This window comes from Cucurbita pepo, chromosome 5 (genome assembly GCF_057944985.1).
Source record: "Cucurbita pepo subsp. pepo isolate OVF chromosome 5, ASM5794498v1, whole genome shotgun sequence".
NCBI classification, from domain to species: domain Eukaryota; kingdom Viridiplantae; phylum Streptophyta; class Magnoliopsida; order Cucurbitales; family Cucurbitaceae; genus Cucurbita; species Cucurbita pepo.
Genome location: NC_141802.1, coordinates 4601721 through 4722228, shown reverse-complemented (window position 1 = coordinate 4722228; position 120508 = coordinate 4601721). Strand labels below are relative to the sequence as shown.

Here is a 120508-nt window from a genome sequence, read left to right as displayed (position 1 = left end):
TTTTTCACAAGGGAGGTGGTTTTTTAGGATGGTATGACTCGGCTCCTTGGCCCGTAGCACCTGCTACCCTTTGAAGCTCCTTTGAAGCTTTTAAGTCAGGGGACTCTAGAAGAGACTCCAAAATCTAACCCAAGCTAACCCACGGGGGGGCCACAACCGAAAAGAACTGGCAAACTGCGGGAAGGAGGACACATGGGATACTTCCGATTAGGGGCTAGATTCCATGCGGGAAATATAGCACAAATTAAGATCCTCAAGTTGTTTGGTTTATCTTATTTTTATTATTTTTAAGATTTAGTTAGTAGCATATCTTGAAGATTTGGTTCGTAGAATATTTTGTCGTTCTCTTGTTTTTAGGATTAAGTCTTGTGATCTGTATTCTATTTAAAATGAACATTAATGAAGATCGAACTAATAATATGTATTATGTTTTCCATTTAAAATGAACATTAATGAAAATCGGACTTTTAATCCTGCTATTATTTCTCGAACTTCTAATTCTTAATTCTTAACATTTTTAACGTAGTATCAGAACTTCTAATTCTTAACATGTATAAGAGCATCATTTTTAACATTTAAACATTAAAAAACATGACATCAAAGCATCATTCTTAACATTCAAACGTTAAAAAAAAACAATCGATGATCAACACATGCTTTTATATCATATTTTTTAATATTCTTTTCATGAAGTAAAAAGGCAACTTCTCAAATTTGCCATCAACTAAAAATATTAGAGATTTAAATGTTTCCACCCTTAAGTAAGCTAGAGTTGATTAAGTTTGGTATATTTGGTCTAACTTTTGTCAAAATGATTTGAGAAAACCAAAGGCTCAAAACAGAACTCAAGAGATCCCTTGATGAATGGGAACGCCAGAAGATGGCAAAATATACGAAAGAATCATATCAAAATAAGCATAGCTCGGTTGTGCAATACTTCAAAAAGAGAATAGAAAAGAACCACTAATCATCTGTGGTGTCTTCTTCTGGTTTTACAAAGAACTCAATGAAAGCAATTCTACTGGGTTGCTGATAGCCAGCAGAATCTATATGTGGGTGTGAAGTGGAGGGTCTTGCCACGGAAACCAGGTGCTGAACTTTTAGCATTCCTCCTCTCCCAATAGTCAACTTGCTTCCCCTATTTTCTCTGATCACACTGCTCGGTATGTTCGAAGTTGTCGCTCGTAGAAATTTGTATTTGTACCTGCACATATCGAAGCACAAAACAAAGCAGAAAAATTGCTCACATGTTAAGTATGAGCTAAGATTAGAACGTTTTAACTTTGTGGAGGAAGCATGTTACCTGTAGGATACCGGACGATCGCAATGGAACGAGATCAAAAGATCAGTGTTTGCATAGTACATGAAATCTACCTGTACAGGAAATAAGAATAGGTTGTATTGGTATTGTTACAACGTTACAAGGAGTTCAAATTTCAGTTTGTTTATGACAAACCATGCCTGCAAGTCTCCATGACCTTCACCTTTGAAGGTGACAGAAGGGGGAGATGGTTCTAGAGATATCTGGACGCTTGATCCAGGCCATTCAAGATCATCAATAGCTTCCTTCAGAGCTGCAGACTAGCATTAAAACTACATGCTTCAAGTCGAGTCGATTGATATTAACCACAGATAATATTTAACCTCCAACTGTTTGTGTAATTTTTATATGATGATCTGTAAAAAATTATTCAGATTCGCATGCCTCATCCCTTCATATTGTTAACTTTCCTTCTAAGTATTTTCAGATTTGAATCTTCTAGCAATTGTGTCAGATATCATCTTTTAGTGCACATAAAAGGTTTGGAAGTTGCAATATGAACTAATACCTTGACAGTGAAACTGAGTGGGCTACTTCCTGCAGGTTCAAAATTGTAATCCCATGAAATGGTTTCTGGGATTCTGGTTCGGATCTCCGCATAAATACACGCATCTGATGAATCAACTGACCTGATAATAAACCCCAGATGAAATGACCAACGTTATTAGAGTCGTTGAATGGAAAACGAACATACAAATGAACTGTATTTCCTCTCTCAGATCTGCATAAAATTTGAAGTGCACCAACACGTTCTTCAGGATAGAATACAAAGAAATTTTGAAAAAAAAAATCTACAAGGGCCATAAATTTTATCATAAAACGGTTCAACAAGGTGATAGAATATCAAATTTTAGCAGAGGCTCGATTCCTATGGAGATAGTATTCCTTGATTATAAACCCATAACCATTCCCTAAATTAGCGGATGTGGGACTTTCATCATCCAACACCTCCCTTCGAACAAAGTACGTCTCCCCTTAATCGAGGCTCGACTCCTTTTTCTTTTGGAGTCTTAGTCATTTTTTACTATGCCTTCGAGGAGGCTCGACTCCTTTTCTTTTGGAGTCCTTTGTTCGACATTTGAGGATTTACCCATCTATTGACACGACTAAGTTTAGGCATGGCTCTGATACCATGTTAGACGAACCCGACTCTCCACAATGGTATGATATTGTCCACTTTGAGCATAAGCTCTCGTGACTTTCCTTTGGGCTTCCCAAAAGGCCTCATACCAGGATAATATTCCTTGATTATAAACCCATGATCATTCTCTAAATTAGCCGATGTAAGACTTTCATCATCCAACACAGTCAAATTAAATTAACAGCAGAATAGTCGAAAGCTTTATGTACTTGATTTTTTCTGCCAATACAAAGCCAAACATAGAGTCTAACAATAGATTCAAAACGTGATGCAACAGAGATGAAAGTAAATACTTGAGCAGAAGTTGCATGTCAGGTCCCGGGTATTTGATTTCAACGATGCTTAAACGTCCAGGAACAGAAAATGTATTCAAGCTATCAACAAAAATGCCTAAGCTCACTCCAAACCTTGGCCGAGCTTGTGCACTGTATTCATAACGAATGAAAACCTGTAGCGTAAAGAAGAGCAGCAGAATTTCAGCAACTCCAAAAACGGAAAGGAAGATGGAAGCATAAGAAACAATTTCCTTCTTCGAACATTAACTTTTCAAATAATGTACATTTCAAGTAATTATTCTTTATTTTGAACTTCAGCTACCACTTAATAACGCAAAACAAGCACGATATTTCTTTTCGCATCCAAATTACGGAATGAACACCAACAATCGATAAATAGGAGATTCAAATCATAAACTCAAAGTTCAAAACCTCACGCTGCAGATACACTTTCGCCTGAAGACAGCCGGATTCTTCAACGATCAAAACGATGCCATGCTCTGACAGTTCGATTACGGCATCCTGAGTGATAAACAAGTAAATCAATAACCTAACAAACAAATAAGGACATCAATCCAGACAAACAGAGAGAGAATCTGAAAAGTTCTTCGGAAAATGAACAGAAAGGGAGAACTGTAACTGAAAGTGGAAGAAAAATAGGAAAAACCTGATGGCGTTTCCATCGAACGGCAGTGAATGCATCCACCAGACCTTGGACGTTGTCAAGTTGACAAACCAGATCGGGCGCCTCCGCATCCACCGCCGATGAGCTCATGGTTTCAGCTTTCCCGCCAAATTGCCGGTGAATTTTTCTCCCTCCGTTCTCTTTCTTCTTTTTTGAATGCGTTCTCAGTCGACACTCAACAGGCTTTCGCCACCACCGCTTGCTGCTTAGTGAAATGGAGCGAAGGCAAATTGACGCTACAAGACAACAATGATGTTTTCCACTAAATTAATTTCCACCTTTCTTAGATAAATACAATGGTAAAATACTCTAATTTCTATAATTTAATTTTCATAAATTATTGACTACCAAGTGGATCAGTGCACATGATACGGATTAAGTTGGGTTAAGAGATTTTTTTTTTACCCAACCCAAAAGTTTAGTTGGTTGGGTTAGCCAACCCAATCCAACCCTCTATTTTCAGGTTGGGTTGTCCAGTTGTAAAACAAATTGAAGTGTGGATGTCATAGTAGAGAACAAAATACCACCCTGACAAACTTATTAATACAAAAAAAATTCTTAATATAGTTTATATATTTTCGGGTCAACCGTTTTATCCACGAACCCGAAATCACATTGATTTAGTTCGGGTTTAGAAAAATGAACTAACTCAACCCTTATAGTTCGAATTGGATTGATTCGAGTTGTCAAGTTGAATGTACACCCTATATCGTACTACAAAATAATAAATAAATAAATAAAGAATACGAGATATCCTTAAAGAAGCGACTAGGGAAGGAAATGATGATACTAGATTTTGTTGGGCTGGGCTCATACTTGGAGCCCACGTTTAAAAGCCCATTGGAGCCGTAATGTTTACATCAAAACAGGAATTCCTCTTTTTAACTTTCAACATAAATTTTATTATTGTTATTATTTCAGTATAATAAATGTGGATGTGAGATTATTTAACTTCGAGAATATAAGCAAATACATTTATTGGTTGCATCCTAACTTTAAAATTATTATGAAAATTAATAATATTTGACATTTGTAACTAATATAATGATGAATCGTGACTTATTAATATTTAATATTTTAGTTACACTGTTAATATATTGTGGATAAGTATGATTTTTTAAGAGTAATAATAAAAAATAAAAGGTTAGACTGTGAATTATATTAAAAATGTTGAGACTGGTCCATTCAACTAACTCAAAATTTTAGATTAGTGGAGAAAAATTTAAGATTAAAAAATTGGAAATAGAGAGGTGGAACTAAAACTTTCGATCGAGATCGAGAGCATCACCATAAAGGTTCCAAATCGAGTGGCTAAGTACGAAAAAGTAGGGCACTCAATCATGTTCCATAAGACCAAAGAGGACCCTTCATTTTCCAAAGTGATTGACCATTTGGTTAGGAGGGCCCATATCCATTCAACTTTTGCCCATATTTGCATCACCCTGTGTTTGGAAGTTGGAAAACAATAACCTAAAGTGGAAAGCACCCAAAAAATAACTTAAAAACAACCACCACTTTCCACAACTTGAAAGTTCATTAACCCATTCAAAAAAAATATATCATTACCCGACCTAATGTTTTTTTAATGGATATTGACAAGCGTGGTTGACAATAGTTCATATTCACGATAGTATTAACTCACATAAACTAGGGTTTAGGGTTTAGGGTTTAGAAGTAGAGAGTTGTCGTCGTGACAAGGTGATAGGACACAGATAACTCTACCTATTCTATCATTCTTCACAATTTTTTTTCATTTAATAAACACAAAATTAAAATATTTCAACTCGAACCTCAAGACCAACCCACTCAATTGAAGAAATAGCAAAAGGCGTGGAAACACGATTAGGTGAAAAGTGTACTTTAATAAGTTGAAGGAATTAGAACGTCACTAGCAAGAATCAAACCAAATGGAGAGACGTGGGGCTCATACATCAAATCAAATTGAAATTTGAATGACCTAAAAAAACATACCACCAAATAATGAATCCAATATCTGCCAGAAGCATCCAACTAAATTTTGAAAAAAAAGATAAAATTTGCAAACAACATAGAATCATTTCCAACTATTAATTTTCAATAATATTCTTAATAATCTTTTGAAATTAAAAACGGTGTAAACTATGGATTTCAAATCATATACTTAATTTTTCTAATTTGACAATTTATTTTCTTAAAAAAAAAATTAATGACATTTTTGTCACAATTTAGTGCAACTTATTTTAGTTTAAATTAGTTATGGAATATATGATATTCGTAATCTTCCGGAATATATTAGTTAGGAAATATATCTTAGATATCGTAATTAGTTGAATTTGAATAGTAGTATATTTTATTTTATTATGAGGATTTAATTAGTTTATATTTTCTTGGTAGATATTATTTAGTATCTTGTATCCTATTTAAAGGTCGTGAATATCAATGAAGATTGAACATTTTGATCCCAATTCTTTTTCTAATTCTTAAATCGGTATTCTTTCGTTGAGTAATAATATTTTCATATTTATGCACACTTTTGAGTGGTAGATATTGCATCAGTTGGTATCAGAGCAGCCAAGTTGGTACGGTTTGATATTATTACTCAACGAGATGAATAGTGGGAGTGCTTCTATGGGTGTAGCTATGGAGAAGCTCGTTGGCAATAACTATAGTTATTGGAAGTTATGCATGGAAGCTTATCTACAAGGGCAAGATCTGTGGGATTTAATTGAAGGTGATGACACAGAAATTCCAGCCGATACTCCACAGAATGCAAAATTACGCCAACAATGGAAGATCAAATGCGGAAAAGCCTTGTTTACTTTGCGGACTTTGATTAGCAAGGAGTATATTGATCATGTTCGTGATTTAAAGTCACCAAAGCAAGTATGGGATACACTTCAAAAGTTGTTCACTAAGAAAAATATCGCTCGACTGCAATTTCTAGAGAATGAACTAGCTATGGTAACTCAAGGTAATTTTTCTGTTGAAGAATATTTTTTGAAAGTGAAAAATCTGTGTTCTGAAATTTCAGAATTAGATGCTGAGGAGCCAGTGAGTGAGGCTCGATTACGGCGTTATCTTATTCGTGGATTACGAAAAGAGTTTATGCCCTTTGTTTCCTCAATACAAGGGTGGGCAAATCAACCTACGGTAATTGAATTGGAGAATCTTCTTTCCAATCAGGAAGCCTTGATTAAGCAAATGACTAGCAGCAACGAGTTTTCCCCAAAGTTAGAAGGTGTGTTGTATGTCAAAGATCAAAGGAGACAGAATTTTCACTCAAGGCCTTCATCTAGCAATGAGAATCAATTCAGAAGTGACGAGTCGTCAAAGAAGCCATTTAAAGCTTGTTACAGGTGTGGAAAACCAGGCCAATTTAAACGAGATTGTCAGGCGAAAGTGGTGTGTGATCATTGCGGAAAGCCAGATCATATTAAACCAAATTGTCGAGTCAAGATGCAGGAATCAGAAGCAAATGCGGTACATGAAAATAAAAGTTCTCCCGATCCAATTTGGGAATATTGCTTAACCACTGAGGTTCTTGACCAGCCAACAAACGTGACTTCAGCCGTATATCAAGATGATGTCTCTATAGGTGATCAAAATTCTAATTCCACTACTTACGCTTTTGAGTTTGATTCTCTCCCAATTTCGCATCTGGACTCTCTCTTTTTCTCTGATTTCAATTCTATTGCCCCTGATGACCCTTCTGTTTACTCCACGGCCTTGGATCTGAGATTCGACGAAAATGAAGTTGTCGAGCTAACGTTTGACGATCTTGACGGTCTTTACCTCCCCTTTGAGGCTGACGATTTTCTCATCTTGGAGAATTTAGATCAAACTACCAATTCGCAGGATTCGGCTACTGATGCTCCGCCCCAGTCTGACCCAGAAATAGCTGCACTGCTTGATGATGATGATTTATCACGATTTGGTTCTGATGTTGAGGACTTGGAGGAGGATTTCGTAGTTCAGGTAAATTTATGTGAAGAAGGGGAGGATGGTTCAATGGATAATAAGTTTAGTGTGGCTAAGGATTCTGAGAAGGCGACAGGAAGCCAGAATATTATTAATAACAAATCTTTTGGCGATGACATTTTTGAGGATGCAGATGTTGACCATGTGGAGGATGATGTTGATAAGCCACGAACTCGACAGCTTTTGGATGATCGATTTGATACCCTCTTAAGTCAGGACTATGCATCTAGTGACAACGGTGACCGTGCTTGTGATGAGCATGATGGTTGGGTAGCTGAAGAAGATGAGTCCCTTGCTCAAAATCTCAAGCATGCCCTTGATGATCATAGTAAGGATGACTTGGACCTTGACCAAGGATATAAAGCTTCTGCAGATCAAAAGCTTTTGCAGTCTACTAGTGATGTAATTCACCGGTGTATGGAGTATGCTGAGTCTGCACAAGTTGAGATGAATTATTACTCTTTCTCATTAGAATTGAATCGCTGCGATGTGGAACTTATTAAGAAGGAAATCATTGAACATGATGTGTCAGTGTCTTATTCAGGTGGTGGCGTGCCTAAGAAGTCCATACGCAAGCCTAACTGGAAGAAATTCTTCGTAGATTATTTTGTTCGAGAGAACGTGTTAACGCAGGATGTTGAATTGCAGGAAATACATACTAATGAGCAAGTTGCAGACATATTTACTAAGGCACTTGCCAAAGTGAAGTTTGAAGTTTTTCGTAGAAGCTCTCGGAGTTATTGAGAAATAAGCTTGCACTAAGGGAGGCTGTCACAATTTAGTGCAACTTATTTTAGTTTAAATTAGTTATGGAATATATGATATTCGTAATCTTCCGGAATATATTAGTTAGGAAATATATCTTAGATATCGTAATTAGTTGAATTTGAATAGTAGTATATTTTATTTTATTATGAGGATTTAATTAGTTTATATTTTCTTGGTAGATATTATTTAGTATCTTGTATCCTATTTAAAGGTCGTGAATATCAATGAAGATTGAACATTTTGATCCCAATTCTTTTTCTAATTCTTAAATCGGTATTCTTTCGTTGAGTAATAATATTTTCATATCTATGCACACTTTTGAGTGGTAGATATTGCGTCAATTTTTCTTTTTAATTTCTTGAAGGAATTAAAAAAAAAAAAAAAACAGTTCAGATAAGATTCAATGAATTGTTCTAGTGGTGTGTTGTCAATCAGAACTGCAGAACTGGGAGCATCAAAAGAAACGTCGTATTAATTGGGAATAAATGTAATATATAATAACATATAAACACAATATCCCACCTTATGAAAAAGATTAAATACATCTCAAGGCTTTCTTCCTAATATTCTTTTTAATTACTTTTTATTTTTATTTATTAAATTATTATTTGAAGTTAATCATATAATAAATTGAAATATTTGATCAAAACTTACTGGGATTTAACAATTTAAAGTCATTTTTAAAATTAACGTTATTACGAATTTTATTTTGAATGTTCTTAATAATGTGGTCGAAATTTAATTAAAAAAGTTATGAAGAGAATTTAAATATTCGATCCCTTAATTGAAAATACACACTCATTTACTATTTTTTTTACCTCTTCCTATTATCATCTTAGTCGATCTAGTAAACTCGAACATAATTACAAATAATTATTTAAAAAAAAAATGTATTTTCTTTTTATGAATCATTGCTATGATTACTCTGTAATTTTAGTGGGAAAAATACTATTTTTTTACCCAAATAATCAAATTAAAAGAAAAAAGGAAAAAGTAGGAAATTAATTCAACTTGGAAACACTGTGACACGTGTCAATATATCATTGGAAACATGATAATAATAATAATATAATAACACTACTAAAATGTCAAAACGCACCCGTTTAATGCCACATTCAGGAGTTAGTATAACTCCATGACCGCTTCACTCGGTATTTGTGATCTACCGTCTGCATTTCTTATTTTATATGAAATAAATAAATAAATTATATATATATATATATATTCACCTTTATTTTCAATCTTACACTTTTTTTTATTTTTAAATTTAATTATAGACCAGAACTTATTTTATAATTTTGATTGCATTAAATTAAATTCTAAGTTAATTAATCATTTAAAGCATTATAGCTCCACAAGTAAAGCTATTTTTTGTTGTGAATATTGATTTTTCTAATTTTGTTAAATGCATTTATTTGAATTGAGACAATAAATACATATTTACACGTCAAAATGTGTCATATTTTTATTAGAATCTGAATAATGAAATTGAAATTAAAATGGAGACTATAAATTTGACATTTAACGTTGACTAAATGAGTAATAAATTCAAATGAGAGAGAGAGAGAGGAGAGGAGAGAGAAGGCAGAATAAGTGGGGGTTTGACTCTATTTAACAAGTTACCATGTTCAAGGTAAGTTTTGGATAAGGTGGACTTAAATTCAGTGGGAATCTGCTGCATGCACAACCGCCATCTGTTCCCTCCAGTTTCCCTCCTCTTCCCTTCTCACCATTTCGCTACATCATTAAGGGATATGTTCGTGACGTGTTGGTTTTAGTATCATCAAAATGTACAAATTATGACATTTTATGTGTCATCTATGGACCGACCAATGTTTATTTCATTCATTATCTACCACATCAACCCTCCATATTTAATTTCGGATCATACTTTAGGTACTTTTTATTATAATCTAAACAAGTGTATTCAATCCCGTGAGTAAGTGTAGCCGTGAGATATTGTCTGCTTTAATCTATTATGTATTGTCATCCGTCATTAGTGTAACAGTTTAAGCTCACCGTTAGTAGATAGAATCATTTTTTGACTTTTTCTAAAACTTCTCTCGAGGGTTTTTAAAATGCATTTGATAGGGAGAGGTTTGTTCTCCTCCCGAACTGATGTAGAATCTCACAATCCACTCTCCTTCGAGACTCAGCGTTCTCGCTGACACTCGTTCCCTTCTCCTATTGATGTGAAACCTCCCAATCACCTTATTTGAACTCCAACGTCCTTGCTGGCACACTGCCTCGTGTCCACCCCCCATCGGGGCTCAGCCTCCTCGCTGGCACATCGCCCAGTGTCTGGCTCGTTTACCAATTGTAACGACCCAAACTCCCCACTAGCAGATATTGTTCTATTTAAGCTTTCCCTCAAAGTTTTTAAAATGTGTTTACTAGGGATAGGTTTCCACATCCTTATAAAAAATGTGTTTCGTTCTTCTCTCTAACCGATGTGGGATTTCACACCCTTACCCATCTAACTCCTTCGGTGCATGCATCCTCGTTGGCACATACAGTCTAGTGACTAACTCTGATACTATTTGTAACCGTCTCAAGCCAATTAATAATTGATATTATTCATTTTGACCTATTATATAACGTTGTAAGACTTACAATTTTAAAATGCATCTGTGAACGTTACGTCTCCATCAACCTACTTGGGATCTCACAATAGTTTTTGAAGGATGCGCCGAGCTCTCTCCTTATCTCTCTCTCTCTCTTTCTTGATTCCCTTCCCATTCATTTCATGTCTTACAAGTCACCAACGCATTTCACTCCCTTCTATATATATACTAATACAACGCTCTCGTTTCCACTCCCACGCACAACACTTCTTCATCTTATTTTCTCTTTCCTTCGCCATGGTTTCTCCAGATGCCATTCGCACCGTTCTTGGAATCTTTGGTGGGTTTCTTTGAAAACACCTTTTCCTCTACTTCCCTCTCCATTTCTCGATCCATCAACTAATTTCTTGCTTCTTTTTTTCCAGGAAATGTCATCTCCCTGTTCTTGTTCCTCTCCCCAGTGTAAGTTCTAGCCGACCCACAATTTTTTTTCTTTTAATTCTCTGTTATATAACTAATAATCTCTTGCATGCCGCTCCGTCTCCCATTAAAGGAAAAATAAATAAATAAATAAATAAATAAATAAATAAATAAACCCAACCGATAGAGACAAAGATGAGCATTAAATTTCTCTTAATTTTGATGTTTGTAGGCCGACCTTTATCCAAATATGGAAGAAGGGATCGGTGGAGCAGTACTCGCCGATGCCGTATCTAGCCACGTTAATAAACTGCATGATGTGGACGCTGTACGGCCTGCCTATGGTGCACCCGGGAAGCCTACTCGTCGTGACAATCAACGGCTCCGGTACTGTCATCGAGCTTGTCTACGTCATCATCTTCTTGGTTTACTCCGACGGCAAGAAGAAGCGGGTGAAAGTGCTTCTGGTGTTGCTAGTTGAGGTCATCTTCGTGGCGGTTTTGACCCTTCTTGTCCTCACCTTGGCTCATTCCTTCCACCGCCGTTCCGCCATTGTCGGCACCGTTTGTATTGTCTTTAACATCATGATGTATGCGTCGCCACTCACTGTCATGGTCAGTAAAAATATATTTATTTATTTATTTATTATGGAGATTAAAATATGTTTTTATTATATTATATTATCCACGTAATCTGATGACGTGGCCTCACGAGTTTTGAATTGTGTGTGATTCAGAAACTGGTAATTAAGACAAAAAGCGTGGAATATATGCCGTTTTTTCTCTCCTTTGCATCGTTAGCCAACGGCGTCGTTTGGACTGCTTACGCTTGTATCCGTTTCGATCCGTTCATCACGGTAAATATAAATCCGCCGTTGATTCTGTTATTGACGTTAAAAACTGCATTAACGGCGTTTTTTTTTTTTTTTTTTTTTTTTTTTTTTTAAATTTCAGATTCCGAACGGCCTCGGGACGTTGTCGGCACTTGTTCAGCTCATTCTCTACGCCACCTTTTATAAATCCACTCAGCGCCAAATCGCGGAAAGAAAAGGCCAAATCCATCTCTCTGAAGTCGTCGTTAACTGTAGCTACCCACCGGACAAAGCCGCCGGTGGTGTGGCGGGCACTGCTCCTGTTTCAGACACGACGGCGCCACCCCACAAGACTTGACCGGCGGTGGGCGGCGAGATGGATGAGTTGGATGCGTGGAAGTAAAAACCAATTCATATTCAAAAAGAACTTTTTTGTTCATGCTTTTGGGAATTATATGGTTTTCATAATAATAATAATAATGGTTTTATTTCGGTTTTTTTTTTCTTCTTTTCGGGAAGGGCATTTAGGACATTTGCACCACTTTTTTTTTTTTTTTTTTAATTTTTTTTTATTGGGTCTTTTTGTTTTCTGAAGAAAAAAGAATGGAAACAAAAAGGCGCTTTTGATTTAGATTTTCGTGCTCTTGCAATATATTTGGAAATTTGAAGTGTTCATAAGTTAGGTCTGGAATTGTATTGTGGCTTCTTAGTACTCTCTAAGAAATTTGAAAATGTAATTATTATTTTGTGAAAAGTGATAAACTTTATCCATGGGAGGGTTTTTTTTTTTTTTTCCGGTTAAAATAATTGACAATAGAATGCTAACCCATAATTCGGTCAAGAGACAAGTTGTGCTTATAGTAATAAGTTGATCTTTTATGTACAACTAAGTTGTGTCTATAGTAATAAATTGATTTTGAACGAGATGTTCGTACTTAACGTTTCGTCAAAAGTGTTAGGATCGCACAACAACGCGAATACTCGATCTAGATGAACTCAAAAAACAGGATAGAAAAAATGCAAGAAAAATATTACCTAAAAAATCTAGATGAACTCAAAAAACAGGATAGAAAAAATGCAAGAAAAATATTACCTAAAAAATTTATATTGGTGGCTCGAAGTGTGTACATATTGGCTAAAAGATTTGTATTGATGAATATTGACTACAAGATTTGTATGGATGACTCAAGTATATACAACGAGATAATACATAAAATATAATACATAAAATATAGAAAGTATATTTTCAAACGTATGACTTGAGAGAATATATATATATAATATAAAGCTTTTTACTATTTATGATTTGACAATTTAATTTAACGAGCATAGTTTAAAAAGTTCCACAATTTGACGACTTCAAATCAGCGACCGGACATTTTTCCCGCCACAAGAAATCGCTCGACTAAATGCAACTCAACTCGTCGAATTTGATTTGATTTGAGTTGAGAAAGCTGAGAGAGAAGAAGCTGTGGCAATGGGAGAAACGAATCGATGGAAGGTGACCTATACCAAGCATCTCAAGCGGAAACGCAAAGTTTATCACGACGGTTTCTTAGACATCCACCGCTCCAGCAACAAGGTCTCTCTTTCTTCTATAATTTGTCTTCACTGTACATCTTTTGAATTCGTAGATTTGTTATTCTGCTGAAGAACTTGTCGAATTTCTGAGATTTTGGACTGGAAAGTATGGAGTTATCTAGCATCAGTGGCGTTGAAGCCTAGAATTTGAATTTTCTTATTCTGATTGTTAGACTAGTCGATTTGTTCTAATGATTAGATCGACACACAGATCATGCTCTATGATGAGTGCGCGAAGCTTCTAGAATGCAGGCTCTTAAAGCAAGATGAAGTAATTTACTCCGGCGAAACGCTTATATTCAACCGTTACCTTGTTGACATTGATGCTTCTCAGGGAGATCATAAGCTGGAGTCTGGTCTGAATTTCTAAGCAGGCAATGATAAGATACCTGAAAAATCTGTTGTGTTGCGAGGGAAAAACTTCCGAAATAGCTCTGTTTGCTTTGGTAATTAGTCTAGTTCTCCCTCCTTGGTTCATTTTTTTTAACTGTTTCCATAATTAATGAGCACGTGATGAAGTTCATTTCTCTAATTGATTGGATTATGATTAATATTATTCTCTGTTTGTGACTTGCATTCGCATAAAATAATTAGAGGTAACTTGCATTATTTGGCCAATACACCATGTCTGTTATTGTTTCTCTCCCAATTGTTATTCCAAAGTAGTTTTGGCGATCATAACTTGGGCTATAATTTTAGTCATACTGGTGATTACCATTTACTTCATATGTGCTACTGTCATCATGTGTGTAGCAATGTGCTTTTGAATTAGGTTGTAACACTGTCATTCCTTTTAATTTCAGAATTTAAGAAGAGCAGATTGAAGTGCTATGGATCGCCACAAACTAGCCCAGACACTAGAATAACAGAGGAGACAGGTCAGTTCATGACTTCTTTTCTTGGTTGGGGGGGGTGGGGGGTGGGGGGAAAATGTGCAGTGGTTTGGTAGAGAATAATGTTGATGAATATGAGACCTGCCTTCTCGATAAAACATTGGAAGTAACATTGCTAACTCCTCTACTCAGCCTCAGAGCTAGACATATAAATAGGTGTTGTTTTTCTGAACTTCAAGTAACCTAATTACCTCCCTGGAATATATAGAAGCCATGCCAAAGGTAACTTTAATTGGAAGGTTTTTGGATTTAGACTTAAAAACATAATATAAAGAGAGAAAAGATATGAAAAAAGCTTATATTAGTGATGAGAACCGTAGTTGGAAGAGTTATGATCTGATCCCTACAACTTAGATAACACAAGATCGAGGATTCCTATTAAGAGATTGTGTGGAAGAAAGGAAAATTTGACAATTCCCCAAGTTGACAACCGTGGAAAATAGAGAAAGTTTTGTCGAGAATTGTTCGAGTCCTACATTCATTAATAAAGGGAAGATCACAGATATATAAGTGAGAGACACTACCTCTATTGGCATGAGGCCTTTTGGAAAAACAAAAATAATGCCATGAGACGTTATTCTCAAATTGTACAATATCATACCAATGTGGAGGTTCCTTATTCCTAACAAGTGTTATCAAAGTTATGCCCTTATCTTAACTTAGTCATGTCAATAGAATGAATCCTTAAGTGTCGAACAAAAAAGTTGTGAGCCTCGAATGCGTAGTCATAGTGACTCAGGTATTGAACAAATGGTATATTTTGTTCGAGGGCTCCAGAGAAAGAGGCCTCAGGGGAGGCTTTATGGTGTACTTTGTTTGAGGGGAGGATTGTTGGAGTCTCACGTTGGCTAATTAAAAGATGAATATAAGTGAGAGACTCTATCTCCATTGACACGAGGTTTTTTTGGGGAAATCAAAAGCAAAGCCAAAGCCACGAGAGTTTATGTTCAAAGTAGACAATATCGTACCAACATGAAGGTTCATTCTCCCTAACAAATTTATCTCTCGTAAAAAAGGGCGTGTTACAAATATTTATAATACTTAGGGAAGGAAGATCTAGCTTTTTGAGCCATACAAAAGACATATGCGAGGACTTACTTGGAAAAATATTTGACACGAATTAGAAACAAGTGCATTTTGCAATATAGTGGGAAATTGTATAGCCAGAAAATACAAACTATGCCTTTGACCGAGAAGATGATGCTTTCTGGAGATTGAATTTGAAAAGATCAGCATGCAAAGTTCCATGGAGTAGAATTGTTCTAGTTTCTCGATCCTTTCGTTACACAAATATTTGGATGAAATATAAAGAACATTGTTATATATAGGGAATTAACTTATATTTAAGAAGATTTTCTGTGGTTTGTGGATTGTGAAGAAGATTCTGAAGTTTGCAAATATGGGAAGAGAATGAAGAGGAAACAAAGCATCGAGTCATATAAAGACCAGCTCAATTGCCTTGCCAATATGGACCAATTCCATCTGAAGTATTTGTAGTCTACTGTGGATTAGCTAGCTCACTGGTGAATGATTCATTGCCCCAAAGTTTAGGTTTCGATTGCTGTAAGATGAGAGATCGACCGTAGCTGCCATGGCAGTCGGTACTGAAGAAATAACCATTATTCTTTCTTGGGTTGAAATTACTTGTGAATCCAAAAAGTTCCTGATCGAAGTGACGGTAATGTTTTAGGTCCATGTCACCAAATCTGCCACATATAGCTGACACTGAGGTTTCGTTCCTCCTCTTTCTTGTCTAAAACGTTTACAGCTACCTCTGGAATTCAGAATGCATTGAGTTCTGAATAAATGGACCATTATTGACCTTTGACCATTATCTCCAACATTTGACACATCAATACTTTATTTGCTATTTTGTGATTGAAAACGAGAGACATAGAGGGCAATGTTCCATCTGAACGAACAGTGTTCCTTGTAACCCTGGTTCTTGCGCAAGGAGAAGAGTAATTGCATGTTAGATGGCTGAACTTTTGATTTTGAGGTAATGAAAGAAATAACAGCAATATGATTGATCTAAAGCCAGAAGCTTTGTTCTTTCTTGGAAGAACCATCAAGAGTCATTTCTTCTAATTTTCTGTTGATTCTTGTTCTGCATAGTTTTTGGGTTCAACAACATTTGGGGAAGGAAAATCGAATCTCAGACCTCTTGGTCGAGAATAGATATTAATTACCGCTGAGCTATGCCTACTTTGGCAAAAATTGCATAGTTTTACTTCTTATACCGAAGATTTGTTCTGCGGAATGCTAGATTTCTTGTGCAGTGTTGCAGTCGGTCGTTGAGCAAGAATTGATTCAGATATCAGGGATAACAGCCAGGGATACCAGAAGCTTCCCTTGCTGTTTCCACATTGGATTGATAGAACCTAAATGTCTTGAAATATAAAGATCACCAAACTGCAAGATAACTCTCCAAATATTTAAGCTACTTGGGATGAAAAAGACCATAACAACTGCCTACCTTGCTTCTTTCCCGCTCCTTCTATTTGTAACCAAATACCATAACAACTCCCCTATCTAATAACTAACATACCCCTTAATAACATTCCTATCATGAATATTCTGGATTTATATGAAAGCTAGCATGAGAGGATGAAGAAGCATTGCTACCTGCAGTTTAACGTTAATGGATCCTTCAAGATAAGACCCTTGGATTATCACTTGAAATTGGTTTAATAATTACACTTCATATCTTCTGGTCAACTTCGTGTATGTATTAGAATTTTTCTATGATTGTATGTCATCATGATGACTTAATCAATTGAAAGGTAAAGTGCACGTGCCGCTTTTGGTATGGGTATTAATATATTTTCTGGATTGCTATGGGACCTTTGGTCTCATGGTATAGTAGAGCTTGGCAACAGAAATTATGATACAAGAAAAGACACAAGCTTTTACATTTCTGGTGAAGATGAAAAGGGATCGGGCAGGGATACTATGAAAAAAGGCTTTACGGCATGGTTTGTGAATGGTTATTGATGAATTCTGTCTGAACTCTTTAGTTGTTTATGCATTATACTTTCCATTTCATTGGTATGAAGAACAAAAAGGATTGAGTTCTCAAGTTTGTTTATGGATAGACTTGGACTAGACTGAAGAAAGATTAAATGGGTTATTGTGCTACGTACTTCCCTGCTACATCCTAAATTAACTTTTTAAATATACTTAATTAAATAACACAAAACGACACCTTAAAAAGGAGGTTATTACACTTCAAATTTCCTCAAGTCATAAACTTGAGAATAAATCACCGATTAGGGCGATTTTGGAAGTTGGGGAATAATTTTGTTACCGTTGGCTTTTACAATTTACCTAAATCAACCCAGCCGAAGTGCTTCGTACCCTCATGAACGTGATATCTGCCTGCACCAAGGTCTACGGGTAGAGTCTTATCCATATCTATCTTCTTGCCACTGAATTTCCGAGTCTGCCTCAACAGCAGAACTCATTCAAATTAACATGGCCTTCACTTCCACTCTTACCGCTACTTCTTCAACCTCTCCCCTCTCCTCCAAACCCCTTTCCCTTCCTCAATTCACCCCTCACATTTCCTTCCCCTTTACCCTCAGATCCTCCAAATCCCTCTTTTCTCCCGACGGAATCGGCCCTGCTTTGGGACTCGGATTATCCGTGAAAGCCCAAACTCTTGAATTTTCAGGCTCGTTCTTCCAAGGTGGGTTCGGGACTGAGGATGAACCCCCTGCTTCTCCGGGGACAGGCTTCGCTGTTGACCTTGAAGATAAGGAGGAGCCTCAATGCCCTCCTGGACTTCGGAAGTACGAATCTATGGTGGTTCTGAGGCCTGACATGTCTGAAGATGAGAGACTCGCTCTCACCCAGAAATACGAAGAGGTAGTAACATTTGAAACGTTGGTACTTTCATGTTACCTTTCCCTTCCTCCTAAATTCTCTTTTGTTTATGAGTGAAAGAAAATGAATACGAAGGAAAAGTGAAAATTTATAGGAGAACTTTTGTATCTGTGAGTTAAGTCAATTTGTTGCTGTGTTTCAATTTTGTTGAAGATTATATACTCCTTGCGGTCTTCCTGAGAAACCACTTGCAAATGAATGAGTTAAGAGCTTTACTGAATCAGAACATTTAGACTGTAGTTTTTACAAGCTAGTTGCTTTTATGGGAATGCTAACGAGTGCGTGTAAGTAGAATTTAGCTGCCGAGTTTAGAATTTAGAATTAGTTTGTAGTCTAAATTATGGGTTTTGTTAGTCTTGATTTGTATGATATAAATTAATGTTGCTTGTCAGATTAGCTAGCTTATAGTTTGGAATAGACAAATCAACATTTTGATCTCATGTTGCACAAAACGTATCCCGAACCAACTTTTTGTGCTTGAGAAGATAGTATGGTGTTGAACGACTTTGATGTGAAAGGCACTAGCTGATTTGTTGAAAAGATGACAGTGGCAGCGTGAGACCATATTTATGAGAGAACATTCAAGAAAGGCAGGAAAGAGATGAAAGTTACCATACAATTTTGGAAAAGTTGCATGATCCTAATTGCCACATAGTTGCTTGAATGGGCAGTTCATTTCTAGAAGGGAACTGTTTGCTTGTCATGTTCTTTACAAGTATGCACACCTTATCATGAAGACATTGGAATACAAAGTTTGTGCAAAGTTTTTTTTATTGCTTTTTTGATGCATGTGTATTGTTATGATAAAATAAAGTAATATCGATATCATCTTTGTGAAAAATTCATTTTAGCTATCCTTGATATAAGTGGAGAATTCTGGTTGTCATGTTAAAGGTTTATGTGCTGTAAGCATAAACCAATGATTTTTTTGTAGTTTTTGTTTTTTCTTTTTCTTTTTCAGTTCAACCAGTGGAGGTGGATATTTGAGCCTCTATCTCTTGGTGAAAGACGTATTCCTTAACTAGTTTGATTGTCTTCAAGTTGGCAATGATGATCTTAGTTGATTGAATAATTTTGGTCTTAGCTCTATATAAGCAAATGATTCTTTGGTCAAAGGGACAATCATTGGTGGATGAGAGTGAAGCTAGTTTTGTTTTCTTTCCGCATAGTGTTTGATAAAGAATGGCCCATTTTTTTGCAGTTGCTTGTTGCTGGGGGTGGCATGTATGTGGAGGTATTCCACAAAGGGGTGGTTCCACTAGCATATAGCATCAAGAAGAAAAACAAAGCAGGTGAAACAAACACTTACTTGGATGGAATCTCTCTCCTCTTCACCTACTTCACAAAACCCGAATCAATGGGAGTTCTCGAGGCAGCGCTTCAAGCAGACGACGACGTTGTTCGATCAATGAGTTTCAAGGTAAGGAAACGAAAGTACTAAGCATGGGATTGTAATAAAATTTGTTGGTCTTTTTTCACATCAATTTTATTCAAAGCAATGGAAGAGATGTGTAGTTGCAGTTTGTGGTTTTCCTTTCCAGAATGAGTGCCTGCTATTGTGACAACTCTTTATGGCCATTTAGGCTTTTATCCATAACCATCTGATTGGTGCTGTGTTTATGAGAGGGCTTCCAATGGAAGTGCTGTTTGAAATAGGAAAAAGGTTGGATAGAGAAAAGAAAAGGAATGTAGATTAGATTTAGATTTAGATGTTGATCTTTCATAGCTGGAAAATCCACTTAGTGACCAAGAACCTTTTTTTTAATGATCCACCAATCACTGTCCCGTTCTCTCAATCGACCAACACACTCCGTTCAAAGTGCATTTGGATTGAAAAGGAAAAAAAAAAAAAAAAAGTACGAGCATGGAGTACTAGGTAGAAGTTGTGGGGCTGTTTTCTAAATTACTTTTCGTTTTTTTTTTCTTTTTGGTCCTTGAATCTGTGATCTTATAAACGGTAAAAGTTAAGTTTATTGTAGTTTTGAAATTTTTAGTCACAATTTTGTGATCGTGGAAGGAATAAGCTTATTTGTTTTCTAAAATTATAGATATTAAATTTGTAATTATAGGAAAAATAATTTACAAAGAGATATGAAGGAAAGTTTGATGTCACATCCGATGTGTTGTTTGTATTGTAATGATGAGGTTGGAACCGTAAATTTTACTTTATATTATAATGCTTTTGTATTATATTCTTTTGCTTTTTATCTTTTTCATTATTATTATTTGGGCGCAGTCAAAGTATGGAAGGATGCTTCCTTAATATTTATGTAATATTCCAATCCTAAAAAAGCAACAAAAAGATAATGTGCCTTTCACCATTCTAAATGCTGTTTTTCTTTTTAAAATTATTATTATATTAAATATAAGAAAGTAACCTATATTACCCAATTTTGATTTTTCTTTAAAAAAAATTAAATGAATTAAAGTTGAACGGCCAACTAGAAATTTGAATTTGTAACTTCATGAAAGGTAATAAACCTGGTAGATGTTAAAAAATGCAATTGCATATGTTACACAATAAATACGTTGATAATAACTATGATTATATATAAATTTGAACCTAGCTTAATAAATAATACACCAATTTTCATCTTAAAAGTTGATAATTCGATTTATTAACCTTGAACTAAAAAAAATTAGGATGGTTTACCTTAATTGTCAAATATTATACAAATAAATAATTTATTAGAAATTATTTTATTTTAGTTCAAATTGAAGAATTACAATTTTATGTGACTTGATAAATGGTTTGTGATTTCTAAAATAAATAAAAAAAAAATTATAGAATAAAAATTTCCTTGTAAAATATTTCTATTAATAGAAATTAAAACAAATTGCAATGAAATGAGAAACTTGCAAGTACTTGTAACAAAATGATTTTTCTTTGTATAAAAGTTTAGTAAACAATCATTTCAAATCTGTTATTTGTCATATTTGCCATTCAACAAATGGACAGATTTTAATATTTTAATATTTTTACCACAATTTTGTTTATACATCTTAATAAATTTATTTTCAAAAATATTAATATTTTGTCCAAATTTATAAATTAACTAGCTGAACTAGAATCAAATATATACTTTTAATTAAAAAATCAAAAAGTTAAATATTTAACTCTTATCTCTTTTTAAATTAAAAAAAATCATAAATAAAATATTTGAATTAATTAATGAAAGATTCCACACTTTCATAAACATTTTATTAATTAGACTTTTTTTTTTTTAATTGATTGATGATTTGCAATCATACCCTCTAAAGTTTTTTTTTAGTCTTAACCAAAAAAAAAAAAAAAAAAAAAACACCTACAAATTAACTTCGAGATTATTAACCTACTCGTAATTTAACCGGTTAAAACATATATTTTCAATAATAATAATAAATAAATAAAAGTCAACAATTTAAATTTCTTCACTTCAAGTGTAGTGGAATTAAAAAAAAAAAAAAAAAAAAAATTTATAACACTAACTGGAACATAATTCATCGATTAAAACACGACACATCCCATAAAAGTAAAAAATCAACCGAAAACCTAAACGTTGGGGTGAATTATGAGGTAGCTTCTTTTTCACCTACTAACCAAACAGCTTTAAACTTGAAGTAACAATGATTGATATTTGTGAAGATTGAAGAAGCAGAGAGATGTGTTGGTGAAAAAAGAGGGCCCTCTGCTAATTGAGTGGAGCTTTGAGGACATGTCTTATCATCTCTCTCACAGTATCATTTTACACACAGAATAAATACCATTTTGTTTCATAATAATCCTTTAAATCTCTACATTTTCCTCTGCCAAAACCAACGCCCTTTCTCTGTTTCTTCAATTTTAGCTTCAAATTTGTGTTTAATCTTATAAATAAACAAGTTTGATGGGTGTGCCTCAAACTCCAGCAGCCCCTCCTCATCTTTATCCCCAAGCCCTGCAACTCAAGCTTTATCAGGCCTTCATTTTCTCCATTCCCATTCTCTTTTCCATTATTCTCTTCCTTCTTTTCTACTTGTTTTATCTCAAGAGAAGGGCTTCTTCTCTTTCTTCTTCTTCTTCTTCTTCTTCTTCTCCTCCGATTCTTCCCACAACTTCTAATCGACTCACTCTCTATGTTACAACTGTAAGTGAACTCCTCTGTTTCCTTTGCTTTAATTTTCTTTTGGGGTTGGACAATCTATGCAAAGTTTGAAGCTTTGATGTTCATCACTCTGTTTTGGGAAGTGGGTGTTCGATTTTTGGTCTGATTGTTCTTGATTGTGCAGGCTTGTCGAGTGGATTTGAAGGCGGATAATCCCATTGACAAACTTCCCAAGATCTTTTTCAATGAAGAGCTAAGAAGCAGGGATTCTCTGTAAGTAAATCGCCATTTTTCTGACAATCTAAACTCTCTTGGTTTTTTGAGTTCTTTTGAAAGGAAAAAGATGTTCATGAACACTGCTTCCTTTAAATGGGTATGGGATATTGAATTCGCTAAAGAAGTTAAGAGTAATTTTCTTTCAGTTTAGTCCCTTATAGTTAGTATTTTGCAATTTAGTCATTGTTAAATGTTAAATAAATTGTAAATTTTGAAAGAGTAGAGGCTAAAATACATTTATCCAACCATTAACGATAGGAGGAACCACCGCCCAATAGTACTTTTATGAAAGAGCTTAATAGATACATTGAGACATCTTTATTAGAACAGCATAAGGTTAACACGATCGTCGTCTTGTCCGGTCTAGCTTCAACGTGCATTGCATAAGGGGTTGAAAAGGACAAATATATATATATATATATATATATAGAACAGTGAAGAGATAGAGGTGGAAGGTTTAGTGACTGGAATAGGGAGCACACATAAGAAACAAAATAAAGGTAAAAGTGAAGCTCATCTTTTTTTTTTTTCTTTTCTTTTCTTTTCTTTTCTTTCCCTTTAAGGGATTGGAATCTGTTATAACATCCGCTCTTTAATTTGTCAAAAGTGGCTTTTATATTTTTGGTTCTAAAGCTGCTTTTGTTTTTGTTTTCTTTTATTGAAAGGTGTTATTTGTAGAACCTTAGGCCGACAAAATTGTTATTGAAGATGAATGGCATGTTTCATTTTTCCTTTTTCTTCCAATTTCACACTATTCTTTATTCTTTTATTACTTTAATACATAGTTTGAAAAAAATAATTGATCAGCCTTCAAGATCTCTTGGTGTCGAGCACAAATAGAAATGATAAAACTGTTGACCTAAGCATAACTCTACCTGCCAAGTATACAAATGAATCTCCATTTATAGGTCTATAAGCTCAAATCATTTTTGTAACAACTCAAGCTTACCACTAGCTGATATTGTCCTATTTAGGCTTTCTCTTTCGGACTCTCTCTCAAGGTTTTAAAATGTTGCTAGGAGAGATTTCCACACCCTTATAAAAAATATTTCGTTATCCTCCCTAATCGATGTGGGATCTTATGAGATCTTACATCAATTGGAAAGGGGAACTAAGTGTGAGACACTAGGCCTTGAAGGAGATGGATTTGGAGATTCCACATCGGTTAGAGAGAATGAAACATTCTCTATAAGGACGTGAAAATCTCTCCCTAATAGACATGTTTTAAAACTTTAAGGAAAAGTCCAAAAGAAAAAACTCAAAAAAGATAATATCTACTAGTAGTAGGCTTTGGCTGTTACAGTTTTATCTTGCTCTTTGACCTGTGATAATCTCCGATTAGGGTGAGAGAAAGATTCGGACTTTAAGTCGAGATCATACTGTTCTTAGGATATGTGGGGTTGCAAATCAAAATCAACACTAACTCAAAAGAAAAAGCAATAACTTTCTTATCTACTTAATATCAGGTGCTGCGTCTGCTTGGGAGAATTCGAGATAAAAGAGGAATTGTTGCAAGTCCCATCATGCAAACATGTGTTTCATATTGACTGCATGAATCTCTGGCTCGCCTCCAACTCAACTTGCCCTCTTTGTAGATGCTCAGTTATCCCAACAACCCGATGTTCTGACCCGCCCGTTCTTGTACCGCCACAACTAACGCCGCCCCCGCCTCCGCCTCCGCCACTGGCTGCCTCATTGGAACTTCCCCTGGCTTCTAACCAGACTGCAGAGATGGTATCATATTCACTCCAACATCCGCAGCTGCAACAACAGATAGGATCAAGTCAGAGTATATGCTAAAGGCATTGATCAGACCTTGCATTGGAATCACAGGCAGAGTTTAAATGGACAAATACGTGAAGAATCAGCTGTCCACCATAATCATATAAATTTATATATAACAAACAAGCATTTTGAAACCTCCCCATTGTAATCAAAAGTTGGCCAGGCATTGTGATCTTCAGACAGCCAAAATAGTCCTGTTAAAGATCAGAATGTGAAGAGCTAGTACTTGAAAATTGCCAGGTAGAACGAACACTTTCCTGGCCCCCTTCCCTTCATTGCAATAACCAATGAATATGGAATTCAAATATGTACGGAAATAAAAGGTTCTAGTGTTGGGTTTGTGTGTGCATATGGTGTAAGCATCTCATGCAAGTTAAAACACGAGTAAAATGAACCTTTCTTGAAGCTTAAGCATCATATGATGCTTCCAGTTTTCTGCCTTGAATAAAATGATTGAAGTCTAGAAAAGACATATTTACATTGATCAGGAAAGAAAGGAAATGACTCACACAAACTCATCCCACCTCCAGAAGCCAAGTCTCTATGATATAATGCATTATTCCGACCATCCCATCGCACTCCTTTGGCGCCTATTTAGATTTTCATGTTAGCAAAAATCCAGCTTGGCTTCTAATTGGCTCTAAAAAATGTGCCGTCACATAAACAGCCCTTCGTTTGCCCCTCTTTCAATTTTATGATTTATTATAGACCCAAAACCACAACAAGCTCTAACAAAACAAACAAACAAGGGAAAGACATCTGACGTAGAGTTTGAATAACAAAAATTAAGTTCCTATCTCAAATTGCAGGGGAGTCGGGGATTACTACTGCCCCTTCAACTTCTATTGACGCCAGCTGCTTGCTTCCTGAGCTCATCTTTTTCACTTGCTCCCTAGAGCATATAAAAATTCTTCTCACCATGTTACAGAATTCTCTGCAAAAGAATGAAAACAAAGGAATGAGTGGAAACAAGGTCTACAAGAAGAATCATATAAATTGAAGTATGAGTATCTAATAGTACTCACTCCCATGGATCGTCTCCAACAAGCATCATATCCCCTTCATCGTCAGTATATACAATCTCCCACTTACCTCGTGCAGACAGCTGTCCCCTGACATCAAACATCTTCTCAAGTTCATCTATTAATTGGTCATAGCCTTCTAAGATGGTTAAGTCTACTGCCCTACCCACGGCCATTCCATGCATGTGAACCTTTTGGCACAATTGGACACCAAACATAAGTAACAAAGAATATAGCCTTTTTAGTTCATGAACACAATTTGTTTACAACAAAATTGAGTGAATTGAGTTTAACTTCTGCACCTTGGTGCGGCTTCTAGTGTTAGTTGAGCTACTTTGAGTCTCCTTCAGAGATGCTTGTAATGGCTCTAACTTTCTTTCTATAGAGGCCTCTATGTTGTCAGATTTTGAATCGGACTGAGCCAATGACAAGGTGCTGATGCGCCCATCTGTGTCACTAGACATACTGCTCGGTTGAGAAGATGCTTTCTCAGCAGGAAGTTTAGCAAAATGATTGAGATCAATGCCAAACAATCTACAACTAGCTACAGTTTCGCCTTTCCACCCATTTTCAGTGGGATCAAGTATTTGATCATCACTTACCTTTGAAGGTCCTGACAGAATAGACCAACCACAGACAGGTACAGTTTTATAATCCTGTGCTGTGTCATTTACTGGGTCTTTATAACCATTGGATTGGGTAGAAAATAGCCAGGTCCCATCAGTCGGTGTTCTTGAGACACATGTACTGTTGCTGATAGTATCTATCTCACTATGATGACACAGTTCATTATTTTCACCTTTTCTGCTCTCAGTTGCATTACCGCACTGTTTACCATCATGAGATTGTGCCAATCCAGAATCCCAATGTGCTGACTTAGTCAAATCAGCACCATCTGCATTTCAATTAGAAACAGAGAATGAAATAGAAGCTGGAATACATATAGAATTGACTAATCCAGGTAAAAGACAAAAGAGAGCATAAACAAAATTGTCAAACCATGAGCTGGAGTTTCAGTTGATTGCCGAGGCCTTTTGTTTTTTGAAACGGGTTGAGACAAACTTGAGACCGCTGAAGACGTGAGTGGTTCTATATCCCAAGGCGAAACCCTGTCAGGTCTTAGAATAGATGTTTGCTCATCCCATTGAACCTGGAAACTGTTACATTAAGTAAATCATTCGAAAGGGGTTTGAAACAATGATGTTCCCGGTGGGGAATTGAGTAAGAGTAGCTCACTCTTAGTGATCTCCAGCTTGAATTGGCCCAATGAGGTGAAATATCTCCAGCTCCAATTATAGTTCCTGAAAACCTAATTAGTCGAGGAAAAAAAGTCAGGAGATAAAACTCAAACATCAAGAACATTAGTCATTTTTAATATTTATTTCACTACCTTCTCTCTGGAGAATCCTCTCCCTCAAAACGCATGTTGAATCTCATGCCAAGAGAAAATTTATAATTGACTGCTTCCAAGTATTTATTCAGACTTATTATGAACTGACAAGTCCTGATTTAAGGAGAAAACCGATTAGTCTTCAATAAGAATATAATTGACTACCGAATTAAAATCCTGGAGTACCTAGGTTTATAATAGACTACAAAACGGGTTTGGGTTGTAACAGCATGAGATGCAGTTGCGAGCACTCCTAGGTGCATGCTCTGACTCGATATCACAGATGGTGGCATGCTGCTTTGCTGTTGAGCACGACGCCTCACCCCAACACGCAACTGTCCATTGTCTCCCCTATTAAACCAACTCACACGTGAACTAAAGCTTGAACCACCATAGAAATTAAATATAGATTGCTTCACATGATGATAGTACATAACGCACACTACATTTTAAAGGTCCGATAAATGGAATATCCAACCCCATCTTAACCTACTAGCTAACCAATTTTGTAATTTCAAGCATATTAAGTCATGTTTGTAACTAGCTTAAGTTGGTAATTTATGTTTTCATAAAACTCTAGCAACATTTTAATATTTATGCTCTCTATTCGTTTGATAGGACTGTTCCATATTTGAGAATGGCTTGCTGAGGACTCTATAATTCTATCAGAAAATCAATCAATGTTCTGCATTCCCGTAATCACAGCAGATACTGCTGGCTGCTGTTCTTCAAGCAAGATCATGCTCAAACAAACAAATCACTGCTGAATGAGTGATACTTGTAAGTGTTTGCTCATGCATAGGGTTTTAGATGATATTTTGATAAGTAATCAACTCAACGAAAAGCTCTGATACCAAATGATAAGGAATCACTACATGAGAAGTAAGATTCGAATTACCTTGTTGATCAAATATCTCAAGGCAAGAACACTTAATTGAGATTCGAATCACTCCACAAGCAAGACCGATCATGTCAAGCTTGAATGATTTTAAACATGCAATTTAAATTACATAGAATTGCAAAAAAACTTAGCCCTTGGCCAAAGGAAAGCAAAAATGCTCTTTTTACTCCATTTTTCAAGTTTCCTTACAAAGACAACATACATGACTTCATATAGCCTCAAAATTAAAACCCTTAACCTTCCATGAGGCATTCCAAGAGTTGCAACTTTCATATTTTATGACCATAATTAGCCATTATGTATACTTTATGGTTATAATTAGCCACGATATAAATAAGCCTTAAAATACATTAAAGAAACACAAAACTCTAAATCATCACACCCAAAATTTGTAACCATTCAAGAATAAATAAAGCTTGATTCTTCTTTAATGTAGCATGAATTGCAACATCTTATGATAATTTGAACAACATTTTCTTCACATCTTCTTTGAAGTTTTATCTTGCATGATTGATGCCTTGGTTCATATCATGTTTGTTCCAGCAAACAATAATGCACAAGATCAAACAATAACTCTTTTGTCCACGTATAATATCCTTTTCTATTACCAAAGAGTCCATAAAAACAAGTACTTGCATGCTAATTTTGCGTAGAGGTCATTCTGAAAGACTTAAATATTGAAAGCCTAGGAAATAAGAGAGTTTTAGATGAGGAAGATTCTATTTTGAGTTGGACCTATATTTTTTCATGGGTATTTGGAAAGCAAGATTATATTTCTCTCAGGTCATAATTCCTGGTCACAACTATGAAGCACGAATATGGATACAATACAACATGGACACAATGACACATCATTTTTAACAATTCTAGGACATGAACAAGGCAAAGGTACGTTTATTAAAATATATGTCATTTTATACCGGAAGGAAATTCAACGACAATAAATTTACGCATTTATATGCTTAAAAATGAATTTGATGTATTTTACTCATAATTTATTACTTTTGTCCAATATCATCATGGGTCAATTTAGCATGTTATTGACTTCGTATAACTAGGGACTAACACATATCTATTGTGCTAATAAGTGTTTGACACGTGCCCAATAAGTGTTGGAGTGTCCAAATGTGTGACACGTGCCGGACATGGACACATTAGCCAAACTAAAGTCTTTGTGCATCTTAGGCTATTACAATAACTATTAGTGTGTTCTCGTAAAAAACATTGGAGGTGAGCTTTTGGATCGTAAATAAAGTTTTTCAAGCAATGTTAGAAGGAAAAAATTGCAATCATTAGCATACATTCTCAAGCTTTAAGGTAATTCGCAATAGACATGTAGGTTGGAAACTTCAGAATACTTAGCCATTTTGAGTATGTTAAGCAGCCTACAAATCCAAACCCCATAAGTTAGTATAGCTGATTTGTGCTCGAATAGGTCCTTTAGGTTTTTCCTAGGCTTTGTCTCTTTGTCTCTTTCTCTCTGTTCATGTGCCTTAAAGTATTCTCCATCTCTGTCTCTTTCTCTCTGTTTGTGTGCCTTAAAGTTTCGCATTTGATAAAGAAGAGGAAATTTAAAATTTGAATGAAGTTTTAAAAACTACTCTGTCCAGGTTTAGAGTTATCACAATTTGCTTCTCACACATAACAAATGCAATGAACAGGATGGATGGGGAAGGGAATAGATAAAACTGTTACCTCAAGAATACAAAGGAATCTCCAGCAGTTAATCTTTTAGATGTAACAAATGTACTCCACCCCGTCGTTAACAGGTGCCTTCGTGGCTGACCTGTTCAATATAATGAAGAATATTTTATTGGCATAGCAGACTGGATAAACAAACTTTCACACTGCTTGTAAAAGGGTATAACTTAACTTATCAAGTAAAATAACATATGATCGAGCAAATTGAATAGACCAATAATTAAAGGAAAAGCTCTTGTATAAGATCTATAAACGAAAAGATCAAGTGTAACCTCTAAAAATATGTTTAAATCGCCACTCATATCCATGAAGATCCTTGGCGACCAGATCCTGAGTTGGTGTAGCCTGAGTCATGTCCTGAAAATTTGCACAATGAAAATTTAGAAGTCTAAAACTTGGAGAGAGAGAGAGAGAGAGAGAGAGAGAGAGAGAGTCTTCTTGTAAAGGGAATAAAGAACAAGTCTCACCAAAGGAGGTAAGCACTCGTTCGCATGTTTTCGGAGGACAGAAAACCCACCATGAGTGCTGGTATCAGAAGCAGTTAAAACCTTACAGAACGAGTGAACAACTGGTTTGACAGGTTCAGGAGGGCATGGATCTAAACTTCTAGGCTCACTTTGCTGCAGATATACACCACAATGAAGTCCATTTACACCAGAAAAACAATTTGAAATTAGACAAAGCAAAATTCCATCAACAATCAAACTTTGGAATAAATTATATGGTTCTTACATTTGCTTCCGGCAACAAAGTTATTTGCGCATAAACCTCATCCGATTCATGATCTGCCTACAAGCATGGAGGAAAAAGATAAATAAGAAAACTGAACATTATTCACTAAATAATAGAGACCGACAATTGTCATGAAACCAAAGAGAGGGAATGAACCAATACCAATACTTGAAATCTTAAAAAGGTACAAGAAAGCTTAGCAGGTCATGCAGAAATTTTGAAGTTTGATATTCTGGGAAAGGGTCAAAAAGGAGAAGAACAAAATAAGAACGACAAGGTGCTCTTCTGCCTAGATTCCCCAACGCAGTGCCAAACATAAAATGAAATAAGCAGAAATAACAGAGTAACTTAAGATAAGAAAGAGTAGTACCCGCGGCTCTATATAAATCACGCGACAGAGAATCTTCGAGGAAAGATTAAACAGAGGAATTCTCTTATTCAGCTCCAGATTCGTCGATGCCTCTAACTACAATCCACGAGAAATGTTATAATTTCAATTCAAAACCACGCAAACTACATAATGATTTAGAAATTGAATTACAACAAACAGACTACATTATTCAACGCCCACAAAGCAACAAACACACAAACTTGTAGTTTCCGCATGAATCACACTCTTCGGAAACAAATTCCATGAAAAGAGAACACAAAACAAGAACCGATTTGAAACGAAAAATAAAAATAGAAATCAGACATACTTGTTCCATATGCCCCTGAGGGAAATAGAAGACTTTCTCATCAACTCGAGGTATATCAACCAGTGGACCTGCACAAGCCCTCCATAGCTCCATATACAGATCATCTCTTCCACGACCTATCAAGAAACCACCAATCTCAAACACAGAGAAAAACACCAACTTATATCCCCAAGAAAAGTCCAGGATTAACGTTATTTTACCTTGAGCGGAAACACAAGACTGCGTATACGAATCTCCTCCATGAAAAGTCATCGTCAAGCTCTCAAGTGAAACAACAACCAAAAATCGATGCAACTCAAAACAAATCCCCCAACGCCCCTGAACCGATCAGAACCAAACATGAGCCACAAAGACAAAGACAAACACTACAATTCCTTCCTTCACAAGGGGAAATACAGAGATATAGAGACAAGTCCCATTCCACGACGCTCAGTCAAAGACTGAACGCAAGAACTCACAGAAAACAGTAACCATAACGAAATTAAACCATCCACACGAACCTGAAACACCTTCGTCACTGATCCTGTGATAAAAACCGCTCGAAAATCAACCGCTACTCCTCTCTGTCGCTCAACGGGGGAGAAAACGCCGTCACAGGAAAGAATCGCAAAACGGCTTGGCGCGCGTCCTATTATACGGGAACTAGCTCTGTAGCTGCCCGAACTGGGAGCCTTCAGTGGACTCTTGACTCAACCAGGGTTAGATTGTGACCGGAGAAGATGACTAAGATGCCGGCGTGAGAGACGGAAAGGAGTGAGAAATGAAAGAAGGAGAGACGGAGAAATGGGTAACTGACGACGTTATATGACGGATGAAATAGTACGGCATCGGCATGCGTGTTGTTTGGGTAACGGAAGACATGAGAGATGTTAGCGGCGTTATCGTTAACTAACGCCCCCTTTAGTTGTCTGCTTCGTAGCAGGCAACATGGTTGGCTAGAGTTAACCAGGCAGAATATTTTATGGATTTTAATTTTTTTTATTTTTTATTTTTAGGTACAAATATTCCATTTCGGGGTTATGACCATTTATCATTACCACGCTGACCTGGATAATACCCTTTATTTTCTTTTACTTTTTTGAAAATTAGGTATACTCATTTTTATTGCCCAATTTTCAATATAAGTTAATATTTTTTTATATATATTCAACAATTTTATAAATCCACTTATGTACTAAACACATATTTTTGTTTCCATTATATTTACTTGTCGTTCCACGTCAGCAAGCATTTTTTTTTCCAACTCAGAGAGGTATTTCCCCTTTGGCAAAATGTAGATAAATATTAAGATAAATTTTTAATGGAATATTGATTGGTTTTTTTAAAATATATTTTTTAAATATATAATAATTGTAATCTTGAGTGCGTTTAGAATGACTCTTGAGTGCTTTCAGGTCAAATAACTTTTTAAAAATAATTAATTAAGTGTGTTTTTTTTTTTTTTTAAATAATGTTGAAATACTTTATTTTTTTAAAATAATTTATTCTAATTTGATCAAAAACATTATTTTATTAATACAAAGTTTGTCAAACTCACATATGAACAACTTTTAAGATGCTGGTTAAAGATAAAAGACATCAAGTAGTTTATTTGGTAATTATCATCAAAGTATTTTTTTTTTATATAATTTTTTTAGAAAATCTATTTCAACCTATTTTAAAATTTTTCAATCCAACCATTCAATAATTTTTTTTTTAATGTTTTTCTTGTTATAAAAAGTCATAAAAACGTCGATTTTATAATATTACACGAGAATTATTTGTTATTAAAAGAGTCTCTCTTCGACCCTGAAGAAATTTAATCATATTTGGTTAAATTTTCTTAGATATAATGAAAATATTAATGATATCGGCATTATTTAACACTTAAATGTGAATGTAAAATGGTAATATTAATGAAGATGTTACATCAATATTTGATTGGTTTTATATAATAAGATTGAATGTACATTATTATTATTATTATTATTATTAGTGTGATGTGGGGTGGGGAGGAGTGGAGGAAGAATGGTGGGTTTGGGGATTTTGATATTAAAACCAGGGAATGTGGAAGATAGCAAGGACAGACCAATCAACTCCCTCCAACGTGTTTCCTTTTTCTTTTTCTTTTTCTTTTCCCTGTTACTTTATTGCCCGACACCTGTCCTCTATTCTATTTGCATTTTGGTCCTTCCCTCTTTTCAAATTATTAATTTTTAAAATATCTATTTACAATTTTCAAAATAAGTACATTAAAAAGCATAGAGATGATAATTTTATAAAATGAACAATTAAATTTGACGTCTTTAAAACATGGTAATAATATATATATTTTACTTTTAGTTTATAATTATTTTAAAAATGTCAATATAATCTCTTATATTTTAACACTTTTGAGGATATTTTTGGGATATTTTATGTTAAAATTGGAACCGAATGAATAGAATATTAATGTAATAAAAGAAAAAAATAAAGCATGTTTAAATTTGGTAAATGGATAAAAATGGGGTATTAATGAAAAGAGACAGTACTTTTAATTTAGAAAACATGAATGATTGAGACATCCTATTCTTTCTCACGTTTTTTTTCTTCTTTTTTATATTATATTGTCTTTAAATTTCGATACTTTTCCGTACAAATAATTGTTGGATTTAATCTTTGAAGTGACTTTTGTAATAGTCTAAGTCCACCACTAATAGATATTATCCGTTTTGGCTGGTTACGTATAGTCGTCACTTTCACTGTTTCAAAATGTGTCTACTAGGGAGAAGTTTTTACACCCTTAAATGTTTCGTTCCCCTCTTCATTCGATGTGGGATCTCCAACTAAATAAGGCCAGGTTATGACGTTATATAGACCTAATTCAATGGTTCGAAAAATAACTTTTTTTTAACACAAATCTGTCTTATTAAACAATGAACTCAACCATAAATTTTCTGAGACATTCCTTTATTTATCTTTAAATATTTAATTAAAATTTATAATTCAATTTGAATATATATTTTAAAAATTGTCTTCTAATACAAAAATAATTATAAAATTAAATAAATATATTTATATATAGTTGTATTATAAGAGTGATAACAACTTAAATATACTATTAGTAGATATTGTCTGTTTTGATCCGTTATGTATGACTATAGTCTCACAGTTTCAAAACACGTCAATTAGGAAGAGGTTTCCACACGCTCATAAAAAATATTTCGCTCTCATTTCCAACTGATGCGAGATCTCGCATATACCATAATAATATTCTTTTTTAAGGTAAAAAGAAAATTTACCATGTGATTGCAATTGTGGGTTTTACGAGATATATATATATATACATACATATAATAAAATAAAGTTTTTGGTGCAAAGAGACAAATGGAGGTTTGAGTGGGCTTTTGGTCCCTAGTTGTGGAAGAAATTAATATTAGGGAAATTATATGGTTGGGCCAAACAAGAACACATCTCAAGCTCAATTATATGTGTTTTTTCCTTTTAAAGGAACAAATTACATTTTGTATAAAGTTGAAAGCATGTAAGCATGTAGAGATTGGTCAAATGGTTATATCAAAAACTAACTCCATACTCATATGAATCAATAATTCTTAAAAGTCATGAAAAGAAGAGACGATTCGATATTTGAATATGTATTGACCAATAATTACGAGTAGTTATATAGTGACGATCGCACTTAATAACTTTCCTATAAAAATTCATTGTTGTTCAATCTTAATACAAGCAATGAAATATAATAATGACGATGTTTTATTAAGTATCTTCTTTTAATATACATATGATTAAGGAGTGTTTTAAAGGAGGTTTACTTCGAGATTAAGCCAAGGACATATGCAAAGATTGAAACCCATAAAATGGTGTTGGAATTGTGAAATTTGAGGGGCTGTGAACGAATGTTTGCATGGAGGAATTTGGGAGAAAAGGGCATTGAAAGAGAGGATTCGAACTTGAACTTGAACTTGAAGGTAATGTGATAGGTTGAACTCGAGACTTCAAGCTTCCATATCTTCGTCTATAATGTATTGAAATCACTCCAACTTGATTATATGGATTTGTTAGGAGTAGATGTACACTTTTCTAGAAGAAATTGGGAAGAAATAACTATTGTAAAAGAGAAAATCGAGTTAGGGACATAATGGGAATTTCTTAAAAGTTTTGAAAATTTGTAGCCTACGGAGGTTGAAGATGCTTGGGCGTGCAGAAGCGCTAGTGGCTGAGAGACAACAGACGTGTGACACCTGAGTAAAAGAGGGGGTACATGAATGAACCGAGCCCAACATGAATAAGAGTGATCCTAAGATATGATAACTAAGAAAGACTTAAAAGAAATAGGAGTTACTACTTATACTAACAGAAAAGAAATAAAAGTTATTACATATATCGGCAAAGTGCGCCTTTAATCGTAGAACTTCATAGTTAAACGTGTCTTTCTTGAGGTAATATGTTAGGTGGTTTCTTGAGAATTTTCCTAAGATATATGTGCGTGATAACAAATCATGTTAGAATGACTCATATTAGTTTGTAGGGATTACCAGGTGGGACAATGAGTATTCCTAATCATCGAGTTGTGTGCTACTTCAACTGCCAAAAAGTTTAGTACACGGATTAGTGTGGACAAGTCCCAAATCTCTTTTGTTGTATTTACTTGTGTTCTATTTTGAAAGCTTGTAGTAGTAACAACAGTAAATCGAGCTCCTTGATAAGGAGGCGCTGCATTGATGCTGTTGGATGATGGAAGTCCCACATCGGCTAATTTAGGGAATGATCATGTGTTTATAAGTGAGGAATACTAACTCCATTGGTACGAGGCCTTTTGGGGAAGCCCAAAGCAAAGCCACGAGAGCTTATGCTCAAAGTGGACAATATCATACTATTATGGAGAGTCGTGTTCGTCTAACAGATGCTACCTCGTAGGTGCCACATTTCGACTCTCTCGAATCATTGTTCTTGGATAGAGTCTGTAAGCCTTTGCTTCATTTTGACTTGGTAACTGTAGCATCGTAACCCCGCCTTTGCTTCATTTTGACTTGGTAACTGTAGCATCGTAACCCCGCCTTTGCTTCATTTTGACTTGGTAACTGTAGCATCGTAACCCCATTGCGCAATGTTACAACGCATGCTACTCCCTCGTGTCTTAAACTTAACCCCATTGCGCAATGTTACAACGCATGCTACTCCCTCGTGTCTTAAACTTAGCCACACAAAACCAGTAAAGTAAGTGTTGAAATTGATTAGAATCTAAGGAGTAACGACATGATCATTAATGAATAATTCCCCCCTTTCTATATTTTCCCAACTTTCTATCCCAATTCCACAAGCATTTCTTGCTATAAAATTACACTAAAAACACACATTATAAGTATGGACTGCGAAGTTCACCATCTTCCATCAAGCCTTCGTTCAATGGCAAGCAGGGCAACGAGCCAGACCATTTTCATTACACCCTCCACATCTCTCCTTTCTCTCCCCAATTATCACTTTACAGCTTCCTCCACACTCCAAACATGGCACAAATCTTGCCCCGCCGCACCCTTCGCACCCTTGCCGCCCTGCTCCCGTCTCCACCGCCGCTCGCCGTAGTATCCTCCGGAGCTTCCCCATCTCGTTCAGGGCTACTATTTCATCTGCCCCTCCGATGTACCTGTTGAGTATATGGATATCAAAATTCGAACCTTATGGATGATTTTTATCATAGTATATTTAGCGGTGGTGCTTTAATATTTACCTTCCCTTCACAAACATTCTCGGCACGGTCGCCTCGTCGCCGAGTAACTCCTTGAGCTCCTTCAAAAAGTCACCGTGCAATGCCACGTCACGCTCATCGACCACGACCTGCTGCAACTCCAGCACCGACTTCACTCTGTTACAGTCCTCGAACGTCCGTCGTACGCCTCTCAACGATGTTGTATACAGCACCACCGTCTCCACTCCTCCCGGCGGGCACTTCTCTGGGAACTCACTCAGTGGGTCGTACCGGACCGGTTTCTGCCCCTCTCTTTCCCTCTCCTGTCTGTCCCTTAATAGAAAAATGTTCTCTTTAACGGACCTGAACCGGTCCGGGTCGCCGGTTCTTGGCTCGGGTATTGTTGGCTCGGGTTTTGTCGGTCCGTTTCTGAAAGACTTGGCGGCTGGCTTGGTGGAAGACGTTAACTTGGAGTCGAGCTCTGCCACCGTGTGGAAGCTGGAGCTCTTGCGTGGGGCTTGTTTACCGACGGCGGCTGCGGCGGGTTTCGACGGCGGCGGTTCTGCAACAAGAGAAAATTCTTTATTGAGTTCAATAACGAGTAGGGAACAACGTCAAACGAAAATTTAATACCTTGGTTAGGAGTAACGGGCTTAGGAGGAGGTTGGAGCTCGCGTTGGAGGGCGGGTTTGAGATCTTCAAGAGCCTTACTGACCTCATCCCAAGAGTGAGGAGTCTCAGATTCCAAACTACTGAGCTTCTCAAGAATCGGAACCGGAACAATCGCAGCTTTCTCCTCCTTCACTGGAGATGCTGGCGATTGTGGCTCCTCCACCACTTTAACCCAAGGCTCCTCGATGGCGTTTATATCGAACACTGCAAAGCTAGCCGGAGCCGGCCGGTACACATCAACGGCGGCCTCAATTCGCTTAGAAGACGCACAGCCCATCGCCGTCGATTAATCAATTTCCCGGCAGTTGGGTTGTAGATTTTTTTGGGGGGGATTGGGTTTTCAGAGAGGTGGGTTTATAGAAGGGTGGAATTTGAAATGTGGTGGGAAATTTGTGGTTTCTTTTCTGTGGCGGAGAGGAAGGGGCTTATCCGATGAGAAGTGGCGTGTGAGTGGACAGGTGGATTAGGTGGCTGTCTGCCACGTGGGAGTTGAAGTTAAGGTGTTTGTCTGTTTGATTTTGGTGGATGCCTGCTAAAGTTGGCCCATCTGTCAATTAGAGACCTTAAAACTTGAGGGCTTTTAGTGAAATTATAGAGATAGAATTACATAATTGATATTTGGTCCTCGGTTCGGATTTAGTTTGCAATTGAGTTTTATACTTCTAAACTAAATGGTTAAAAGAGGAAAAGGTAAAAGGTATAAAATGGGTAAAGAGGAAGAGGCTCCAGTCTAGTCTTACCCCATTTTCGTTCATTTCCGGGGACCCTCTTTTTGGTTTTGGGTCACTGCTGGTAAATGCGGCTCCTCCTCTGTATTTACCTATGGAGGGTGAAGGAACTAGAACTACAAAAAGGGACCAACAGTTGCTAACTATATATGAAAGCAAGGATTACCGTCATCATGCTGCTAACAAGCATCCATCCATACCCAACCACTACTCGCCGAGCCCGCCTTGCCGGATTGGCAGTCACCAAAAAACTTCAGAATTTTAGCTGATAACAGCCTCAGAGTTGCAGTGCACATGAAAAGAAAACTCACGGCTAGCACTGCCAGTTCTTTACTTGCCAGCTTGGCTTGGTTGCTTGCAATTTTTTCAATATCTAAGCTGTAAGGAGAGACAGAGGGTGTTTAAATGACTGGCAAAATCATCTCTTAGTGAAACTATGAAAAAAAAAAAGAAAATTGATACGCCAAAATGAACATTCAGATAAATATGTTGAGGAAAAAAAAACACAAATTCATGAACTCATCTCAACTATCCTTCAAATGCTACTCAAGTTGTATTATACAAACCTTTGAGTTCATTAGTATCTCGTTTTTCTTACACATATTTTGCTCTTTTTGTTGGGAAGTGGAATTGAAAAATGGAGATTGGCAAGTGGTCCTCCGTTTGGACCGAACTTGACGGATTACCTTAAGTTGGAAACTTAATATAATAACTAAACATTTAAAGGTTTTTAAGATTCATATAAAATGTATAAATTCATCCATTCCCAGTGTAAATCACCAATTCTACTGACAACATGCCAATCAAAAGTAGTTCTCTAGCTTTTTAGGTCAAGAAAATTAAGATAGCTGTTTTAGGGTCAGGCCAATATAAGACACATTGCACCAAATAAACAGATACTTTATTGAAAAAGAAAATAACATACAAGTTATGTATTAGGAGAACTTCTTTATCTAACCTGAGCATATTGTTCTCTGTAGCCAATTCATTCATTAGCGATGTAGCAGCTGTTTTCCATGATTTGAATTCAGCTATTTCTTTTTCCTAACAAAATGGTAAAGGTATAAGTATTTATTGCAGTAACTAGTCAGAAAATGCATGAAAGTAGTTACTCACAATTGTCTCCTTCCAAACCATGAGATCCTTGACAACTTATTTAGTATTCTCCAGAAGCAATGACATTCTAGCCATCTTTTTTTCGAGATCCGGTAGAAGTTTCCCTTGTCGTCGGTTCAATTCTTTGATATAATCCTCTAGCACAGATAATTTAGTCTCAAGTGACCTCATCTTCTGCATCAAGATCTTCAGGACAGTGTCACCAGGTAGTCTACCGTTCAGCTGTTGTCTAGCTTCAATTACAGGATTAGGAAACTTATTAACATTCGTGGGAACTTTTGCAACCTCTAGAGCAAGACTTGCCTGATCATCCATACTTTCTCTCCATGCACCGGTAGTCGATAAGTTCATTTCATCGTCGTCTATCTCATTAACTGAGCCAAATCTGAATTTGAAGAAGTCGACACGGTTGAATTAGGCTCTTCGTCTGAAATTTTCTTTGGAGCAGCTTCTGAAGAGGTGACAAAGAGATCTTCAAGCATCCTCTCCATGACATCCACACCATAAACCTCTACTATACTCATTGTGCAGTAAAACTCTGATCCATAATGACTAAGAACATCCAACTTTAAGTACCTAACCCATTTTGGTTCAGGAAGCTTGAAGACTTGAGCATGTTTTACATTGGCAGCAACAAAGTTTCCCAATTTAGGCCATGTCTCCGTTGGATAGCTCAAACTGCCAGACAAATTGAATGCCTTGAAATTAGAAGAATAATGTTCAATCACAGCATCGACTAAGGTCTCTTCTGAGAGCTCAATCACAACATACTTTTCTCCCACAGAACAAGGGTTCCTCAGATACTTATCATGGTCTTTCCCCAATATATTACATGCTCCTTTTGCTTCCTTGTTATGAGCAACAACCTTTGCACCTTTCGATGAAGATGCATAGTTGTAATCTGATCCATCCGGTTCAAGCCGATGAGTAATGTTAACTAACTGATCAGGCATGTCGCCTTCTTTATCTTTCATCGTAATGTTGCGAAATTCGTCCAAATTAAGATATGTGGGGTGAGCTCTTCTGCCACTAGGACCTTCTGATGTTCTGATGAGTTTGTTTCTTCTCTGACTGTTGTACTTGGCACATTAAAGATGGATATCCAAGTGCACTCAAGACTGCTACTTCAAATGCCTTTGACTCTGGAAGTGAGCAATTTGAATTTGCATAGTTGTGATGAACATAGGATTCATTACAGTTCATTGACACATTGAGTTCAGACGATCCAGAGTTCATACTACTGTTTCCATTTGCTATGGATGAATAGGCGTAATCATCTAGCTTCTGATTTCCAGGACTAGGGAAAATAGTGCTATTCACAGAAGAAGAATCTCCTGGAAAACATGACTTCAGTAACTCCAACCTAATTTAAGGTACAAGTACAAGGAATCAACCTTTCAAAACCATTTCCGAGCGAGAAACTATTGCGATCATCATCAAACAGAGAACTTCTAAACAAAGAAGCGCCTAGATAAACCAATTCAAAACGATTCTTATAGCGTAGAGAATCATTTACTTTTTCCTTGTGAGACCTAGGAATTCGGATAAAAATTCAAGCCATCCCCTCGATAACAACATATTTGCGTAATAATTATGGGAAAACAGAAGGAAAGCGAAATCACATTATCAATAAAACACTCAAAAGATTGTGAAAAAGTAACATTAAGATCCAAACTGTGTTAAACAATCAACTAAACAGTATCCTCCATTCTGTTCCACAAAATCATTCTACGAAAGATGAGTCAGAACATAGCGCAAAAGAAGAAAAGGAAAGTTCAGTTAAAACAGCAAGAAACCAAAATAAAAATCCAGAAGAAAAAACAAATTGAATTGAAGGATTGTACCAGAATCACCATAACCAAGGACGAGCTTGGAATAGAACAAGCAGACGAGACAAGAGAGGGAAAAGAGCAAAGACCAGAAGAAGTCGTATAAATTCGTCCTCTTGTTAACGCAGTTGTTTTGGTTTTGATTGTTGTTGTTGACGACGATTCCGCCATTGTTATGATCTTTCTTGCTATTTCTAGCCCTCTTCTTACTCCGGTATCTAATGCACAACAGATCATCTCGCGAATCCTCCATGTTCAACTACAAACATGCGAGAGTTTGATCAGTGGGTAGAGGAAGATGAGAGAGAGAGAGAGAGAGTTTCTTCAGTGATGGGAAGCTTGGACATGGAAATGCAATCGCCATGGATTTTTGTTTGTGGCTAATTCATTGCTCTCAACCTCCAGAACTACCGGAATCCACTTTCTGCCATTTGAAATTCAGTTTTTTTTTCTTTTTTCTTTTGGGTATTATTAATCAAAAGAAAAGCAGATGATTTATTCATAATTTTTTCGTTACTTTTTTTGCTGACGTGGATAAAAAGAAAATAAAAAGGAAACTAAATTTTAAGATAAAATAAATGGATATTGGGCTCTTTTTTTTTTTTTGTGTTAGTGTAAATCACTTTGAAAATGAACCAAATTAGCCATAGAGAAAATTATGTAGAAGGGCTGAGATTATATCTGTCCTCAACTAAAACAATGCATTTAACTAACAATCACAGGAGATCAACCATAATAAAGAGGCTACTCCCACCAGTTTCTTGTCTCTGTTTAGACAGAAAATTACACTTTCTTTTTATTATATATAGCTTTTAAAAGGGATTCTCATGCGTTCTTCAAGAAAGATGGAGCTTCAATTTGCAATTGTGTGAGGACAGAATTTGAGCTAAATCAGAAACATAGTTGCTTACTGAATATGGAACTCCCATGTCGGATTCCTAACCAGCACCCCTTCGACAACATTACACGAAGCTTCGACAACTCGAGAAATGAAATGAAATGACGTTGATTGATGTTAATCAACGCCCTTCCGCTGTGCTGATTCTACATACTGTTCTGCAAGCTTCTTCACCTTTTCACCCTCTTTGATAAGAAAATTTGCATTCTTATCTTTGGAATGGTACTTCATGACCTTCTCGGTGGTTTTTTGGACTGCCCATCTGTATTGTTCGGGTGTTATGATCCCACTCTTGCACAGAGGTCGGACGTGCTCCTTGATGTATGTTTCGACCTGCATTGAGTTATTCTCCAAAGATTATAATATTTGAGGCGTTATTCGATCAGTTCGATGTAAAAAATAGAACGATGGTTCAGGGGTGAGGGATAAAGTGATGAAAGAAATCGACCTTCTTAGCTACAGAATTGTTGCTATCAGACTGCTTATTGTCATCAGCATTGGCTTTCCCCTTCTTGTGGGGAGAACCCTCTCCAGCAGTGGGGATTGGAGAAACAGTGGTGGCAACTGCTCCTTTTACACTCTCCTCACGTTTAATGTCCGATTCATTTCCATCTTGAATTAGCACAGAACTTCCATCATTGGAAGAATCTTTCTGCTCGGAACCAAATGCTGGAGTAGGCACACAACGCACATCTGTTGGAGTTTCACCTGGAAGATTCTTAATTTGTGGCTCTGTGTCAGGTCCATAGAGTTCTTCATATTCTGCCAAGGAAGGTTCTTCAACTTCGGTACTATCCAGAGGAACAGCAACAGAGCCTTCATTCTCACCCTCTGAAGGGGCTGTTCCGGCCTCCACATTAGTTTCATTTTTCGGCAAACAAGAAGCATCCTTCAGAAGTTCAACACTCTCCGTTCCCTCAGACTTTTCGGCATCTGATGCCTGAATCGAACTTTCAGTGTTTAGGGTGGAAAGAATAACTTTCAATTTTGATTCGCCTTCATCTGGTGGTTTCAAAACCTTGGTGGTAGCTTTCGTGGTGAAGCAGCTTTCTTCTTCTAGATCGTACTCAAAATCACCATAGATATCCAAATCTGGCTGGTCATCCATTTCTATTACATTTTCAGGTTCATCGTCTTGCAAGTCTTTCATTGGGGCATCATCATCATCGACTTCAGTTCTATGTGGAGGGCTACTCACAGGTGAATCAGATAAAAGACCTGCATTTCTTAGTGCTTCTTGAACTTCAGGATCTGTTTCTGGATGAGTGGCTAGTTCAGTTCCATCAATCGGATCATTTGCCTGGGATGAGGAATCCAAATCTGCTGCTGCTGTATTTAATCTGCCAGTGTCAGTGCGATGCAATATCTCCTGAGAACAAAGATTAAGATATACAACTTTGCTGTTTGACCTATCAGCAACCTCCTTTTCTATGTTAATGGCATCTGCAACGGCCAACTCTGTCTCTGCAGTTCTGCGCATGACTGTCAAATTTGTTTTCTTCAAGAACTGCTCCGTCAGGCGGTAAAGCTGAGCCTGTGCATAAGTTGCAATAAAAGGAATGGAAATAAACGAACTTGAGTCATTCAATCAACTTAAACAACAAGTACAACAGTTGGCCACCATCAGATGTATTAAATGGATGGTCTACAGAAATCAACGAGAAGGTTCTTGAACCAAGCGCTCAATTGAAAAAAATTGCCGCAGACATTTAAAGGATACTCAAGAACCATTAGTAATATAGCAATTGAAGTGTAATTTTTTAAAATTAATGGCTTCAACACAAGGATCCAATTGAGTAACCACACAACATAATCAGTAAATTTAAAATTTCGAAAAGATCTTTTGACAGTTTTAACTAAAGCATTTTTGGAGTCTTAAACTTGAAGTGAAAAGAGAATTTTCAGTTTTAACCGCAAGGGGAAGCCTTTTGACTCGAAACATTTCTAGTGATTGCTTTATCATGGTGAAATTGATACTCTCCCATTAACAATTAGTGAAATTGATACTCTCCCATTAACAATTATAGACATCTTTTGGCCAATTAAATGAACCCTTTGTAATTCCTCCCCTTTCTGTAATTGTTCATTCTTTCCGTTACAATTTGTTTCCTATCCAAAACAAACAAACAGAAACTAGCAGTTTTATTGAATAACAGAAGATGTAGCATCCAAAGCAATGGTCAATAAACTCTCTCTCCTTTTCCTGATAGAAGCTCTCTCTCATTTTTCAAATAATTTTTTTCCTTATTTGGTCAATATGGCACTTGGAAAACTTTCTAAGCACACACGAAGAGGGAGGAGAAAAGTCATTTTTAAACTTTGCAAAGAAGTAATATTGTCAAAGCACAAAATCTTCCGCACCTGCCTTACTGACATGGGAATTTTATTGTGGCGACTGGGTTCCAATTTTGGTCTCATGTCTATTGGTAGCTGAGCCTGTTTACAGAAACAAAACACGACCATATGTTTCAAAATTCAGACATACAAAATATTATATTAAGTTCCGCACAAGAAACTGAAAATACATACTAGCAATGGATAATTTCCTTTAAGCACAGCCAAGTCTTCGTCCTTTTTGTTTGCTGTACTGGAACCATCACCAGTTTTCCTAGCAAGAACTTCTAGAGCCCATTTTCTTTTATCAATTGCATTATTGGATGTAGAAGAAACAGTATTCTGTGGTCTAATCTTAGAACCAACTGATGCTTCTGAGTTTCCACTATGATTTCCTTTACTAGAACCCGCAGCACTCTTCGAGGCAGACACGGAACAACTATTCCCTGCATTTACTGCTAGAGGAGGAATACCAGCCTTCGTTGGAACCTTACTAGTCCCTGTGAGTGGATCTTTCTTCTGATCCAAAGAAGAGGAAGATTTGAAAGCCGAGAGAGGCTTGATGTCATTATTCCGTGGGAAGACGGATGTATCTGCTACATATAATCGAGAAAGAATCGGATTTGTGGGCTGGCCTTCAGAATCTTGTTTTGCATCTGGACTCGGACCATTTCTTAAGAGGTCAAGGACGGATTTCAAAGTTGCAATCTTTTCGGGCTTTCTCACTCTTATGCAACGATGCTTCCAGAATTCAATTTCACAGTCTCGGTCCCAAGCACGCTTCCTTCTTCCATTAGTAGCCCCATATATTTTCTTTGTCAGACTCTCACGTATTTTCCCCTTTTGCAATAATGATTTTTTCGCCTTCACAGCCAAAGCTGATAATCTTTTCTGAGTCTCGGTTTTAGGGCCTGATATTGCAGCCCTGAACGCATCAAGTAGCTTAGAATCCAAAAGGTTTTCCCCAAAATCTTTTGCGCATTTGTTGCGAACTGCTTCTCTTATTTCATTTCTTAGTTTCTGAACTAGCATGGATGATTCCTGATCCTCGCCAGCTCTTCTCATGATCTTTTTGACTCTCAAACCAGTCAAATTTTCTCGCTCATCCAACTCTTCATCATTAGAATTTGAGCATGCCCCCCTTCCTGGAGGGGGCCTGCGGTTTCGGCCCCGAACTATACTCATTATATCAGCATTGACACCTTTCTTTCTTGATATTCGCTTCAAGCTGGCTTCTGTAGGAACTAATGGCCTAGCCAAACTCTTTGCAGTATCATCTTGCTCAGTTAGCTCCACATCATTTTTAGAAGGAACTGGTTGATTCTTCCCCAGAACAAGTTTTATATCAGAATTGGCTTTATCACCTCCATTATCAGCAGTCTTCTGGATGTGATCACTGAGGGATTTCAGGAACCATCATGACAACAGATTATAAGATTCAAATTTAATCTAAATGGAATTTGTAGAATATAAGTCAAAGAAGCATGTACATCTAAGTAGATTTCAATTAGCATTGGTCAAAAAGTGCACTTGAAACACAATTCATCAACGATAGAGCTTCTGGAGCAAAACAAGAGTACGTTTGGAGATCAAAGGCTTATTAAGCCTGAAGTTCTTAATGGGCAGTAAAAACTTAATATTTTGGTTTGGAATGGTTAACTTTCTTTATCATCCAGAGATGGGAGGTCAAGAATAAACTGAGTATCAGCTCCTAAAGCGAAGGAAGCTAGTCAATTCATAAATTAAGTGAGTTGGCATCAAAAGTCAGAAATTAAGTGGGTTAATGTTGATATTGTGTTAGGCGAGACAAAAAAGAAAGAGAACAAAAAGTATTTACACCAATAGGCGAGACAAAAAAGAAAAGAAAAGAAGATAACTGTTATTAGATAACAACATTGAAACAGTCCGTAAACACATTGCGAGGAGCGAATTGCTGGGAACTTTTTTTTTCTTAAGAAGCAGACTTTTCATTGATAAGCTGGAAACTGTTCTATAAATTTGCATTTGATAGTTTATAGAATTAACCTGCAATCTGTGCGTTTCCTCTTTACACCAATAAGTATAGATGCTTCCGGGGTGGTTTGAGATGCGACATTATCAACTGAAAATATCCAGAAAGAAGTGAGTACAGAAACACCACGAACTCCTTAGTTTCCAAAAACTACATAAAGAGGTAAAACAATTTGAACTTTTCTCTGGACTTGCAATAATTCCCAAAAGCAACAGAGGAAATACTTCCGTACCTTGTAACAAGTGTCCTTCTGAAGAAAACAACTCCGGCTTAACGTGAACACTTCGATCCCCATTTTCATCATTCAAGTAATCAACTAAAAATGCATTAAAAATAACAGCAATGAGCTAAGCCTAAACATAGAGATAAATTTCCTGTTGATTGATATCTTTAGATGGAAAAATACCAGACAAGAATGTGCCCACAGATAAACCAAGATGAAGACCCATGCTCAATTCATCTTTAGACATTTTGTTTACAGGGTGGGATATATTTGAGGAACTTCTGGTGCTTTCAAGGCTACTTGACTCGGTCTTAATTTCATCAGCACTTGTTTTCAACCCAACATCTGTAGGGGAATCATAATGAAAACTGATGGGAGTATCATGTGACAAAGAAAGTTCCAATTCTTTGTCTCCAAGTGCTGGAACAGCAGAAGTAATTTCCATTGATGGGGCTGGCAGAACGAGAGTATTCTCCAATGGTGATACAGTGGCATTTGGCCTACTAGCTTCCGAAGCCAATATGAAATTTTCAATTTTTTTATTTTTTTCAATTTCATCGGTTGACAAAGTGTTATCAGTTTGTACTTCATTAACCTGATTTCCTCCAATCATTGAGACAACCAATGCTGTCTCTCCAGTATCAGCAACGGATACAGACACCTTTCTGGAAAAACTTTGTGCAACCGAAGCATTCATTGAATCAAAGTTACTGTTAAACTTCAGAACTGAATCATTGATAGAAGTTTCCTGATCAATAGCCCCACATCTGCAGGAAAACCATAATACAGATGTGAAAGACAAATAAAGAAGAGGCAAACCCAGGACTGGGTAAATCTGGGTTTAGTTTGAAGAATGTAATTTGAACTTGTAAGACTGGTCATTTTATAGAACTAGTTGAACTTCAAACATTTTTTCTAAAGGACCTACATAAATGCTATGTCAAATCTTATCTTCAATCACCTCGCATTTTAAAAACAAGGCTGAAAGAAGCATGCGCTGCACAATAATACTTTAAATGCGGGGTTTATAAACTTATCAGAAAAAAGCTGAAAAAAAACTTTTCCTGCTCAATCAGTCATTGTTATTACATTTATAGTAGTTTCAAGCTTTTACAGTATGCATGAAAATCAGTCTGAATTAAACCAATAGTTACGAAGCATAAAGGAGTAAATCGATTACTCTGCATCCAATAATGGAAACTGCAAAATCTAGAAAGATAATAAAACAACAGTTTCTCTGACTAACCTTGGGCATAACCATGTACTTTCAGTTGTATCTTCAGGATCAAAATCAACACAGAATGCATGATACCTGTCCCCATACAATTAAAACATGAACTTATAGAATAAAAGTCAATATAATTCAGTTTTGAACTCAATCACATAACACAAATCAGTAAATCATGCTACATAATCATTTTGTATCCAAAACAAATAGAGATAATGGAGAGAGAAAAATGAACCCAAGGTATTAAATTGCCTTGCACCAATGTAAGGATGCGGGATGGGGAAGCTAACCCAGGGAAAAAAAGAGTTAATTAAATAATCAGTAATATAAAAAAAAATAAAGAAAGAAAAAAGAAAAAGAAGCAACTCAGTTGACTACTTTTTTTGAAATTTTAAATGATGTGAATTGACGGAAGGGAACTCCAGCTGATCACACTAAGAAAGCACCCGAGTGTTGGAGATGCAATTGTTTCTTTCTAATCAGAACAAACAAAAGAAAGCTAAGAAATCCAGAGCCATAATGTTTCCTTTTCTTCTTGAATGAAGAGCCATTGTCAATAGAAAGCCTTGAGCCTTAAGGATGGTGCACCAAAACTCTGGAGCAAAGTTGCATTTAACAAAGATGTTGTCCTGAACTTCGTTACTGTTTCTACATGGGACACACCATCAAGGCAATAAGGAGCAGTTCAACTGTCTCTTTTGGATCACCTTGTGAATTGATGCCACCTTTGTGACTAAGCTCCCAAAAAATATCTGATCTTCTTTGGGTATTTGAGAAGTTACAAGCATGGTTAAGAAAGGGATGCTTGTTATTGGAAATAACACCGAACAAAGGCAATCATAAATATATTATATATGTAGATCATATCCTTAAACATGCATGCAAATACATGTATATATGCACATGAGAACATATGAATATATACATATGCAAGCATCAATGCATGTGTGTACTACGGGCCAAATGCTCCAACTTTACCATGTATCACAAGAGTCACAAGCAATTGAGGTATCAAGATCAGATTCTCCTTCAGTAAACCCAGTTCCATTTCTAATCTTACAGCCATCACCATCCAAGCAGATAACTGCCTACAAAATGAAGCAGTACATTAGTAATTATACATCGGACTTTCAATTATTCAATACTATAATATAACAGTAAAAGTGGGTAAACATTTTCCAGGGCAATAAAGTTTCCATCCTTTATTTCTAGTAAATTTGAAAAAAAAATTAGTGGTGTACCAAATTTGAAATTTCCAGGGCAATATTTATGTGAACGTTACTTGTAATAATACATGATCAATCTGAACTAAATCTCCTTCCTAATATTAATAATTTATTACCTCACATCTTTTAAACTTTAGCATATAAAGAAAATAATATGGATATTCTGAGTAGACAAGTATTTGTTTCAATTGAACTACTTATTTCCGTAACTATTGCTTTCGTTTCTTTTTTTTTTTTTTTTTTTTACGAAAAATGAGAATTGCATTAAAAGGAGAAAAATGGGGTGAACAAACCTAGAGGCCGGGGTAGAAGGAGCCCCAGCCTTGAACAAAATAAAAGAACGTTTTCCAGTTGTTCAAGACTGTAGTAAGGTTTTAATACAAGAGAATTTCCTGTGACTATACGCTCAACTAGAAACTGTATGCTGTTCACTTAAAAAAAAATAAGAAGAAGACTTATCCTCCAAGACCCTCTGATTTCTTTCCAGCCAAACGTGCCACACCTGTGCCCTGACCACACAAGACCACAAAATGTTGGCCCTTTGGGCATTTTCCACCCTGAACACACCTCTAGGAGTCAGCTTTCTTTAGATATTGGCAAACAACCACTCACCCCAAAGCTATTCATGAGGGAGAACCAACCATTGGCAGAAAATAGGCAGTGCAGAACCAAAAGATCCAGATTCTCTTCTCTTTTAAGGCAAAGACAGCACACGGACAGTGAGAGAACCCAGTTCCTGCATTTCTTTTGAACCATTTACCGAGTATCCAAAATTCTATGAACTATAGACCTCAAAAAAAAACCTTCACTTTTTAGGGCACTTAAAATGCCAAATAGCATTTAAAATATGAGACTTCACTGAAGAGGCAGAACCCATCAACTTAAAAAAAAAACAGACTTTGAGGAGAACACCCCCCCTGCATCAAGAGACTACAAAGATCGGTCATTGGACTCTCCCAACTGGACAACATCAAGTGCATCAATCAGCCCAACCCAGCTTTCCAGCTCCCTATCAAAGAGACCTCTCCATAGTCTACCAATCTCTCGCCTCACTATTCCGCATCCTGCTTCATCGAAATGGAGAAAGTATCTGGGAATTTCTCATCCAGCATTAGACCCCCCACCCACTTGTCCTTCCAAAATCTAACCTTACTCCCATTATTTACTTTAAAATTAAGAAACCAGAAGAAGTTATAGTTCTAGGAAATTTCTAACCATGACTTTCCTCTCGCTTTTCCCTTCGGCTCAAAGAGTCTTCCACCCATTTGGCTCTTGACCGTAAACACGACCTATCAACCTTCTGCGAAGAGCCCCTTCTTCTTGAGTGAACCTCCACAACCACTTAGTAATAAGGTGCTGTTTCTTTGCTGGTAGGCTCAGAAACCGTGACCCCCATAAGTAATGGGAGAAAAGTTTTTCCCCAATTCACCAAGTGACTACACGGTTTATGAGTTCCTCCATCCCAAAAAAGAAAAAAAAAAATCCCCCGTTTCCTGTGTAACTCCCACAAGATCCTTCAGGACCGAAAAATAATAGAGAGGGGGACTACAAAGAATCGATTGAGTTAGGATAAGATAACCTCCTTTAGAATCCTTGTTGTAAATTAATCAAACACCAGGTCCCAAAAAAGATTTTTCCTGAAAATTTACCCCCAAAGGATCCCAAGGTAATTGAAAGGCAGAGCATCAATTCTACAACTTAGCATTGCAATTGTGCCTTCTCTCATCCTCTTCAACATCAATCCCAACAACGACCATTTTATTTAAATTAAGATTAAGGCCTGAAACATGTAGAAAGATAGAAATAACAGACCACCAATTCATCGAAATGGAGAAAATATATGGGAATTTCTCATACAGTGTTATAACCCCCACTCAATTGTCGTTCCATAATCTAGCTTTACTCCCATTACTTACTTTAAGAAGAAACTTGAAGAAGAAGTTATAGTTCTTGGCAATTTCGAACCATGGCTTTCCTCTCGCTTTTCCCTTAGGCTCTAGAGTCTTCCACCCATTTGGCTCTTCACCATAAACACTAGTTATCACCCTTCTCCAAGAGTCCCTTCTTCTTGAGTGAACCTCCACAACCGCTTTAGTAATATTGCATTGTTTCTTTGCTGGAAGGCTCCAAAGCTGAGACCACCATAAAGTAATGGGGGAGAAGTTTTTCCCAATTCACCAAGTGGCTACACTGTTTATACATTCTTCTATCCCAGAAAAAATTCCTCACCAACCTATCCATTTCCTGAGTAACTCCCACAGGAGCCTTCAGGTCCGAAAAATAATAAAGAGGGAGACGAAGAACTAATTGGGCTAGGTAAGACGACCTCCTTTAGAAAGAGTAAGGTTACTCCACTTGCATATCTTTTTTGCAAATTTATCGATCACCTGGTCCCAGAAGGAATTTTTTTTTTTTTTTTTTTTTTTTCTTCCTAATTTCCCCAAAGGAATCCCGAGGTAATTGAAAGGCAGAGCATCAACTCATCCTCTTCAACATTAATCCCAACGACAGCTATTGTAGTTAAATTAAGAGAAAGTTCTGAAGCATGTAAAAAAGTAGAAATAACAGACCACCAATTCTCAAGCAAATCTTCTTGGTTTGGGCTGAAATAATTGTATCATCTGCATCTTGAAGATGAGAAATCTCAATTTCAATCCTTGCCGCATGAAAGCCCTTGAGAATCATTCTTTAGCAACAAACAGAATCAGCCCTTAAGAATCTTTCCGTAACTACTGCTTTCATCCAAAACTTTTTAATTTGAAACCTTGCAACCCAGCCTCTTTCTCAAATTCCTATAGTGTACCCCATGCTCCATTGCAAAAATCATCTTCGATTTGACCCACATGGCCTTTTATTGAATAAGATCTCCAAAAATATCCACCCCCCCCCCCCCCCCCCCCAAAAAAAAAAAGAGAGAAATATTTCTTTTGCGCAGTTTAAGATTTGCACTAACTTGAAACCTAGACCACCCGCCGATTCTCAATGAAAGTTTGAAAACCACAGATTATGATGATCCAGCATTTTCAAAAATGAAAGTTAGTTCATTTAAATTTGAAAAGGAAAAAAAAAAAAGAGTAGCTCATCTTATCAGGACTCCCAAGAAAATTAAAATTATCAAAAAATCTTCTTTTTCTTGTGTAGTGATTGTCAGTTATTATAGAAAATTGGAACAAAATGTTGATGAAAATTGACCCCAAAAGTGCTAGAAGGATTAAAAAAGAAAGACAAATTACATTCTCGTCAATATAGTATGATGGAAAAGAGATGTTACTCTTTCCCTCAAAGCACCAATCGTCATTTCTGCAGAGAAGTAGACATGAGATGTTAGTTTACTAGATTTTGAAAAACTAATAAGAGTGAAAATATAAGTGGGATCAATTTGACGATTTACATATAATTCCACATGAAAATTTAATAAGTGTAGCAATTATTACCAATAAATATAAATATGTGAATACCAGGAAACATACTTTAATTCTCTCCAAAGCAAATAAATTGTAACAAGGCCTGGACAGCCAAGAAATCAGTAAGGAGCAATGAGACATGGGCAAGAGGGCTATTATTATCTGTAACCTTTAAAGGTATATTATGCTGACAAGAACAAGCACTGTAGGTTTTTACGAGTGTTTAGGACAACTTGAGTGACCCTTGACGATTCTCACTGTCGTATCTTGTAATCAGATGGTGAAAAAGTAACAGAAAATGGAGTGTGGTGCCATATATTACAGAATATAGATTACATTCTCTACTCTTCACTAGAATAGGACTCCTATGAATATACATATGTATGTATGTGCGTATGTGCGTATGTATGAGTTTGTACGAACGTAAGAGATTTTTATCTTCTTGTCAATCCTGTGGCAAGAAAAGGCTTAAGGATTTCTTTTTTTTTTTTTTTTTCTAGTAGGTTGTTAAGATTTATTCCTCCTCCATCTGGTAAGACCTACCGCTTGAGGCATGCCAAACCACTATGGGAGGTTACTTAACATCATTGCACATCCCAGAAAATTGCCTCTAAGCTAATTTGATAACTTTTCCACCCAACTTTCTCCATGCACATTACTAACCATCTTGATGAAATTTTGAGTCAACCAACATTGCACAAGCTCCAGTTCAGTAATGTCCAACAGAATAAAAGCTCTTATGCAATGTGAAAACAGCTATTTTTACTTTCTTTTCAGTTTTAAGAGTCCAAATTGCATCATTATTAGAATACAGCTCTGACGAATATGCATCAGTAAATATGGTAGTATTCTCCTTTGCTAGCCATTTTGTAACACCATGTATACCACATAAATGCATTGGAGATCAGCATAAATAATTGTACAAATAATAGAAAAAATGAAATAAGCAAACCTGCTAAATGATTCTTCATCTACTTTGTTGCTCCCAATAGTATCATACACCTACAAACCAGATCAAGATTTCAAATTTCAGCTATTCCTCAAATTTTTTCTTTATCGAGAAATCAAACTTCCAGTGAGGAAATGAAATAATACGTAACAGCAAAGGCCTGCAACAATGCTAAAAATGTAAGCAAAAGGTATAGCTTTGAGCAAAGAAATGTGTAACTTACTGGAACACATGTGATGAGCTGAAATTCTTTCTGGCAAAGTGGACAAAGGTTTGTAATAGTTGCCCAGTTGTCAATGCATACAAAACAGAACCTGAAAGAAGATGGACAAATTGTTATAATTATAAACCATTTGTAAATGCATACAAAACAGAACCAGAAAATAATATGGACAGAGGATGATAAATTTTTCTTATGAAAATCAACACTTTGCTTAACATGAAAAAAAATATAAAAGAGCATGCAAAAAGACAGCGCAAACCAAGGAGTCATGACGACTACCTATACAAAACAGACTCCCACCCAAAAGAATAAGTCCTAGCAGATAACTATAGAACTAAACATTGAACCTAGCCGTAGAGACCAAACCTCGTCACTAGCTCTTACTCCTTTAAAAATCCTATTATTCCTCTCAATCCAAATGTGCCATAAAACTGCAATAGAATCCAACCCTCAAAAGGAACCATCCCTTGTCTCGAAAGAGGTGGAACCCAAAAGACCTCGTGGATCAAAGAACAAAATGTGGTCTCAGTTCCAAAATGGAAGATGCTAACAGACATTTTCAAGGGACGTGATCAGACCCTCAACTATACGTCAATAGACAATGCATCAGTGGGTCCTCAACAAAAGGACAAATCTCTAAGCAAGGTCCAATATGTTCACCTTCTCCAGTAAAACCTACCTAGCAAAAGATTTTACCTTCTTAGGAAGTTTCACCTTCCAAAATGAGGAATAAAGAGAACATCTAAGGGCAGGTGCATCGCAAAAATATCTGTACTCCTCAAACTAACTGGAAAATCCCTTAACAACTATATGAGATTCACTCCGTCAGACGTCTCCCTGTTTGACAGTGGACGCAGAAAACCAAGAGAAGGTTTATAATTCTAACCCAATACTCGATGCATACAAAACAGAACCTAAAAATAAGATGATGGAGGTTTGTACTTGTAGCCCAATTGCCAATGCATACAAAAACTGAACCTGAAAATAAGATGGTGGAGACATCTCTCCTACCCTCTCTCCTCTCTCCCTCCCTACAATGAAGGCTTTGGAGCCTTGCAACTTCAATCTACTGTAAAATAGACAGCCTTTCCACATATCTCCCTCTAGTAAGTAGCACATATATCGACATTCTTAACGAAAGCAGTAAAGCAACACAAGTTGACAAGGGTATTTATCTGGGTGACACAGTTCAACAAAATAATAACACCAAAATAAAGCTGAAAAAAATACATAAGATCTTTTGAACACAATGAATAGTGATGACCACTACATGATTGTGGACAATTGGAGTTGACATAGGTACACCTTGAAAGTTGGAGTAGCTACTAATAAAGGCACTTGAGCTTTGTAAAGGACCTGCCAACTTTATATGGTGGATGAATCAAGTTCTTCAATCCTTTATTGATAAATTTTCAATGTTGATGACATCATACAAAGAGCATGTCTGAATCAGATAACTTGTATCGTTGAAAGGGAGGTTATTCAGGAGCATTACACGTAAGCAAACTATTTAGCGTAACCAAATGCACCACTAGCAAACTTCACTTCTTAGGAAATGCAGTAGGTGAACAAGCGAGAGAAAATCCAAATTGGAAGTACTATAGTAGTGACCAGTGACGGCTACTGTGAAAGAAATTCAAAGCTTCCATAGATTGATCACACTTCACCGCAATTTCATCACAAATTCAATTCAATTCAATAGCATCGTCCCTCGTTATTTATTTTTTCTCTCGTTAATTAAAAAAAAACATACTTTGGGTAGGGGAACAAAAGGATATCTGCAACCTCCTAGACTAACCTCAAATTTTTCTCAGCAAACTACGTAGTTCTGGGGCTTGATTTTGAAGAAAATTTCGCGAGACTTGATGAGCACAAATTGTGACGGATAAGAGGCAATGCCAAAAAGAACTTCAAGAGGGTATTTGGTTGGCCAGTTAAATCAATAGTAATGAAAGCAATTCTTAGACACAATTATAATGATATCCCTATTCACAACTTCCATTTCCTTCTCATTAACCTTCATTCCACAAGTATGGTTAAGTTTATACCAGTTTCTCAACCTGGATGGACGCTCAGCCTTTGACCAGCTATGCAAAAGGTTTCATACCTAAGCTAACCGACACCTCCTAAGAACTAGTCACCACACACCTACTAAACTCCAAAATTAATAGAAAGCCTTTCAGCCATCTAGGTTTCTATTTCTAGGAACTTCAAATCTATTTCCGCCACTACTAATTTCAAGCATGAGAAAGAGAGCTCATGAGAAAGAGGAAGCCCTTATGCACACCTTTTTCACCTCAAGAAGTTTAGTCAAAGAGAAAAGCTTCTATTCTTCTCTAAAGAGCACAAAGAGATCGGGTAATTCCTGTCTTCCATCTAAACTAGCATTAAGAGACATGGCTAAAACTAAATCAAACTGAGAGGATGCCGAGAGTTGAGAGAGATGCGAAAGAAAATTCATCTTTTCAGAAGTTAATCAAGCATAAAATGACATGAAATTTCCAGGAACGGAAACTGATTAAGCATGTGTACCAGTGCTGGCAGCAGTCCAGAACACCCCTATCAACAATGACATCCATGCAAATCCCACATCTTTCCACCTCATCAGAAACCTCCTGTAACACGAGAACAACTGTATCAATAACCATGATGAAAATCGTAAGGGGGAATAAGATATGAACATAACCACAGATTCTTTTCAACTCCAAAAGGCCTCTACTGCATTCAATACGATCATACTATGTAGTATTAGCTGATGGCGACAGAAACAAAGAGAAAAACAAAGATACTAACTAGAAACTTACATAATTGATATCGTAAGCCTCTGCAGTTTCTTCCTCCGTTCTCCCACTTGGAACCAAACCCTCCTCCATCATATTACTCGTAGGATTCCTAGAGGTCAAATAACGGAATATGTTCAAGCAATTACGATGGAGAAAGGTGTAGATTAAGCACCCGTCCCATAGAGTACCCCCACAACTCCTATTTTAGACGTTGATGAAGTGGAATTCCGATGAGGTAGAACTCCATTTAGAGGAGCCCATTGGAATGCTTTTCCAGGGCAATTTGTTTGTTCAGAATCACGTTCTGTGAAGGTTCCGTGGCGATGGCGGTCAGATCATCGCTGAAAATGGAAAATTGCAGAAGAGGGTAGGTAAGTTTCACATGAAATTGCGGAACCGATGATCTCTCTCTCTCTATCTCTTCCGGATTTTCTCTCTTTGCTCGGTTTTTCCAGAGAGAAGGTCCGACGATTTTAGGTTCTGTCAGTCAGTTTGAATTGGGCTACAGAACGGCGGGCCCGTCCATGGCCAATTATCTGGGCTTCTCTGTACCCATTGACCGATTAACAGGAGCACTTCTCAACTTTCAAATATACACCAATATTAAATTATAAACTTCATCAAACAATGGTGTCTATCTAGTAAGGGTCTACGGGTCGGGTCATGTTTTTAAATTCAAGCCAGATATTCTAACTAAATCCGTCCTTTACAGACGGGTCGGGTCAAATCGGGTCATATTTTAAATTAAAGTGAAATATCCAAACTAAATAGGTCATATATATATATATATATATATATATATATATATATATATATATATATATATATATATATATATATATAGAAAATTGAGATTGAGTTAGGTAGGCACATATTATGTAACTTTATGGGGGTGATATTTAATGTTGCAATTCATGTCACGTTAAAAGAAAAGTCAAGCTTCATTTATTTTTTTATTGTTACAAATTTTGGGTGAACGTTAATCTAAAGTTCTACTTTGAAAATGTTCATGGCAAGGCAAGTCAAGAGTTTTTCATTTTGAGGTCCTATAAAATGATGTAGGTTATATTTGTAAAGTAAACTTGAAAATAGAGTAAAAAGAGCATCTGTGTTTTTCTTTAACCAATGACTAAGTTTAGTTTAATCTTTTCTTTAACCAATGACTAAGTTTAAGTTTAGTTTAATCAATAATTAAGTAAGTTTAGTTTAATCAATAATTAAGTTTATTTAATCTTTTCTTTAACCAATGACTAAGTTTAGTTTAATCAATAATTAAGTTTATTTGCAATTATATGTAGTTTAGATTGCATGTATTGATTCATACAAGCTAGACATATTACTAACAAGTTTCTTTGCAACTTAGTTTGTTACATGTTTAAAATCATTCAATTTTAAAATGATCGATTTGACTTATGAAGTAATTGGAATCTTTAACAAGCGAGATAGATATATGATCACACCCAAAATAATAAATATTATCTATTTATTCTTGGCATATTAAATGTTACCATTAAGATAGTGAGTGAAGTGGAGATGAACGTGATTATTTTGTTAAGCAAGCAACCATCAAATTAGGTAGACGGCCCTCGTTTATAGCGAAGAAGGCCCAACCACCACTCCCATTATCAGTAAAAGACCCAAATTGCTGCAAAAACGCATCACATCCATCCAAACTTACTTACAGAACTTGACATTTACTATAAACACCAAGTCATTAAAACAGAAATCATCTCTAGGTAGGCTGCAGTATCGTCTTTTTCAAGTGATGAAAATATGGGTATCGAGTTCATATTGAGGATCTTAATGGGAAATCTATGAATTTCCAAATCTAATGGATTGTTGAAACCCCTAAATTTTGAGTGAACCTGGGGATAGCAAGTTCCCCACATTTCCTAAAATAACAACTCGAAGTATCCATGAAGGTGTAGATTTTCCCTTGTCAGAATTATAAACAAGGATAACCTAAACAAAATGAAATGGTTTAGCTCCGTTAACAATTTGCAATTTAACCTACGAAGAGACAATTCTCAAATGCTAATCCACCGTACATACATAATTGATAAAATACAGGTCTTACAAGTTCAAAAGCAGAAATATCTAGGAGTACCTATAGATATTTGACTGCAACCGCAGATGTGGTTGCCACCACTGGTGAATGCCATGAGCTTGTTTGAAGTCCTGTACAGGAGATAAATTTGTGATCAGGTTTGCTGATGGAATGAGATGAAGTGGCTCTGAATCCCTCCCAATTGCATTCATCAAAAGACCTCCGATCGAGTTTCGGGTTGCTAATCGCTCGATGCTTCCTGCACCTATCTCTTCCATGTTCTTCCTGTGTTCGAAATATCCAATGTATTCTGATCCTATATGATCTGATGGATTAACAAATAGAGATGGTACCCATGCTGAAATGGCAAAAAAGGGTTCCTCGGGTGGATTCCTCTGGTTATTGCTACTGGCCTTCAAAGCAAAGGCAAGTCCTGCTGTGATAACACTGCCAGCAATCCGTATTCCATGTTTCAATTTCTTGTCCTTGATTCTCTCAATTGGTGCAGAGAAGAATGGTGGATTGAAGAGATATGATTTGAGGAAAATGCCTGTTCTTGCCATGGTTTTTCCAGTGAGCATTGCCATGGCTGACCCCAGGGAATGGCCAGCTAACCAGAGATTTGAATCACCAACAGTAGCAACCATGTTTCTGACCACTTGCATTGCGATCTCAAACCGTGATGTCCGATGCAGACCATTTTGAATGAAGTGGAGATCTAACTCTATATCACGAGAGACAGAATCTGGTTTGGTCAGGGTGCCTCGGAAGGCAATCACATAACGGGGACTCCCATCGTTCTTGTGGTCGCCTTGAAGCAACATTGGTTTAAATTCATAAACGGCACCAAAAATGGAAGAGTCAACATCATCGACGAGTGGACGAAGCAACCGAAAGTGGCAGAATTCCCACCAGCGGGGAGCTAAGGCCTGAGAACCTTGACGCTTCTCCTGTCGATCCCGTTCTAATATGTAGACACCTTGAACCAAACAAGCAGCAACTGACCTTCTGTGATCGGCATTCTCCCTGCAGTCATAATGTTATCATCTACTCAATCAAATAATTTAAAATAATCATTAACAACATAAAACATTATTAAAAAAACATCACAAACTATGAAATTCAGGGAGGGGAAAATAGAGCATATGCAAAAAGGGTTAAGGTTTTATTGTTCATAGAATTGATACAGACCGAACAATTTATTTATACTAAAATCTGTCTAATTTTGAATCATAATTCAAATAGGAAATAACTCAAACAAGAAAATCTAATATAACTCTAAATAATTGTCTTAATATATGATTCTAACAAAAACTACTTGGTTCATGTACAAATCGCCAAAGCTGGAAATAAATAAGTGAACATTTGGGCCGATCAACTAAGGGACCCTCTGAAAACATTTCAACATTTCATATGACAGTAATAAACATTGGACTTCTATTTTTATGACAATAGGAGGAAAAATTATTCTTACCAATTAACAGGAGTCAAGTGTAATGGCCCTGAAAGTTCAAAAACTTCCCTCTCAGAGGCCATTACACTCAAGATTCCTCTCCTTTCCACCTGAAAGCCAAGCTGCTCTTCACCAAGGAAGACAAGGTTCAGAAAGTGATTAGAACGTCATTGAACCTGTCTCGGACATTGTAACATCAAGCACGAAAAAAAATTGTAACAATTAAAAGTTTGTTCACCAAAATGCAAAATTTACAGAAGTTCAATTCCTTCTTTTTTATCGGACAATGAAAATATAACCTTTGAACAAAAAATAAGGTTTAAATTTATGTATAAAAAAGGTTCGTCCGTTAGCTTATTGTCATCTAGTAAAAAGATAAGGCGCTGCCCCAAAACTACCAGAGTATTGATTATTTAAGCTACGGGAGCAGAAAAACAACATATTAACCTAAACCAATTCGCTATTGCTCTGGATTTCTCATACAACCACAATGTAGCTATCCATTATTTCTCTTTATTCTCATATAAAATAACTGCTTGTTTTTTCGAGATCGTTTTCCAGAACTTCACGCTCCAGAGTCTAGAGCATCAATTGCAGAAAGCCAAAACGAGAAGATCTATCGAAACAAAAATCACAAGTCCGATATAATTAGCACTGTTACAAGAAGGAAGTCCAGGAAAGAGGAGATCAACAACTTTGATCTTCAAACATGCAAACAATCTCCGCGATGAAAAACATTGGCATTTCAGAAACCACTGCCGATCTAAATCAAAATTGAAACAATCAACACGACATTGCAAATCGAAAGGAACAACAATAAAAACGAGACGCTTACCATGAAATGAGTCTGTAAAGAGAAAAATCAGACGGGTAAAAGGCAATGGACTCACAAATTACCTTACAGACGGCAATGCATCGGCCGAACCGACGCTTTGAAGAAGGACTTCGTCGATGAATGCAAGTTATTCGGAATCGGAAGCTCTTGATTTCAATTTACAGGCGACGCTTGACCTTTACGGGGAGAGAGATAAAAAGCAACAAGACACCGACTCTCTTGGGAGGTTTTGCCTTTTTTTAATTTAATTACAAGTTTCCCTCGCACCTGATTTATCGTTTATAACCTACCAAGTAAATGTATTGTTAACTCTTTTGTTTTAATTTTTTTTATTTCTTATTTTATCACAATATTTTAATAATTTTCATGTTTTTTTAACCATTAGTTCTGAAACAAAATTCAAAAATAAAATAAATTTTCATTCCTTTTTTATTTTTTAAATATGAATGATTTCAAAACCAGAGTAAAAATAGATAAGGAAACAAATAAATTCATAAATCTCATATGTTGAAATAGTGGTTATAAATTTAATTTTAAAAAATTACACGTAAATGAGGCCTAAAAATTATTTTTCTTATGTTATAAGTAAAAGTATTCTTCAATGTGATTAAAGTTTTCAAAACTTACCATAAAAGTTATTAAATTTTAATTCATTTTAATTATAATGTTTTACTATTATATGCAAAGAGAGAAAAGAGACGTAAAGAAAAAAAATAACGCATTAATTTCTGTCCTAAAATGAAAGATAAGACATATATGATTAAATTTAGTGAACGATATTTCAAGTAACTAGTTAACCTTGTAATAATAATTGCAAAATTACTACAATATCAACTTTTCGGGTAATTCTCCAATTTTCTATCTTATTGATATTAATTGTTTTTAAAATTCATTAAAATCATGAAAATATGAAAATTTGAACCGTCAATTATTTGAATTATATTGATTTTAACTTTTATTTTGGTTAAATGCATAATTCTAAATTTTACCTTAAATTGATTCTACCTATTTATGTATTACCGTCCTTTAATGAATAATATATTTAAAATTAAATTAATGTATGAGTCTAATTATTCAACTAATTCACGAATTTTAAATTGAAAGTAGCATTTAAGTGTCTAGATATATTTACAAAATATTAATTTGACCACGCCAATCTTTTTGCTAAAGAGTTGATGGTCGAATTAAAATATTTATAATTACCCAAAATTTATTATTATTATTATTATTTTCTTTAAAGTTTTATATGTTGAATAATACAACTAAGATAAATTAGGAGAATTTCCTTACTTTTCCCTCTAAATTATGCCTATCTTCTTTATTAAATTAATATATTTATATGTTTTATCGAATTATATGCAAAATTAAACTTTAATTATAATGTGGTTATTAAAATATATTTGGATTCTAAAAACATAATTTTGATGAATTTTGTAATTTTTAATATTTATTTAGTTATAAGAGAAAAAACCAGTCATATTGTTAATTCGTAGCTGTAATTTTTTGGGATGGCATAGTTGTAATTTAAGTTATTTTTTCTAAGAGATGTTCGTAACGTGAATGATTCATAATTTGTATTTACATAATCTTTTACAAAGGCTTCAAGATTGACCGGCTATTCGAAACACGGGCGGTTGATCAATAATGGCTTTCGGAATCTCATTTTTTCTCCTCATTCGTCCTTCGAAGAAGATCAACGCTATCAACAGAGTAACGAACGCCACAAAGAAACATATCTTCAAACCCTGATCGGCGTTGACTCCATGGAAGCCGACGAAAACGTTCGAAACTCCCAATACCATTGCGGTTCTTCCCACCCAATAGTGAACGAAGTTCCAATACTGCCGGCGTATGGATTCACGCGACGGCCTTCCCATGAACTGGCAAACCTGTAGAAAAAAAAATACAGTTTCAGATTGCGAAGCGTTAGAACAGAGGATCGTCGGCTACGGTTAACGAACCTCGAGACCTGCAAGGAAAAATACAGTGTAGCCGAGGAATTTGTGCCCTAGGAAAGTGGCGTTGGTTCTCTGGTACAGATTGCGTCCTAAAGAGATGGAGATGATTCCGATGAAGAAACCGATGAACTGTGTTGAAGAATGAAAGTAATACCACGACGGTTCGACGTGGCGGAAGTATCTCGCGATTAACAATCCAGCCGGCGTTAAAATGCCCCAGCCGATTACCGCCGCCATTCCATGGTATCTTCTTAGGTCGCTAGGGTTCATTGGTTGCCGTGCTACGCGACCTGCATAAAACGGTAAATCGATAAAATTCGAGCCCTAATTTGTTGAAATTCGGTCTGTAGGAAGAAGAAATTGGGGGAAAAACCTGTGCTGAACTCGATGTGTGTGGTGGTACTGTTAACATGTTTAGGGAGAAGGCCATTTCTTAAGGGATTTCCAGAGCCGATGGCGATTAAAATTGGTTGATGAGATAGGGAACTGCTGAACTTGAGCTGGAAAGCAATGTAGAGAAGCTCTCCATGAACAACAACGGCAGGGCTTGCAGTGGTGAAATGCAAATCGCCTTTGTCAGGTATGACTCTGGACATGTTTTTGCCTTCTAAATAGTATTGCCTTAATCCAGAGACGCCGTCTCTTTCTATCCAAGCCACTATGGCGCTCGATCCCACCATTTTTCCGTCGCCGGAAAATCCGATTCCGATCCATCTGTAAGCGTGTCTCCCTGCTAACACCAACGTCGTCACGTTCTGATCGTCTTGGTAAAACTGCAACATACATCGGTTCAGAATCGGGTGAGATATTAGCAGTCAAAATCGGGTTGATTTCATGGATTTCTTCCTCTGTTTCTGATTCTTTTCAAGCTTCTCTATAGGTTTCTTAAATTTCCTAGGTTTAAATGAAGCTAAATTCCGAAAACAAGAAATGAAATAGTATCGGTAATACGAAAAGTAAATGATGGATTGAGAAGATTACATGGAAGGAAAACGTCTGTTGCCAAATGAGGGAGCAGGCGAGGCCGGAGAGATCAGAGTATGGAGTAGGAAGAATCTCTCTGAGATTTGAACTGCAGCTTGGCGATTGAACGTCGGAGGCTTCCGGCGTGAATCCGACGACGACGAGGCAGAAGAGTGAAGGGAGAAGTTTCTTTGAAAATTTTGAAATTGAACCCGCCATTTCCTTTGCTTTTTCATTTTTTCCCCCTCTCTTTACTCAGAAATCTAGAGATCGCCATTGATGGAACCTCACCTCTGCGATCAAACAAGTGGAAGGTGGAGAAGGAAGAGGCCATTTAATCACGCTTGACCTTTCCTTGAGCTTCAAGTATCCTAGAAGAACACCATATTATTCTATAAAACAGATTACCCTTATGCATATTAGATTAAAATATTATTTTCTTACTTCATGTCTTTTTAAATATCTAAATTTAGTAATTATACTTTATATTAATTTTTTAAATCAAACTATATATATATATTTAAAACTATATATACCAATTTCAGCTTAATTAATTGATATTCATAATTTACTTTGAAAACCAGTTGTGAGATTAAACTATTTTCATACCTAAAATCAGTAAGCCGGTATAAAACCAGTATTTTTTATCATATAAAAATAATTGAAGTAAGTTTTCAATAGTGAAAGCATATGTACACAAAATAGACTCGAAAATGGATTTACTTAGTCTCTAGCATGCTAGTCTCGTCTTCCTTTGATCTGCATAATCTACATGTATAAATAAAAGTTAAAATAATTTTAATAAATAATTAATTTAATTAGCAAGTAGTTAACTTGTATTTCGGGCTGAAGTTTTATTTACTGATTCTTAATTTTTAAGAATCAGTCAAAAGTTATAATGTGGAGGCACATGTGACATTTTGGGTAAAATAATAAAAGAGTGGAGGTTTATTTAAGTATATGGTGTTTGATCATATAAAATTAATTATCTATTCAAATTTAGAAACATGCATAAACTCGTATCCTAATGTATTTTTAATCAGCAAGCTTGCAAGATATTAACTTGTTGATTTTCAAAAATATTTTTTAAAAAATACATTATTTAGAAACTTGCAAATCACATAATAATAATAATAATAATAATAATAATAATAATCAATTTCTCATAAGCATTATAAAATACAATTCCTCTTCTCTCTTACCATCCCGAACTCCTCTCAGAATAATTCAACTCTTCAGTTGTTTCTCCCTCTGAGCATCAGCCATGGCGAAGAGTATTTTGGTCACTGGCGGAGCTGGATACATCGGCAGTCACACCGTTCTTCAGCTTCTTCTCGGCGGCTACAACGCCGTCGTCGTCGATAACTTGGATAACTCCTCCGAGATCGCTCTTCGTAGAGTCACAGATCTGGCTGGGGATTTCGGGAAGAATCTCGTATTTCACAAGGTTTCTGCCTTGATTTTGCCTTGCTTTTGTACTTTTTGTTAGGTCAATCGTTCGATGTGGTGTGTTAAACTGTAGATCGTGTTTATTTGATGGCTTTTGCTTCTTTCATTCTTATTCACGAGCGTGATTTGGCGATTTCTTCGAAATGATTAGTTACATGTGGATTTGATTTGGAGTCTGTTTTCCGATTTTCCCCTAAAGTTCTCGATCTACAATTACAATGCGATTGACGATTTGTACTGTTCTTGTGACTGTGATTTTTCTCTTGCAGCTTGATTTGAGGGATAAGCCCGCTCTTGAGAAGGTTTTCGCTTCGACGCAGTAAGGATCTACTTACCTTTCTCACCTTTCATACACTGTTTTTTGATGATTCGCATTTCGGCATTGGGTACAGAAAGCATCTTTGTGCACATGTGGTTTAGCCTTTCTGGTGCAGTCCGATCCGAAAGAATCCCCTAACTTTAAGCGGAGCGGTCCGGTTCTGTCGAATAAAAACATTTCAGCGTGAATCTAGAGATGCCCCCGGTTCTTCTTTTTTTTTTTTTTTTTTTTTTTTTTTTTTTTTTTTTTTTAGGGAGGGGGTTTTTAAATATTGTATTTGAAAATGGCGACTAAAATTTGTTTTCCTTCATTAAATTAATTCCTAAAATTTATTTTATAGTATGAGCATGGCTGACATAAATATAATTTAAAAGGTAAAATTTAATTTTTTAATTTTTTATATTTATTATTGAACATGTTTTTCTTAATTTTTTGTCGGACGTATATTAATATGAAGAGGAGCTAAAACAATTTTTTTTTAGTTAGAGCTTTAATTTGTTATTTTTAATGAATGACATTGACGAAAAGGCCCCTCCAGCTCTCTTCATGAAGAACATTGTTGGTTGGTCCTTTCAAGTTTCGTACTTCATTCATGAAAATTAAAGGCATTTTATGAAATGATGATATTTGGTATTCGGAAAATATGTCTGTTTAATTGATTTTTCGCAATATTTCATTATACTTTGTATGAAGTTGTTTTTATCATATTCATTAGATTATGCAAATAAACTACAATAATTTTCTAATATCTGTTAGCTATGTGATTTCATTGTGTACTGAGGGTTCAAGAAATTTCTGGGTTTTTGATAAAATGAATTAGTTTCATAACCTTGTTCCTCTCGCTCTCTCTCTCTCTCTCAATGTTTGAATATGAAGCTTTATGCTTCCAAAAGAAAATTTTGCCTTTTGTTATTCTTTCTTTCTTTTTGCATTCTATAACTTTTGGAAATTCAAACTGCTTTTGCAGATTCGATGCTGTCATACACTTCGCTGGACTTAAAGCAGTTGGCGAGAGTGTCCAAAAGCCACTGCTTTACTATGATAACAACTTAATTGGGACAATTGTCCTGTTGGAAGTCATGGCTGCCTATGGATGCAAAAAGGTTATTCTCTGACATGTTATTAAATTCCATTTTAAAGAACTTAATTATTGACAAGGAAAAACAAGTTTATCGTGATGTCTTCTCTGGACTGTTTCCCAATTTTGGTATAACTGACAAATCTTTAAAAATTTGGTCTCTTGTCAGCTCGTGTTTTCATCATCAGCTACTGTATATGGGTGGCCAAAGGAAGTCCCTTGCACTGAAGAGTTCCCTTTGTCTGCAACAAACCCTTATGGACGAACTAAGGTGCATACTACATTGAATCAACTATGGAACCTTAGATGCTCTTTAGAAACTGCTCTTAGATTTTTAATATAGAAAACTTACTCATGTCTGCCATGGAAGGTTTAATATCCTACAAGTTACTTTGACAATCGAATAGAGTAAGTCAGATGATTTTCTCGTGAGAATAGTCAAGCTGGCTCGAACACTAATGAAAAAGGGAACTTAGTAAATAGTTGTTTCTTGGTTGAGTGAAGATCATAAACAAACAAGAACCTATGCTCATTTAGATGTTTCTTCCATGAGCAGATCTTATTGAAATGACACAATATGTTCTTTTACTTCCAGCTGTTCATCGAAGAAATTTGCCGAGATATTTACCGATCAGATTCAGAATGGAAAATCATATTGCTTAGATACTTCAACCCAGTAGGTGCTCATCCCAGTGGAGACATTGGTGAAGACCCCCGTGGAATTCCCAACAACTTGATGCCCTTTGTGCAACAAGTTGCTGTTGGCAGACGGCCAGCCTTGACCGTTTTTGGAACCGACTACTCTACCAAGGATGGAACAGGGGTATGTGTGAACCCCCTTCCAAAAGAATCCATCTTCTGAATTATTATTCGGGGATGACATAAAGTTTTCTTCTACTCATATCCCTCAAATTTCTCTTGTTTGATAATTAGAGGTTGGTGGCTATTGTCTGTCCCTTGTGCAGGTTCGTGACTACATTCATGTTGTTGATTTAGCTGATGGGCACATTGCCGCATTGCGGAAAGTGGATGATCCCAGCATAGGTATGTTCTACAAATGGATTATGTTAGGCACCATCCAATTAGTTTCTTACTAATGAAGATCTATTCAAGATTCTTTCCCTAGACATGTTTGAGTGTAGTCACATCATACCATTGACATCTTTCAAGAATTTACCTTGGTTGATTTTCTGAACCAGATGGTAATAGTATCGATTTGCATACAGAATTAAGCACTGTTTTGTTTATACTTTTAACTGGGGGAAGAATAACGCTGTGCTTGTATTATCCACAGGCTGCGAGGTTTACAATTTGGGAACTGGAAAGGGTACTTCAGTTTTGGAGATGGTTTCAGCATTTGAAAGTGCATCTGGACAGGTAAAAGATTTTCCTTCATATGGTATGCTCATTATAATAATAGCAGCAATAGGCTGCTGGTACACCTTTCATTCTCAATGACTAGATAATGTGGAGGATTATTGAAAAAAGCAGTCCAACATTAGCTAACTAAGAGGAGGATCATGGGTTTATAAGAAATACGGTCTCCAAGGCCTTTTGGGGAAACAAAAAACAAAGCCATAAGAGCTTATGCTCAAAGTGGACAATATCGTGACTCCTAACAGACAATGCTGAAAATGCATCATAGAGATGTCAGATTGATTTCTCATCGTTGATCAGTACGTAACATGGCTGCATCAGAGAACTGTCCGGTGACATTTCCTTCCCTAGTTGGAATTAGTAAGCTCATATTTGGACATTTCGAGTCTCACCACACATGAAAGGAAGTGTTAATAATTCGTCCAATAAAACTAAACATTTAAGCTTATGAGCTGAGTTGCAAGACATATAATGAAATGTAATTCCTTTTGCAGAAAATTCCTCTTGTGATGGCGGATCGACGACCAGGGGATGCTGAAATTGTGTATGCGGAAACAGAGAAAGCGGAGAAGGAGTTGAACTGGAAGTAAGATTGTTAGGAAGGCTGGAGTTTGAATCACTCTGTTTATAAAGACTCTTAAGAGATGTGTTATGTTCGTTGTTGTGCAGGGCCAAGTATGGAATTGAAGAAATGTGCATGGATCAATGGAACTGGGCCAGCAAAAATCCTTATGGCTATGAAGCTTCAGCCCCCAACAACAAATAAGAAGCCCAATTTGCTTGGTATTTTCCAATTTCCATAAGCTTTTTTGCCATTGCCTCCTGAGATTTGCATCTCTCTCCGTATCAGTGATATGAATAAACCCAATACCCTCTCCCCTGCAGTGTTTTTAACACTTGCTTTTTAGGTCTTTGTTGGAGTTGGAATGCAAACATTTATTTTAATCCAAAGTTTATCTTCCACGAAATTATCAATATCTGATCTCAAATACTTGCTCAGGCTTTATTCTTCCATGTTTGAAATTTTTGCAAAAGACACAAACTAAACAATTCAATTTATTAATTATTAGGCTAAATATAATGATTTTTCTAAAATTTACTCACCATTGATTTAAAAGTTTCAATGGCCAAGATGAAAAGTTGAAACTTGTTGGCACGTGTTTGGGAGGAAGAGGAGCCGTAGGTCAGGGAATGTGGTTTCTTTTGACCGCTGAAAACAAGAGATTCTCGTGTTGGGTACAGCAGTCGTGCTTCCTTCGTTGTTTTATTTGTATCATGACCATCGTCATTTAAAAGACCTTTTTACCCTCCACTTACTATTGTTTAATCAAATGGCTCAGTAAAATAAAAAATAAAAAATAAAAACTTTAACACGTGTTAATAGATCAATTAATAATGTTTGAGATTTAATTAAAAATATTTACTAAACACTGTTTAACCGTTTTTTAATGAGATTTAATTTTTGCTAATTCAATGCCTCGAGGTTCTTTTGGACGATTCTTAAAAGATGCATTAATGGATGACAGGTTGCGTAACGTATTAATACAATTCTCTTATTCATAGTATTTTCGAATTTATAGTATACTTTTTCCCCCAAAAAGAAATCCTTATATTCTTTGGTTAAGTTATTTATTTATTTTAATAAAGTAACTTAAAAGGTCGGTTTGGAATATTTTTAATATAAATACTTTTGAAAAAAATTTAACAAAAATAATTTAAATGACAAATTTGTTTGGTTATTTTATAAGCATCTATCATCATTTACATCGAGTAAATTGATTATGCAAATAATTTTGCTCAGAATATGTAATTTTTTAATGATAATTAAGGTTCATAAAAACAATCTAACATGAAATTTAAAAAAAAAAAAAAAAAGGATTATAATAATGATAATTAATATAAAATTAATGTTTCCTTTTCCACTATTTCATAGCATCATCACATAATTACTCACTCTTAATCTTATCAATACAATTAAATTACAAAATTGAAGAATTTAATATTATTCTAGATCGAAAAGAAATTTATTGTATTATTCCAAATTCCATTCCACATTATTAAAAAAGGAAAAAGCCCTTCTTTGTACTGATAATAATATCCCAACACCTGTTTGGTAAACAGCACAGGAATAAATAAAGCAAAATGGGTGTCGTGTCCAAACTGCATTTCCTTTCCTTTTAATAAAGAAGATTTAAATCAAGTATTTCTTTTGCATATAGAAATTTCACAATATTATGATATGATGATACTGATAGAAAGTTCAATGCTGGAAGCTAAAACTTTAAATATAAGAAAAGAATGTCCACAACCATACTATATTTCACTCTCAAAGCTCATCAGATGCATCCACCCAGCTGCAAATAAGTCGAACAATTTGTGAGTAAAAAGCAAAACAGGGAGTAAATGATTCATAGAAGAAGCCTCATTCATTCTAGGACTCAAATTTTGAACAGGCTTGTTGCTAAATGTACTTACATATGTTAGAATGTTTTAAATTTAAAGTATCCGGGGTGTTTAACTATTCTCACGAGCCAATCATCTAACCTTCCTACACCGGTAATTCGTATAATATTAAATCTTGAAGTCCAAAGTGGTCGACATGCTAGAAGTTAACATCACTACATCTAAGTAATACTCAATGAAAAAGTATCAACTCCATATTCCATTGACGAACAAACTATAATGAACCGAAGACGACTTTCTAAAACACAAACCAACGACTCATGCTTTCCGACCAAACAGCTGGGATTTCTTTTAAGGCTTAAGGTTTGTATCTCATGTCGATTTGATTCATTTCTTGCAACAAGAAAGGTCCAAATTGAATGCTTGAAGCACATTGCATTAGAAGAAAAAACAAGGCAATAACCAAATAGGAATACGTTACCAAAATAGCTTCAATCTCCTCATTGGACATTGGAGTCCTTTTAGGCTGAAGGGAAGCTTTTCCTCCAATAGTTTTGGATGCCTTTTCATTTAAAGATAAGAATAAGACTTGATCATCCACCCCAATGCTTGTTGGAGTCTGAGAAGTAGAACCTGTAAACATTCTTCAGTATTTAGTACTTCCATAAAATGACTTGACAGACAACTTTAGAAAATACAACACCAAGACAGCATTCAACGATCGATATTATACGATATTTCAACTCGTTAATGATCATCCACGTCTATTAAAACCCAACCATTCAAATAACAACAAAGACACTGACCGTCCAAGCATCAAAAGAGGGGAAAGTGAGTTAAAGATCATCAATGTCTATTATACGGTAATTCAACTCGTTAATGATCATCCATGTCTATTAAAACAAGTAAGCTACAAATACACAACTTCAATACATTGCCTAACCCTTCTTTTTTTCTCTCTTTTCAAAGAGGTAGTAGCAATATTTGGAGTGCTTGTTAAGTCGGTTTTGAGTCAACTTTGAAATGGAAAAGACATGAAATTGACATAGAAGCATATAGAAGGGTTTCTTAAATTAGTGCTTAGATACTCAGGACTTAATAGAAGCAGAAAAGGCACAAAAATAAATTCCCCTCCCATATAGATATCTTTGAATTAGGTTTCATTCTAAACTCTGACCCTGAGGCTTGGTTAGCTAATCTGTTTCATTACATTTCAAAATCTAGGTTAACAAATTGCTACTCAAATGTAGAAAACCAATTAATAACAAACACATTTAGTCCACATGAGTGCACCAGGTTCTCCATCAACAAGCTAAAACAGGCAAATAAAATCCAAACCATAAGAACAAAGATCTGATCATGCTAAACAGAAAAAACCCAGCTCCAAGCAGTCAAACGAAGGCACAAACCACAGCAATAAATACAGGTGAAGTCAAAGAACAAGTCAAGAATCAACGAACAAAACAGAAGGAAAACGATCGAATACAAACACCAGCTAGAAAAGAAAAACAAAAAACACGCGACGATTTTCATATGGGTATAAAGGATTTTCTCGGTTTAGGAAGATCATCATTGATCGAAGTACATAAAAGTAGCGAGAAGAAAAGGGTAGATGGAGGCGGACCAGAGGGGTTTGGATGTCGCTTGGGGAACTTGATGCGAGGGATCCTCTTGAGGGCCTGAGCTCCACCCATAACGCTCAATGAGGGGTCGGTTTGTTGGTGGTGGTGCTGTGTTCTTTGCACTGCGTAGATGGTTGATGAAGATCTTGGTGAAAGTGACGGCGATTTGAAGCAAATGGCGACGAGGGAGCCAATGCGATGCAAGTGCAATTCGGCGTCGTTTATACTCAACGTTTTGTCAACATGCGTGGTTGTCCTCTAAAATACGCGTTTCCTTTGACGAATCTTTCTTCTTGTTCTTTCTCTTAAAAAAAAAAAAGAAGAGATTTATAAGGGAATGAAAATCAAATAATAGGAATAAATTTTTTAATTTCTATTAATAGCATTTAATTCAAATGTAAATATCAAATATTTTACAAAAATATCACTTAAATTCGTATTTTATTTGAAAAGAATCTTTCAATTTTCAAAAAAATTATATATATCTTTAAAATTTCAAAAATTAATATCCTTCAATTTTTATTAAAAATTAAAAAAAAAAATATCCATTAAAAATTTGATATTAAAAATTAAGAATATAAGAATTTTTAAATATAAATATAAGATTTTTTAAATATAAATATAAGAATTTTAACACTGAAAATAGAATAGTCTATGGTATATTAAAATATTTCACATCTATATTTGGAAGATTTTTATTAAAGATTTGATATTAAAGAAGAAAGAGAAAAGGCTGTGGAGATCAAATAATAATATATTTTAAAATTAAAAAGTAATAATTTTGTTTTTATTTATTTATTTTTATTTTATTTTTTTAGTTCTAAACATAAATTTGAAAATTTAAGAGATAAAATTTAACAAATTAATTATTTTTTGTTAAATATTTTTTTGACCGGTTTATTCAGAAAAAGAAGAAAAAAGAAAAAAAAAAAAAGAAAAAAAAAAAGAAAAAAAAAAAAAAACCGTTGTTGATCGACTCTAAAGCCCTAAAACTAAAACCCACAAATTTGGGAAATCTTCGTGGTTGCCCAGACCGTCTGTGTAGTCTCTCAATTGGGCTCGACAATGGCGTCTCTACTGCAAGAAACATCCCAAAAAGTCATCACGCCGGAGATCCTCCGCTCTGCCGCCAAACAATCACAGCGTTGCCTCATTGTCCCAGTCCGCCTTCGCCGTGCCATCAAGAAGTACCTTCGAGGTTACACTTCCTCTATTCGTTTCTTCTTTGGAGCTCCGTGTGAGTATGTTTCTTTCTTTGTATTACTCTGTGTGTCTGATTCTATGGCGTTTCTGCACATTTCAGAGCAAGAAGTGCCGCACCTGAAGAGGAAGGTGCTGAGGTTGTCTGAATCTTTCAGTGGCATCAAGGATGTTAATCTGCACCTGGCAGCAACCACTTCGAAGGAGCTTGTTGAAGATCCCTTGAAATCGGTAGAGCAGTCCAAGCGTTGGAAGATTAAGAGCTGCTATGGTGATATTGGGTTTCAGTACAGAGATGATGAGACGATTGCTTATGTCGCCTCCCGAATGCCTGCTGTTTACTCTGCGTGCTATAGAGTTCTTAACGAGGTAAAATAGGTATCTGTATATTAATAACCGATTGAATTAGCTCTCTGTCATCTTCAGAAAATCGAGAAATGAACTGGAACTGCAAGAAACAAGACATCTCAATGGATAGTATATGGTGAAATGCTCAGGCGAAAGAATTAACTTGCACGTTGTAATTAGGCAATACATTAACGGATTTAGCAATTTAGAACATAATCATTTTATCAGTGAAACATGTGTGATAATGTCGGGAAGCTTACTTTTTTTAACAGACCTTTTCAAATTGATTCAGGGTTTACTTCTATCAGGTTCGGTTTCTATAACTGGGAATGATTTTCTAATCATTTTTCTTTTACATGTATGCACTTAGGTTCGTAGAAGACTGCCTGATTTCTCTCCATCTAGTGTATTGGATTTTGGTGCTGGCACTGGTTCAGCTTTCTGGTAACAAGTATCGTAATTCATTTATCTTAAATAGAATGCATGGACTGTCATAAACCTATATTAGCTAATTACATTGTGATTTGATTCAAATTTCTAGGGCTCTGCGAGAAGTCTGGCCACACTCTGTAGAGAAAGTTAATATAGTAGAACCATCACAATCAATGCAACGTGCTGGACGGAGTTTGATACAAGGTATTGAGGAATTTACATTTCATTGCTGCAAGTTGTAATTTTGAACTGATAATTGTGAATAACAAAGTTTTGTTTTATTCGTTCCTTCCATAAAAATAAATAAAGAACCAATTTTTATTGCTATTAGACAAATTACAACCAGAAAACTTATTCAGGGTAGGGTTATTAAAACTATATCTGAAAACTAGATTAACTTCTGTATTTGAACCTGCAATTTTGAAGTATTAGTTGGCCATGACGAATGAAATAATGCATGTACATTCCTTATTGTGGTAGACTTGTTTTCAGTACTTATTGAAACAACAAAATTTACACCTTTTCATTTGTTTTAGGCCTAAAGGACTTGCCGCTTATTCATGGTTATGACAGCATTCAGGCGCTTAACAAAGATATTAGTAAGTCAGAGAGAGAACATGACCTTGTCATTGCAGTAAGTAACACTTTTGAAATTCTTCACTAGCATATTTTGGAACTTTTTTTTTTTGTTGCAAGAACTCGTCGCTCCTGGCTTCTGTCGTTTCTTCTTTTCCCATTTATTTTGTATATAACTTTGAAACCATTGCAGGTATGAAAAAATTGTGGTAATTTAGCTATTAGATCAGAGTACTAATTGATGTTTCATCTTATATGCTGTTGGATGAAGTCTTATGTACTCGGAGAAATACCGTCACTGAAGGACAGGGTAACCATAGTACGCCAGCTTTGGAATCTTACGAAAGATGCTCTGGTAAAAATTTAGCTCTGGGATTTTGTGTAACAACTTTTTTCTGATACTTGTTGTGGTCCTCTTATAATGAATACGTAATTAACCTAGAAATAAGAAAAATAAATTCTGGTGAACATTTTCTTGCCGTACCATAACACAACCCTGAAAAATGGGCATGAACTTCTTTTTCCAAACTTTATTTCTTGCAAGCCTTTTTCTCCCTTGTTATTTTTGGCCTTTGTGCTTTCGAAAGTGTAATTTTTTCTTCATGCAATTTAAGAAATATGAATGTGATGTAGGTGTTAGTTGAACCTGGAACACCACATGGATCAAATATCATATCTCAAATGCGATCTCACATATTGTGGATGGAAAAAAGAGTAAGTTGATATTTTTGTTGCATCTATTTGACAGTGCAGCATATTTTCTTCTTGACGATTGTGTTTTCTGCTGATATATAGAAATGGCGTAAACATGAAAACAACAAAAATATAGCTTCTAAGGACTTGATTACTCAAAAGTGCGGTGCATATGTAGTTGCTCCTGTGAGTATAACAGGTTCTTTCTCTCTTCTTTTATTTTTATAACTTTGATATACTCGATAACTTTAGCCTTTTGATTAATGTAGAAATCTTTTTCCTGATCATAATCAGCCTAATATCTGTGATTCTTATCTATCTTTTTAATCAGTGTCCTCATGATGGAATATGTCCATTAGTGAATACGGGAAAGTATTGCCATTTTGTTCAGCGATTGGAGAGGACATCAACGCAAAGAGCTTACAAGGTTCCTTTTCTTAGCATTCAGTTTCCTATCCCCTTAACACTCATATCGTGAGATGCATGTTAGCTTAAGAAGGCCGATACCTTATATCCGGACTATTATACTGCGGTTACCAATTATTTAGTTTTCCTTTTTATAGTTTCTTTTTATTGCTAGTTTGTATACATGCCTAAGTTTGACATTTGATCATTTTTTGAACAAGAGGAGTTGCAATGTTAATGTGTTCAATTTCTCTATTTTCTTTGTGACTGACAATATTAATTCTTGCTTTTCGATCCTGTACTCATCTCTTATTGTTGAATGTGACCACATCATAACTTGAAGTGCCTGGCCTAAATTTTTTTGAGAAAGTTGAAAAAGAGCATATTGTAAAATTTATTATTTTCTTTGTTATGCCTTGGATATACAATTGTGGTCCCTATTAAAACAAAAGCACAAGTGGTTTCGGGGATTTTCTCATCTTTTCATTCTAGATTTTGAATGTTCTTATGATGAATCTGTTAGCTTCCCTAGTATATAGTATAATATATGGATCCATTGCTTACTATCTTTTACTCTTTTTACATGTAGCGCGCCAAGGGTGAATCCTTGAGAGGTTTTGAGGACGAGAAGTTTTCTTATGTTGTATTCAGGCGTGGACAACGTCCACGGTGAGTTCATTTTAATTTTGTTCTCAAAATCTCGGACGTTTTTAGGTTCCGTTCTCTTAAAAACAATAGGATTATTCAAATGATATTATACTGATTGTTAGCAGTTTGTGTTACATTTATAATTTCTTCAACCTGGTGTCCTCATCTTGATATTTGTATGTGGACTCTCAATTCTCAAACACGTTTTTGCTTCGCTTTTCTAAACCTCACTTTGATTTTTCAGGGCACCATGGCCTCTAGACGGCATGAAGTTTGAGACGCTAAAGGAACAACATGCCAAAAGAAATCCAGAAGACCTAGAGATTGACTATGGTGAGAATTAAATAAATATAATTTAATATATCCTTCATATCTCTTTAAACCAGACAGTTATTAGAAATGACAACTAAAATCTTCAAACAGACCTCTATTAGCATTCGCTACAGTTTCACTAAAGTTGTTCTATTAATCTTTATCCCCTCTTACTTGTGACCATGGCAGAGGACCTAATAAAGTTGAACACACAAGATATTGTTCCATACCAAGAAGTGGATCCAGTTACATATGATTCTGATGTCATTGAAACTGAAATTCTTGATGATGGAGAAGAAGAGGGAGAGGAAGAACAAGGAGAATCGGCACTTGCTGATCTCGGTGGTGGTTGGGGCAGGATTGTATTTTCACCAATTCGAAGGGGCAGGCATGTATCGATGGATATTTGTCGATCGACGACGCGGGATGCCTCAGAGGGCTCGTTTGAGCGAGTTATTGTCACACAGAGTAAGAATCCTACTTTACATCATCAAGCTCGAAGGTCAGTTTGGGGTGATTTATGGCCTTTTTGAATTGTCTTCATGTCTGGCATGGCATCCATACACGAGTTGTTTAACTACTGGAAAATGTGTATAGAAGCCTATAGATGTAGACATTCACTTGTTATTGGAACGTTGATTTGGAGAGTCAAATCTTGTTTTTGGCATTAATGTTTATGATTCTTTAATATATTGATATTCGAATCTTAAAGAGTAAAACATTGTCAATTTCATCATGTCAAGTTCATTCTTGATCTTTCATTTATATATTTAATAGGTTTTTAAATGTTCAATTTTATGTCTAATTAATTTTTACTTCTAAGTTTCGACTAAGTTTCGAATATGTTTAGACAATATAAAATCAAGAACTTGTTGATTCAACTCCAAAAGTTAAAATCTTACTTTTCATGCTCATTTTAACAACAATTTCAGTAAATGATTAACCATTTCATTTATAATACAATTTCATTTTTTTTCTTAAAAGAACTTTATGAACTATACACATGTCATCAATGGAAGCAGAATCTGCAATGGTACATATAATAAAAAGTTCAGTCACTTTTAAAATGAAATTTACAGGAGAGAGAGAAAGAGAGATGAAATACAATCAAATTACGAAGTAATCAATGAAGAATCATCTTAAACCTCATCCATCATCTCACCATTTTCAGAACAATTCCACGACCCTTTATAGAAACCTCACACCCACCAAAAAGATCCCCACTTTCTTCCACTGGTTAATGAACCTCTCCCACTTTGATTTGAAAGGTCAGAGCAACTTCGTTAGGGCGATCCACCACTTTGATTTGAAAGGTCAGAGCAACCTCGTTAGGGCGATCCAGCTACTCGGAAAAGAGTTGAATTGTGCTTACTTATTACGATTACGCAAGCTCACCTAAAGGCTTGAATAAGTAGGATCAAGGGAGTGGCACTGTTCTTCGAAAAGAGGAGTTGCTTGTCCAAACTATCTTAAAGTCAAGCTCTTTGGATTTTCCCTATCTATACGGATAGAAGAGATCTTTTCATGGATTTAGATAGATTCAATCCATGGATTCTAAGTGTTAGGAACTTAAAAAGCTTGTCGATTCTTTCTTTCCTTCGTTTTGTTCCTTTTATACAAGTTTATGGAATTGAATGTACATGGCAGTTGAAAAAGAAGCAGACCAATGTCATAATGAAAGGAATTCAATGCCACAACAGATCAAGATAAAAGATTCAGCTCAAACATGAAAGGACATTTCCTTCATTGAATGGAAACACAAGAACACAGTTATCCATATCTAGGGGGGCAGCACAAGCAAAGACCCACCAGATAGATGCCTCTATTATACACATAATGTAATGTAATAATTATTACACATACCCATTTCCTCTACTTTTTTCTTTCTTTTTGTTTTTTGTTTTCTTCTTTCTATTTCCTGAAAGCAGGCTCCCAGTCTCAAAAATAAAAGAATCATGTATATCATAATTAAACCTGTATTATAACGACATCCCTTCCAGATGGATTCCGACATCTCGACGACTTGCAAAGGATGTTGACTAAATCATAGAAACAACACGGGTCAGTGTGATTCGAACATTACATCGAGGGCGGTTCATAATTCATGAACCCCCTTAACTTGGCAGGTTGCTGTAGACTTAATATGCTGTTCTAAGGATACTCACAAACCTAGCAAATGCAAGCGAAGATACCGAGTGATTCATAACCGAACGGGTAAACCATAGTTGAGAAATGTTCGGATTCGTCCATCCCATCCAGCGGTAACGATCACAAGACCCCACATGTGTGGAGAGCTAAGCATGCTTTGGCAAGCATTCTTCAAAAACTTGAACTCAGTCTTGCACATGGAAGTTGAAGGTGTCATTGAGCTGGAATCATGGAGTTTCTCCGCTGGCCAAGTTGCAGTTCCTTTGAGCAACTCGGGGAAAAGATTGCGACTTAGAGAGAAGCAATCCGGCGACGATGATGGAACCTTGTGTTCGCTATCACCATCGTCATTTGGATACTTAGGCTCCATTTCAGGGATACTTTCGGCTGTAACGCAAACTCGTGTTGGGGACACAGGGGGTTCGGGTGTGATTTTCACACCAGACCAAGGTATAGCTATTGACGCATTATGAGAAAAGAAACTTTCAGATGACCAAACTTTCTTTTTCCGAGACGCTTTGTCCTTACAATTGTAGTTCCAAACATAGATGTTTTCTTCACTGGCTGAAACAATATGCTTTCCATCAGAGGTAAAAGAAGCAGACATCTTGTTTCCACCATTTCGAGGACCTAAGAAGAGAAACAGAAAAGAGGGTTAACAATTCTGTATCTTACTTCTTTGGCATTAACCTGAAAGAGGAAGCATTGGCATACCCTTGAACTTGCAAATGATATCACCCCCAGAAATTATATGAACCGGCGAATCAACAGAGCAGACCATTAGTTTACTCGGGTCGCTAGGAGAAAACTGTAAAAACAAAGTGTTAAAACAAACACGAGTCAAATCAACATGTTTGGAGGACTTTGGGATGTCGAAAAAAACCTCAAAGCCAATTATTCTCTTCCCAGGTGACTTCTTTTTGCCATTTAAGCATATTTGAGTATCGAGCTCCAACCGATTATCTGAACCCATAAAAAACGTAATGAATTTCTTGTGAACCGCAAATTTTTTTTTATCTAATTGCTTTGTTTACTACAGCAGTACTACAACAGAAAATCAATCATATGCTTATCAAATAGATTACATTTAACGGAAGGAAAAAAACACAACATAAAGAAAAGAAAAAGAATTGAATTAACGTAATGTCGCACGTGCGTACCTATAATATTATAGAAACGACAGTTTCCAGTCATGGACCCGACAATTCCTCCCTACACACAGGTCAAGTAAGCAGGTAAGGAATACTACAGAAATCGGGGATGGCGATGGGGATTGGAAGGGGAGAGGCAGGCAGACAAAAGAATACAAAGATCACAAAACTATATCGAACCTTTCCATCCGGTCTGTAACAGACAGCACTCACTATCTCCCGAGTATCGATATAATCAACGACTTGACAAGCAAGAACTTCCCAGATCCGAACTTTACCATCTATCGAGCCACTTATGAAATGATTTTCATCTAGAGGGTTGAAACTTACACAGGTTACTGCAAAAAATGGCAAATAAATCAAAACATAGATAATGAGAACAGAAAAAGATCCCATCCATCAATATTAATGTGAAATCAAGCATACAACAAACACTAATATATGTATGTCTGAAGAAGTATACCGTAGTTATTATGACAGTAAACTCTTATGCACGTGTCGCATCCCAGCTGCCAAAGACGTACGGTTTTATCGACAGAAGACGACAGCAGAAGCTGCGTAGAACATTAAAAGAAATAACAATAGTAAGTGATCATCGCAAAACTTCAGCATCAATATACAAATTACTGGTATGATTAGAGACATCATGATTCATGGCAATCATAAACATAGATACTGAAGAAATGAATTCAAATAAAGACGCATAAAATGGTGGTTTATTGTACTGACCCCTTTCTTCGACCAAGATAGATCCAAGACCTCACCGCTGTGTCCCGAGAACTCGTGCAACGGTTTCTCCAATATCCTAAATAGATTTGGTGGAAAAATTACACAGGCTGTACTTGATGATCTCTTCAACTTCGTCTTGCCTACAGTCTCTTTCACATCCAAGGGGTTTAGCTTGGACAAATGATTCGTTGTGAAGTACATAGAGGAAGGATCAACATTGTGAAGGTTGAAATTATCAATTTTCACATCTTCAATGACCTGCCATACACGCACGACACGATCTTCGCCTGCAGTAGCTAAGTATCTTCCATCAAAACTGAACTTCATTGTAGAAATTGGCCCTTTATGTGCTTCAAATTCTTGTCCCACAAAAAGGGATGATAAGTCCTTGGCTTGCTTTTTATATGGATGAACACGAACTTGTTGCATCCCAGCCTTAGATGATGAATTGAGATTGTCGTGCTTCACTGCACCCTCCCTGTTGTCAACTATACAAGCCACCGCACCCAATTTTCTCAACCAACCCTTCTTTACCTCTTTCCTGACATTGACTATAGGCCTAGCCTTTTCCACATTTTTGCGGAAGAGTTCCTGAACCAAGGGAGTCTGCCCAATATTTCTCTCGAATTCATCAAAACTGAACGATCGGTTCGAACCGACTTCGCGTAACATGTTCAACATTCCATCTTGACTGAAACAATCCACAATAAACTCAGTCCCATTGTCCAAATTCCTGATAGTATAGCCATAACTTTCCTCCACAGAAACATTTCCTGATGATTCTGGAGCTCCTTCCGACATGGAAGACATGGTAAAACTTGAAGATAACTCCCCTTCAGAACCCGAAAGTCGCAACACCGTTCCACAATCTTCCAGTATTCGATCATGATAACCCCTCCCAAATGAAACCCCTTCCTCTTCATCTTTGTTGTCAGAATTATCCAAATCCAAATCCAAACTCATCCACTGGAAGAATTTGTTTCTGCGTTCATAAACACTTTCCAAGTTTCTTATCCATCCGCCATATCCGAAATTTTCAGGAACATCTGTATCATCCCCAAAACTTGTGCTACAGTTCTCAGAGCAATCAGATCCCCAATCAGAAACAGAGGAGATCTCCTCACGAGTATCATAGAATCTTTCAATCTCCTCCTCACAGTAAATCAAATCCATCGGTTCTTCACTCCCTTTACCCCACCCCTTCGCTTCAAATTCATGGCATCCTGACTAAAACTCAATAGATAAACACCAATCGTTTGAACCGTCGCACACCCTCAACAATCCCAATTAGATTCTACATAGACTCCAACTCTGTTCATCGTTTTCAAGAATTCAAAAAACAACAAAAAGAAAACCATTAGATCCATGGCCACAAACCCATCAATAGAAAATCAAAACAGGAACATCCAATCAGTCCACAAAATTGACCAACCCCAAAAGACCCGAATCACAACAACAGTAAACGCTATCACAACTCTCCGACAAAACAGAACCCTAAAGAAATCAGTACCTAGAAGAAACCAGTAACCCCAAAATCAGCGAAATTAGAGAAGATAAGAGGAATTAGACAAGAAAACTGAAATGGGTGTTGAATGATCGAGAAGAAAAAGAGAAAAATCACAAACCTGGGTGACCCCAGAACGCGGGTCAAACCCAACTGGGGCTCTTCCTCTTTTTGGACTCTTCTCTCCGGAGGAGTTACCAGATGCGGAGGCAAAGAATACAGTGCGATGATGTTAACTGGAAGAGGAGGGAAAAGAGGGAAGAGGAGGAAAATATAGAAAAGCAAAAGGGTAAGGAGTAAAAAAAGCAAAGCGCCTCGGTGCGACCGCCTGTGATAATAATTGGAGTGGGGATGCTGAAGGCTGAAGGCTGAAGGCTGAAGGCTGAAGGCTGAAGCTGGTTTGTGGAGAATCTTAGTACACGGAATTTCAAGTCCCCCTCTTTCTTCCTTTTCTGTTCTTCTTTGGTCAAAATTAGACATCCACCAATTTTACTTTACTTCCTCACTTGTTATCCTTCTTCCTTTCCCATCAATTTTCTCCCACCAAGTATTGTAAGATTAGTAATCAACGGTTGGATCTGGTACAGTTTTTACATTAAGATGGTATAGTTTAATATTGGCCTCATAAAGTTGTTAGGATTGTTGCATTTGTAAAAGATTATAGAATGACTTGGTTGTGCTACGTGCGGTTGATTATCGTTTGTTATAATGTTAATATCATCCAATAGTATTTGTTGAGGTAAAAATGGCTTTAAATGAGACCATGAGGACGAGGTGAGGTCTCTGCTCCATACCTTACTTTGAAAACATACATTAAAATTCAAAAACTAAAAAATATAATTTTTTTTCTCCATCTTTTTAAAATAAAACTTATAAACATTATATATATTGCTTTATTTTACACCGACTTTTTTATTTTGGTATTATCACACCGAGAATAAAGTAGTGTCAATTTGTATCTTTGGACACCGACCCATTGTGATAAAAAAAGATTTTTTTTTTTTTTTTTTTTTTTTGAGGGGAAGAAAATATGTATGTGTAAAGTAGATGTATTTATTTTATGGTTGATAAAACGGTGCCTCACAATTTAATGGTTCAACCACTTATGAGTTTTGATGTTGCTATCTTAATATCTTTCCTTCTCGAACACCCCATTTTGAATGGAAATTCAACTTTATCTTTTAACAAAAATATTGAAAAATGTCACAAATATCTTTATCTTATCGAACAAAGTACTAGGTTCTTCATTATCCAATACGTCTTTATACACGTTTTCCATTTTGATTTTAGAATTTTCAAAATTTTAAAAGTGGGTTTTATATTCTTTTTATTAAACTTCGAGTGTCTTCAAATGTTTTTTGTTTTTTTTTATGGACTACCCATTATAAACTTATAGTTAAAGGTGTGGAAATTTCTCCCTACCAGACGTATTTTAAAACCGTATGATTGACAACAATACATAACAGGCCAAAATAGACGGTATCTACTAACGGTGGATTTGAGTTTTTACAAAAAAAAAAAAAAAAAATTACCTCAACTAGTAGGAATTGACACTCTGTTAGTAGAGTCGAGCTCCACCCATCTTACTGTCTCACAATCATGAAACTAAATGAATGCTTTTCTACGTAACACAAATACGGTACAAATTCATACCTATTCAAATTATTCTTAAGGTCATCCATTAAAACATTAGTCAAATCGTAACTATAATCTTAAATTAAAATCAACATTTAGAATCAAATTAGTGGTCGAAACTTTAGTCCAAACCTTTTCCTGGAAAATATATACGAGATCTAAATTAATTTATTAATTAAATTAAATTATATATTATTTGATATTTGATGTAAATGTTTACGAGATCTAAAAGCGATCTAAATGTTTTTTTCTTCGTAATTTTTTAATTATTATATTTAGGAAAGGCATCTCTTCTATTATTTGATATTTGATGAAATTAATTTAATAATTTAATTTTCTTTTCTCCTTTTGGAATATTAATTTAATAAACATTTTTTTTTGGTAAATAACAAACAAAATTCAAATCTCGTGATCTTCATTGAGCCAAACACACAACATTATAAATAGCAAAGTATTCATAAAGCAATAATAGTAATGATAATAATATATAATATAAATATTTAAATTTTAAAAAAAAATTAAAAAGGTGCATAAAATTGAGGGAAAAAAGGTGGTCAAACTCATTTGGTGGGTTCTCTACGTTGGATTGGAATGCCTTATAATTCATAGTTGACCCACAAAAATAAATAAATGATTAAATTATGTTTGGTTTAATTATATAATTAAATGATATTTTAACCTTTCATTTAATTCATGTGATTATCGTAAAAGACAGTGGATCCCAATAACATATTTCATGTGATGTTTATTCAAACATTAAATATATTTAAATGTGTATTTCTGCATATTGAAATTATAAGTCACTAATTTAGTCCTTTTTTTAAAATTAAATGGTTTAAAATTTTAGAAATTAAATTCCACGGTGGAAAATATAATAAATTTCAATTTCAATTTTAAAATCACGCGTGATGCATTTATTCCATGCGGAGACTTTCAAAATCAAAGTCTTTTATTTCTTATTTTTTATTTTATTTTTCAAGTCTTCAATGATGTTTACTTGTCAAATTAATAAATTAACATAATTATTAAAAAAAAAAAGAATAATAATTTTGATGGTATTTTAAATTGAATTTTAATAAAATAATTCCAATATAAATTACTAGTTGGTTCATGTCGGCTATATTGCAAAATTGAAAATTATTATAGGGCGGTGGATGCTATTTTCATGTTTGAATTATTTGCATCATTCTGTTTTTCTTTTTTTCTTTTTTTTTAGACTTATTATATTCTTTTTGTTGATTAAGTTGCTAATGATTTGAAAGTTAATATATATAAAAAAGAATCTCATTCCCAAAAAACATAAGAGAAGCGATGATTTCCAAGAATCGATTTTTATTCAACCTGCTTCAAGCTCATCAACATATCGAACCATCAAATTCGAACAAATGATCTCCTGATTACTTTGTCAAGCCTCTCCTTCTCTCTTTGCTTTCTAGATTTGGTCTAGTTTTAGGTTTGAGGATCTTTGGTGTAAAACACCTCTTCCCGACGCCAAGCACAAAGACCATTTTGTCCACTGAATTAGTTAGTCGATTACTTTGAGTCACACTAAAACCTTAATAAAAGATACATAGAGGAGGATAAATTTGGTAGGTAGGTGTAATGAATAATATAAAACAAAATAGATTATAAGTTTCTATTACATCCTTATCTTCAACAGCTAGTTGTTGGGATGACATGCTTTTCATATATTTATGTTAGAAGAGAGAGTTGAGTCATGGGTTGCTTCATCTTTAGTACAAGCAATAATAATATTATTATAAAAATTAATTCTATAACCGTCCCATCCGAGCCCACAACTAGTAGATATTCATCTTTAGTACAAGCAATAATAATATTATTATAAAAATTAATTCTGTAACCGTCCCATCCGAGCCCACAACTAGTAGATATTATCTGCTTTGGCCCACTACGTATCGCAATGAATTTCACAGTTTTAAAGAGATTTTTACGTCGTTCTCCTTCCAACTAAGGTAGTATCTCACAAATTCACCAATCAAATATAATTTTAAATTAAAATGAAAATTCACATACCACTTTATTAAATGTTGATATGTTGTCGTTTATAATAAATACTCATGTCACTATTTTTATACTGATAACAAATCTAATATTATTTAAGCTACATCTGGCTATTCTTTTAAATCCTTGGTTATACGTTGGGCTCACCTCACCCGTTTTCGGCCCATGGGCCTGATGGAAGCTTCCAGTTGACTATACTTATATATTCTAAAAGATAATATTTATGGAGAATTTTTAGTTGACATTTAGGATAAAAAAAATATTCTACGTTATATTTACAATCTCAAATCATTTCTTATATTTTAAAAAATATATGGTAGGTCGAATTTCAAATTTTATTTAGATTATTTGTTTAATTCATCACATCATACAAAATATATATATATATATATATATATTTTTTTTTTTGTCTATCTTCTTCTTGTCATCGTTGTCATAAAAAATCATGTTCAACAAACGCCAATCAACATTAGTCGAGCAATCGAAAACAAATTTGATTAGCTTGCATAGAGTCTACGAGATCTCTTTCCACAAAGATGTGCGCATTTTATAAATACCGTAATCAATCTTTTAAGAAGGGTGGTATAACTTTGATTTTGAACGAGTCATTGTCATAGGCCACGATATGTCTTTTCATTTCACACGTTGTAATTAGCACATGATGCCATGTCCATTTTAATTACAATGAAATGAAGCTCTCGTAAACAAAGAAAGTCGTATAATATAAAGTTATAATTATATTTAGAAAAATGAATGAAAAAAAAAAAAAAAAGTATACCAATAATTTAAAAATATAAAAACTAAAAATAAATTAGACTGTGGGAGAGGGTGTCGGAGGCAATGGTAGTGGGGGCGGTGGTTGGATGGCGACGGGACCACCGCCGGGCATGGAGAAAGCAATAATAGAAGAAGAGACAATTTCATGCTTAGGGCTGCAATTGGGTAGTAATAATTCAAAGGAATGGGCTCCTATGTTGGTCGTATCTGCACGTCTGCCGCCACTCACCGGACGATAATGCCGCCGTACGTCGGCTCCACACCTCCGACATTTGTTTGTTGTAAGCTTCCAAACAAAAGGCCAATCCTATTTGGTTTGTTTTGTTCAATTATTTTGATGCAACTTTTGTTGGGTTTCTTTTGAAGCTTACTCACCTCTTATTTGTTGCTACGTGTTTTGACTGGACGGACTAATATGTACGCGAGTCTGATATCTTAGCTTAGTCTAGGTAACTAGTAGGTAGTCTCTTTTAGGTTAGAATCTTAGTTATATAGACTCACTTAGATCACGTAGCTTTCTAGTCCCATCTTAGTCGAGTCACGGCTAACTTGCCTAGATATGACTTTTAGTCATCTATCTTAATTAAGAAACCTAGCCTTATTTGAACTAGTTAACACTAGTGATGCCACAACTTGCTATAAATTAGAGCGAATCTCATCTCAAACGAGTACAAATGAGTCATTTCTTAATTAAAAACCTAATTAATTGTTGTTTGTTATGTAAATGTCAACGAACCAGCACTTAATGGACCTATAACTTTTAGTTTTAACAATATTATCATTAAAATCCAAAAGTGTTTTAGTTCTAAATTAAGAATCACACTTTAATAAATAATATTACGTCCATTGATCATAGCTAGAAATATTTTAATTGTTTTTTTTTTTCACGTCACTTAAGAAAAATTCACCAGCGGATTTGGTGGGCCCCATGAAAAATCTAATCTCGCATATTTCGTAGAGAATCAACGGCTGTGATCTCCCCCATCAGTCCCCATCGCAATCAGATAGACCAAAAATAAATAAAATTCCCGCACTGGATCTTTTTTGGTGTTTAATGGGAATATTTTTGACAACGAAGAAGCCACACACATCAAACAGAACAATTATTATTATATATATATATTTTTTTTGTAAATATATTTTTAGGTTTTATTTTAAAATTTGGGTGCTGACTGCTGACGTGTGACGCACTAGCACATGCGGTCCACGTTTGGAGAGAGGCGAGTCACGTGACATCATAAGATGGCCAGATGTGGACGTTGAACCCATCGAAGAGAAATATCTGGCAATGATTTAAGATTAGTTTAATTAATTTTAAATCATTTTTGGATGCATATTCAATATTAAACCATATACAATTTTATATTATATTGTATATTAAGTTAGAACGAAATAGGGGTATATATATAAATATATTATATGGTTTTATAGGAGGTTTTGGGTGGGGTGGGGTTGATTGGATTGATTGGGATTAAGAATTTGAATAAAATCTTAGTTGGATTGGAAGAACCGTCACGCGCGCATGTTCATAATTGTAAATTATAATATATTTACATTCACCAAAAATAAAGGCTTGTAGGGTCGGTTCTAGCCACCGCCTCCCCACCCCCTAAACTCTCCCTCATTCTACTAATTTTTATTTTTTTTTAATAATTAATAATATACTAAACTTACTTATAAATTTTTTATGATATTGTTTACATATAATATAATATAAGTAAAGTCCTGTAATTGCAAAATTAAGTCCCTCAATTTCCATAATTTCCACTTATCCCTTATCCTAAATTTTATAATTATTTTTTAAAAAATTCTAATAATATCCTTACACTTCAAAAAGAAAAGAAACTAAAGGATATTCTTATGGAGGTTTTAATTAAGATAAAATGGAAGTTTAATCATATTTTTATTATTATTATTATTATTTTTAAATGAAGCCAGTAGATGGAGTACACGTGTGTGTAAATGGGACAAACACAGCGAAGAGATTATGTGGTTGAATGTAATGTGTTTGATAGCGGCACGTGGAGGTAGCGTGATGGATGGGGCCCAAAGGAAAATGAATGGCCATGATTAGGCCATGGAAATGGAGGGGATGGCAATCATACACCGTTAAAAATATGATTGCGTATTGTGCGCTGTTTGTGCGGTTGAGTGAAGGCGAAGCCAAAGCCAAAGAGGAAAGGAAACAAAAAGGAAGCATATTTCTTTCTTAATTAATGTCACATTCAATGATGGAACTTCCTTTTATTTCAAGTTAATTTAATTTAATTTAATTTTTCTACCTCAATTATTTACTTCAATTTACTTTCATCCCATTCAATTATTATTCCAACTCATTTAATAACATTTCTACATCATAATTTTCATATATTTATCATTCATTATTAAATGTTTTAACTTACAAAATCATGAAAATTGTAATATTTTTGTGCTTATAAATTACAAAATCATGAAAAGCCATAAGGTTACGTGGAGTACACTACAAGTACATCAAATTAAATCCACAAATACTATTTTTATCCTTTTTTTTTTTTTTAAATTCAATCCAAAAAAAATTAGACTTTCAAATTTTATTTTTTTATTTAAAATTTGATTAAGACTTGCATTCTTGTCATCTACTAATATTTGAATTACTTTTGAGAGGGGAAACTGTCTCTACAACTTAACCTATGTAGTTTTTATCATATCATATTTTCACAGTACTTTAGTTTAAATGTGCTCTCAATTCATTCGTATAGTCTTTCTTCCCTCAAACATTACAACTTTTAATCGATAATACATGTTATAAACCATTAAATTAATATTGGTAGAGTAGAACTTGATCTAAAAGTTAGAGCATGAAAAATAATTTATGAGAAAATAAACATAATTAAAAAAAATATATTCAAGTTCAATATTAAAATAGATTTTTAAAAGTAAAAAAAAAAAAAACATTTAAAAAAAATTTGAACTAAAAGAGAATGAGGCTATTGCTTATTATCTTAAAAAAGAAAAGAAAAGAAAAAAGTGGAATAGTAAGGTAAAAAAGAAAAAAAGGGTAGACGACTGATAGAAGTCAAGTGGTTAGAGAGTGGTTTAAAGAATGGCGTGCGAATGAGAATTTTTCGTCATGTCGTTTCAACGAATATTTCAATCTGACGTGGAGCAGTTAACTGACTCGACCCCATTTTTTTCCTTTTTATTTTCCTACTTTAAAAAAATTACCATAAAAAATATTTCAATTTGTTTATTTAAATTGACTTAATTAGGTTAAATATCAACCAAACTAGGTCCAACGGCTCTATTTTGTATTCTAATTTTCATCTATGATCAATGATTTTTTTAAAATTGATCAAAGGTGTACAAATTGGATGATCAAGACATCTATGTGTTGATTATGGTTGAGCCAGACGACTCTAATTCAAGATAGACAGGTCATGAATAAGTGACATAGTTTGAAAAGGAAATTCATCTCTTGATTTATAATATCTAATTACGTGTATATAAATATCTTATCCGAGAATTTCTCACTAAATAAATTTTGTACCCACTCGTTTAAAGAAATAAATTTATGGAGTTTTATATGACATCTTCTATTTTAATTATTCTTTTTTTTTAAGATATAGAGAACCTAATTCATAATAAATAAACTAAAAAAATGGAAAACTACTACACGTGGAATTTCTTAATTTTTGTTTATTTTCTGTTTTTGAATCCCTTTAATTGTTATTTTAATTTTTTCGGAATATATTATTTTTTGAAGTACTATACTTGGTTCTATTTGGAATTCCTACTTTATGGGTTTTGTTTTATTATATATTTTTGTTGTAAATTTGCTATTTCTAAAAACCTGTGTTATCTACTACATATTACTAACTTTTAAAAAAAAATGTTTTTTTTTTAAAGATTTTAGCAAATTGTATCTTATATTCCTAATAAATATAATATAAAACTTAATCTCAAACACTTCGAAAAAGTTATATTATTAAAATATTAAACGAAATAACAAAATTTAATAAATACTAAAAATTGATTAACAGTATGATATTTTTTTAAGGGAATAACACGCTTGTGTCAAACAAATGTACCATATTTGAGTCAGAGAAAAAAATCATTCGGCGTGAAATTGTTAGTCACATTGTAACGAAAAAGTTGCTGCATCGATAAAAACACGAAACAAGGATAGATCTTTGAGGAAAATAAGTTACCGAGTGGATTAGAAAGAGCAACATGTAGCCGATTCGAGAGAGAAAAATGAACCCAATTTAAAATTGATGAGTTGCGGTGGTTAGCAGTATGATAAGAAACCCACCCACACAGTGAGGAGTTTCATATTTTTTATTTGGGGACAAATATTCCCACTAACTCTAGCTATATAATTATTGTGTCTCCAGAAATATAGAATATAATTAAAACATTAATAAATAAATAAATAAAATAAAATAAAATAAAATAAATAATAAGGAATAAAATTCTCTGCTTCTCGCAGATAAAAGAAGGGTTAGCAATTCATAGGCAGAACTTCCACATGAACCATCTGGAAACATTCTTTTTCCAGCTTTTCTACACCACTTTCAAGGCTCATCACTTCACTCCACGTTTCTCTCTCTAAACCCATAAAAAAAAAAAAAAAAAACACAAAAAATCCTTCAATTCTATGGATACTGCTCAATGGCCTCAGGTAATTTTGTTGTTGTTCTTCTTCTTGTTCTTCATGTTCTTCATGATCTGTTCTCAAAGTTTGAAACTTTTGTTTGTGGGGTTTGGTTTATAGGCATGGCCATGAAGAACAAAACAAAAGAACACTACTTTTTTTTTTTTTTTTTTGCTTTTTGAATTGTTTGATCTCCACTTCCCCCCGAAGTGTATTGAGTGACAAAATTGATACTTTGTTGAAACCATTTTGGCTGTTTCTCCTTTCTGTTTAATTTAATTTTTGTGAAAAGGAAAAGGGTTGTAAAGCATAAAGCAATCAGGTTTGTTTTGTTATGTCTGTCAAATTTACCATGTTTTGTTGTTTTGATGTTGTTTTTAGGAGATTGTGTTGAAACCCAATGAAGAAATTGTGGGAAACACTTGCCCAAAACCAAGTGGTGTATCTGTTGTTGAGAGGAAAATTAGAGCACAAAAGGAACAAGCTTTGAATTGTCCGAGGTGCAATTCCAGCAATACTAAGTTTTGTTATTACAATAACTATAGCCTCACACAACCAAGATACTTTTGCAAAACATGTCGAAGGTATTGGACTGAAGGTGGTTCCTTAAGAAACATTCCTGTCGGAGGTGGCTCAAGGAAGAACAAAAGGCCTTCTTCTTCTTCTTCTTCTACTACTACTACTACTTCTTCTAATTCTTCTTCTTCTTCTACTTTATCCACATCTCCCACTTGTTCTAATCTTCCTCCAAAGAACCCTCTTCATCTCCCTCAAACCCCCAAAACCACTCCTTCCCAAGATCTCAATTTGTCCTTTCCATCGTCCAATCAGCTTTCGGCCATGGAGCTTCTCACCGGGATGGCGACCAACTCTAAGGGTTTAAATTGTTTCATTCCAATGCCTTCTATTGTCCCTGATCCTGCCTCCGTTTACGCATCGGGGTTTCCTCATCTCCATGATCAATTCAAGCCGAGCCTCGGATTCTCTCTCGATGGATATGGCGTTGTCCCGGGCGAGGCTAGCAATGGCGGGGGAGGGAGGGTTATGCAGCTGCCATTTGAGGATTTGAAGCAAGGGGCTAATGGAGTTGAGGAAGGGAAAGAGCATGGAGATTCAAGTGGGTATTGGAGTGGGATGTTGGGTGGAGGATCATGGTAAATTCTGGGGCTAATTACTCTTATAGTTCACATTTTGGATCTTTATATCTTTCCTATTCTTGTCTACAAATTGGTTTTCTCCCTCAATTCCAGTCTTCTTTTTTTTATTAAACCTTCTTTTTATCTTGTTCAACGACAGGATTGACGTATAAAAACAATTTAGAAACGAGAACAAGAATTTTAGTACAACATATAAACTGTCATTTTCTTGTCGATCCTAGTTTATATTGATTTCTTGATCGATGATATACGTCATTCTTGACAAGCTAAACTTTGTTCTATGATTTCGTAAATCTATGGTAACCGAATCAAGATTAAATTTTAATGAAGAAAATAATGTTCTCAAAATAGACGAGCATAGTCCTTAAAATTAAGGGACAATAATGCAACCATATGCCTATATGGTGTCATGTCTATCCCAATGCCTCTCTTCTCCATTAGGTTTTGGGAATCTCAGACAATTTTAACAGTAACATATTTTATATCAGTTGAGCTATGTTCATATTGAGACATATAGGTATACAAAAAAGAATTTATAACAGAGTTTAAGAAAAACCTAGTAATTTATGATTTTTTTTTTTTGTCTCTATTTTAAAATTATTTTAAAATTATTGATATTTAAAATGTTGGTGAATTTTGTTGAAAGATACAAAAATGATTAATGGTGAGAGTACAAAAGGGCATGATATTAAATATTGAAGAACATAAAATAAAGTTGGTTATATGATAACATTTATACCTTGTTCTATAAAAAGCTTGCTATTGCTATCATATGTTATGCATCAGATGTACGAGTTTTGCTATTGTTGAACAATGCATTTCTGCCATGCCTATAGTGCAATATTAAAGTTTCACTTCTTTTAGTTCTTGAGAGTTTTTTTTTTTCCCTCTTTTTAATTCTTAGAAAACAAAATAAAATTACCTAAATTTCATGATTGTCCTATGCTTTTGTCGAGTTTGGTGTGACTTTTGAGGAACACAATAGATTTATAAAGCCTCATTTGTAAACTTCATGGTTGAACGTGCTTTGTTTGGAGTAACTTTATGTTGGGTGACTTCGTACAAAATTTTCTAAAATGCATGTGAGTGAGGACAAGCACGCTGAAAGAACATGTATTGATATGTGGGAATCGTATTCACTTTTAGAAGTGATAAGTAGTTAAGATGACCATGTTGCAGGGGATGCAGGAGAATGTCTCGAATCCTGGACATGGGTTGATACAAATAGTATCAGAGCAATACCTCTCCCAATAAGATGGGGTTTGAGGACGAATCAAGGTGGAAGTTGGTGAACATGCGACATCTGAGTAAAGGAGGGGTACATTAATGAACCGAGACTACATCCGAATGAGGGTAATCTCAAAGATGGGATGACCAAGAAAGACTTAAAACGGAATGAAAGTTACTACATGTACCAACAAGATGCACTTTTCTTTTTGATGATTCAATTATAGGAACTCTATGGTTAAGCGTGCTTTAAGCAATTCTATGTCGAGTGAGATAGTATTTTACTTTTATACCCATTGTCAAATAAATAAAATTGTACAAAAAAAAAAAAGAGAATAAGATGTGATTCGAAGGCAATGGTAATACCAAGGAAACAATGGCCACTCGAAGTTCGACCGCAGCTCATCGTGGTCCATCTTGTGAAGAAAATCCATCTCTGCAACGCACTTCGAGTGCAGCAGAGGCTTCATCTTCCTGATGTATGGAAGCCAGAGCTTGAGCAGTGATAACCAGTACGGTGCGAGGTCAGGCTCCAGAAGTAGAGAAGATACTTCCCTTTCACATGATTTACTTAAGAGTAATCATGATTTGATTTAAGATGGAATAAGGGAAAGTAAGGATATAAACTAATTTAGTTATGAAAAATTAGAATTTAAATTGATTTTATTTGAGAAAGTTTTGAAAGTGTAAGGCAAAATTGACATTTGACAAATGAAGCGTTTTAGAGATTAAAATAGATTTATTTAAAAAACAGAATTATTTTACTTCGACGCGTTTCCCGGGGTATGATCAGCATCTCATCTTTTGTGACGATTGATCGAGAGAGGGCGAAGAAGAAGATTTGAGGCCGATCATTCTCTGAGGAATTTGAAACGAGACGAACGAAAGAGACCCACAAAATTCTTCCATTCATTTTTTGTCCTTGCCGGATATGGTTGATGTTGCTGATAAATTAGCCTATTTCCAAGCGATTACAGGCTTAGAAGATCCCGAAATCTGCACCGAAATCCTTTCCGCTCACGGTTGGGACCTCGAACGCGCTGTTTCTTCTTTTACTTCCACCACTTCGGAATCCTCTGCTTCTGCCGCCGCTGATGATGGTGGTGGCGACGTACATTTGGACCCTGCAATGCGACAAATGCTTGAGAGATCGGAACCGCAACAAAATGCCGCTCCGCCCCCGAGTTTTGCTTGGAAAATCATCACGCTTCCGATTTCCGTGATTTCTGGTAGTTTAGGGCTTGTTTCGGGTGCTATTGGTCTGGGATTATGGGCTGCTGGTGGTATTCTTTCGTATTCTCTTGGTGTGATTGGTCTGGGGTCCGGTTCTGGCCGGAACGGTGAGTCGTCGGCTCGGTTGGTTTCTGTTTCTGCGGCTACATCGGAGGCTGTCGATTTTGTGTCCGCGTTTGAGAGGGATTTTGGGACGACTAGACCGAATTTTGTGGGGGAAGGGTTCATGGACTCGTTGCAGCGTTCTAGGAATGCCTTTAAGCTTTTGTTTGTTTACTTGCACTCTCCTGATCATCCGGATACGCCGTTGTTCTGCGAGAGGACCTTGTGTTCAGAGACTGTTGCAGCGTTTGTGAACGAGAACTTTGTTTCGTGGGGAGGGAGTATTCGGGCTAGTGAAGGTTTTAAGATGAGTAATAGCTTGAAAGCTTCACGGTACCCTTTTTGTGCTGTGGTTATGGCAGCTACAAATCAGAGGATCGCACTGCTTCAGCAGGTATTCTTATTTTCTTTCATTGTTTGTTTTTTTCTTTCAACATCGACTTCTCAGTTTCATTACTACAAGAAACTAATTTCATTGGATAAATGGACTTACAACAAGGGAGAACAGGCATCCCCAATCTAAGGAACGTTAATAGAAATATCTTCGAAGTGACAATGATTACTTATGTTGTAGTTGCGATAGGGCCATAGAATTTACACGAGAGCCTCGAAAAGGAGAGAATCAAAAGACTCTTCTTTCTTGTTGAAGACTTATTCTTTATTTGAACCCGTAAGTGCAAAAAAGCTTTAAAATGTGGTAGCCAAATGATTTTCCTCTCTTCTAAGGATGATCACCAAGAACCAAGAGAAAAATCTGTTCATGTTGATTGACTTCTTATGATATCAATTTTACTATGAATTTTGTAATATGAGTAGCTTCTCTATGCATATTTTCATTGGAAGATGGAAACCTCAAACATTATAGTTATATTACATCGAAAGCTTACTTGAGTTCTGGCATGTGATCCTGAAATCCACAATCTGAATGACCTTTGGTATATTCATTTGTTCTTAGTTTTGCGAGAGAAATGTCGACTCATGAATAGATTTTTGGTGATATGCAAGTGGGATTGTAGATCTCCCCCTCTGAACTTACAAGGTTGAAAGGGTTTGTAATTTTATTTCAAAATACATCGCTTCATCACTATAATTTTCTTCTGATGATGGATGAGCAGCGAGAGAAGTGGAAAGAATAGGAGTCTGAGAACCTTTTTTCAACCAACAATAATATTACAGAAGAGAAATTAGAAGATTGGATGAGTTGGAAGACTGTGTATCTTGATGAAAATTGAAATGAAAAATCGAGCTTAATAAAAGTATTGTAGTTGAGGAGGAAGTCTTATTGGAACCAGAATGCAAAAGATAATGATTTAGAGGAGGAGATGAAAACCGAAATTTCTTTCATAAAATTGCATTTGGTAGAATAACAAAGCCTTTCATGTAGGAGGTGTTTCCTTCAAATGGAAGAAGTTTGATTACTGGTTGGGACATGAAGGTGAACTCTTGCCTTTGTTTTAAAAGTTGTAAACCAAGGACAAAGGGACAGGATTGGGACCTAATTTTGGAAGTAAAGACGCATCAAGATGGGATGGAATTCTATGAAATTTTCAATGCCTGGCTTAAGAGTATGATTTTCTCTGTGGCAATTTCTGAACAAAGATTACTAAATTTAAGAGTTATTGCTGTTAGAGAGGCATGGACTGGAGACTAGAGAAGTGAAAGTTGTGGTCCTTGTTCAAAGGCAGCGTGGGTTAGCTAGTTAGGTAATCAAGAGTTGTAACAAAGAAAGTGAGAGCCTGAGAGGGAAAAGACAACAGATAATTTGATGAGTTTCTGGAGAGACCAGATCTCTCGAAAGTTCCAAATATCTGCTTAACAACCATACTTATAGCTTATATAAACTATCAAGTAAAAAAATGAAGTAGATTTGGAGTAGAATCTAGGTTGGATTTCTGCTCGAGGATTTGCAATACATGCAAATTTATGTCCAAAAAATTCCAACAACCAACTTTAGCTTGGAAGCATTGTTGGTAGGGATTGAGAAACTCACTTAGGAAAGACGAATTCCGAATCTAGGCCAGGGGGCATTGGGTGAGAATGCAAGGGAGAGAAATTATCCATATTGTATTTGACGATGGAGAAGTTGACAAAACTAGTGAGTTATTTTTGAGTAATCAAGAAAGCCTCGGATCTAAGGGGTAAATTTTAACTTACCGTTGTTTGAAGGAGGCAATCTCATTGGGTGGATCTTTCAGGTAGAGTGATTTTTATTTCTTGAATATAGGGGAAGAAGATAAAATGGAGAGATTGTAGTACAGCTTGGAAAGGAGGTGCTAGCATGAGGGTGTCAAATTTGATAATTTTTGGTACCCCAAACTACGTGAGAAGGCATAGTAATTGTTTTTATCCTTTTTATTTATCAATTTTAATAAGAATAATATGTTCTTTTGTTCCTTTTATATTAACTCGATCTTTTCCCCTATATCTATATATATATATATATATATAACTTTTTAGTTTTATGTTTTCATACATTGTTTGAAGAAGAAATGGACAAAAAAAAAAAAAAAGTTGCTTCTTTTGATTTTCTTCTCTGTGGCTGTACAGAACAAATCACCATCAATTTCAGTGAAGGGCATAACAATAAAATATTATGTTTTCTTTTCATTTCTCAGGAGCATCGAAAGAAGAAATTTTAATTAATATGATCTCAAATCAATTTAGTTTCAAATGCAAATAGGAATTATAAAACATTTCTACCTTTTAAATTTATGGAATTTGGCATTATTTCTTACCAAATGCAGACGCCAAACAAAACATTAATGGATTTCTTATGTCTTATGTGGAAATGTGCTTCGATCGAAGCTCTAACAATGAAAAGACTTTTGGAATCTTAGTATTGAAGGGTTGAACTGTTTGTAGAGGGTAGTAGGGGTAGGGTGGAAAGACTTTTGCCTATTAGAAGGGGGTAGGCTCAACTTATGGCAATCAGTGTTATCTAAGCATACTCACATACTTTACATCTATCTTTCATATCCTAGAAAAGTGGATCTGTTTTTAGAGAGAGTGGGACTTTTTTTGTGCGAAGGCAATAAAGAAAGAAGGTTGTTTCAGCTGGTGAACTGGAATATCATCTTTCAACCCTTGGAAAGAGGCGGTATTGTTGTTGGTAACATAAGGCAAAGACTGAACAAATGGCTTTGGAAGTTTCTATGTGAAACTAACTAGTGATTTACGCAAATAGTAGCTAGCACTCATGGGAAAATTGATGGTTAGTTTACCAAAAGAAGAATATCAGGTAGCAATAGGACCCCATAGATAGTGGATTACAAACAAGTTTAGAGGGTTGAGAAATCGGGTACCTTGGTTAAATCTACCTCCAACGAACTCTTAGGCTCGTCTTCGGTTCATAATAAGAAACTTGTGTTTGTTTTATGAAATACAAAAATTCCAATGTCAAATTTCTGATCTAGATTCTACTTTGGGGAACTCAATATCATACGGAGAATACAAGCAAGGTGCTCAAGTATGGCCATTAGACCAAACTGCTGCATGTTTTGTCTAAGAGATGTGGAAACTCAAGACCATATTTTATTTCAATGCATGAGAATTGCATCATTTCCATGAAGACTGAAATTCTTATTTGGAATGGAGTTTAAAGTTTCTTTGTTGAAACATGAACTCGTGCATAAATATCTCATGCATTTACTGGAATTTTCACTAGAAATGGTGATGTTGTAGGTTTTTAGAGGGCAATCTCGATCCTTTTCAATTTAAGAAGTGTACTTTTTAGGCGTATCTTCTCCGTCAGGGAGTTCATTAGTGGTAAACTTGGAAAGGAGATGTTAGTTTGATAACTTCAATTCTTCCTAGTTCGATGGGCAATGAGGATTTCATTTAGCATATCTGGTCCTCACGTTTTAGAGCTTCTGTATTTGCGGAACATAGATTCTTTAAAAGGCATTGAAACCTTCGATTTGATAAGATGTTTTCACAGACCTTGCATATCATTTTTATTTGAACATCAGACTTCCTCTCTCTTTATTGCCTTATTTTTCTCTCGTATGCAGGTTGAAGGACCTAAAACTGCTGAAGAAATGCTAGTGATTCTACAAAGAGTTCTGGAAGAAAGTTCTCCTGTTCTGGTTTCTGCAAGGCTTGATGCAGAAGAAAGAAGAAATAACATGCGATTGAGGGAGGAACAAGATGCTGCTTACCGAGCAGCACTTGAAGCAGATCAAGTATGCTACGTTCTGACTTTGCTTTCTTGTCGGTCTGAATTTCATAATCTTCTCGTCCTTCCAACCGTGTTCCTAACTGGAGTTTTCACTTTGTCTTGTCAAGTTTTATGTTAATCATCTAATGTCTTGTTACGGTTTTATTAGGCCAGGGAACGACAAAGAAGAGAGGAGCAAGAGCGTCTGGAAAGGGAAGCCGCTGAAGCTGAGAGAAAAAGGAAAGAGGAAGAAGAGGCTCGTGAGAGAGCTGTTCGTGAAGCAGCAGAAAGAGAGGCTGCTTTAGCTAGAATGCGCCAAGAGAAAGCAATGTCACTTGGCGCTGAACCCGAAAAAGGGCCTAATGTTACACAAGTAATGTTCTATATTTTCAACTTATTTTCATCATCGAATGATATTTTACTGCCATCTTTCTAAAGCAACCAGCAGGATAGTTGTCCTCTTTTTTTTAGTAACAAGAAAGTAAAGAGGGGCTACCTATTAGGATATTTGTAAAGACGCCTCGTTTGATCTTCGCCGATGACGAAAGAACCTAATCAATCTTCATGAAAATTTCAATTTACCAGGTATTGGTGCGGTTCCCTACTGGAGAACGCAAGGAAAGGAGATTTCACAGTACCGCTTCGATCAAAACTCTCTACGACTTTGTCGACTCCTTGGGTTGTCTGGACATTGATAGTTATAATCTGGTCTCGAACTTCCCTCGAGTTGTTTATGGCACCGAGAAGCTCTCGATGTCCTTGAAAGAAGCTGGATTGCATCCTCAGGCCAGTCTTTTTGTGGAGCTAACTTCGTGAAAGCTCCAACTAGTAGTAGAATGGTCGAATGTAGTTGAAGATGAAACGTGTGAGAACAAGATTTAGAGTTTGTTTTTTCAGTGACAGTATTAATGTTTGAGGTTTATAGTAGATGCATATTCAGTATAAATTATAATGGTGGATGGAGGTTCGAATAATGGTTTGATATCTGTTGTTCATAATGTTTGCTTTTGGTACTCTTTAAGAGAAATAAATCGTAATCTAACCCTTAATTGCCTAAAATTGCCTAATTGATTCAATCTGCCGTTCTTCAAATGAACTTCTTAGTGTTGAGAGGGTCTGTAAAGAAACTATATATATAGAGGCAACAAGTTATCACTATACTAACAATTGAGACGAACTATGGTAGGGGATTGATTGAAAGTGTTTCATGGTTAGATCTTATTTGACCATATGTTGGTCCTCTTTCAACTTTTTCTTTTAGGCTAGCCCTCAAAGTTCTAAAACGCATCTCACAATCTATCCCTTGGGAGTTCAACGTTCCTCGACTTCCCCTTTTAAGGAATGCTTTGTTCCCCTCTCCAACTGATGTAGTATCTCACAATCCTCCCCCCTTGGAGGTCCAACATTCTCGAACTTCCCCTTTATAAGGAATGTTCGGATATGAGATCTCACAATCCACTTCCATTAGGGGCCCAACATCCTCGGTGTCCAGCTCTTATACTATTAATTTGTTCTATAGGTTTGTACAACTGTGTCCTTGAATTCTAAGTAAACAAGAATCGATGTCTGGTGGATGGAACCGCTACCCTTCGATTAGAGCGTTATTAACGGCTTAACAAACCTTGGTCTTGCAGTTGTGGAGGATCATTCTCGGTACGGTATCTTGTTGGGATGGTTGCATCTAACCGACTTCAAAAGCTTTAATTTGTAACCGCACAAACCCACTGCTAGTAGATGTTGTCGGTTATCAATATATTTCTAATATTTCCGGTATCTTAATGAAAAATATAATTCATCTTCCATCAAAATTAATGTGAAACTTTTCTTATAAAGGCTATATGCTTCTAGAGATTAAAACGTTTTTTTTCTAAAATTTTTAATCTCCTTTCAATATATATATATAATTTTTTTTAATGCCGATTAGTAATTTAATATTAAATAATATAGGTAACATTTTCACTTAAAATAACGATACAAAATTAAATTAAAAATTTAAAAAAAAAAAAAATCAGCTATATCGTACTAATCTTTTATTGTCAAGCCATCCCAAACAAATTCTTAAACTAATCCTTTTTTTTATTCAAACTTTAATTCAAAGACAAATCTAACTTTTCTTTTTTTAATAAAAAAAATCCCACGTTTGAACAAACAATCTTTTTTTAAATTAAAAAATCTCATGTTTGACCCAACAATAACACGTGCATAATTAAATAAAATAAACCATCCTACAAATATTTAAATATTAAGATTAAAATCACTTTTAGTCTCAACATTTTAAATTTAATAATTTAATTTATATATTTTAAAATTCATAAAAACATTTAATCTTTAAACTATAATACACAATCATTTTTGTAAATATTATGATTTTCTTTATATTAAAATGTATAAAACTATAATACATAAATTGTGATCCAAAATAGTAAATGAAAAAACCAAATAGATAAATATAAAAAGAAGAAAAAAATAAAATAAGATTTCTATAAATAATCAAAGCGCCAAAATAGACCATAAAAAGAACTAAATTCAGGGTTTCATTTCCACTGAAGGACGTTGACAGCCTAAATTGAGCATTTCATTTTTAATCGGATATAACAGATTTAAGATTTCAACAATTCAACTAATCTTATCAATACCCTATTTTTTACTCTGCAATCCAATTTAGGTTTTCAATTTGATCCAGCAAAAATAGTTTAGTTATGGTGATGTTTATATGGCCGACCCTGTTTTTCCCTTGATCATCATGCGTCAGAATTTCGTTCATTCAATTTATTCTTACGAATTTCAATCCGCTATGGAATTGTTCATGGGTCGCCAATTTCACTTTCAATCTGCATTTGATGTGGCTTCCGAGGCCTTTTCTGAATACCTTTCTCGTTTGATCGTCGTTATCTGACCGTTTGCTCTTTGAGCAGAGGATTTTTTTTTTTTATCTCTTTTTTCTTTTTTCGCGATTTTTGTTTCTATTTCTTCGTCTTTCTGCGTTGCGATGAGTTGTGGTTCGGATTTCATGTCTGGGAATTCTGAGGCTGATGATCTTAATATTTTAGAGAAGGATCCAACTGGACGATATATACGGGTATTTCCTTTCTATTTCTTCTTCGATTTTGGATGTTTTGATTCGTATCTACCGCTTCTTGTTCTTCAGCTAATTACCCTAGCGATTGATTTACATTTTATCCAGGTGTTTAATTACTCTATTTTGAAATCTGAATTGAGTGATCTTAATTTTGGGATTCACTGCTGATTTTGTGAGGGGAGGAGGAGAAATTTTGGGCATAACCACCAAACTTCTTATTATTTTGGTTTAACGATCGACTACTAATGTTTTAAGTTTTTTCTTTCCGTTTTGCTTCATAGTTGAGATGTTCTTATTCTATTTGGCGTATGATTTAATCCTCGTTTTTCATATATATATTTTTCAGTACGATGAGATCTTGGGTAAAGGGGCATTCAAGACAGTGTATGCTTCTGCTGTCTATCAATCTCAGTTCTTTTATTACTTTTTTTTTTTTTTTTTTTTTTTTTCTCTTCTAGTTTGTTAATCAGTTTAGGTTGAATATTGTTGGATCAAGAAAGGGTATATTATTTGACTTGAGATCTGTTTTTGTTGTCATCAGATTCAAAGCTTTCGATAAAGCTGGTGGAATCGAAGTTGCTTGGAGCCAAGTGGACATTGAAGATGTTTTGCAGTCACCTGAACAACTTCAAAGATTGTATTCTGAGGTTCATTTGCTGAAGTCACTGAAACATGAGAATATTATCAAGTTCTATAGTTACTGGGTTGATGATAACACTAAGACTATCAACATGATTACAGAATTGTTCACTTCTGGGAGTTTGAGGCAGTAAGAACCACCAAAGAGTCTTCGTTTTGTTTCGGTTATTCGTTTCTTATTATCATTTTACTGCATTCAATGAGTTATTTGTTCACTTATGGTATACTTCGGAATTCAGATATCGAAAGAAGCACAGGAAAGTGGACTTGAAGGCTTTCAAGAACTGGGCAAGGAAGATACTGCGGGGTTTAACGTATTTGCACGGTCACGATCCTCCAATTATTCACAGGGATTTGAAATGTGATAATATATTTGTCAATGGAAATACTGGAGAAGTTAAAATCGGAGATCTCGGATTGGCAATCGTCTTGCAGCAGCCGACTGCCCGAAGTGTAATTGGTAATTTTCATTTTCTTGCTCGATTTCTAGATTGAAGCAGAACGAACTTCAACTAATATTTGATGATTATTATCTAGGCACTCCAGAGTTCATGGCTCCAGAGCTCTATGATGAGGACTACAATGAACTTGTTGATATCTATTCTTTTGGCATGTGCATGTTGGAAATTGTTACTTGTGAATACCCATATAATGAGTGCAAAAATTCTGCCCAAATATTCAAGAAGGTTACTTCTGTAAGTAGAACATGATTTACCTCTTATCAGATTATGTCCACTAAATGTTTCCATCAAATTTGAAGTTATGGAATCATTTTCTTGTTTCTTCCAGGGTGTAATGCCTGCTTCCCTTGAAAAAGTGTTGGATCCTCAAGTTAAGCAGTTCATAGAGAAGTGTCTGGTTCCAGCATCCATGAGACTACCTGCAAGTGAACTCTTGAAAGATCCATTCCTTGCAACTGAAAATCGCAAGGATCATAGTTCTGAACGTTCAATGTTATTGAATGCGCAGTTCGAATCAGTAAATCCTCCTCTGCTGGATACTAATCCAATGGACATGGATCACAATTGCAGCAAACTCTCAGGCTCAGTGGCCTCATCTATCGAAAGCAATAATGAAATTTCTCACTTTTCAACTCAGGAACTCAAGACGCTCACTGAGAACAATGAATTGACACTGAAAGGGGACATGACTGATCATAATTCAATTTCGCTCCATTTGCGCATTGCCGAACTATCTGGTAACTTTTTCGGTCAACTCATCTGTAGTCTACTAAAAGTTCTTTGATACACATGATGGTAACTTGAACATTTATTTTAGGTCAATCTAAGAATATCCATTTTGCATTCTTTCTCGATTCCGATACTGCGTTGGCTATTGCTTTGGAGATGGTTGAACAACTTGAACTGTCAAATGAAGATGCTACCATCATAGCACAACTGATAGATGAATTAATTGCCAAGTTTGTTCCCAGTTGGCAACAATGTACAAATTTTTGTGACGGACTAATTACTGAACATAGTTCTTCTGAAACTGAAGAGGACAAGGCCTTCAGTCCTCCTCTCTTCTCTGAGATGGTACTCTCTTCTCCCTTGGTGGGTGCCGGTAGGAAAACTCTGACAGAATTGGCGGAGGTTGAACATCAAGAAAACCAGCAGACAATCATCTCATGTGCATCTCTGGACTACAACCACTCAACCATCTCAGATTACAGCCTGGGAAAAGGAGGATCAGAGTGTGGTGACTTCAGCCACCCAGAATGCGACAAAGCTTTTATAAGCAGCGGCAGGGGAACCAGCGATTTAGATGCTGTTGGATCTGTTTCGACTATGTTCGATTTTGCCAAACCGTCCCTAATCTCCTCCTGCTCAGGAATGTCGAAAGAATTGAGCTTGTCTAACTTCTCCAATTTTTCTGTGGAAGAAAGAGACCAGCATGATGAACTGAAGATGGAGATTGATGCCATTGACATGCAGTACCACCAGTGCCTTTGTGAACTGTCGAGAATGAGAGAGGAAGCTATTGAAAGTGCCAAGAAGAGGTGGATGTCAAAGAAGAAAGGTGCTGCTATTTGAATGAAGCCCTCTGGATTTACAAGTTTGTTTTCTTCATCTTCTTCTTCTTCTTCTTCATCTTCTTCTTCTTCTTCATTTTTTGGCAACTCTGGCAAGATGGATGATGGTCATGTTCTTATTTTACTACTGAGCTTATATTTTAGCAGTCTATCCATCCATCCAACCAAGTCCTAACTCCCAACATCTTCTCACTCTGGGCTCAGCCATGTTTAACTTATATATATATATATATATATATATATATATATATATATATATATATATATATATATATACCAATTCATTTCATAGTTTAGACACATTCATTCATTGTCACATTATTCTTCTCATAGTGCAAACTATTTTCCATGTATTATTCTTACTCATTCCCATGAGTTCTTTCTGCAATTTCTTCCATATGAAAAAACTATTCTTATAATTTTGCTTTCAGCTGTTTCTTTTTTCCAACATTCAGTTATATCCTTATAACTTACCTTGCAAGTCAAGAATTCAATTTATGTATTAATATTATCATTTTGTTCCAGTGTTCAATGGGGTTTTTCTTTTACTCAACGTGTAGCATGCTCTTGAAAACTAGCTTGTTCGGCTCGCCTCGCCTCGGTCTTTTTAGTCACCAGTGACAAATGTTCCAGTGTTCAATGGGATCTTACAATTGTTTCATGTAATCACCACCAAGGTCCCTAATTTTGACTCAGGAACTATATACCATGATATGCATATTTGGCCACAAGTGAATGCCTTTAGTACTCACCCTATTTTTTAAATGACTCTCACGTAAATGTAAGGTTATATTAACATGCGGTGACGAATAGAATAATTTATAATGTGCCCCATATAATTATTAATTCATAAATACAATACAACACATAAAATATTAATGATATAAAATGTTCTCATAACACATCAAGCATCCAATCTCAGAAAATAATATTACACATGAAATTATCTAATACTTACATCTATATACATACGCCAAATTTTGAATCATATGCTTGAACCGTATCAAATTAATTAACCATCTAGTTGAATAATAATAATAATAATAATAATAATAATAATAATAATAATAATAATTGTTATTAAAGAAGGCAAGAGAAAAGAAAAGAAGAACGTGTGTGAATAATGGCCAACAAAGACAACAACTACAATAATAACTCTTATCTAATAATTCCATTTGCAATTTTAGAAATTCATTTTACTTATAACAATAAATCAGAAACACAGAAACACACACAACACACAATAATGGAAGATTCAACGGATCAAATTACATCTCCTCTCAGTAAGGAACCACAAAACCCCCAATTTCTCTTTTCATTTTTTCATTTCTCATCGTTTTTCTCATTTCAGTTCCCAGCAGGAGCCATGAACGACCTTCTTCTTCATCCACATCTCCGCCGGCGGAAGAAAACTCGCCCATTCCTCAGGTGGCTCTCACGGTTCCGACCACCGACGACCCTTCTCTACCGGTTCTCACCTTCCGAATGTGGTTCCTCGGAACTCTCTCCTGCGTTCTCCTCTCTTTTCTCAACCAGTTCTTCTGGTACCGCAAAGAGCCTCTCTCCATCACTGCCATTTCCGCGCAGATCGCCGTCGTTCCTCTCGGCCGTCTTATGGCTTCCACACTCACGGATCGGATCTTCTTCAAAGGAAGTCGCTGGGAGTTTTCGCTTAACCCTGGCCCTTTTAATGTCAAGGAGCACGTTCTCATCACGATCTTCGCCAACTCCGGCGCCGGCTCCGTGTACGCGATTCACGTCGTCACGGTGGTCAAAACCTTCTACAGGCAACATATGAGCTTCCTCGTTTCTCTCATTGTCGTCGTTACGACTCAGGTGGGTCAGATTTTTCGTTTTTTTTATTCGATTTCCCCTGTTTTGTTTGTGTGAATTTGTGCGTTGAAATACGAAATTGATTGAAATGGTATAAGATTAGGTGTTGGGATTTGGATGGGCGGGGATATTCAGAAAGTATCTGGTGGAGCCGGCGGCGATGTGGTGGCCGGCGAATTTGGTTCAGGTTTCTCTGTTCAGGTATGGAATTACTAGAATCTTTTTTTTTTTCTCTCTTTTTTTTTTTTTCAATTTAGCCCCCTGTTATCCAAAAAGTTGCAGATAGACCCTCACACTTTTTACATTTTTCAATTATGCTCTTTTCATGGGCCAATTGGAGAATTTTCAGAGAATTTTTTTTTTGTTCATTTAAATTTCTAGAAAATCAATTAGATATTTTAATTTCAAAACTCGGTTCTTTTGCTGTTTTTGTCGGCATTAGTTTATAAAGTTTAAAACTTTATAAACTTTTAGCTACCCTGTCAAACACATGTTTTATTATTGATTTTTGCCCAAATTTAATAATACTATTTTTTTTAAAATCTTAGATATGTAATAATCTAATAATTAGAGAGGGGTTTCCCCCTCTTATAAGAATATTTCATTCCCCTCTCCAACCAATGTGAGATCTTATCATATCATAGTTCAAAAAAGATAATATTTGCTAGCGGGTAGGTTTGGGCTATTACTAATAGTATCGGAGTCAAATATCGAGTGGTGTGTCAACAAGAACGCTGCCTCTAAGGGAGGTAAATTGTGAGATCCCACGTCGGTTTGAGAAGTGAATAAAATATTCTTAGTATACGGTTTTAAAAGAGTAAGGCTCGTATAGATGGATTGATTTTAAATTTTATTTAAAGTACATTTAGTATCAAATAAAATAAATTAAAATTTAATAATAAAAATAATAAGGACTAAAAAAAAAAAAAAAAAAAAAAAAAAAAAAAAAAAAAAAAAAGGGTAAGGGAGTGAAGTGAAAAACACCAAAAGGGGCAGTAGAGACTTGTACGTTATGTTTAGGTTAGATGGGGATGAAATGGAATAAGACGTTTATGTAGGATTCCAAAACGGCGTAAGAACATGGAGTGGCCGACCAATCAAATTACACACCTATTTTGTTTTATTCCAATTTATTAAATAATAATAAATAAAACCATTCATTCCTTTCAATTATTTTAGTCTAATCATCCACATTTTTATTTTATTCTTAATTTAAACCATCTGGATTATTATGATTATTCTTTTCTTTTCACTACTTTTTTATTGACGTTATTTATTTATTTATTTATTTATTTATTTATTTTACGGTTGAGTATGATTTTTTGATCGTTGACTTTACATATATATATATGTATATATATATATATTATATATATATATATATATATATATATATATATATATATATATATATATATATGTATGTATGTAAAAATTGTTATAATCTAGAATAAACGTATAGGAAAATTGTAGCTTATTTCTAAATTTTTGTGATTCATATTTACTTTTTATTTTTTTTAAAATGTTGGTATAATTATTGAATTCAAATTTGGTTTCAATTAATTAATTTTTTTTTTCTTTTATCTTTTTAAAATATTTAAATATAGATTGATAAAATTGATTAGCTGGAGTTATTTTGTTTTAAAAAATTAGTATTCTGAACAAAACACCATTTATAAGTTTGTGGAAACTTTTCCGTATCAGACGCGTTTTTAAAGTGTTGAGGGGAACCCCGAGAGGAAAAGTTCAAAGAGGACACTATCTACTAGCGGTAAAACAAATCACGAGAACAATTATGAATAGAAAATAAAATTAAAAATCTTCAAATTTTGATGGCTAAGTTGAGATAATACTTTTGAGTTTAGTTTTTGAAATTGATTTGATCCACAGGGCTCTGCACGAGAAAGAAGAACGAACCAAGGGAGGCTTAACCCGAACCCAATTCTTTGTGGTTGCTTTCATTTGCAGCTTCGCCTATTACGTCTTCCCAGGCTACCTCTTCCAAATGCTCACCTCTCTCTCATGGGTCTGCTGGGTCTTCCCCACTTCCATTCTGGCCCAACAGATTGGTTCGGGCCTTTATGGGCTGGGCCTCGGCTCCATTGGACTCGACTGGTCCACCATCTCCTCCTACTTGGGCAGCCCACTTGCCAGCCCATGGTTTGCCACTGCCAATGTTGCAGTCGGCTTTGTGTTCATCATGTACATCTTGACCCCAATCTGCTACTACTGGTTCAACCTTTACAAGGCCACAACATTTCCCATTTTTTCTGATGGATTGTTTACTGGGAAAGGCCAGAAGTATGACATTTCCACCATTGTTGACTCCAATTTTCACCTTGATCCTGCTGCTTATACCAGACAAGGGGAGCTTTATATTAGTACTTTCTTTGCTCTAACTTATGGTGTTGGCTTTGCTGCTCTTTCTGCTACCATTGTTCATGTTGCTCTCTTCCATGGAAGGTATTGTCCGATACATTTAGTCTCTAAACTTCCATGTTTTGTGATTCTACTTACTCGCTAGCTAATATGGCATGTCTAGGGAAATATGGCAGCAAAGCAAGTCGAGCTTTCAAGAGAAGACGATGGACATACATACAAAGATGATGAGCAAGTACAAACAAGTTCCTGAACAGTGGTTCGTGTTAATTCTTGTGGCGAATATCGCGCTCACCATTTTCGCATGCGAATACTACAACGACCAACTTCAGTTGCCATGGTGGGGAGTTCTACTTGCCTGTGGCATTGCCATTTTCTTCACTCTCCCTATAGGAATCATCACTGCCATCACCAACCAAACTCCGGGCTTGAACATAATCACCGAGTACATTATCGGATATATCTACCCGGGATATCCCGTCGCTAACATGTGTTTCAAAGTGTATGGATACATTAGCATGACTCAAGCCATTACCTTTCTACAAGATTTCAAGCTTGGCCATTACATGAAGATCCCACCAAGAACCATGTTCATGACTCAGGTCATTTTCTTTTACTTTCTTCATCACAAATGATACAAGCACTTACTAAATCTTGTTGTTTTTGAGTGTTTAGGTTGTTGGAACATTAGTTGCTAGCGTTGTGTACTTGGGCACTGCCTGGTGGCTCTTGGAAACCATCCCTGAAATTTGTAGCTCATCTCAATCCTTCTGGACTTGCCCGTCGGACAGGGTGTTCTACGATGCCTCGGTGATATGGGGGTTGATCGGTCCGCATCGAATTTTCGGGGACCTTGGACATTATTCATCAGTAAATTGGTTCTTTCTTGTGGGTGCAATTGCTCCTGTTTTTGTATGGTTGGCTGTCAAGGCATTTCCACAGCATGAGTGGATCAAACTTGTCAATATGCCTGTGCTGATTGGTGCCACTGCCTATATGCCTCCAGCCACCGCTGTAAACTACATCACTTGGATCATTATGGGGTTTCTTTCTGGGTTTGTTGTGTACAGATATAAGCCAGAATGGTGGCGAAGGCATAACTACATTCTCTCAGGAGCTTTGGATGCTGGTCTTGCTTTCATGGGGGTGCTGTTGTACTTCTCATTAGGGCAGCATGAGATCAGCCTCGACTGGTGGGGGAATGACCTCGATGGTTGTCCGCTCGCACAGTGCCCGACTGCCCCCGGAGTTTCTGTGGAAGGATGCCCGCTCTTTACCTGAAGCATTTTTTGTGTTATAAGCATTTCTCTGTAGTTTGTACATGAAATTATTGGCTATTGATTTCTCATGCACTGAATTTTAGTGTAATTATATGGACGCATGACATTATTTCAGACTTGAGTTGCAGAAGGTTGTAAAAAACTTCAAAACAAATAAGAAAAAACCAGATAGAAATATCCCAGTTCGTTACAGCAGCAAATGTTTCAAATTGAAAGAATTGAAGGGCTCAGAAAGTCATAAAACAGTAAGCCTCAAACTCTGGTTAACGCACAATTCTCTTATCGGTGCTACGAGCCGAGTAAATATATAAAAAGATGCCGAGTATCTACAGCTTCAATGCTTGCTTCGCCATGGCAAGGGCCCCTTCGTAAGTTTGATTTCCACCTATAAAGCCACTCATATGGACAAACACGCAACCGGGGATCCCCGACTCTTTTGAGAGTTCCTCGTCCCTTAAACCTCGCCATTGGGCAGGCAGAGGCTTGCGACTCTCGAATCTGTCAGGAGCTATTGCCACTGCCTGCACTCGCCACTGTTTGCTTCGATCGTCCTGAAAATCACAACGCATTAAAATGGAAAATAACAAAACATTTCTGATAGCTGTGTTGGTTTAAATTGTTGGAAGTTACATATACCTGATAGAGCACATATTTGATCAAATTGTCGTTCTTCAACTCCGTCTCGAGCTCAAATAGATGAAGTTTCCACTATTGTTAAACGAAAATACGTAATCGTTATTGATATAGAATATATACAACTCAGTGGATGAAGAAAACCAGAGTTAAACGATAAACAAATGAGTACTTACAGGGCAAAATGTTGTCAAAACCATTATTTCTCCACTAGGGTCGATATCATGTCTTGCTCCAAGACATCTCATCAAGATCGACCTTGCTGGTAGCCATGATTTGGCATGAAACCGAACACTCTGAAATTAAGCAAGGATCAGGAAGCAACTCAACCAAGTAAACAAGCTAAGGAAATATGGTTGGGTTCAGGATTTTAAGAGATTATTTTGTATCCATAGACACTCAAGAAACCTCACATCTAAGAACTCGCTGCCAGCCAGAGCCATTGCTTTCTCAAAGGCTTTATTCTCATTCTCGGATGATTGATCGGGATCAATCCAGTCCAGATTCAATCTCCCCACCCTTGAAGATAGGTGTGTGTTATTCACATATTTTGGTGGCTGGTCTGTATCATACTGATTGATACCGTTATCTATAGCATCGATGCCCTGAAAAAATAAGCACGAATGTCAAAAGATAAACAGACATAAATATACAAGAATGTTAGTCAACCCCGTGCAGAAAATTCTTGAGATTAAACCTTTCATGATAGTTAACAATGGAAACAAGATAAAAAGGATTAATCAAAAAATTGAATTCACACCTCCATGAAACTTTTGTATACAGCCAAAAATAGCCTTTGCACATCTGGGTGGCCTTCATCAACTTGAAGCTCCTTTGCAATAATCTCCTTCCCAAAATGCTGGAGCAGAACAACAACAATAATAACAATCATAACTACTAAATTCTTTGTAAGCAGCATGATAAAGGTTATTCATGAAAAGAAAATCTGATAACACTGTTTAACGAAGAACAAGTAAGAACTTGGATATATAATCACTTGTCAAATTTTAAAGATGGTATTGGAAAGGCGACTACCTACCTTATAAACAAGACCAGCGCTGCTGAGCTTAGTGTTGAAACCATGGCCAAAAACCTCTTCAAACCCTTTTTGATGATGATCATAACGATCGTGACTTGGATCATACACGCCCCCAACATCAAGAACTGCATCAAGACCTTCTAATACCTAGCAACCAATTCAAATTAGAGACGACAGTTTCATGCCTAGGTCAAAATCCAGTCCATAAACTACCAAGCAAACAAATGGAAAGGAAACATCACAAAACGAACAAGACGCTGTTGAAAATACTCAGTTCTTTCGCAACTTTGCAAAAAGGAAAACCCAGATTTACATTACTGATAAGAAAGAAAAAAAACTCATTAAAATTCTAGGAAATTTCTACAACTACTCAGCAAAACCCAGCAGTCTATAACCCAACTACACGTCAATTTTCATCTTCATTCGACAAGACAGGGAATAGAAAACGCGAACCTGGGGATCACGGGTTCGAACAATCTGAGCATTAGAGAACTTCTGCGTCAAGCGAATCATGAAGCAGCCAAGCGCCTCATCGCAATGGAAGCTACCATGGTGAGTCCCCACTCGCTTCACCGAAACGGCGCCACCAGGGGAACCAGTGGAATAGGAAGCGACGGGAGAAGTAGCCATGAAAGGACGGAGAAAGAAAAACTTGGGGAAGGAGAAGAATTGCTTGTGGTTAAACCCTAAACCTCTACCAAGAATGACCATTGCCTTCGAATCCTAACATTAAAGTCTGGTCTTTTCAGCTCCCTTGTATAAATTGTTGCTTAATTCTGGCAATGGTTCTGGATTCTACCGTGGGCTTAGATAATCCAAATGGTTGAGCCCAATGTTGTTGTGCTCCATTGTTCATCTTCCCTACTTTTTTTTTTTTTTTTTTTTTTTTTTAAATTTTCACACGCTGTTTTTTATATTTTTACACAATTTCTTGTTTGCTCTTGTATATCATTTATATGCTGTTTTCTTTATAAAATAACATCAATATACCTTTTTTTAAAAAAAATAACGCCTATTATGCAGACATAAATTTAATATCATCCATTTTAAACTATCTAACCTTTTAAAAATGGCATAAAACACGAGAGAATTTGAATCTAAAACCAACGAGAGACGATGACCTAACCAATTAAGCTATACCTAAATCGACAGCATCTACCACGAATCTATACTCCTTATATGACATTGCAGAAATTTGACGTTTCTCATAAGAATATTAAACTACCATACTCAATCCTGTATTAGTTCCTTGTGATGTTTGCTACAGAAATTTCAATATCAAACTTGTTATCTGGCAAAAGAAGAGTAAACCAAGTAAGAATAAGAACAGAAGGCTAAGCTTTGCAGAACAATTGCAGCAGTTGTAAGAATATGTAAGCTCCATGGAAATGGTTGCAAGTGACTTCATTCTGTATGTAATAAACATGTTTAGAACTATCATTCTGTATCATTCAACTTCAAGAAAGAACTATGTCCTAACGTTTTCTCCTCTGTTCGTCATCCCATTCTTCATTGGATTGTTCATGATCTAATGTCTCTTTATAATCTCCCCATCCTCTAATCTCATCTCTCAATTGTTCTTCAGTAGATGGAAGCTTCATATCCCTTTTCTTGCCACTCTTCAATATAAGGTAAGACGGCTCATATTAGACTCACATTACAACACACATATATATTGCCTTTGTCTATGTAATATAGAGTTTACCTTTTTGGTTGGTCCTTGGGACCCCTTCAAATGGCCTCTCCCTATCTTCGTCCGAGAAATTTGATTGGACGTCTTACCGAATATTTGGAAGGGTTGAATATCTCCATTTTTAATGCTTGCTTCAACCTACAAGTAAATCCAAAGTTGTGATACAAGAAACAAGCTAATGGTACAACATTTCAATATGAGAAGTATGCTGTTTGCATTGGCGTTCATGTCATGGCCAGAATTTTGCAAAACTTATGGTGAATAGTTCGAAGGACAAGGAAGAAACTAGTGAAGATACCTGAATGTGAGCTATGCAGATAAGTATACTGATAATGGGAAGCCAACTCTCATCGGGTGACAACGATAAATTTGACCTGATAACAAGATGCAAAATTATGGTGAGAATAACATAATGGTGCCTGTGTATGCTACTTAAATAACGAACGACGTTCATTCTATGAGAACCCACATCGGTTTGGGAGGAGTACGAAACATTCTTTATAAACGTGTGAAAACCTCTCCCTAACAGATACGTTCTAAAAATCTTGAAGGGAAAGCCCAAAAAGGACAATATTAGATAGCGGTGGGCTTGGGCCGTTACACATAACCAAAGTCTCAAACACACCTGCAGATGGTGTAATTTAGCTCTAACATACTCACACCACTGAGGGTTGAAACCTCTTAATAACCACAATGACACCACCCCAACAAATCAAGTTTGTAAGACAATATTCTTGTAGAAAATACACATCAATAACAAAAAGAAATGTTTTTCATAATCTCTTCACCAGTAAATTTTGATAAGCACACTACTGAGGCTTTGTAACTTCTTACAAATGACAGAAAACCCATGTGATCCACATTCTGCACATTTTTCTCTTTACATAGCTCATTACTTGTTTTGAGTTCTTGGAAATTTAAACAACTAGTTCAACCGACACAGCAACAGATTAATATTCAAAATTTCACATTTCAGTGAGTTTGAAGGGAAGAAAAACAAGAAAACCCCAAGAATTGAAAATCACCTTAGATAAGGAGCCAAATACACGATAGCATACACAGCATAACGTCTTTTCCCAGAATCAAGCCACGCAAAAACCCAACTCTATCCAATCAACCAAAAGAAGAAGAAGAAGAAGAAGATAAACTAACTTCTTTAAAAATCAACATCCAAACAAAAAATTGAACTGAAAATCTAAAACATGCACACCAGCCAGTTGAAGTAGGGGATAAAGCTAATGATGCCCATGACAGCGAGCCTAGCATCAGTGGAATCCATAACGGCATCGCTATCATCATCGGAACCACCGCCAGCTGGTGGAAGAACAAGAGAACTAAGAATGCAAGCCCCGATCGCAATAGCGAAAGGCGCGTCGTTCCCTAATTCCGCCCGACAAATCCCATTTCGGGTCGTCCTCTTCTGCGATCAAAGTGGATAACTTATTTCACTCGAAATCCAAATCAGAGTATCGGAAACAGGGGATATAGAGGGGACGGAGCAATTTTTACCTGATTAGAAGCTGATTTGTGGGAGGGATTTAAGGGTTTGAGATTGGAGAGTGAAGTTGAGAAGGTGAAAGGGGGTTTGGTGAGGCGAAGAAGGTTGAGAGAAGAGAAATTGGAAGGGGATGATGATAAATAAGCAGAAGCCAGAGTGATCATTGGCGCTGTAATTGTGGTGAATCAGTGAAATGATAATCGGAAGGAAGTGAGAATCAGAATTGTGGAACCAAAATTGTCGACGGGAAAACGAACAGCCACTCCCCTATGGAATTCTTCTTCACTTCTTGGCAACCGTGCCAACCTCTTTCGGCATTGCTGTACGGTTTTTCTTTTTTCTTTTCTTTTTCAAATGAAAACTAAATTAAACTTCACTTGTTTCCCAACAAACAAAAATAAAAAATAAAAAATAAAAATGTTTATATTTTAAATGTTAGAAATTCTTTAGAACACAAATCACACCTACACTGATCTCGGTTACGTCTGAAAAAGAAATATTTAAATACCATTACTTTTTGTTTAAGGATTTTTTTTTTTTTCGTTACATATGAGTTTTAAAGTAAAGTAACGCCGCTCTTCACATTATATACTATCTTAAAAGTTCAATTATCTAACTTTGGAGTCGGTGTGCAACTCGAAATAGTGTCTAAATGAGCTGGAATTGAGTTTGTGTACTTGTCTAATAAGATGGATCTCCTCTATTTATGTTTTTCCCCATTTTTCTATTGTCGTAGTAGTGTAGGAGTTGTTTGTGTATCTCGACCGGGTTAATATCATGTGTTTGATAGTAGTTTGGTACTTTGGTTGCTCCTTGGCTTGGCCTCGATGGAAGAGAATTATCTTGAGAAGCTAAGACATAAAAATCTTCGCAATATTTGCAGAAATTTCTAAAATTATTTAGTTTGAACAAAATTTTATTCATGAACTTCCTCAACAACTCGTAATTATGCATTTCCTAATATTTTCTAAATATTAACAAAATATATATATCTCTAGGATTTCAGAATATTCCCTTGCGTCTCAATGTTTTGGAGTGGGCCGCCTTAGAGACCAAGAACCCAACTCCTAAACACACGGCCCAAATCCCCAAATCCATGCCCCACCACGCCCCCTCTAACTCCGTTTCTCCGCCACCGTCATCATCTTCACCACCACTACAACCGCAATCGCCGGCCGACGAATCTCCATCCACCTCACAACAACAACCACATCCATCGCAGTCACCGTCCACTTCTCGCCTCTCCGGAATCTCCTCCATTGCACAGAAACCTCTCTTCTTCTTCTTCCTTCTCGCTTTCAGCACCACCTTCTCAAACATCGCTACCTCTCCCTCCAAATCCACACAAATCTCCACCGCCGCTGCCGCTGATCTGGCGATGTCAGATTCAAGCGCGCATTTACACTCTAATCTCCACTCTCCATCGTCGCACCTCCTGAAAATCCCCTGCACGACCTTCTCCTCCCTCAAATACACCTGGAACTGCACACCTTCGCTCGCTCGAACTCGCTCTCTACTCCCGAACACCACATCCTTCCTCATCCGTAACGACGGCGAGATGACTCGATGAAGAGTCACAAACGCCGGCGAGTCCGGACGAATCTTAATGCCGTCGATCTCCAGGTCGGTCTCGTCAATGCGAGGAAGGTAGTAGAGAGTGAGCGAGTCCAGCGGTGGATTTAGGGATTCAAGATGCGAAAACCGAACGAAGAATGCCTTGATCTTGAGTAGATCACCGCCGAGGCGGCACCGGTAATCCGTCGTCCTGCACATTTTTTATTCTACGAGAATCCGATGAATTGAATTTTGATTTGACCCGAGAATTGGAGGTCAAAGTTGAGGGATTATATAGAAAGGGGTAGAAATTATAATTTTCCCCAACCCAGGGGTGGAAGCACACGGGTTTTATGATGACGTGGACAAGCGGACAAATTTGGGTGGTGGCCTTTGCACTTCGTATTTTGACGCGTGAAAGGTGAGTGATTAATCCGGTGCTTCGCGGATACGGGGTTTTCTGTGGACCTCTATTGTGAGCCGTTCCTTTGGTGATTTGATCGATGCAGATGCCAGGCTGTGAGGTATGGACATTTTCTGGCGTTATGTTTTTGGGAAATTTCCCACCCTAAAGGTTCAAATCTCTTAACTTATGTAAAAAATTATTAACTTAATTAAGACAAGAAAATGAAAATATATTATTATCAAATAATTTTATTATATAAATATTCTTTGTACACGTGAACATTTTGAAATTGTGAAATTAAACCCAACATTTTTAGGGCATATATCAAACCTATAAATGTTGTCATTTTTATTTCATACTAAAATTCTCCTCCCTAATTTCTCCATTACGCTCAATGTTTTAATCAAATTGTTGACTCGTGAAAGTCTATGTTAAAGATCAGGACAGACAAATAGGAATATCAACCAAGTAGATATTAAATTAAAGAATTATTATTATTATATATATATATATATATATATATATATAGTGTCTAATAGGAAAAACGAAACACGATTATATTTAAAAATTTGGGAGATAATTGAATTGTTATTAAACTTTTTAATATTCTAAATAGATAAAATGAAGGGGAGACTTAGATACTATTCCTTAAAGAAGTATACACTTTTTTTGAACCATTGAAGGCAAAGGCATAGTAATATCTTGGAGAGGGGTAGCAGCCATTGGTTGGAAGCAAGAATAATAATGGTGAGCCATTGGTTGGGTCAATTAAGAAGGCAAAAGTCAAAAAGGCCCCTAAATAATGGGCCAAATGGGTTGGGCCAAGAATAAGAAGAGGTAGGGAAAAGGACTTGTAAGAACTAGGAAATCAAACCCCAATTCCACATTGAGTGGCTAAAATCAACACAACCTTACAAAACATTGACATGATGAGTAGTAGTGGTGGTGCTTTTGAGTATTAGTTTAGTTGAATGGATAGCGACACCGTCAAAATATCTAACCCGAACAAATATATCTAAATACGATCAACGCTAAGAAATAATAATCTTGTTGGATAAAAAAAAATTATGTAGTTAAGTATGCAAGTATTATGAATTTGATTCGAGATTTAAATTCGTAATTAAACCATATCTTATAGTAAATTTAAACCTCAAACTATTCCTTTCTCTTACAAAAGTAATAAAAAAAAAAAAAAAAAAAAAAAAAAAAAAAAAGAGAGGATAGAATCAATTCAAAGAATAGACATGATCAAAAGGAGAGGACTCCAAATTGGCCATGTGGTGAGCATACTCCTCAATAAACACTCAGAATCTAAACACAATTTGGGATGTGGACTGATTTGATAGCCTTTTCTCTCAAATGGAATGTGATGAGATGTATTTATTTTATTTTTTTTATTATAAAAGTTCATCAAAATATCTTTTTAATTCTCAAATGTCACTTCCCATTTTCGGTCTAAAAATTCCTTATTTTATTGGGCGATTTTAAGTTCCGTGGCAAATATTCTCAATACGATGAAAATCTCGTATTAGTAAAAAAAGGAAAAAGATTATAGGTAGGATATATGTAAGGCTAGCTATCTCAATTTAATAAAACAAAGATAGAGATTTGAAGGGATTATAGCAAATGGTTGATATGAAATGGTCGATACCCATGTATATTTCACAATGTGATGTCACGATGTTGTGTTCTATAAATATTGACAATGTGCACTCTAGAAACGATGAGTTAGCCTATGGAAAGAATGAACTCTCAATAAGATTAAGAGTAGACACATGAAAAGAGACTCTACGATGCTTTGTTCGAGAAGACTCAAAATCTTGTATTGCATTTAAAATAATATTAAGATTCAAATGAGCCAAAGTTTATGAAATTATTGACCTAGAAAAATAGACAAAAGGTGATGTTTCCATGGATTGGACTGCATGTGTGACAAATAATCAAACCAGCCAAACCCATCATCATCATAATAATAATCTTCTTAATTGATTCAATTGAATCTCCTTTTTATTCTTTGATCGATATTCATTCCAAATATTTTATTTATTTAATTACACCATTATTAATTATAAAGATAAAAAATATCTATTTACTTTCACAAAGAATCTATTTACTTTCACAATTCACCTCCTTGGAGCCCAACATCCTCCGTTCCGTATCTTCCTCTGATACTATTTGTAACAACTATTTGTCCACTTTGGCCCTTGCGTATTGCCGTCAGCCTCGCGATTTTAAAACGGGTCTACTAAGGAGGGATTTCCACACCCTTATAAGAAATTATTTCGTTCCCGTCCCCAACTAATGTGAGATCTTAGAGAAAAAAAATCTTAACATTATTAATGTATTTTATTTTTAACCTAAACTCTAGTGTTTATTTTTATGAGAATTCTTAATTGCATAAATCTAAAATTATGACACAATTATTACTCCAACTTAGTTCCTAATTAAAGTCTTAATCATAGAAGTCACATATGGAGGTGTTGAGTAACGTATAGGAAATCAAGACCATATACAAGTTGCTTCAAAGCCCAAAATATTACAATAATTACAAGATGGGAATTATTGTGTGAAAAAGAGGGAAAAAAAAAAAAAAAGTACAATTTATTTCGCAATCGACTTGGTAACGACTGCATTTAATTGGTCACATAATACAACAAAACATTTGAAGGCCAAAGTCAAAATGTTGACCAGGGACGCAAATGATTGTTTAAATAAAAATATATATATATATTGAATTAATAAATAGTGTATTATTATTAATGGAATGTATTTATGGGTAATTAATTTATGATAATAGACATTTTAGTATAAGTGATATAAGTTAATGCATTGAAGGAATTGATGGGTATGTAGAAAGTTGAATTGATTGGAAAGCCCGTTGAAAACGACAATGCCTAAAGAAATTATTGGGAAATTTCCCAATTCAATTAAAAACCAAAAACCATTTCTTTACTTAAATTTATAATCTTAAAACATTTTAATTTTCTTAATCATTAAAAATAGTTTAATAGATTTTTCTAATAAGAACTACCTTAAATTTTGACAAACGGTTCTTATTTGATTGGAATGAATTAGAGTATCTCTCCTTAATCGAGAATATTTTTATAAAATAAGTATATTAGTTAATGCGATTAATTACGTAAACAAACCACAACGTATCTATGATGTTAAATAATATTAAACAAAAAAAAAAAAGTTTTATGATTAGTGGAAGCAATGATGATACAAAACATTCCACTGATTTTGTAAACGTTTTCTATATAATTTTCTCCACTTTAATATATGCAAAGGAATGGACCCACCAAACAAAATGAGACTTTAAGCATGTTTGACAGTTTAAGGGACTATTTTAACATAGCTCTAAACAGAAATGAGATGTCAAATAGCTCGATCAAGTGGGGGAATTGGGCATAGAACTTCGATCTCAAACTTCGAGATGCTGAACCAGGCATAGAACAATCGTAGGGACAGGACTGATCCCAAAAGAGAGGTCTTTCTTTTGAGAAATCGATCTTATCAAGGAAAACCTCCAAATTGTGTTTTGGAAAATTCATTCAAAGATATCGAGATCGATCTTGTGGGCCACCGCCTGTTTACTAAGATCATCATAGATTATTAATCCGTGCGGCTAAATAGTTAGTTAGTTAATTAATCTTTAATAGTCAAAAGGCCTAGAAAGGACGGAGCTTGGG

The 120508-nt window shown here is 35.7% G+C and overlaps 20 protein-coding genes and 1 pseudogene across 33 annotated transcripts; 9 read left to right on the top strand and 12 right to left on the bottom strand.

Annotated features, from left to right (window-relative positions):
* Nucleotides 1-861: 861 nt before the first annotated feature.
* On the bottom strand, nucleotides 862-3684 carry LOC111796019 (PCNA domain-containing protein). The gene is made up of 7 exons (XM_023678700.2): nucleotides 3405-3684; nucleotides 3170-3259; nucleotides 2756-2910; nucleotides 1830-1950; nucleotides 1462-1581; nucleotides 1304-1374; nucleotides 862-1204 (listed from the first exon to the last, which is right to left on the bottom strand). Exons 1-7 carry the CDS (start codon nucleotides 3510-3512, stop codon nucleotides 964-966), a joined length of 906 nt encoding a protein of 301 aa, XP_023534468.2. The 5' UTR covers nucleotides 3513-3684; the 3' UTR covers nucleotides 862-963.
* Nucleotides 3685-10884: 7200 nt separating this feature from the next.
* On the top strand, nucleotides 10885-12443 carry LOC111796025 (bidirectional sugar transporter SWEET4). The gene is made up of 5 exons (XM_023678710.2): nucleotides 10885-11051; nucleotides 11137-11173; nucleotides 11364-11745; nucleotides 11868-11987; nucleotides 12085-12443. Exons 1-5 carry the CDS (start codon nucleotides 11009-11011, stop codon nucleotides 12298-12300), a joined length of 798 nt encoding a protein of 265 aa, XP_023534478.1. The 5' UTR covers nucleotides 10885-11008; the 3' UTR covers nucleotides 12301-12443.
* A 5220-nt stretch (nucleotides 12444-17663) lies between these two features.
* On the top strand, nucleotides 17664-19921 carry LOC111796035 (Translation elongation factor EF1B/ribosomal protein S6 family protein). The gene is made up of 2 exons (XM_023678726.2): nucleotides 17664-18283; nucleotides 19503-19921. The coding sequence occupies exons 1-2, from the start codon at nucleotides 17891-17893 to the stop codon at nucleotides 19740-19742; spliced, it is 633 nt and encodes a 210-aa protein (XP_023534494.1). The 5' UTR covers nucleotides 17664-17890; the 3' UTR covers nucleotides 19743-19921.
* A 2127-nt stretch (nucleotides 19922-22048) lies between these two features.
* On the top strand, nucleotides 22049-24773 carry LOC111796032 (putative E3 ubiquitin-protein ligase RHA4A). The gene is made up of 3 exons (XM_023678723.2): nucleotides 22049-22407; nucleotides 22550-22638; nucleotides 24108-24773. Exons 1-3 carry the CDS (start codon nucleotides 22168-22170, stop codon nucleotides 24439-24441), a joined length of 663 nt encoding a protein of 220 aa, XP_023534491.2. The 5' UTR covers nucleotides 22049-22167; the 3' UTR covers nucleotides 24442-24773.
* On the bottom strand, nucleotides 23900-31569 carry LOC111795966 (auxin response factor 9). 7 transcript variants are annotated; one of them, XM_023678623.2, is made up of 17 exons: nucleotides 31371-31569; nucleotides 31071-31188; nucleotides 30871-30986; nucleotides 30543-30638; nucleotides 30173-30229; nucleotides 29908-30060; nucleotides 29713-29797; nucleotides 29435-29525; nucleotides 27025-27189; nucleotides 26839-26952; nucleotides 26685-26757; nucleotides 26448-26598; nucleotides 25751-26343; nucleotides 25452-25639; nucleotides 25252-25360; nucleotides 24936-25016; nucleotides 23900-24620 (listed from the first exon to the last, which is right to left on the bottom strand). In XM_023678623.2, the coding sequence occupies exons 2-16, from the start codon at nucleotides 31120-31122 to the stop codon at nucleotides 24942-24944; spliced, it is 2118 nt and encodes a 705-aa protein (XP_023534391.1). In that variant the 5' UTR covers nucleotides 31123-31188; nucleotides 31371-31569; the 3' UTR covers nucleotides 23900-24620; nucleotides 24936-24941. The 7 variants fall into 7 exon arrangements, 5 of the variants coding, with proteins under 5 accessions (XP_023534391.1, XP_023534392.1, XP_023534390.1 ...); XM_023678624.2 differs by having other exon boundaries at nucleotides 23900-24402; XR_015420986.1 differs by having other exon boundaries at nucleotides 24936-25360; nucleotides 31371-31563.
* A 4493-nt stretch (nucleotides 31570-36062) lies between these two features.
* Nucleotides 36063-37619, bottom strand: LOC111796006 (Glutaredoxin family protein). Its single transcript, XM_023678681.2, has 3 exons — nucleotides 37169-37619; nucleotides 36578-37097; nucleotides 36063-36493 (listed from the first exon to the last, which is right to left on the bottom strand). The coding sequence occupies exons 1-3, from the start codon at nucleotides 37482-37484 to the stop codon at nucleotides 36253-36255; spliced, it is 1077 nt and encodes a 358-aa protein (XP_023534449.2). The 5' UTR covers nucleotides 37485-37619; the 3' UTR covers nucleotides 36063-36252.
* Nucleotides 37620-37746: 127 nt separating this feature from the next.
* On the bottom strand, nucleotides 37747-41351 carry LOC147792644 (SUN domain-containing protein 5-like; annotated as a pseudogene). Its single transcript, XR_015420987.1, has 4 exons — nucleotides 40896-41351; nucleotides 39052-40385; nucleotides 38894-38979; nucleotides 37747-38313 (listed from the first exon to the last, which is right to left on the bottom strand). The product of XR_015420987.1 is annotated as an SUN domain-containing protein 5-like (transcript).
* Nucleotides 41352-41527: 176 nt separating this feature from the next.
* On the bottom strand, nucleotides 41528-56652 carry LOC111795950 (RING/U-box protein). The gene is made up of 14 exons (XM_023678594.2): nucleotides 56181-56652; nucleotides 55909-55991; nucleotides 53377-53467; nucleotides 53157-53206; nucleotides 52034-52100; nucleotides 48553-48662; nucleotides 47593-47658; nucleotides 46530-47113; nucleotides 46356-46439; nucleotides 46138-46213; nucleotides 44308-45508; nucleotides 44140-44214; nucleotides 42227-43312; nucleotides 41528-42111 (listed from the first exon to the last, which is right to left on the bottom strand). The coding sequence occupies exons 1-14, from the start codon at nucleotides 56250-56252 to the stop codon at nucleotides 41896-41898; spliced, it is 3861 nt and encodes a 1286-aa protein (XP_023534362.2). The 5' UTR covers nucleotides 56253-56652; the 3' UTR covers nucleotides 41528-41895.
* A 1270-nt stretch (nucleotides 56653-57922) lies between these two features.
* On the bottom strand, nucleotides 57923-60745 carry LOC111796010 (GDSL esterase/lipase At4g10955). 3 transcript variants are annotated; one of them, XM_023678689.2, is made up of 3 exons: nucleotides 60557-60745; nucleotides 59681-59786; nucleotides 57923-59232 (listed from the first exon to the last, which is right to left on the bottom strand). In XM_023678689.2, the coding sequence occupies exons 2-3, from the start codon at nucleotides 59740-59742 to the stop codon at nucleotides 58257-58259; spliced, it is 1038 nt and encodes a 345-aa protein (XP_023534457.1). In that variant the 5' UTR covers nucleotides 59743-59786; nucleotides 60557-60745; the 3' UTR covers nucleotides 57923-58256. The 3 variants fall into 3 exon arrangements, with proteins under 3 accessions (XP_023534457.1, XP_023534452.1, XP_023534456.1); XM_023678684.2 differs by having other exon boundaries at nucleotides 59681-59835; nucleotides 60557-60744; XM_023678688.2 differs by having other exon boundaries at nucleotides 59681-59781; nucleotides 60557-60744.
* Nucleotides 60746-62011: 1266 nt separating this feature from the next.
* On the bottom strand, nucleotides 62012-63634 carry LOC111795997 (cytochrome b561 and DOMON domain-containing protein At3g61750). Its single transcript, XM_023678670.2, has 4 exons — nucleotides 63434-63634; nucleotides 62826-63225; nucleotides 62456-62742; nucleotides 62012-62383 (listed from the first exon to the last, which is right to left on the bottom strand). The coding sequence occupies exons 1-4, from the start codon at nucleotides 63632-63634 to the stop codon at nucleotides 62096-62098; spliced, it is 1176 nt and encodes a 391-aa protein (XP_023534438.2). The 3' UTR covers nucleotides 62012-62095.
* A 938-nt stretch (nucleotides 63635-64572) lies between these two features.
* On the top strand, nucleotides 64573-68606 carry LOC111796009 (UDP-glucose 4-epimerase GEPI48). Its single transcript, XM_023678683.2, has 9 exons — nucleotides 64573-64862; nucleotides 65134-65183; nucleotides 66151-66286; nucleotides 66431-66532; nucleotides 66857-67084; nucleotides 67227-67305; nucleotides 67556-67638; nucleotides 68133-68224; nucleotides 68308-68606. Exons 1-9 carry the CDS (start codon nucleotides 64680-64682, stop codon nucleotides 68402-68404), a joined length of 1050 nt encoding a protein of 349 aa, XP_023534451.2. The 5' UTR covers nucleotides 64573-64679; the 3' UTR covers nucleotides 68405-68606.
* Nucleotides 68607-69790: 1184 nt separating this feature from the next.
* LOC111796047 (uncharacterized) lies at nucleotides 69791-71918 on the bottom strand. Its single transcript, XM_023678740.2, has 3 exons — nucleotides 71666-71918; nucleotides 70523-70674; nucleotides 69791-69992 (listed from the first exon to the last, which is right to left on the bottom strand). Exons 1-3 carry the CDS (start codon nucleotides 71733-71735, stop codon nucleotides 69975-69977), a joined length of 240 nt encoding a protein of 79 aa, XP_023534508.1. The 5' UTR covers nucleotides 71736-71918; the 3' UTR covers nucleotides 69791-69974.
* A 734-nt stretch (nucleotides 71919-72652) lies between these two features.
* On the top strand, nucleotides 72653-76967 carry LOC111795979 (copper ion binding / methyltransferase). The gene is made up of 12 exons (XM_023678645.2): nucleotides 72653-72861; nucleotides 72967-73232; nucleotides 73582-73655; nucleotides 73753-73847; nucleotides 74180-74277; nucleotides 74491-74574; nucleotides 74853-74933; nucleotides 75015-75098; nucleotides 75244-75339; nucleotides 75907-75986; nucleotides 76210-76298; nucleotides 76467-76967. Exons 1-12 carry the CDS (start codon nucleotides 72729-72731, stop codon nucleotides 76808-76810), a joined length of 1524 nt encoding a protein of 507 aa, XP_023534413.2. The 5' UTR covers nucleotides 72653-72728; the 3' UTR covers nucleotides 76811-76967.
* Nucleotides 76968-77991: 1024 nt separating this feature from the next.
* On the bottom strand, nucleotides 77992-82218 carry LOC111795961 (uncharacterized). The gene is made up of 8 exons (XM_023678614.2): nucleotides 81931-82218; nucleotides 80306-81616; nucleotides 80040-80130; nucleotides 79757-79914; nucleotides 79586-79637; nucleotides 79309-79388; nucleotides 79140-79233; nucleotides 77992-79055 (listed from the first exon to the last, which is right to left on the bottom strand). The coding sequence occupies exons 2-8, from the start codon at nucleotides 81476-81478 to the stop codon at nucleotides 78478-78480; spliced, it is 2226 nt and encodes a 741-aa protein (XP_023534382.2). The 5' UTR covers nucleotides 81479-81616; nucleotides 81931-82218; the 3' UTR covers nucleotides 77992-78477.
* Nucleotides 82219-90684: 8466 nt separating this feature from the next.
* LOC111796026 (dof zinc finger protein DOF4.6-like) lies at nucleotides 90685-92171 on the top strand. The gene is made up of 2 exons (XM_023678712.2): nucleotides 90685-90903; nucleotides 91258-92171. The coding sequence occupies exons 1-2, from the start codon at nucleotides 90880-90882 to the stop codon at nucleotides 92032-92034; spliced, it is 801 nt and encodes a 266-aa protein (XP_023534480.2). The 5' UTR covers nucleotides 90685-90879; the 3' UTR covers nucleotides 92035-92171.
* Nucleotides 92172-93650: 1479 nt separating this feature from the next.
* On the top strand, nucleotides 93651-99733 carry LOC111795983 (plant UBX domain-containing protein 10). Its single transcript, XM_023678651.2, has 4 exons — nucleotides 93651-94989; nucleotides 98606-98776; nucleotides 98921-99124; nucleotides 99337-99733. Exons 1-4 carry the CDS (start codon nucleotides 94192-94194, stop codon nucleotides 99565-99567), a joined length of 1404 nt encoding a protein of 467 aa, XP_023534419.1. The 5' UTR covers nucleotides 93651-94191; the 3' UTR covers nucleotides 99568-99733.
* A 1610-nt stretch (nucleotides 99734-101343) lies between these two features.
* Nucleotides 101344-105232, top strand: LOC111795971 (serine/threonine-protein kinase WNK8). Of its 3 annotated transcripts, XM_023678632.2 has the most exons (7): nucleotides 101344-101830; nucleotides 102177-102214; nucleotides 102372-102599; nucleotides 102709-102929; nucleotides 103007-103164; nucleotides 103259-103667; nucleotides 103748-105025. In XM_023678632.2, exons 1-7 carry the CDS (start codon nucleotides 101741-101743, stop codon nucleotides 104500-104502), a joined length of 1899 nt encoding a protein of 632 aa, XP_023534400.1. In that variant the 5' UTR covers nucleotides 101344-101740; the 3' UTR covers nucleotides 104503-105025. The 3 variants fall into 3 exon arrangements, with proteins under 3 accessions (XP_023534400.1, XP_023534401.1, XP_086980273.1); XM_023678633.2 differs by lacking the exon at nucleotides 102177-102214 and having other exon boundaries at nucleotides 101345-101830; XM_087124147.1 differs by lacking the exons at nucleotides 101344-101830; nucleotides 102177-102214 and adding an exon at nucleotides 105027-105232 and having other exon boundaries at nucleotides 102356-102599; nucleotides 103748-104524.
* A 395-nt stretch (nucleotides 105233-105627) lies between these two features.
* On the top strand, nucleotides 105628-110107 carry OPT7 (oligopeptide transporter 7). Of its 2 annotated transcripts, XM_023678612.2 has the most exons (6): nucleotides 105628-105784; nucleotides 105853-106337; nucleotides 106438-106535; nucleotides 108225-108797; nucleotides 108877-109315; nucleotides 109389-110107. In XM_023678612.2, the coding sequence occupies exons 1-6, from the start codon at nucleotides 105748-105750 to the stop codon at nucleotides 109992-109994; spliced, it is 2238 nt and encodes a 745-aa protein (XP_023534380.2). In that variant the 5' UTR covers nucleotides 105628-105747; the 3' UTR covers nucleotides 109995-110107. The 2 variants fall into 2 exon arrangements, with proteins under 2 accessions (XP_023534380.2, XP_023534381.2); XM_023678613.2 differs by lacking the exon at nucleotides 105628-105784 and having other exon boundaries at nucleotides 106196-106337; nucleotides 106433-106535.
* A 38-nt stretch (nucleotides 110108-110145) lies between these two features.
* On the bottom strand, nucleotides 110146-112407 carry LOC111796002 (Metal-dependent protein hydrolase). The gene is made up of 7 exons (XM_023678677.2): nucleotides 112119-112407; nucleotides 111666-111812; nucleotides 111387-111485; nucleotides 111040-111231; nucleotides 110803-110922; nucleotides 110630-110701; nucleotides 110146-110544 (listed from the first exon to the last, which is right to left on the bottom strand). The coding sequence occupies exons 1-7, from the start codon at nucleotides 112374-112376 to the stop codon at nucleotides 110320-110322; spliced, it is 1113 nt and encodes a 370-aa protein (XP_023534445.2). The 5' UTR covers nucleotides 112377-112407; the 3' UTR covers nucleotides 110146-110319.
* Nucleotides 112408-112875: 468 nt separating this feature from the next.
* On the bottom strand, nucleotides 112876-115176 carry LOC111796027 (zinc finger matrin-type protein). 2 transcript variants are annotated; one of them, XM_023678715.2, is made up of 6 exons: nucleotides 114868-115176; nucleotides 114569-114775; nucleotides 114384-114463; nucleotides 113657-113732; nucleotides 113371-113496; nucleotides 112876-113284 (listed from the first exon to the last, which is right to left on the bottom strand). In XM_023678715.2, exons 1-6 carry the CDS (start codon nucleotides 115018-115020, stop codon nucleotides 113141-113143), a joined length of 786 nt encoding a protein of 261 aa, XP_023534483.2. In that variant the 5' UTR covers nucleotides 115021-115176; the 3' UTR covers nucleotides 112876-113140. The 2 variants fall into 2 exon arrangements, with proteins under 2 accessions (XP_023534483.2, XP_023534481.2); XM_023678713.2 differs by having other exon boundaries at nucleotides 114569-114778; nucleotides 114868-115171.
* A 545-nt stretch (nucleotides 115177-115721) lies between these two features.
* Nucleotides 115722-116692, bottom strand: LOC111795033 (NADP-specific glutamate dehydrogenase). Its single transcript, XM_023677257.2, has one exon. It carries the CDS (start codon nucleotides 116627-116629, stop codon nucleotides 115859-115861), a length of 771 nt encoding a protein of 256 aa, XP_023533025.2. The 5' UTR covers nucleotides 116630-116692; the 3' UTR covers nucleotides 115722-115858.
* Nucleotides 116693-120508: the final 3816 nt, after the last annotated feature.

What these genes read in the sequence shown, in the direction of transcription:
- LOC111796019 (XM_023678700.2), bottom strand. Translation starts at nt 3,512, where the DNA reads ATGAGCTCATCGGCGGTGGATGCGGAGGCGCCCGATCTGGTTTGTCAA. An exon ending in AAGTGTATCTGCAGCGTGAG is followed by an intron (nt 2,911 to 3,169) that starts GTTTTGAACTTT and finishes TTTACGCTACAG; the next exon opens with GTTTTCATTCGTTATGAATA. An exon ending in GACATGCAACTTCTGCTCAA is followed by an intron (nt 1,951 to 2,755) that starts GTATTTACTTTC and finishes GTTTATTATCAG; the next exon opens with GTCAGTTGATTCATCAGATG.
- LOC111796025 (XM_023678710.2), top strand. Translation starts at nt 11,009, where the DNA reads ATGGTTTCTCCAGATGCCATTCGCACCGTTCTTGGAATCTTTG. An exon ending in CACCGTTCTTGGAATCTTTG is followed by an intron (nt 11,052 to 11,136) that starts GTGGGTTTCTTT and finishes CTTTTTTTCCAG; the next exon opens with GAAATGTCATCTCCCTGTTC. An exon ending in CGTCGCCACTCACTGTCATG is followed by an intron (nt 11,746 to 11,867) that starts GTCAGTAAAAAT and finishes TGTGTGATTCAG; the next exon opens with AAACTGGTAATTAAGACAAA.
- LOC111796035 (XM_023678726.2), top strand. Translation starts at nt 17,891, where the DNA reads ATGGCCTTCACTTCCACTCTTACCGCTACTTCTTCAACCTCTCCCCTC. An exon ending in TCACCCAGAAATACGAAGAG is followed by an intron (nt 18,284 to 19,502) that starts GTAGTAACATTT and finishes ATTTTTTTGCAG; the next exon opens with TTGCTTGTTGCTGGGGGTGG.
- LOC111796032 (XM_023678723.2), top strand. Translation starts at nt 22,168, where the DNA reads ATGGGTGTGCCTCAAACTCCAGCAGCCCCTCCTCATCTTTATCCCCAA. An exon ending in TCACTCTCTATGTTACAACT is followed by an intron (nt 22,408 to 22,549) that starts GTAAGTGAACTC and finishes TTGATTGTGCAG; the next exon opens with GCTTGTCGAGTGGATTTGAA. An exon ending in CTAAGAAGCAGGGATTCTCT is followed by an intron (nt 22,639 to 24,107) that starts GTAAGTAAATCG and finishes ACTTAATATCAG; the next exon opens with GTGCTGCGTCTGCTTGGGAG.
- LOC111795966 (XM_023678622.2), bottom strand. Translation starts at nt 31,122, where the DNA reads ATGACTTTTCATGGAGGAGATTCGTATACGCAGTCTTGTGTTTCCGCT. An exon ending in GTAGTCTATTATAAACCTAG is followed by an intron (nt 26,953 to 27,024) that starts GTACTCCAGGAT and finishes TCCTTAAATCAG; the next exon opens with GACTTGTCAGTTCATAATAA. An exon ending in AACTGAAACTCCAGCTCATG is followed by an intron (nt 26,344 to 26,447) that starts GTTTGACAATTT and finishes ATTGAAATGCAG; the next exon opens with ATGGTGCTGATTTGACTAAG.
- LOC111796006 (XM_023678681.2), bottom strand. Translation starts at nt 37,484, where the DNA reads ATGGGCTGTGCGTCTTCTAAGCGAATTGAGGCCGCCGTTGATGTGTAC. An exon ending in GCCCGTTACTCCTAACCAAG is followed by an intron (nt 37,098 to 37,168) that starts GTATTAAATTTT and finishes CTCTTGTTGCAG; the next exon opens with AACCGCCGCCGTCGAAACCC. An exon ending in AGAATGTTTGTGAAGGGAAG is followed by an intron (nt 36,494 to 36,577) that starts GTAAATATTAAA and finishes TATACTCAACAG; the next exon opens with GTACATCGGAGGGGCAGATG.
- LOC111795950 (XM_023678594.2), bottom strand. Translation starts at nt 56,252, where the DNA reads ATGATGGAGGAGGGTTTGGTTCCAAGTGGGAGAACGGAGGAAGAAACT. An exon ending in GATGAAGAATCATTTAGCAG is followed by an intron (nt 52,101 to 53,156) that starts GTTTGCTTATTT and finishes ACTTCTCTGCAG; the next exon opens with AAATGACGATTGGTGCTTTG. An exon ending in TTCCCATGTCAGTAAGGCAG is followed by an intron (nt 43,313 to 44,139) that starts GTGCGGAAGATT and finishes ACTTATGCACAG; the next exon opens with GCTCAGCTTTACCGCCTGAC.
- LOC111796010 (XM_023678689.2), bottom strand. Translation starts at nt 59,742, where the DNA reads ATGGCCTCTGAGAGGGAAGTTTTTGAACTTTCAGGGCCATTACACTTG. An exon ending in CACTTGACTCCTGTTAATTG is followed by an intron (nt 59,233 to 59,680) that starts GTAAGAATAATT and finishes TTATGACTGCAG; the next exon opens with GGAGAATGCCGATCACAGAA.
- LOC111795997 (XM_023678670.2), bottom strand. Translation starts at nt 63,634, where the DNA reads ATGGCGGGTTCAATTTCAAAATTTTCAAAGAAACTTCTCCCTTCACTC. An exon ending in AACAGACGTTTTCCTTCCAT is followed by an intron (nt 63,226 to 63,433) that starts GTAATCTTCTCA and finishes TGTATGTTGCAG; the next exon opens with TTTTACCAAGACGATCAGAA. An exon ending in TTTTCCTTGCAGGTCTCGAG is followed by an intron (nt 62,384 to 62,455) that starts GTTCGTTAACCG and finishes TTTTTTCTACAG; the next exon opens with GTTTGCCAGTTCATGGGAAG.
- LOC111796009 (XM_023678683.2), top strand. Translation starts at nt 64,680, where the DNA reads ATGGCGAAGAGTATTTTGGTCACTGGCGGAGCTGGATACATCGGCAGT. An exon ending in AGAATCTCGTATTTCACAAG is followed by an intron (nt 64,863 to 65,133) that starts GTTTCTGCCTTG and finishes TTTCTCTTGCAG; the next exon opens with CTTGATTTGAGGGATAAGCC. An exon ending in GAGAAGGAGTTGAACTGGAA is followed by an intron (nt 68,225 to 68,307) that starts GTAAGATTGTTA and finishes GTTGTTGTGCAG; the next exon opens with GGCCAAGTATGGAATTGAAG.
- LOC111796047 (XM_023678740.2), bottom strand. Translation starts at nt 71,735, where the DNA reads ATGGGTGGAGCTCAGGCCCTCAAGAGGATCCCTCGCATCAAGTTCCCC. An exon ending in GCGACATCCAAACCCCTCTG is followed by an intron (nt 70,675 to 71,665) that starts GTCCGCCTCCAT and finishes GAATGTTTACAG; the next exon opens with GTTCTACTTCTCAGACTCCA.
- LOC111795979 (XM_023678645.2), top strand. Translation starts at nt 72,729, where the DNA reads ATGGCGTCTCTACTGCAAGAAACATCCCAAAAAGTCATCACGCCGGAG. An exon ending in ATCTTACGAAAGATGCTCTG is followed by an intron (nt 74,575 to 74,852) that starts GTAAAAATTTAG and finishes AATGTGATGTAG; the next exon opens with GTGTTAGTTGAACCTGGAAC. An exon ending in AGGCGTGGACAACGTCCACG is followed by an intron (nt 75,987 to 76,209) that starts GTGAGTTCATTT and finishes TTGATTTTTCAG; the next exon opens with GGCACCATGGCCTCTAGACG.
- LOC111795961 (XM_023678614.2), bottom strand. Translation starts at nt 81,478, where the DNA reads ATGGATTTGATTTACTGTGAGGAGGAGATTGAAAGATTCTATGATACT. An exon ending in AGAGAATAATTGGCTTTGAG is followed by an intron (nt 79,234 to 79,308) that starts GTTTTTTTCGAC and finishes TTGTTTTTACAG; the next exon opens with TTTTCTCCTAGCGACCCGAG. An exon ending in TATCATTTGCAAGTTCAAGG is followed by an intron (nt 79,056 to 79,139) that starts GTATGCCAATGC and finishes TTCTCTTCTTAG; the next exon opens with GTCCTCGAAATGGTGGAAAC.
- LOC111796026 (XM_023678712.2), top strand. Translation starts at nt 90,880, where the DNA reads ATGGATACTGCTCAATGGCCTCAG. An exon ending in ATACTGCTCAATGGCCTCAG is followed by an intron (nt 90,904 to 91,257) that starts GTAATTTTGTTG and finishes TGTTGTTTTTAG; the next exon opens with GAGATTGTGTTGAAACCCAA.
- LOC111795983 (XM_023678651.2), top strand. Translation starts at nt 94,192, where the DNA reads ATGGTTGATGTTGCTGATAAATTAGCCTATTTCCAAGCGATTACAGGC. An exon ending in GGATCGCACTGCTTCAGCAG is followed by an intron (nt 94,990 to 98,605) that starts GTATTCTTATTT and finishes TCTCGTATGCAG; the next exon opens with GTTGAAGGACCTAAAACTGC. An exon ending in AAGGGCCTAATGTTACACAA is followed by an intron (nt 99,125 to 99,336) that starts GTAATGTTCTAT and finishes TCAATTTACCAG; the next exon opens with GTATTGGTGCGGTTCCCTAC.
- LOC111795971 (XM_023678632.2), top strand. Translation starts at nt 101,741, where the DNA reads ATGAGTTGTGGTTCGGATTTCATGTCTGGGAATTCTGAGGCTGATGAT. An exon ending in GACTGCCCGAAGTGTAATTG is followed by an intron (nt 102,930 to 103,006) that starts GTAATTTTCATT and finishes ATTATTATCTAG; the next exon opens with GCACTCCAGAGTTCATGGCT. An exon ending in GCGCATTGCCGAACTATCTG is followed by an intron (nt 103,668 to 103,747) that starts GTAACTTTTTCG and finishes CATTTATTTTAG; the next exon opens with GTCAATCTAAGAATATCCAT.
- OPT7 (XM_023678612.2), top strand. Translation starts at nt 105,748, where the DNA reads ATGGAAGATTCAACGGATCAAATTACATCTCCTCTCA. An exon ending in TCAAATTACATCTCCTCTCA is followed by an intron (nt 105,785 to 105,852) that starts GTAAGGAACCAC and finishes TTCTCATTTCAG; the next exon opens with TTCCCAGCAGGAGCCATGAA. An exon ending in TTGTCGTCGTTACGACTCAG is followed by an intron (nt 106,338 to 106,437) that starts GTGGGTCAGATT and finishes GTATAAGATTAG; the next exon opens with GTGTTGGGATTTGGATGGGC.
- LOC111796002 (XM_023678677.2), bottom strand. Translation starts at nt 112,376, where the DNA reads ATGGTCATTCTTGGTAGAGGTTTAGGGTTTAACCACAAGCAATTCTTC. An exon ending in GCGCTGGTCTTGTTTATAAG is followed by an intron (nt 111,486 to 111,665) that starts GTAGGTAGTCGC and finishes GTTCTGCTCCAG; the next exon opens with CATTTTGGGAAGGAGATTAT. An exon ending in TATACAAAAGTTTCATGGAG is followed by an intron (nt 111,232 to 111,386) that starts GTGTGAATTCAA and finishes TTATTTTTTCAG; the next exon opens with GGCATCGATGCTATAGATAA.
- LOC111796027 (XM_023678713.2), bottom strand. Translation starts at nt 115,020, where the DNA reads ATGATCACTCTGGCTTCTGCTTATTTATCATCATCCCCTTCCAATTTC. An exon ending in ACAAATCAGCTTCTAATCAG is followed by an intron (nt 114,779 to 114,867) that starts GTAAAAATTGCT and finishes CTTTGATCGCAG; the next exon opens with AAGAGGACGACCCGAAATGG. An exon ending in TCTGCATAGCTCACATTCAG is followed by an intron (nt 113,497 to 113,656) that starts GTATCTTCACTA and finishes ATTTACTTGTAG; the next exon opens with GTTGAAGCAAGCATTAAAAA.
- LOC111795033 (XM_023677257.2), bottom strand. Translation starts at nt 116,629, where the DNA reads ATGTGCAGGACGACGGATTACCGGTGCCGCCTCGGCGGTGATCTACTC.